General features: G+C 47.2%; 3 protein-coding genes across 3 annotated transcripts; 1 reads left to right on the top strand and 2 right to left on the bottom strand.

Moving 5' to 3' along the window:
- The first annotated feature begins 8,661 nt into the window (after positions 1–8,661).
- Positions 8,662–18,369, top strand: FAM167A (family with sequence similarity 167 member A). The gene is made up of 2 exons (XM_065632542.1): positions 8,662–9,036; positions 18,062–18,369. The coding sequence occupies exons 1-2, from the start codon at positions 8,662–8,664 to the stop codon at positions 18,323–18,325; spliced, it is 639 nt and encodes a 212-aa protein (XP_065488614.1). The 3' UTR covers positions 18,326–18,369.
- A 44,268-nt stretch (positions 18,370–62,637) lies between these two features.
- LOC135987576 (L-threonine 3-dehydrogenase, mitochondrial-like) lies at positions 62,638–74,219 on the bottom strand. The gene is made up of 10 exons (XM_065632571.1): positions 74,175–74,219; positions 71,321–71,433; positions 67,645–67,846; positions 67,163–67,205; positions 66,128–66,198; positions 65,263–65,412; positions 65,001–65,173; positions 64,116–64,206; positions 63,089–63,358; positions 62,638–62,845 (listed from the first exon to the last, which is right to left on the bottom strand). The coding sequence occupies exons 3-10, from the start codon at positions 67,826–67,828 to the stop codon at positions 62,706–62,708; spliced, it is 1,122 nt and encodes a 373-aa protein (XP_065488643.1). The 5' UTR covers positions 67,829–67,846; positions 71,321–71,433; positions 74,175–74,219; the 3' UTR covers positions 62,638–62,705.
- Positions 74,220–92,482: 18,263 nt separating this feature from the next.
- On the bottom strand, positions 92,483–120,190 carry MTMR9 (myotubularin related protein 9). The gene is made up of 10 exons (XM_065632554.1): positions 119,795–120,190; positions 116,103–116,211; positions 115,293–115,418; positions 108,374–108,547; positions 106,207–106,424; positions 103,718–103,879; positions 101,178–101,319; positions 100,391–100,611; positions 97,171–97,322; positions 92,483–96,436 (listed from the first exon to the last, which is right to left on the bottom strand). The coding sequence occupies exons 1-10, from the start codon at positions 119,977–119,979 to the stop codon at positions 96,291–96,293; spliced, it is 1,635 nt and encodes a 544-aa protein (XP_065488626.1). The 5' UTR covers positions 119,980–120,190; the 3' UTR covers positions 92,483–96,290.
- Positions 120,191–122,198: the final 2,008 nt, after the last annotated feature.

Genomic DNA, 122,198 nt, shown 5'->3' with positions numbered 1-122,198 from the left:
GCTGTTACCATGTTGTCCTCGGCTTTGTCTGCTCATCCCCAGTATCTCAGGGACTCCCCACTTTTCAGTGGGAACAAGCCCGTTTTGGTTGCTGTGGGTTTTCTCTCTGCCAGCCATCATTTCAGCATGCTGAGGCTGTCGCTGTTATTCACATCCCAGGTCTCCTCTGCTTTCGAATGCCCATTGCAGTGGTACCTCTTCATGGGAGGATCTGTACGACACCAAAAAAAAGAAAATTAAAACAGAATGGGAGGAATCCAGCTTCTCCCGCGCTCTGGGCTTGCAATAGCTCTGCAGCCATTAGGTGTTTGTGAAATGTAGCAGAGACACTGCATAAAAAATACAATAATAATAATAATAATAATAATAATAATAATAATAATAATAATAATCAGGCTCAGAGTAACGTAGCCTTTCCAGGCCTGGGAGCGGGGGATCTGTTTGCAACCAGTTTTCCTTAAATACTATGAAATAACAAAGTGCATTGGGCTGAACAGGTCTGAGTACAGGGGTTGTATGATCATTGCCCAGGCAGCAGCTAAAGCGGGTAATTGGATGGGACAGGGAGAATGTAAAGGGGATTAAGGGGTTGCTGGGGGGCTGACCCTGCTCCCCCCATCACTTTAACTTGGAGCCTTGGGAGCTCGTCTCTGCAGGGGCAGCTCAGTGCTGGGCAGAATGAAGCTCAGCAAAGCTGGAAAGAGTTGTTGGGTGTTTTTTGTTTTGTTTTGTTTTTTTCCTGGAAACATACCCTTCTGCCTTCCATGTTGCATTTAGGGAAAAATAACTCCCTGTGCCAGTCTCCTGGGAAGACAGCATTTCTAAGCCTGATCTGGCTCATTCCCAAGGAGCCTCAGCCCTTCACATTACTCTGGTCGCACAGGCACAGACGTCCCTGCCGGCTCTGTCTGCTCTTTCCTTGCTGAAATGTGGCTGTGCCTGGGTGGCAGCAGGGAAAACGAGGGAAGGAACTGGCTCTGCCAAGCCACAGGTCCTTTGGGAGATATTTGGGACAGGTTAGGTGTTCCACCTCCAGGATTATGTCCCAAAACCTGCTGGGACCTTGTGGGAGTGCACAGAAAAGGAACCCTTGCCCGTAAATTGCACCAGGGGAGGTTTAAATTGGGTATTAGGAAAAATTTCTTCCCAGAAAGGGTTGTCGGGCATTGGAACAGGCTGCCCAGCGCAGTGGTGGAGTCACCATCCCTAGAGGGGTTTAAAAGATGCAGAGATGAAGTTCTTGGGGACATGGGTTAATGCCAGTGTGATGTTAATGGTTGGACTCGATCTTGAGGGTCTCTTCCAACCAAAATGATTCTATAATCTGTGGGCCTCTTTGTATCTCAAGACAGCTCACCAGAAGGTGACTAGGGTGGAGGGGTGTCTTCATGAGGAGGTTATAAACTTGTCTTTGCTGCTGCTACTTAAGCCATTAATACCTGGTTTTGGCTGATGGGCTGAGATCATTGAACCCCCTCAGCTTCACAGTTTGTAAATGCTTCTCACTCACTGGAAGACTGGTTTGTGGGAATGCCAGACATCTGGCAATGCCCATCTTCATGCAGGATTTCCACACAACTGTTGGAAATCTGCTGACCAAGGGGAGCTGAGCTGGGCAGAAAATGGAGCTGCCAGGGTCCATGGAAAGCAGGCAGCAATCTCAGTCCTGCTTCCTCGAAAGCAGCCTGCTCAATTTTGGGCAGGGGAGACAGGAGGGACAAGATGCAGCCAGGCAGGAAAGGACAGATGCATTTGCTGAAGCGTGTTCTGACTCTACTAGTGATGCTGGAGATCAGCCTGCGAGAAATACCTCAGGGCAGGGAGTGCAAACTGGTCCCCTGTTAACGCAGCACTTCTGCTCCGCTCCTCTTGTCAGGCTGGTGGACCTGGCTGCAGCCACCCACTGCTGTCCCCTCCTCCCTTCACTGCACTGGTTTGGGATCTGTCTGGGGGTCATTTGGGCAGAAAAATGTGCCAGGGTGAGCCCTCACCCTGCTCCAGGTCATGGAAAGCCCCACTTCTTCCCTCTTGCCCCAATGTATCTGTGAAAGCCACGTCCACATCCAAAGGGTTGAAGCAGCAGAAGGGGCTGCTTCCCCACTGCTGACCTTAACATCCAAACTGTCTGGGAGGTCTTCTGGGGGCTTGTTCACAGCAGTAAATGGACAGGAATATCCAGAGAATCACAGAATGTGCTGAGTTGGAAGGGACCCACAGGGATCATCGAGTCCAACTCCTGTCCCTGCACAGGACACCCCACAGGTCACACCGTGTGTCTGAGGACGTTGTCCAGTCTCTGCTTGAACACTGTCAGGTTGGGGCTGTGACACCTCCCTGGGGAGCCTGTTCCAGTGTCCAGCACCCTCGGGGTGAAGAACCTTTCCCTGAATATCCTAATATCCAAGTGCATTCAGGATCACATTCAGCCGGGTTCTGTATCCATATCTCAGCCCACTGTGTGGGGTGGCTCTGTGGCTACCCCTCCAAACCCCTGCAAGGACACCGAATTCTGGATCAACCCTGGGACAGAAATTCCATCTCCTCCCTGGGCTTTTGTTATGTTTTAGGCTGTTATGTTTTAGGTCTGTGTGTGTGTGAAGGGACACAGCCAACAGGGGCAGCCCTGCAGCCTTGGTTTGAAGGAAGAGTCACCAGATTTGGACCTGTGCTCTGGTTTATGATGCTCAGCTTGGTCACTTTGGTGTCTTCGTCTTTCCCCTGGAAGAAAAGCCAAGCTCACAGCCCACATGAGTGTGGCCAAGAGGTCTCCATGGACACTATGTCTAGTGGGCACTGAGGGTTGGGGGCTCTGCAATGACCTCTCCAGCCTTGCATGGGCTCTTCCAGCCATGGTGTGGATTTTGGTTTCGTCCTATGCAGGGACAGCAGTTGGACTCGATGATCCTTGTGGGTCCCTTGCAACTCGGGACATTCTATGATTCTATGAACCATGCTGAGCAGGCAGAGAGCATTTGAACCTGACAGCACCAATTTCATCAGGGATCTCTGTCCTGGGGGGAGTCCTGGCTTCAGGATTGGGCAGATCTTCAGGCTGCTGGTATCTTCTCTTTTTGGGGCAGAGAGTGGCTGAAGGTCACTTTGCGACAGGGGAGAAAAGCATTTAGGATCCAGATCAGATTTCTGCAGGAGCAAAGGGATCGGGTGGCCAAATACTGGATAACATACCCCAGGCAGATGGACTCTCCTCTGAGTCAGTGGGGTGGCTGGGGGAGTGATTTGCCCTCCGTCTCTGTAGAAGCCTTGTGCAGAGTATTGTGCTGCAGCTGTGTTGCTTGGGGAGACTGTGACAGGGGACCCCAGGGTGAGGAAGAGCCCGAGCTCACCAAAGCCCACACAGCATAGCAGCTCCTCTCCGGAGTGAGGTCATTTTGGCACGAGGAAAGGAGTGATTCATGTGCAGCCTCCCTGAAAGGGAACAGCTGGCTCCAGGGAGCTGCGGCGTTGACATCCATGGGTCCCTCCTCCCTTCATCTGCTGCCCAGGGCTTCAGCATCTTGGCTGCCCAGAGGATGCTCGGGAGCCTCCATCCACCACCATGCAGCAGCCAGAGTCCTCCCTTACTCCATTGCTATGGCAACCCCCTCACTCAGGCATCTCCTCCTCGCTGCCCCCATGCCAACCTGCTGCAGACCTCCAGGGGTGTCAGCCATCCCCACCCCATCCCCGTCTTTGTGCTCTGCCGTCTTTATGCTGCGCCGAAAAGAAAAGCAAACACAGCTCTGCCTGCAAAGGGTGTGCACACCTGGCATGATCTCCTCAGTTCTTAGAATCGTAGAATCACAGAAAAATTTGGGTGGGAAGCGACATTCAAAGCTCATCCAGTGCCCCCCCTGCCATGAGCAGGGACATCTGCACCAGCTCAGGTTGCTCAGAGCCCCGTCCAGCCTGGCCTGGGATGTCTCCAGGGATGGTTCATCCACCACCTCTCTGGCCAACCTGGGACAGTGTTTTACCACCCTCACTGTAAAAAATTTCTTCTTCACATCTGGCTTGAATCTCCCCTCCTTTAGTTTAAAACCATCACCCCTTGTCCTATCGCAACAGGCCCTGCTAAAAAGTCTGTCTCCATCTTTCTTATCGGCCCAAATTTACTCCAGGGTTTTCTTTTGTAGGATCAAGGGGTGTCTGTATGGCCCACAGGGTGACACCTGTGCAAACCTGTGAACTTCTCTAATAAAACCCTTGGAGCAAATGCCTGCAAATGGTCAGGAGAACCACATCCTGAACTCTGTTGCTCATGTAGGATATCCCTGCACCAATTATAGCCAGAACATGTGGCCCAGATGAGATGGAGAGACTTGGAGATATCAGAGGTGAATCTCTGTACACCTCTGAAGATCCTCAGACCTTTTTTCTTGAAGGCTGGTTGCATGAACTATATACTCAGTAAGAGGGAAACTGAGGCACAAAAGGGGCTGAAGTGGTTTTTGAAGGTTATTAACAGGCCGAACCATTACCTCTGCCCTGTTTAACCCATGCCAGGAATGCCATGTGGGCACCACTTCATCCTGCAAAAGGGTTTCCCTTGGCCTGGGCTTTATCTCATATTGAGGCTTTTTTTTTCCTTCTCAGAGACTAGATGAACAGAGTAATATAGACTCTTACAACTACTGCTGGTCCTCTGCAATGAAAAATGATATTATAGTAAGCTAAAGTCCACCAGGAATAGTGAAAGGAGTAAAATAATTTGTTCCCCACATATCTGCCCTGGCTGATAGTTTTATCCTTTTTTTTGCCCCTCTCATTTCTATCCTGAGTGTTTCACCTTTCTTTTTTTTTTTTTTTCCCCCTTTCTTCTACTAGACCACCTGCTCCTCCGTGTGTGACCTTATTTATAGCCCTTAATTTAACAGGCTGTACCTGTGCTGCCCTGGTCCAGCATATACCAACCAATGCTGCTTCATGAATGCCTCATGTTCAAAGCTGACCAGGGCACAGAGAACTGATGGGGAATGTACAGACATATAAAAGTTCTCAGTCATGTAAAACTCCTGCAGGGTAAAAGGCCGTGCCTAGCATCATTTTGTGCAATCTCTTTTTCGATCGTGAACAGCATCTGAATTTCTTGTTATCCACCATCAGTGACGATAAAGCAAAGCTTTTCTCACACCCCTGTACACCTCCCAGTGCCTCCTAGGACTTGTTTCATCACACCTGGTTTGTCAGGGGGTGTTCACATGGGTCTCCTGATCCCCTGCTCGAACGCGTGGACAGGGATGTCTGAGGGTGTGTGATGGGGACAGGTCTTCTGCATCTGCTTCAGGGTTGGAGGAGTGGCTGCAATGGGAAGCTGGGGTGGCAGATTGCGCCGCTGGATTTGGTCGCTTAGAACATAGAATCATAGAATAGTTTGGGTTGGAATGGACCTTCAAAGCTCATCCAGTGCCACCCCTGCCACGAGCAGGGACATCTGCACCAGCTCAGGTTGCTCAGAGCCCCGTCCAGCCTGGCCTGGGATGTCTCCAGGGATGGTCCATCCACCACCTCCCTGGCCAACCTGGGACAGGCTCTCACCACCCTCAGCACAAACAATTTCTTCCTCATGTCTGGCCTGAATCTCCCTTCCTTTATTTTAAAACCATCACCCCTTGTTCTATCGCAACAGGCCCTGCTCAAAAGTCTGTCCTCAGTAGGACACCCCATGAGCTTCACAAGGTGTGTCTGGCATGGGAGAGGGCAGAATTTGCATTGCTGACCTGCAGCCATACAAAATACAAGCCTCAGAGCACACCAGCTCCAAGAGTCTTGGTGTGGTAGGACTTCACACCCAAAACACTTTGATAGTCCTGTTATTTCTCCATCCTGGTTGTGTGCTTCTGCTGTTTGCTTTGCATTATGGCTTGCAGGGTAGGTCGATCAAGCTGACTTCTCTAATGGAAACCTAACCCAACAAAGAAACGAATGTTTTTTTGATGAGTTGGTGACCTGATGCGTCCTTGTGCATTTGGGATTGACAGGGTTCATGCAAGGGAAGAGAGAAACCACTGCACAAAGGATCTTAGTGAAGTGGGAGGAGACCCTTACTCCATTTGGGTCCCAAAATTCTATTACCTGTAATTAGGCATGACATGAATGCCCTGAGCCTGACAAGTGTGATAATGAAGACAAATAAAGGGTTAATCACTTAAACTCCCTTGCATAGGCCAGCCTAGGGTGAAATTGAGCCTGGGGCCGGGAGACCAGGAGAAATCTGAAGATCTGAGTTAGGGATGAGGTTTGTTCCTGGGAATTAGTTCTCAGGCAGTGAACAGGTTTGTATTACAGCCTCACACACAGACATTTCTCACACACTTAACCACTTTCAGATCTCTTTTTCTACAGCAGGTCTTTGACCCAAGTCCAAAACATCGATAAGAAATTAGAGGTGGCTTCTTTCTGTCATTCTGGAGTTTGGACAGGCTGTGGAACAGACCTGACTGTGTAGGGGGTGTCCTTACAGAGTGAATGAGAAGTTTCATGTTGCACCTGGGAGGAGAAGAAGGATGGATCAGTGCCATTTTTAGAGTAGAAAAATCAAATCACTCCAAAGCTACTTGGAGGCAGTGACGGGGAGGGAGAGATAGCAGAAGGGTGGTGTCAAAGGGGGTGCTCCAAACTGCTGTTATGCTCTCAGCATTCAATGCCATAAGTGCTGAGTGGTACCCAGGGCTCAAATGAGGGTCTTTTCCACTCTGGGGATTTTATATATCCTGAAGACACAAGACAAAGGAGTCTGTGGGGGCTCTGCTTTGTAGCTGTGGCATTCAGAAAATCAGCCTTACAATAAAAATATCCTTTTGTTAGGGGTTACCAAATACAGTAGCCCTGTGCAGAGCTGCAGCAGACTCTATTGGGCTGCTGGTTTTGGCCATCCCTGGAAATTTTCTCCTCAACGGGCAGAAAAAATGCTCAGAAGTGAGGTCTTTAAAGTCGTTAGGTGTTTCCCTTTATTGATTTCGGCAGGCTGCAGCTGGCGGCAAGTGAAATTCATTGACGTGCTCTCAGTTCTGCAGAGCATCCATGCAAGAGCTGGTGAAAAACCTGACTCTCCAACAGGGCAGCCCTCTGCTTTTCACTCCATCCAATCTATTTTTCAACAGAAGGAAAATCATTGCTACTCTAGGCATGAGAGCTGTTGGCTTCAACCCGATAGAGTATCTGTGTTTGCTCCAGCTCACCGTAAAACTCTCATTAACATAAATAGGAGCAGGAACAAGACTGCAACATGACTAATTCTCCACCCCCAGACTGTCTATGTGTATATTATCAACTCCTCGCTCAGCTCGTGTGCCTGCACACAATTGTAGGATAAATCTTGCTCTCTGTTGGTGTTTATTTTAAATTGAGTCTTCTCACTGAAAAGGTTCAAGAGTCATAATTATGGTCTGGATTTAAGTTACCCACGTCTTTGTGGGCACAAATAGCAGGGAAAAGAAGGGCTGAGTAACTCATACTGCTGTGGTTTAGTGCATCCAGCTTGATAGTTTCATATGTCCTGGCTGGTCTTTCTGGGCACATTACCAGGAAGGTGAAAAATAATTTTGTTTTGTGTTTGACGTGTAGACGAGAGCTCTGGATCTATTCCTAGCTCAGCCACAGATGAGCATACGACCTTGAGAAAGTCTCTTATCTGGTCCTTCTGGCAAATGAATGCAGAAGCTGCCTGAGCTTAACTCTTGCGGAGTTGTTTGAGTCCTTTGTTCCTCCAGGTCCCATGGTTTGGTAGATCAACTTTGGGCACAGCTTCCTCGAGTCCACACGTGGTAGAAGGAGGAGAAGCTGGGAGGAAAGCTCCTGGCTCCTCAGTGCTCAGTGTTTTCAAAGAGACCATTGGGACCATTCCCAATGGGCAGACTGGAGATGACCAGTGGTGGAAACCACAAGTCCAGGTCTCCCTGAGGGCAGGCGTCTGAACCCAAGCCATGACAGCACCCCAGTTACTCCCACACTTGTCCGGGGACTGTGCTCCTACTCTGAGCCCGAAGGACAGGAGGGAGCTCAATCTTATGGCCACTTTTCCCTGCTCCGCTTTTGGCTCAAACTCTTAGGAGAAGTTTGGGTTTTCTTACTTCACCTGGCCCTGTTTTGCCCAAGTGGAAAAATGGTGGTTTGCCAGCCAGGAAACCATCCAGACAGTGTGCACAGACAGCCTGACCCTCAACAACAGCAGCTGCTGTCACCAGAGTATGTTAGCTTGTGCGATATGTCTCCAGAGAGGTCTCTGAACATGTCCCAGTCCCCTTGGCAACCCTTTCATGGCCCGTCGAGTTAAAACTGGAGATGCAGGTAACCAGAGCTTCCCTAGAAGCCAGAGCCTGTCTGTTCTTGCCCCAAAAGCAGGCAGATGGCAGAGGTGAGGTAACACTCCCCAGCAGCACCTTGGCACCGTGCCTCTCACAAAGCCCTCCTTCTTCTGCAGCAAGAGCCATCTCTCCTTTCTCACTCCCTTTTCCTTCTCAGACTGGAAACCCACCCTCTCTTTTTCTTCTAGGTGTTCAGCCAAGGCTGGCGTGGTGTTTGAGCAGGAGCCACTACTGCTGCAGCTGTCCTCCAAGGGGTAGCATTTGTCACACCGCAGGAGCTGGTCCAGCCCCAAGGGTTTCCAGCCTCCATCCCTGGACCTTTACAGAACACCCCTATGCTATTGAACTCCCAAAGAGGATGTCTCTGCCCAAAATCCAAATAGAAGAGGTGCTGGACAACACAGATGCTGGCTCTGGAGGTGCCGCTCCTCTTGATGACCATCTGAGGAGCCTCAAGGCGTTGACGGAGAAGCTGAGACTGGAGACCAGGCGCCCTTCCTACTTGGAGTGGAAGGCGAAGCTGGAGGAGCAGGCATGGAAGAGCCCCCAGCCCGCGGGAGAGGAGGAGGAGGTGAATGAGGCCAAAAACACCACGGGGGAGACTGTCCCCTTGAGGAAGGTGCAGCTGCATCTCAATGGGAGCCCTGCCCAGGACAAGGTGACTCTTACCTCAGGGAGAATAGGTGGCTTTGAGAGCATCGATGAAGCTTTGACATGGCTGAGGAAGGAGCTGGTAAGTGCTCTCCTGTCCATGTTAGACAGTGTGTTTTTTCAAGAGAGGAATTTTTTTTTTTTTTTTTAAAGAAAAAAAGAATGAGGAAACAATCAACTCCTTGTTCCTATCTGCCTTCAGCCCAAGGTGAAAATACAACAGTCAATCGTTGTGTTTTCTGAGGCTGGTGGGTGCAGAAGCAGCCCAGGGAAGGGAAAAGGTGAATGTCAGAACATCCATAACTTCAGGGAAGGAGCCAGACCCATCTCAGCATCCCTGCTGGGATGCAGCAGGCTGGGGACATACAGTAGCTTGCACTGGTTGGGACGTTTTAGCAGTTTGCCCCCTCCCCTGCTGCTTTAGTTATATCTCAACACTCAGAGGAGTACAGCAGGTATGAATACACCATGAACACGTGGGCACTGCTGGTGCAATAGCTCTTTTCTGACAGGCATCATGGAGGGATGCTTTTCAGGGCTGTAGGAAGGAAGCATAAATAGATCCATCCCCTGGACCTGCCCTTGCAGCTTGTGGCTGATGGTGGTTTAGAAACACCCTCAGCAGGAGATTGTATGCTGACCACTGTGTTTAACAGTCATTAGCAGATCTAACCTCCAAGCGTTTGCCTAATTCTTCCTTTTTCTTTTCTTTTTTTTGTAACTCATAACTCTCTAAAAGGTCTTGTGGTAACCTGCTTCCCCAAGTCATTTCTGCACGGTGAGGCCAAGTGCTTCCTTTTGTTTCAAACTGTTATGAAAACCCTTTCTTCTGACCATGTAATATCCAATGAATAACATTCCTTTTTCTGCTGTATTCATTATGCCAGAACCTTATTTCAGATCCCTCCTCACCCAGCTCCTACAGGTTCATCATCTGTTGACTCCTTTGTTAGAAGATGGTCCACATTCCTCTCATCTTCCCACCCCAACCCTGGGTCTTGTCTTACACATATAAACTGGTAGTTTCACAGAGAGGAAGATACGACAAAAAAGCTACACCTATGCTAAGAAAATACTCAGAGGCAGGGTGTGGATGCTGGAAGCTCATCTTTTATCTGTTGTGCTGCTATCATGGGTTTCGGCACGAGTTTCACCTGGGACAGCTAGTGCTGACCCAAGCAGCTCCTAAGCCAGCTCAGGAGTCAGCACAGTCTGGCGATAATTCCCAGGAGGAAGCGTGGGTGCAGCGTATCTCATCAGGAGGCCACAGGAGGCAGATATGACGGCCACAGCCAGATCAGGGCAGCTGTTTTCAGGGCTGGGCAATGGGTCCTGCTGCTCTTCACAAGCGCAGGAGCAAGCAGACACCAAGACCACACTTCCTAATGATCCTTCCCTTCTCCTCATTGGAATGAGAAATCTCTATTATTTGGCCCACATGACTGGCAATAACTCGTGTCACATGGATTTGTTTCTGTTGACTAATTGGAAGTTTTCCTGTGAACCCCACCAGTATTTGCAACTGCATTGACAGCAGAAATATTTGCAACAGGGTCCCAGGGAGGTGGGACACCACTTGTGGTTCGGATGCACTTGTGAAAATGTTCCTGCTCAAATGCTTTTCTTTTGATTATCTCTGAAAATCTTTGAGGAAAACTTGTCATGCACATCAATGAATAACAGCTTTTAAAAATTCTTTGTGACTTTTACTCCAGATAATTTTTCTTCGCCAACTTTTTGTTGCTCTTTCTGTATTTGCCCATCTACACTGACCTCTAGACAAGTTATTTACAGAGGTGTTTCTGGTTGTCACAGTTTTGGTGTTTGAGATGTTTCTCAGGACCATGGCTTTCACAAGGCAAGTGCAGTGCTCTCAGGAATCAAGGACTATTATGAAAAGTTTTGAGCTGATCTCCTAAAATCACTTGGTCTCTGGAGAATCTCAGCTCCTGATCTGAGACCTGAATCTAAGTTCATGTTTGCATCTGTGATGCAATCTTAAATTCACAGTGCACTTGGTTTAAAACCCAAGTCTCAAAATGCCCAAAGACAGACAGAAGCAGATTTTCCTCCTCAGAACCCCAGATTTTAAGAATTTAGTTTTGCTCTTTCAGTTTCTGCCCATAGTGGAAGTATGAATTGTCTCAGAGTCCAATTCTGACCTTTAGACTAGGGTGTGGTATATAAACCACTGTCTGATAAAAGCTAGGAGTTTAAATTAAAGAGGAAAAAGGGCAAAGCAAACCCTAATTGTTCCTCACTTTCCATTTTCCTGCCTCTTAATTATACTAGTCTTTGCTGGATCTGGACATGACTCATGTAATTTAGAACAATTTCCCCAAAAGAGAGACCATGTATTTGACTGACCACACAGCTAAATAGCTATGTTGGAGGCACTGTTGTTGGGTAAGAGCTGCCAGCAAACAGTGAGAACACAGCAAGGCCATCGCATCATAGGGTGCTGGAACAAAAAGATGCGTTTCACATTACATTTCAAGGGCGAAACCCAGCTTCTTTTCAAATTAATGAACAAGCTTTCACTCCTCCCAACACAGCCAGGATTTTTCCTTGTTTATCCCTGTATCATGACAGTAAAGCAATCAGGAAGGCTTCAGAGCAGGATATGGTTATGTCTAAGTTTATGTATTTATTTAAGATAGGAGCCAAGGCCAGATTAAGCAGCATCCCTCAGACAGGACCCTGCTTGGGGCAGCCGGGCAGGACACCAGCACCCCACACCTTGGGTAAGGTCATCCTAAGCAGGCAATCAATCTTTCTGGTCTGATTTAACGTAGGAGGCCATAGACCTGGGAGGATCAAGAAACTCAGCCTTGCCCCAGGTTGGTGTGAGTATCCCAGGTAGCTTTCTGAAGATCATCCAAAAATGATCCAGTAGTCATAGATGGGGTGAAATCTGCCTCTGCTATGTGGTCCTCTGCTGCAGGGTGAACATTCCCCAACTCTACACAGTTCTTCATGAGAAAGTCAATTTAGAGTATGTAGAATCATAGAACCATAGAATAGTTCAGGTTGGAAGGGACCTTCAAAGCTCATCTAGTCCAACCCCGCTGCCATGCGCAGGGACAAAAGCCACCATTTTCTGTTGAGATCAGGCATCATCCTTCTAGCAGCTGGATATCAAGACTGTTAATGGTTGGACTCCATGACCTTATAGGTCTTTTCCAACCAAAATGATTCTATGGTTCTGTGGTTCTATCTTCACCAGCTCAGGTTGCTCAGAGCCCCGTCCAGCCTGGCCTGGGATGTCTCCAGGGATGGTTCATCCACCACCTCTCTGGCCAACCTGGGACAGGCTCTCACCACCCTCAGTGTAAAAAATTTCTTCCTCATGTCTGGCCTGAATCTCCCCTCCTTCAGCTTAAAACCATCACCCCTTGTCCTATCACAACAGAATATGTAGGATGCAGGATTCATCTATCCAATGATGTACACCAAAAACTGGTGTACATGAAGATTTCTATCCAGGAAAGAAATGCACCAGCCTGTGTCCTCACTGAACGAAATGCAAAGATGCAGGGCATGGAGCTCCATCACCCATGCTGTGCAACCCTCATCACAGCTACCAGCGTGTTTAGACTGGGTTATTTCAACAGCATGGCCCCAGTATGGTTTTGGCTTGTACCACATAGCACCCTTGCCAAACAGTTAGAGCTTCAGGAGTTCATGCATGCTGGAGACTGTTCCCAACATGCAACTTGTATGAGACCACCCGGTTTTGGAATTAACTCTTTCCAGACAAAACCAGTATAGGAAGCAAAGAGAATTTAGGAGCACGTGTGTGCCTGAGCTTCCCCTTGGCCATAGGGCTGTAGAATGGACCATGGCACAGGTTAATTGGCTGGTGAAGTGATAGTCCAGGAGTGCCCAGCTTTGGAATTAAAGTTACCCTTGAAAGTGATAGTCCAGGAGTGCCCAGCTTTGGAATTAAAGTTACCCTTGAAATCTGAAGCATCACTTCCAGTTCACACAAAAAAGGTCATCCAAACTGCAAGGAATTTTCCTCTGTGCCTCCAGAGTCTGTTCTGGTTCAGCTTGAGCCAGATTCAGGCTCCTCGTGTTCAGAAGTGAAGGACAAACCCAAGGTCTTACTATCCATCTGCTGTTCTTGGTCCTTCACCTCATGTGACCTGTCCCAGGACCTGGTTCTGCATGTTAAGCCCTGGCCCTGGTTTATAGGACTGACATATGCCCGCTGAGCTCCAGCCATCCATGTCAGCTGGGACCTGCTGAGAATCTGGCCCTGAGAACCTGATTTATTCAGACACGCAAACTCCTGCTCTTGTTTTTTGTGCTGAGAGGTTCTGTGTAGGTGTACGAGCAAATTGCAGTTCTCGGCATGTGCTGAACTGCCCCGGGGCTGCAGCTCGTCCCTCCCCAACTCTTCCTGCCTCTTCTCTGCCCTCATGTTTGCTCGTCATCAATGCTGTGAGCAAAGCCATCGCCAGCCAGGGTATGGTGACAGACCCAAGGATCAGAGCGGTCAGACTGTAATTTCTTCTTTGTTCATGGAATGTGTCAGAACAAATGTTTACACATTCTAAAATTAAGCTCTCAAAGTCCTCTTCCTCCTAGATGTGGTGAAAGAACAAAACTCTGTTATGAACTGTGACATCTTAGGACAGTTCTGACTTTGTCCCAGTAGGAAAATATGTTTTCTGTCTCAAATTCGCAAGTGCTTGGCACTGAAATCCGAGGTGTGTGAGCCAGAATGCTGCAAAAGGCTGGATGGGCCTCTGAGCAACCTGATCTGGGTGGAGATGTCCCTGCTTATGGCAGGGATGTTGGACTAGATGACCTTTGAAGGTCCCTTCCAACCCAAACTGTTCTGTGATTCTATGGAAAGACACCTGGAAAGACACAAATCTCTCCTGGGAAATTGTAAAACATCTATGTCCTGTTGGTCAGACATTTATTAACTGCCATTATCCCTATTTGGGATGCCGACATTGGCTGAAGCTCAAACCAGCAGCTTGTCCACCCCAACAGCGTGCTCCAACCATGCAGATGAGGGGCAGTTCTGATGGATCTGGGTGTGCAGAAAGAGACAGGGTATGTTAAAAAGATGGTTTGTGTTAGCAAGACATACCTGAGACTCCTCCTGCATTTGGCATGTGAGAGTCGAAGGAAGCAAAATTCATGGCTTCTGCTGGGTGCTCCCTTGGTGTTTCTCCAGGACATTGCACAGAGTGGGTGGGATCATGTTGTCGTCCCACAGGGATGAACTGGTGCATCAAGTTACTTTGTGGGTGAACTGCATAAACTGAAAACCCATGGCTTCCCATGATGTGGCCCCTGTAATCCCATTATTTGTTTCCAGGGAGCTTTGTGAAGCTCTGCTGACCCAACAGTGCTCCTTTTAAAAACAGATCATTCATCATTTCTAGCAATGGTTTGGCCGTCAGCATGGGATGGATTGAATGTTTCATGAGGACCCTCTGAGAAAGGGAAGGAGAATGAGGATTTCTGGGTTCTGATCCAAATTCTGCTAATATTCTGGGTGGTTTTGAACAAAGCAGTGTTTAATGGGACGGGTCCATGGAAGGAAGACAGGGTGTTTGCATCTCAAGCTAAGCCCCAGTGATGAGTGGGAAGAGTGAGAGAGGCTGTGCCATCTCCTCACTGTGCACATCATCCTTTAGCCAACCACTTCCAGGTTTTGTTCCTCATCCATCTACCTTTGTTTTCTGGAGTGCAGAAGAGGGCTTCACCCTGGAAAAGCCTTAGCTGATGGTGTACATCTGACAGGTCATCTCTGCTTCCTCATTCAGCCTCAGAGCACAACCAGAAAGGGTTGTGTTCAAGCCAGTGTCACCGCCTAGGTGATCAATGTAGATGAGTGGTGGGTTTGCCCCATGCCACGTTGCTCCCACCCTACAGATGGGTCAGCAGGCCGTGTGGCTGGCTCAGTAGACCCCAGGGTCACCAAGTCTGATAGGTGTAAGGAAGGCTGAGAACCTGAAGGACATACCCTGGAGGGCTTTGTCTTCCAGCTTCCATGAAATCAAGATGGCTTCTTCAAAAGGCAAGGAAAGCAAGAACTGGTCAAAAAGTGGAAAGCTGTCTTGCAAGGGGAAAAATAGCAATCTCCAACTCACACCCCTCTTCACAATAGCCTCATAATTCATTTTTAAACCCTTTTTGGCAGTGGTGTCTTTTTTTAATCCTGCATTCTTCAAAACATTCAATGAAAGCATTTGCTGACATTTATTATGTAGCTTGATAAACTGATAAGAAAGAGCAACCAAGGGTCAGTTCAATAGCACCCATGATTGCCTTCCTGATAAAACGTCAAGTTGCAGCATTCATAGTGAAACAGGGAAAAATATCGACAAAATCAATTTTTTTTTATTTCACCTCGTGGGAGAGGAAAAACCTGCCAAGTGGCATTACTCTGCTGGGTGCACAGGCAACGAGGTCTGCAAGGAAATAGTGGGTTTTTTGAGAGGTAAATGACCACACCTCTGCCAACAATTTGAGAGAGATTGAGAGAAAGAGATATTCACTCTGAGATTTGTACAAAGGTGACTTAATCCTCTCCAGGCAACTGAGCTGGATTCCATTTGCTGTCTGAGAGCACCAGACAATGTCCTCCAGGATGCCTCCATGCTGCAGGATTGAGAAAAGCCTTGCTTGGCTTGGATTAATTTTCATTGTATTCATGTCGTTGGCGGATTTGCCTTGCTGTGTGACTGGCAAAGCTGCAAGGGGCAATCCCAATGTCTTTGTAGGCATTGCCTGGAGGAGGAGGGATTGTGCCACAAGCTAGAGCAACTCCGAGGCTGCTTTGACAGCTTGGTTGCAGAAGACATCAGGTATCAGAAAGTTCTCTTGTAGAAATACCAGGGCCATCTGTGGAGCCTCTGGAGGGGAATTTTGCCTCCTCCCTTCCCTTCTACCTGAAACGAGGTTGTAGCATGGAGGGTGTTTTAGTCTTTTCTCCCAAGTAGCAAGTGATAGGACAAGAGGAAACGGCCTCAGGTTGCACCAAGGAAGGTTCAGATTGGAAATTAAGGAACATTTCTTCATGGAAAGAGTTGTTAGGCATTGGAACAGGCTGCCCAGGGCAGTGGTGGAGTCACCATCCCTGGAGGGGTCGAACAGACGCGGAGATGAGGTTCTCAGGGACATGGGGTAGTGACAATGTGAGTTTATGGTAGGACTCAATGATCTTGAGGGTCTCTTCCAACCAAAATGATTCTATGATTTTATGTACAAGCCACAAGACCAAGAATAAATTTACCCCCACCCCTAGAGCTAAATCTGTACTTGTAAACTAAACAACTCATTTTCAGGCCTGGAGGAAAGCTGATATAGTGTGACCACATCCATACTGCTAAAATCCAGACAGGGGGGCTGTATCCCAAATGCCTGCTGAGGATAAACCCCTCTCTGTTAACTACTGAAGAGTGTCTGTGAGGAATTCCTTGGGACTGTGAGAGCTGGCCTCAGCTCAAAGCATGCCAGGACCTTGCTCACAACTGAGTGGAGAGGAAGACTTGGAGGTGGTAGATGCCCCATCCCTGGAGACATCCCAGGCCAGGCTGGACGGGGCTCTGAGCAACCTGAGCTGGTGCAGATGTCCCTGCTCATGGCAGGGGGGGCACTGGGGGAGCTTTGAAGGTCCCTTCAACCCAAACTATTCTAAGATTCTACGATAAAGACAAACAAACAAAACAAAATTAGGAGCCTTGGTCCCAAGGGACTCCTTCCAGTCCCAGTTCGTGTCCTGCAATGGAGGCAACACCAGGGAAAGAGGCAGGACATTGCAACAGGCAGGCATTGGGCTGTTTTCCAGCTAGTTTTGCTCCCTTCTTATCTCCAGCACTTACAGAGAGATTTAAGCTGCAAAGTTTGCTAAGAGCTGCTTGGCTTCTCTCCTGTCCCACTCTTTTCTTTGTGGTTTTTGTGGCTTGTTGCTTTTCTGTGAGGAGGGATGTGGGGTGAGACGTGGGGATTGTATTCTTGGCATCTGCTGTTCTAGCTCCGTCTGCTTCTGTTCCCTAGACAAAGGCTGATTCTTGCACCAAGTGTTCACCTCCTTCCTCCACCACCCCCGATATCCTGCGGCAATAAATTTTCTGCTTAATTATAGGTTGGAATTAAAAAAAAAAAAATTCTTTCATCACTTCTGAATCTTCCACCTTCGGAAGTTAGGTTCCAGGGGAGGAAAAAACCCTCCGAAACACTTAGCTCATTAGCCTGCAGGATAGTTGTTCTCTCTCCTGTGGGAAACCACAGAGGTCCCATCCCAAGAGCCACTTCAAATCAGCGAGATAAGCCACAGGGGATGTGGAGGGCCATGTTCCTGGTTGTCGTGAACCAGCTCTGATTTACGCAGGCTGGAAACCCAGGCTGAGTATTTGGGCATTGGTTCTCTGGGGTTCTTTTAATTGGTCCTTTCCACCTCTAACTGCTCCTTCTCACTGTGGCTGCTCCCTTATGAAAAAAATTAATTTGGGCTTTGCTAAAGGTTGAGATGGAATCTCTGAAGCCTGCACCAATGGATACCTAAGCCAACAGGTTTGTCATGGATGGCTTTAATTCCACTTTCCTGGTGCTCCTGAAAATCTGAGCAGCCACAGATTACCTCAATGTTAAAAATTCACCATCCTGAGCTGATATGTGACTGGGATGCACTGCTGTCTTTCAAGATCCCTGCCTCCCTCCCCGTTCTTTGCAATGGCATAGCATCTCTAGATGAGGGCCTGTTATGATAGAACAAAGGGTGATGGTTTTAAATTAAAAAAAGAGAAGATATAGGCCAGACATGAGGAAGAAATTTTTTACAGTGAGGGTGGTGAGACCCTGGCCCAGGTTGTGTAGAGAGGTTGTGGATGCCCCATCCCTGGAGACATCCCAGGCCAGGCTGGACGGGGCTCTGAGCAACCTGAGCTGGTGCAGATGTCCCTGCTCATGGCAGGGGGGGCACTGGATGAGCTTTGAAGGTCCCTTCCAACCCAAACCATTCTATGATTCTATTATTGATTAAATGAGTTACATTTCCAGTGATTTGGCACAGCTTTTCACAGGGAGCAGCACGATGACCAACACTGTCTTCCCTCCCCACCCTCCGTCTTGTGTTTCAGGCAGAAATGCGCCTGCAGGACCAGCACCTGGCAAGGCAGCTCATGCGCCTTCGCAGCGACATCAACAAGCTGAAGATCGAGCAGACCTGCCACCTTCACCAACGCATGCTCAACGATGCCACCTACGAGCTGGAGGAGAGGGACGAGCTCTCTGACCTCTTCTGCGACTTCCCCCTTGTGAGCTCTTTCAGCCTCTCCACGCCACTCAAGCTCATTGGGGTCACCAAGATGAACATCAACTCTCGCCGGTTCTCACTGTGTTGAAGCGGGGGAAGAAGAGGGAAGGATGGGGGAGAAAGAGAGAGAGGACTGGGCAGCACCAGGGCGCTCTCTGCCTGATGGCTGGGTGAAAAGAGGCCAAAGAGGGGCAAAGGGAACAGGAGCAAACAGGGAACCCACAGCTGGTCTCAGTGGCAGGGCAGAGCAGCAGAGTTGGGCGCTGACATGGCCCAGAGATGCTCGTTGAGAAGATAGGACCTGTGTGGAGGAAGCGTGGAGAGCATCTGAACACACCATGTGCATTTAGCCTGCTCCTTTGCAAAGTCCCTTCTCCTTCTCTTCCCCCAACAGTAACTAAGAGGATGCAGCACCAGAGTGGTTGTTTGTACTCAAAATCAAAGGAGGGTGTCAAAAATCAGCCAAAAAGCCAAGCAAAATCCCTTTTCCCAACCCCTTTACCTCCTACCAGGCTACAGCTGTCTCTTCAGAGTCACTCTCCTCCCTGGATGCCACCTTGAGCATTGATCTTCAACCTCTGCTCGCCCAAGCACAGGGTCCACGGGTCTATTTCAGGTGGGAAGCTGGTTTCCAGTGGAGAGGAGCCCTCCTAGCAGCTGAGAGATCATGGGTTAAATGGTATGCAGCCCCAAAAGAAAGTGTTAAGAAGATGTGTTCGTTGATTTGCTCCATGGAGTCCGGTGTACTCTAGCTTGATTTTGCCTGTGGTATAGATTATGAACAGATCATGGACACATTTATATAGAGGCTCCAGCCTGCCAGAAGTCACCTGTGTGCACTAGAAGTTATACCCAGAGCAACATGTGTTCTTGATCTTGTTGTGAGCGGTGGCCACAAGACACCGTGTGGTTGCCCCCTGCAAGCAGTAAGGCAAAGGAGGTAACTTACACCCAAGACATCTCCTGTCAGAGAAATCACCCCAGGCTGTCATTCCCCCAACAGCAGCACCAGCAAATCCTGGATCCTCTGTAGCAACACACATCCATCAGAGAAAGGTACTCTGAGAGGGCAAAAGGGACTTTTGTGTAATGAACTATAAAATTAAAGGGAGAAATATTACTGCGATGAGCTTTGGACCTGCAGCAGACACGTGGGATTCCCTCCCTGCTTGGCAGGATGAAAGATGGATGGTATCATTTTCTTGCCTTTCAGTGCACACAGCTGCACACCTGCCTATACATGGCTTGGAGGGCAGAGACAGCCGTGGTGTATCCCAGCAAGGGCAGGGACACAAGCAGTCTAGCCATGGCAATCTTGGGACACCTGGCACCCAAGACAGTCTGTCCAGAGGGAGTGTGGGCTCCTCTGGGTTCTCTCTCCTGTGTTTACATCTCTCCTGGCCACGTCAGAGCGGTGAAATCTCTCAATCCATCACCCCAGCCCACCTCTGCTCACCACCACGTGCCCAAGCAGAGAGCTCTGTGGCTGAGTGAAGGTGACTGTGTCCACGCAGCACCAGCCCAAGCCTTGGAGATGAGCAGGAGATGCAAGCCAGTTCTGAGCTGAAAGCTGCGTGGCCATGTTGATGTGCCTGTACCTGACCATGTCTGTAAGCTGTGTGTGTGCATAAGTTGTTGTGTGTGTGCATGTCAGCCCGCAGGACGCCTCTCTTAAGAGGCTGAGTGGTGGACCTATGCCTTTGTTCCCGAACACGAGGCGAACCAGAAGCCAGTGAGGCTCTGCCATGCCTGGGAAGGTGCAATGAGGCTTCAAGGCTTGGGGTTTCCACAGAGAGCTTAGGTTGATGCAGAGAAGACCAATAATTCATCTGCCTCCACAGGAGGAACAAATTAACATCATGAAGGGGTTCATAGCCACATGGGGCAGGGAACTGGCAGGGGACTCTGGAGCTGAGTTCAATCCTCCATCTAAGCAACCTGATTTTGTTGAAGATGTCCCTGCCCATTGCAGGGGGGTTGGACTAGATGAGCTGTGAAGGTCCCTTCCCACCCAAACTATTCTATGATCTCCAGGAGCTCCCATAGTACGTAACCCCTGGTAATGCCTCTCCCTCCACTCCAAATCTCACTGAATATCATTTCTTTCTGCCAAGGAAGGAGGTATTTTGGGCACTGGAGGTCTGTCTATGCCAGTGAGTTAATCAGTGCCCTGCCTGGGTGCTGAACCTTGTGCTGCCCAGGTGGTGGAGGTTTAATTGAATTGTGGCCAGACTGCCAGCTGGCCTCTGGACAAGACAACGGGCACTGATGACATTTAGTTTACTAGTAGAGAAATAGCCTTATTTCCCCGTGTAAGACTTGAAAAAGAAAAAAAATATATATAATTAAAATTCTTACTTGTTTACTTTTTTAATTAAAATCAATTCATATCCCACATGTTGATTTTCAGAGACTTTTTCAATCAAAAGAAAGCAATGATGACCTTTCAGTGAAAGCAATGCCTTGGAAGAGGGGGACTGGTCCTCTCTAGGGTCAGCTGGGGTCAACCATTGGGTGGATGTGCCTTTGGGCTCTTGTCTGGTAGCTGAATGCCAGAGGTTAGTACAAGCACAGTCTTAGGAGGTCATTATAAGTGGCATTAGAAATATCAGACGTCTGGGTTCCAGACGTGTATTTTCTGCATTAAGTGTAATGGGAGATGGTTATAACTGCCAGCTGTTCATCAAAATGCACAATTTTTTAATTATAAAATTATGTCTGTATCGATTTCTGCCTCTGGTCTCTTACTGTGTTCAGCAGCTCCAGCTCTGCCTGGAGAGTGGTCGGGGAAGCACCAGTCTGGTATCTCCTAGGTTTACAGGTGTGCAAAGTTTCCAGTCAGGTTTGTCTATTAATGCACATCACTGGGACACCCCTGTGGTTTCAGCAGCGATTGTTCTGCCTTGCAGTCCAGAGCAGATAAGAAGAAATTAAGGTCAAACCCCTTACTATGTATTTAGACAAAAATGTATGGGAAAGAAAGCCAAAGGAAAAAAAAATGAAAAAAGAAAAAAGAGCAAAGAAAAAAGAGCAAAGAAAATAGAGTAGAGCAAAGAAAAAAGAAGAAAGAAGAGCAAAGAAAGAGGAAAAAAGAAAAAAAGAAAAAAGAAAGAAGAAAAAGGAAAAAAAGGAAAAAAGAAAAAAGAAAAAATAAGAAAGAAGAAAAAAGAAGAAAGAAAGAAGAAAGAAGAAAAAAGAAAGAAAGAAGAAAAAAGAAAAAAGAAGAAAGAAAGAAGAAAAAAGAAAAAAGAAAAAAGAAAAAAGAAAGAAGAAAAAAGAAAAAAGAAAAAGGAAAAAGGAAAAAGGAAAAAGGAAAAAAGAAAGGCACTATTCTATGTTAGGTGCTGTTTTGTTGTTAGTCAGCCACTGAGCCAAAAGTGGGTCCAGCTGCTTGAAAAATATCAGGCTAGGGAAGAAGAACAAATAGAAGTTTGTCTGATTTTTGCTGAACTTTGTGTAGAAAAAAAAATGAGTCATCCAAAGGTTAGGTTGGCCTTGAGAAACAGGAGTACAGGTCGCTACTCCCATCACAAAATTCCCAGAAAGGAGTCTCCAGGTCTCAGCTGCCTTCAATGATATTTGTGCCCTCAAGTGATGGTTCTTCCCCTTGTACAAGTGGCCTAGACCCACATCTCCTTTCCAGATGACCTATGATGCCTGCAAAGAAAGGCTGGTGACAACAAGGTTGATGCCTCTACAATCCAGTCTGAAAATACACTTTAATAGGACCACACGTGGACCACTGAAATAAGATCTTGGTATCTCCAGTTGGAGCACCAGTGGCAGCACGGAGGTGGTTGCTGCTCCACCTCTTTGAAGTAGGGATCTACTGGATGTTGACTTAAGGATTGTCCACAGCTGCCCAGCACCGAGACATGTTCCTCACTGAAATCAAAGAGCCAGTTTGAGACTAGTCTATGTGAATAATTAACTCCTTTTAAAATTTAAATGGTCAGGCTGGAAGATGACAGATTTCTCTGGGTTAACTAGAAGACCCAATTTCCGATTGTGTTTTCTTGCCCAAGAAAGTTCATGTACATGCAAATTTTCGATCAGGAGGGTTGTCAGTCTAGTTTTTTAATTGGTTACATTTTGCTTTTACTTAAAACATTTCTAAAAACATTAATTTAAAACTGAAACCATTAACACCTCATTTTCATTCAAACATTGTTTTGTAACAAACCGTCAAAATATTTCCCCTGAAACAGCCTTAATGGAACTTTTCCATTTTCTCTTCTTCAGTGGATATCAGCCATTCACCCAGCTAGACCCAACCCCTGAAATTTCAGTCAACCCAAAGCTCTATATATTTTTCAGCACGAAGAAATCGATTTAAAAACTAATTGGCCCAGCTTGATTTCTGGCTTCCTTTGGGTCAATTAAGAGGAAGCACAAAGCAATTTTACACATTTTAACTTATGGTCACCTGGCCATGCTCCCTGGCATGGTCTGCCACGAGGGACAAGACCTTGCTCTTCTGTCACAGCCCCAATGCAGTGACAATAAAAAGGGTCATTGTTCCTAGGAAAGTGTCCCATTCCTCACTCTTTTGTCACTGGGAAGTGCTATTGTATAGTCAGTGAGTAATTTGGCTTTTTTTTGTGTCTCCCACAATTGCCTTCATATAACCCTTAGTGAAATTCGGTAGAGATTCAGCACAGAAATGCCCCAATAGGTCCCACTTACACCAGGAAAGCCAGGGAATGACAGGTTTAAGGACTTAAAGACTGAATTTTCAGACTTCCTCTGCTACGTGGTATTTCAGCTGTCACAGTCTAACCTCTTATATATATATATATGGGAAAAAAAACCATCTGGAGTGTTCCCAGCACCTCGTGCTGCTTCTTTTTTTTTTTTTTTTCCACAGACTGCTGTCTGCTAAGTGTGTCTTATTTTAGATCAAGGAAGATAGGAGAGGAGGGAAAGGAAAAAAAAAATAATAATTACAAGAAGGAAGTGGCAGACTACATACCGAAACCAGGCTCAGACTCTCTTCACTCGCCGCACGTTTTACAACCAAGTGCTGTGTCTCAGGAGATGCGCACAAGGGAGCGAGACATCCCAAAACACCAGGGAAAAGTCATTCCTTGGGAATTGCTTATAGCCCAGCTGGTGTCTGGTGGAGCCCTGCAGCAGCCCAAAGGAGCAGCAGCACCAAAAGATGTGCAAACAGCTCCCAGGCCAGACATGAGGAAGAAATTTTTTGCCATAAGAGTGGTAAGACACTGGCCCAGGTTGGCCAGAGAGGTGGTGGCTGAACCATCCCTGGAGACATCCCAGGCCAGGCTGGACGGGGCTCTGAGCAACCTGAGCTGGTGCAGATGTCCCTGCTCATGGCAGGGGTTGGACTGGGTGAGCTTTGAAGGTCCCTTCCCACCCAGACTATTCTATTTTTCCACAATTCTATGAAATCCTCACCAGTCTCTATGCTACCCATGAAATCTGGAAAGCTGAATAACACTAGCACCTCCCTCCCCAACCAGGGGACACCCCTGAGTCTTGTGTGACCACATTCATGTGAAGCTGAGCCCCAAGCTGCAATGGTTGAATGTGGATTTTAAGGTAAGTGAAGATCAGACGCGGGGCAAGATCATGATTTCAAGCTGTCATGTCTCATCCTTTCCACCTGTTTTATCAAGAAGGACCAAGACACCCATCGCTCAGAGCAGCCAAGACCTGGACTTGCCCTAACCTTGCAAAAGGAGGATGGTGCAGAGTCCCTGTAGTCTGAGCCTTGGGGTGGCCAAGTCATCATGGTCACGGTTGCCTTCAGCATCTCAACGTGCTGCAAAACACCCTAGGTCATCCGCTGTGTGAGGTCTGCAATTCCCCAGCCCCGAGATGCTGGTGGAAGAACCCCTGCCTGCCTCTTGGAGGGGGAGGAGAAGGAGGAAGGGGACTATTACACAATGGTTTTGTTCCACTGACGATTCCCCTCTGTCAGCTGGAACAGGCTGCTCATAAATCGCAGCTTTCTGGAGGCATTTCAAGAGCTTTGCATTCTTAGATCATTGTCTCTCCTTCCCGGGAACCATGCGGGTTGGAGGGAGCTGCTCCCAAAATGCCATGTGATACGAGAGGATTTCTTTTAGGATGGGGATTGCTGGGGGAGACAGAGGGAGTTTTTCCCAGTCGCTTTATCTTGCAGCATGGGTAGCTAAGGAGGCAACTCAATGGGAAGCACGAATGCTGTTAACAATGCCCTGCAGAGATTTGCAAAGGTCAGCTCCTTCCTACCACCCCAGAAAGGTAGTTAGAACAATTATCCTCTGATTATAAGGTGGAAAATGAAACATGGGATGCCCCATGCTGTGGCTGCCCAGTCTGAGATACAGCTGAGGACCTTCTGGGCTTTCAGATGTGAACACCTTGGCATGCTCAGCGTGTCCTCTGGAAGCTGCCGGGACTGGGCTTTTAGACAAAAGCCTGTCCTGCAGGTGAATTAAAACTGGAAGCCTCTTGCAAGGCTTCTAACCAGATCAGAGGGATCAAGTTCTTAATGCTATTAAGCTCACCCTGTGAAAACAGCAGCTCATTAGTCTGCCCTGTCCCCCATGGGGCTTTTGCATGTGGCTTACCAAGGGTCAGCTCTGCCTGCTTGATTTTCAGCATGGTTCCTGGCATGGTGTTGGTCCAGTCCAGCTAGAACTGGCTCAAACGTCTGGCAGGTACGGCTCAGGAGTAAGTGTAAGCCAGGGACCCGAATAGGCAATCTGGGTGCAACCAACTCGTTTAGGGCATGAGGGTTTAACCATATGAACCTGTCTGGGCCATATAAGTTGGTCTTGGGGACAGAGGAGGGACCCTGCTGCCCTCCAGTTCACCAGTTTAGTCACAACATCTGCATGAGGAAACGCGGTCAGGACGGTGGGCAATGAACCTTTCTAATAAAGCAGCAATCATCAATGACTCAAAGTCTTGCAAAGGGACAGTTCCCTAGTGCACTTTTAAGCCAAGGCTGTGGAGATAGAGTTTTCTGGATTCATGACACACAAACCTCCCTCTCAGAAGTAAGATCAATCATGTGGAGGGAAACACCAAGAGCTACATCTCCACCAGCAGCCAGGACGCATTCTCTGACCCAAAGCCAAGTGGCCAGGTCCATATTATTAACCACAAAACAGGGCATCCACAGACAAACTACAACTTAGGAGTGGTCCCTGACCCAGGAAAGCTCCCAGACCTTGCCTAAGGATTGCTCTCCCATGCCTAAATCCTGCCAGGTGACCACTAAACTCTGTCACCTGGAAATGCTTCTCAGCCTTTTGGTTTGCTAGCACAAGCCTAACCACAGCACAAAAGTTAGCAAAGTCCTAATGAAGGTGTTCTTCCCTGCTTGGGTCTCTTATAAGCCCATCCAACATAGGCAGAAGACACCAGTCCTCTCAAATCCCCATGGGAAAGCTTGGCCAGCTTGTTAAGAAAGGTGACTATAAAATCTTAATTATCTTCATTAGCTGCCAGTCTGCTCTGAGCAGTGGTTCCAGGGATGTCAGAATTTTCCCTAGACATCTTGGTAACAAGATGCAATTAAAAAAAGATAAATAGGGGAAATATTTATCAGACAGTTCCTTGTCATATAAGAGGAGAGGACGGTGGAGGGAAGGTGCTCCAGGGGCCCTATCGAGGGTAGAAACAGCCTCCAACACCTATCCAAAGGATGGTGTGTAGCAGTGTTCCTGGAAATCCTCCTGCAGGCAAAAATCAACCATCAAAAGGAAATTAAAGATCTCCCAGTGCGTGCCCTGGGTGGGATCAGTCAAAAAGCCACACAGCAGGGCTGAGCCGCTGCCCTGGGCAAAGGGGAAAGTTTCAGCCAAGGGGCTGGCTATATATAGGCAACCGTACTGCCTGGGAACAGCCCTTCTTTGGGTTTTTCGCCATTTTCTTACTCGGTATTTTTTCCAGTTTTCTTGTCCGGAGGGAGGAAGGTTTCCAGGAGGTGAGCCTGGTTTGAGAGTAACCAAGTCAAAAGGGGCATGTGGTGGTTCAGAGGTCAGGGCAGTCCCCAGGAGAGTGGAAACTCTGGATTTCTCACCATTTCTGTGCCTTCACCTGTGATTGTTTAATGCAAACTACACTGAGAGGCTGGGAGATTTGTCATGTATCACAGTGCAAGGTGAAATTTGTCCCACCATTCTGCTCTGGCAGAGAAGGAAAGGATTTAGTACCAGGACGTCAGTACTAAGGGTTTTCTTCATACCCTGAAAATGCAATCCTTCCTGGCCCAAATTTAAAGTCATTGCCATCAAAGAAGAAAAGTAAATTCCTTTGTATGCTCTGTCTCACCCTGGAGTCCCACATCTGTTTCTGCAGAGCAGCTTGTACACCAGTCTCCACACAACCATGTCCCGTAGCTTGAGGTCTCCGAGTCCCTGTCTTCTTGCTCTTTATACATCCAGAAATAAATCCCTGGAGTATGTGCTCCATGATCTTTCCAGGGACCAAGGTGAGGAGGACCTCTACAGCTCTCCACATCCTCCTTTTTCCCTTTCTTAAGATGTGTATAACCTTGGACACACCTGATGGGTGGACAGAGACCAGACACCATGGGGGGGTTTTTTGTCAATGACAGGCAGCAGCCTCACAATCACATCAAAGAGCTCCATCAGAGCACGAGGATGAATCTAATCCAGTTTCATGGGTGTAAGTACATTTAATGTCACTAAATAGTCCCTAAACTTTTTCTTCCCCCACTGCTAGCTGTTCTTTTCCTTCCAAAATGCTATTGTGTGCAGAGGCTTGGAGCAAGTCTGACCTAAAAAAACTGGGGCAAAAAGCAGTATTCAACATTTTCCATAATCATCCATCACTAGCCTATTCCACCATCCAACAATCAATCTACATTTTCCCGGAAGTATGTTGTTAAAATACTTGCTAACCCTCTTTTTGTTGCTCTTAGCATCCCTGGCCAGCCTTTGTTCCAGCTGGTCTTCAGCCCTTCTGCTTTTATCCCTAAGTACCCAAGAAATTCATTTGCACTCTTCTTGCATTTTCTCTCCTTATTTCCATTTCTTGTATGCTTCCTTTTAGCAGCTTATTTCACTAAGGAGCGTCTTAATTAGCCAAGCAGGTTTTGTGCTGAAATTCCTGATTTTCATGTGCAAAGGCAGGGTTTGTTCCCAAGCTCTGAATAAGTTTTCTTCAAAACAAATCAGCCAGCTGTCTTGGAAACCTCCCCTCATAGAAACCTCCCAATTCCCCAAATAAGCTGAAGTAAATTCTCCGGAGATGCAGAGTCCTCAGCCTACAGCTTGTCTTCTCATGTCTCTCTCCAGATGCAAGTCCAGTCACCTCACAGCTACAAGAAACCAAGCTGCCACTCTTGACCACTATTGTCCTCTGCTCCTCCACATTTATGAGCAGCAGGTCAAACACATTGATGAACATGGACAGGCATTGATCAAGGACAGCTGATGAGCTTAAAAGTTAGCAAGAAGGCAATGCTGGTGGTTAAAGACAGAGAACAGACCTTGACAGTGGAAGTTTTCATTTCCTAGAAAAATGGGTTAGAAATAGGACAAGTTGTAATGGTTTTAAACTAAAGGAGGGGAGATTCATGCCAGACATGAAGAAAAAATTGTTGACAATGAGGGTGGTGAGAGCCTGTCCCAGGTTGGCCAGAGAGGTGGTGGATGAACCATCCCTGGAGACATCCCAGGCCAGGCTGGACGGGGCTCTGAGCAACCTGAGCTGGTGCAGATGTCCCTGCTCATGGCAGTGCCCCACTGGGGGAGCTTTGAAGGTCCCTTCCCACCCAAACCATTCTATGACTCTACGAAATAGGGCCAGTCCTGCTCTCTCTCTGGAGCTGGCCTGGATCCCTTCCGTGTGCCAAATTACCTGCCAGTTAACCACCCTCCATGGTTTAGTCACATTAGTTAAAATCTGGATGTCATCATTGAATCCTGTGTTCAGTTTTGGGCCCTTCATGGCAAGAAAGCCCTTGAGGTGCTGGAGCGAGTTGAGAGAAGGGAACGGAGCTGGGGAAAGGGCTGGAGCACAAGTGTGATGGGAGCGGCTGAGGGAGCTGGGGGTTCAGCTGGAGAACAGGAGCTGAGGGGAGACCTTCTGATCTCTGACCTGCCTGAAAGGAGCTTGGAGCCAGGGGGGGTCGGGCTCTGCTCCCCAGGAACAAGCGCCAGGACCAGAGGAAACGGCCTCAAGTTGCACCAGGGGAGGTTGAGGTTGGATGTGGGGAACAATTTCTTCCCCTAAGGGCTGTGGGGCATTGGAACAGGCTGCCCAGGGCAGTGCTGGAGTCACCATCCCTGGAGGGGTTGGACAGACACAGAGATGACGTTCTCAGGGACATGGGTTAGTGACAGTTAATGGTTGGACTCACAGAATCACAGAATCACAGAATGTCAGGGATTGGAAGGGACCTCGAAAGATCATCTAGTCCAATCCCCCTGCCAGGGCAGGAACACTTAGGTGAGGTTACACAGGAAGGCGTCCAGGCGGGTTTTGAATGTCTCCAGAGAAGGAGAATCCACAACCTCCCTGGGCAGCCTGTTCCAGTGTTCCGTCACCCTCACTGAGAAGAAGTTTCTTCTCAAATTTAAGTGGAACCTCTTGTGTTCCAGCTTGAACCCATTACCCCTTGTCTTACTGTTGGTCGTCACCAAGAAGAGCCTGGCTCCATCCTCGTGACACCCACTCTTTATATATTTATAAACATTGATGAGGTCACCCCTCAGTCTCCTCTTCTCCAAGCTAAAGAGACCCAGCTCCCTCAGCCTTTCCTCATAAGGGAGATGCTCCACTCCCTTAATCATCTTCGTTGCCCTGCGCTGGACTCTCTCCAGCAGTTCCCTGTCCTTCTTGAACCGAGGGGCCCAGAACTGGACACAATATTCCAGATGCGGTCTCACCAGGGCAGAGTAGAGGGGAAGGAGAACCTCTCTCGACCTACTAACCACCCCCCTTCTAATACACCCCAGGATGCCATTGGCCTTCTTGGCCACAAGGACACAGTGCTGGCTCATGGTCATCCTGCTGTCCACCAGGACCCCCAGGTCCCTTTCCCCTCCACTGCTCTCTAATAGGTCATTCCCCAACCTATACTGGAACCTGGGGTTGTTCCTGCCCAGATGCAAGACTCTACATTTTCCCTTGTTATATTTCATTAAATTTTTCCCTGCCCAACTCTCTAGCCTGTCCAGATCTCACTGGATGGCAGCACAGCCCTCTGCTGTGTCAGCCACTCCTCCCAGCTTGGTGTCATCAGCAAACTTGCTGATAGTACACTCAATTCCCTCATCCAAGTCGTTGATGAATATATTGAACAATACTGGTCCCAGAACGGACCCTTGAAGCACTCCACTAGATACAGGCCTCCAACCAGACTCTGCCCCATTGACCACGACTCTCTGGCTTCTCTCCTTCAGCCAGTTTGCAGTCCACCTCACAACCCGATCGTCCAGTCCACACTTCCTCAGTTTTGCCGTGAGGATGCTGTGGGAGACGGTGTCAAATGCTTTGCTGAAGTCAAGGTAGACCACATCCACCACTCTGCCATCATCAATCCACCTTGTTACATCTTCATAAAAGGCTATGAGGTTGGTCAAACACGACTTCCCCTTGGTGAAGCCATGTTGACTGTCCCTGATGACCCTCTTATCCTTGATATGTCTTAAGATGGCACCAAGGATAAGGTGTTCCATCACCTTCCCAGGGATGGAGGTGAAGCTGACCGGTCTATAGTTGCCCGGGTCCTCCTTCTTGCCCTTTTTGAAGACCGGAGTGACATTTGCTTTCCTCCAGTCCTCAGGCACCTCTCCCGTTTCCCAAGACTTGGCAAAGATGATGGAGAGCGGTCCAGCAATGACTTCAGCCAGCTCCCTCAGCACCCGCGGGTGCATCCCATCTGGACCCATGGATTTATGGATGTCCAGATTGCTTAACTGGTCCCTAACCCAGTCCTCATCAACTGAGGCAAACTCCTCCATTGCCCTGCCTTCCTCTGGGGCCTCAGGGGTACGGGGCTCCTCAGGACAGCCTCCGGCAGAGTAGACAGAGACAAAGAAGGCATTCAGTAACTCTGCCTTCTCTGTATCATGTGTCACCAGGGCACCCACCCTATTCATCAGTGGGCCTACATTCCCTCTGGTGTTAGTTTTATCTGCCATGTATTTGAAGAAGCTCTTCCTGTTGTCCTTGACCCCTCTCACCAGGTTTAACTCTAAGGAGGCCTTAGCTTTCCTAGTTGCCTCCCTACATCCTCTGACAACAGCCTTATATTCTTCCCAAGTGGCCAGCCCCTCCTTCCATGATTTGTAAACCCTCCTCTTCCACTTGAGTTTGCCCAGCAGTTCCCTGTTTAACCACGCAGGTCTCCTGGCTCCCTTCCTTGACTTCCTGCGCGTCGGGATGCACTGATCTTGAGCTTGGTAGAAGTAGTCCCTGAATGTTAACCAACTATCTTGGGCCCCTTTACCTTCTAGCATCCTTGCCCACGGGATTTCCTCCAGCAATTGTTTGAAAAGGCCAAAGTCGGCCCTGCTGAAGTCCAGGGTTGCAATTCTGCTCGGCATTCTGCTCCCACCACAGGAGATTCTGAACTCCACCATCTCATGGTCACTGCAACCAAGGCAGCCCCCCACCTTTACTGCTTCAACCAGACCCTCTTTGTTAGCGAGGACGAGATCCAACAGCGCACCTCTCCTAGTTGGCTCCTCCACCATTTGCATCAGAAAGTTATCGTCAATGCACTGGAGGAACCTCCTAGGCTGAGGCTGGCTGGCTGAGTAGTCCTTCCAGCAAACATCAGGGTAGTTAAAATCCCCCATAACAACCAGAGCCTGCCTGTAGAAGGCCTCATCAACTTCCTTACTCCCATCTGGTGGCCTGTAATAGACATACACAACAGTGTCACCCCTGCCAGCCTGCCCCTTAATTCTCACCCACAGACTCTCAACTCGCTCCTCAACCGCCCCTGGACAGTACTCTATACATTGTAGTTGCTCTCTCACGTAAAGAGCAACTCCACCACCACGATTGGCTGGCCTGTCTTTCCTGAAAAGGACATAGCCATCCATGACCACGTTCCATGTGGATGATATTGAGGCTCTGTTCCAACCAAAATCATTCTATGATTCTGTGATTCTATGCCACTTGATCCTTGGGACCAAAGGGTAGTTCCTGACCTCTTTTACTTACTAGCATAGACGTAGCTACAGAGCCTGAATCCAAGGTCTTGCATTCACCAAAAGTTCAGCTGCAATGCTTCAGCCAGTGCTTGTGGCAAATGGAATTTGCAGATGCTCCATCCTCAAGCACCAGACCAGCCTGTGTTTCCTCAGCTTGGCCAGACATCCAGCCCAGTCTGCCCAAGGACACAGGTCCTGTAGAAAGCACAGAGACAAGCTTTTCTCCTGGTGTCACACCGCTTTCCTCTCCCCTTGCTCTAACAGATGGGGAGGCTATCTCAAGCCTGGCCGTCAGCATCACAACCCATAAGAAACAGAGTTTTTGATGAGTTCAAGCCTGGCAGATCTGAGAGGTGCCATCGTGGCTCAGCCTCCCATCCCTCCCAGCTCAGCTTGCCTTTCTTTCCCAGCCGTGTCCTGCAGCGAGCGTTTATTCCTGCCTCCCCTCTCCCCTCCCACGCCTCTTTGTTTTCCTTTCACTGCTCAGCGGCCACAGGGGTTTGATCACCTGCAGCTTATTAATTACGACGTGCAGCTCTCCTCTGTCTCTGCGAAAAAAGCAAAGAAAGAAACATCCCCTTTTAGCTTCTCCCCGGGGACCCGTTTTGTCTGCGGGCCTCCAGTTTCCTCGGAGAGCAGCTCTGCCCCATTGCCTTGTGCATCCCGCTTGTACAAAGCCCTCTTTGTGCCGGCGCTGGGTTCCAGCCAGCCCAGCCTGCAAGCACATGCTTATCTTCAAAGGCAAGAAACATTACCAGCTTCAGCAAGACTGCTCACATACTGAGATGAGCAGAGCATCGTGCCAGGCATCACAGCTCCTCCTGAACCACTTGAGAAATGCCCTGCCCCATACCACGCTGCAAAGTCACCCCTTTTCCATGCCTTGCCCTAGGTCTCTGATCAGGAATCATAGAATCACAGGATGGTTTGGGTTGGAAGGGACCTTCAAAGCTCCCCCAGTGCCCCGCTGCCATGAGCAGGGACATCTGCACCAGCTCAGGTTGCTCAGAGCCCCGTCCAGCCTGGCCTGGGATGTCTCCAGGGATGGTTCATCCACCACCTCTCTGGCCAACCTGGGACAGGCTCTCACCACCCTCGGTGTCAAAAATTCTTCCTCCTCTCTGGCCTGAATCTCCCCTCCTTTACTTTGAAACCATCACCCTTTGTCCTATTGCAACAAGCCCTGCTCAAAAGTCTCCCTATCTTTCTTATTGGCCCCTTTTAAGTCCAAAAAGGCCACAATAAGGTCTCCCCAGAGCTTTCTCCAGGCTGAACACCCCAGCTCTCTCAGCCTGAAGCCTCCAGGTGAGGTGATGCAGAAGGGATGGTGCTACTGCTGCTGTGGTTGTCCGTCATCACTTACTGGCACCAGCCAGAGGGACAGAGGGCTGCTTGGCCAGGATTTGGGGGGCTCTTGCCAGCACAGGGTTCCCTGGGGGCTCACCACAGTTCCCAGGGTGGTTGCTAAGGGGGCAGGGGAATGTCAGGGGTCTCTGACAACAGCGCAGTGCTGACAGCCTACTGGGATGCGAAGATTCAATTCATCATGTCCAGGTACCCGGACTGTTTTCATACATCACAGAGGAGGCTGTTTCCCTGGGGGAAAGCTGTCTGAGAAGGTGAACTCAAGGGCTGCTCTTAAAAGAAGCAAAATGGATTTCATGTCTGGAGTGGGTTCAGAAGGAAAGGACTCAAATAGGGATTTCCTCTGGCCTGTTTTTGCCTGGAAAGGTGGAAAATTTCCCTGTTTTCTCTGTTTTGTCCTCAGCAGGCTGCATTTGCAGACCTCCAGCCTCGCATGCAAACCGTGACTCCAGGCTTGTTTTGGTAGATTTGTTCACAGGCAGCGAGCTGCAGGTCCCAGAGAGGAAAACACGCTGCTTCACTGATGCAGAAATAACCTTACCCTCAAAGGAGACCACACCTGTGTGTTATTGTAGGGTTTTTTCTAAGGCCAATCCCCTGATTTCTAATTGCAAGGTTGCTGTTCTGAAGATTTTTTGCAGTCACAGCCTGATTGTTTTTTCGCTGGGCTGTTTGCAGGTGGAAATCATCAGCTTGGGAGTGGAAGCCCAGGTTATTTACCCACCTCCAGAACAAGCCATGAATCTTGATAGCATAAGCCCTTACCTGGCTTCTTACAGAGGGGTTTCCCAGGAGCTTTGCTGGCTTGTTTTTGTAGGCTTGTATGCACTCCAGCTCTTGCTTGCCCATGCCAGCTTGCTGTTTGCTCCCAGCGAGCATCTGTGCACATTGCTCATGGGTTTTCTTACGCTGGTGGTGTAAGAAAAGTAGCAAAGGTGCTTTTTTTTTTTTACAGGTAAGCCTCTTGCAGGAAAGGAAACCTGCATCTTCTGTTTCCAGCTGGTGCTGTCTGGGGGGAAAAAAAGAAGAACAAAGCCATTCCCCCTGAAATCCGTGAGGAAAGCAAAAAGTGAGGGCTTGAGGGATGTGCCAGCGGCAGACAAAGGCGCTCCAAGGAGGGGAGGGAGCGAGGAGCCAGCTCTGAAGCTGCTGGCCGGGTTGCCATGGATTTTGTGCTAATCAGTCCCTTCTTTGCCTGAAAGCAGAGGGGAAAAGTGGGGATTTGGAACAAAGAAGAGCTGCCTTCATACCTGAGCTATCTCCTGCGGCCATCTGTCTCGTGGCTGTGCCAGATGGAAGGGCCAAAACTCACCAGTATAGGATATTTTGGGAAATAAAGAGGTGATGTCCCTGTGCCAGGGACGCTGTGCTCCAGGCTGCAGCTCAGACCTGAACATGTTCTCCTACAGAGCTGCCCATGTGCTCTGGATCAAGCTGCATTTAAGGTGTGGGTGATGGGAAGGGGAGATTTGCAAGAGTAGACAGCGGGGTCAGCATTTTTGGGTGCCTGCTTGGGCTGCAGGGCATCCCCAGACAAACCTCCAAGGCCCTCCTTTTCCCCTCTAATTCAGATATTAACACTCCTCCCTATGTGAAAACATCCCTCCTCAGATTTTCTCTGTCTCCAGGTCCCAGGGTACATGTTCATGAGCACATTCCTCAACTTGACATGTGCAGGACGCTGTTGTCCACATGGATGGAGTCACATCTGTGCTAAACGTCCCTCCCTCTGAGTGATTGCTTTTTATGGGGCCCTGATTTTCAGAGCACCAGGAAAGCCACCCCAGGAAAGCCAAATCTGATGCTGGCTTCCCCGAGAGCACATCTGCCTTTGCCATCCCAGGAGAGGATGCTCGCAGGGAGTCGGAGCTGGCATCAAGCACGCAGAAAGGTAATCACATGTCAAAGAGCTTGGGGTTTTGAGGGCTCTGTGCACTGCTATAAAGGGATTACAATTTATTAACATGGCTGCCAAAACCCATTAATTGGCCTCAGATGTGTAAAGAGATCTCTGTCTGGGGATCGGCTTCCAGGAGTGTGATGTATCTGCTGGGCACGAGTGTGTATGTATCAAGATGTGAACCACAGTGCAGTGTCTGTGTGTTCCACAGGCATGTGCATGCCCACAGACTATGTTGAACAATCCCATGTGTGTAAAACAGCCTTTGTACATGTATGTGTATACAGGTAACATGTTCAAAGCATTTAAAAGTGATAATAAACCTCATGTGTGTGTACCACAGTGCTTGTGCACATGTGTATCACTGTGTGTATGAGTTGAACATACAGAATCACAGAACCATAGAATAGTTTGGGTGGGAAGGGACCTTCAAAGCTCCCCCAGTGCCCCCCCTGCCATGAGCAGGGACATCTTCACCAGCTCAGGTTGCTCAGAGCCCCATCCAGCCTGGCCTGGGATGTCTCCAGGGATGGTTCATCCACCACCTCTCTGGCCAACCTGGGACAGGCTCTCACCACCCTCGGTGTCAAAAATTCTTCCTCCTGTCTGGCCTGAATCTCCCCTCCTTTAGTTTAAAACCATCACCCCTTGTCCTGTTGCAACAGGTCCTGCTAAAAAGTCTGTCCCCATCTTTCTTATCGGCTCCGTTTAAGTGCAGAAAGGCTGCAAACGTTGGAGGGTGAAGAGCTGTGCTGGCCATCCTTGGGGACAGAAGATGAAGCACAACCCTTTGGTACCTAAGTAGCACCTCCCCAAATGAGAGCCACTGTCAGAGGATGGATCCGCATGACACATTTCATTCTCAAATCCCCCTCTCCTTCTCTGCACCAGCCTCCCAAGCCTGCTCCTTGTATCACTGTTCTCCAGCTCCTCTCCCATCCCCAGCATCCCCTCCAACACTTTTATTTCTCTGAAATGCCCTGGACTATGGGACTGAGATAAGGGCAAGTGCTTGAAAAGGATGCAGATGTTCTTCATTTAGTCTTGCCTTCCAGCTGGCTGCCAGAAACTCCTGCTCCAGCCGCTCCAGTAGACAGGGGGTAGTGCTGGTGCTGCAGAAAGCCCTGCTTGAGTAAGGAGCCACTTGCGTTTTGGTTTCCCCTTCCTCCGCATCCCAAACAGTCAAATACTTGCCTTTCCTTGTAGCACCCTTTTCTGTAGAAGTAGTTCACCCAGCCCATCTGTCCTCTGTATCACTGCAGATCTCATTAAAAGAGAGGACATAATTAAAGGGGAAATAAATTAAGACCGTGCTGCTCCTGCTTTACTTGTTCAGTGATGTTCCCAGGTATTTCTCTGCTCTGTTGTTAGTGCTTGTCCTGCACTGGCTGCATCCAAGGGCATCCTTTCTCCTGGCTGCTGTGGGTTTTGGACCACTATATAGAAGCAAAGTTCAAGTCCACAGCAGGCAGGGGCTCATCTTTGCACTGCTCCTCAAGGATGATGTGAGAGGAAGCCCCAGCTGTCCTCCTTGTGATATGTCCCTTTCTAGATGGAGTTGGTTCACTGTGTCCATCTGCCACAGGAGCTCTACCAGGCTGGGGCTGCACCCATGCATGTACCACTCCCAGAGATCTTCTGGGCACCAAAAAATGTGTTTTTTTCCTTCTTTTTTCCTGGGTATTTCACAGTTAGTCTTCAAATACTCATCCAGCTCCACTACTTCAAAATCCAGAGCTGGTAAGCGTGCGGGCTGGTCTTTAAAACCTACACACCTGAGCTTAGAGAACCTCTGAACTTCTTTTAAGCCACCACAAAAGTTCCTAACGCAATCACTTATCTGGGCAGCTGCTTTATACTTGGAGGCTGTGGTGTTCAGTTGCCAAGCCCACAAACCAGAGGTATAGCTCATTTGGATCTACAAGATCCCCTGTACAGAGCCGTGATTGTCCATCCAGGTCCTGAAGGATGGCTGTTTTCACCCAAGAGCTTTTACTGGCCCATCAGTCCAGGCAGTGGCTATCGTTATGATGGACGAGGCCAAAAGGGCACAGGGTTTCAGTGGGAAAAGATGAAGGCAACATTCCCTCCTGCAGATCTCATTTTGAGGGTGCATATTCATCCTGACACCCATTTTTAAGCTTCTGCCATCAGTGTGTGGTTTTCCTGAGCAAGACTGGGTTCAATTGCTATGGACAGACCAACTCTACATTAATTTTTCTTATCTCTTCCTTGAATCCCCATACCCCCTGGGGTCTGCGGGGGCGGAATGCATTGACCCAAGAGTCAGGAGGTTTTTTAGTGCTCCCGAAGACTTATAGAATCATAGAATAATTTGAGTTGGAAGGGACCTTTAAAGGTCACCTAGTCCAAAGAGCAGGGACATCTTTGGCTAGATCAGGTTGCTCAGAGCCCCGTTCAGAATGACTGAGACAAGAAGGTCTTTCAAGGAAATTGTTATGTTCGAGTCCAGGCTGGGAGATGTCTCTGTTGCACATTCCTGGGCCAGTGCTCAGCCACCACAGCCAGGAGCAGCCATTCCCCACTGCACCATCATGGTTTCAGCCCTGAGATGAGGTTCATCACACTCTCAGTCCTTCCCAAAAGGTGCCTGAGCTGGGGGAGGGTGAGATGTGGGGAGGACCAGACCCGCTCTGGCTATTGAAGCTGCGACACCATTTCCAAAGCAAGTAGCTTCCAGCTCAAGCGAAAAGCAACCCCATACAATCTCCTCCTCCAACATCCTTTTACTCCAGCAAGGCAACCTCAACCAGGCTTTTGCTCTGGAGAGCAAAGGGAGGCAGGGAGGGGGTTGCAACTCGAGACAAAACTGTGTTAATTCAGCGTGGAAGGGTTTTTTGTCTCCCTGTTGCTCGCTTGTCAAATGTGCTCCTTCTCCTTCCCTTCTCTATTCGTATTCCGAGCTCATTTGCTGCAGTGGGAGCTGAGCGGCCACCTGCATTGTGATGTAGTCAGAAACTCGGGTCTCCAAATCAATCACTGACCTTCTGTTGCTCCAGAAATTTCTCGGGATAGATTTGCACATTGAGTGTGGGGAGAGAGAGAGAGGCTCAGCCTCATTTTCTGCCTCTTTGCTTCTCCAGTGTTCTCAGAGGGAGAGCTGTGATTTATTTGGTGGTTCTGATTAATTATGCCTCGTAAAATTTCCCCGTTTGTCCTGATCTTCCTTCTCTTGGTATCAGTTCTGGCTGTAGATGCACAAGCTGGTTTTGGAGCATTTTGTTGTTTTGTTTTGTTTTGCTTTGTTTTCCTACAACACTTACGAATGATGCCGATTGCGTATGCCTCTGTTCGCTGTCCACCCCCTCTTCCCTCCAAACAAGTCTGGAACCTCCTGAGGCTCCTCCCTGCCAGATTCAACAGAGCAGCAAATCTCAGAGATGTCACATTCCCACAAAGGTTTCTCAAGTGCTTTTCCATCAGTATATTTATCCAGCAGTGGACACGCTTGAGACTAAATACATCATAGCAGTGAACTAACCAGTGCCTGGACTGGTCTTCTGTCCTGAGGCACCCTTGGCCCTATGAAGTGGCCATGAAGGAGGTTGATATGATAACTGCAGACCTGTCTTTCACCAAGTCCGAGGGAGCAAGTGGTGAAACCATCAGGGAATCAGTTCAAAACAGGTAACATGAATTAGCTCTTGGGGCAGTGGGCATCACAAAGTACAAGGGTGCTGGGAAAAGAGCGAAAAATAGTAATGGGCAGCAGGGACATAAATTGATGTTAAAGACCACGCTCAGTTGTCCTCCTCCCTACTGTCCCTAACCCGAGAGGTAAGGAAGCTGGGGAAGCACTTGAGGACTGGTCCACAGACAAGTGCCAGATTCATGAGCTCCCTCTAAAAACATCTCTTTGGCCAGTGTGGGCTCAAGGGGCCATGTTCTGATCCTCGGGGACATTTCCTACATCCAATTCTGCTTGTACCACCCAGATCCTCACAACTCCTCTTCAGACTGATGCCCCCCTACCCAAGGGGCTGTGCAAACACATTCTAAGGGAGCCCACGGTCCAGCCAGGGAGCAGAGCAGCAGATGGGGGAAAGCAGAGACACATGGGGACCCCCCCTGCAGTGCTGGTCAAGCTCTGGGGTCCTCAGCACAGGACACACACGGACCTGCTGGAGAGGGGCCAGAGGAGCCCCAGAAATGATCCGAGGCTGGAACAGCTCTGCTGGGAGGACAGGCTGGGAGAGCTGGGGGGTTCAGCTGGAGAAGAGAAGCCCGGGGAGACCTTAGTGCAGCCTTTCTGTACTTAAAAGGGGTCCGTAACAAAGATGGGGACAGACTTTTTAGCAGACCCTGTTGCAACAGGACAAGGGGTGATGGTTTTAAACTGAAGAAGGGGAGATTCAAGCCAGACATGAAGAAGAAGAAATTTTTTACAGTGAGGATGGTGAGAGCCTGTCCCAGGTTGGCCAGAGAGGTGGTGGATGAACCATCCCTGGAGACATCCCAGGCCAGGCTGGATGGGGCTCTGAGCAACCTGAGCTGGTGCAGATGTCCCTGCTCATGGCAGGGTTGGCACTGGATGAGCTTTGAAGGTACCTCCCAACCAAAACTATTTTGTGATCCTACGATTCTATGTGTCATTGTGTCCAGAAGTCCTGCAAGGAGAGAGACCTTGGAAAACAGAGGAAATGGGTGTCTCAGGGGGAGATAATTTTCCCCCAGGAGCAGCTCTGCATCTCCATCTGCATCACGTGCAGAGCAGAGCTGGGAGCCTGAGAGCCGAGCGTCAGTGTTTGCTGAGCCATGAACACAGAGAGGCTGGTGTCATTTGTCTCAGAAAACAGGTTATTAATTCTTGCAGCCAGGAGGGGATGCGTCCGCATTTCCTTGGCAGGATCATGTGCAGGCAGGAAATGAAAAGACAAAAATGTTGGCTCGTCCCGCATTTAGAGAGCAAACGGACACCCAGCCGGAGCCAGGCTCTTCTCAACTATCCACAGAGACACTGAGAAAGCACCTAGGGTGTGTGTTCTCACTGCCAACACTGAGATCTACCTTAAATAGAGGGATGCATTTTAGACTTTTCAGGGAAAAAAAAAATCAGCAATGAAATCCAAGCCTGTGTTTATTTAGAAATCCCTATACATACAAACAAACATGCCCATGCACTCAGTGTCAAATAAATAAATAAACATGGGAAGGTTGCTTTAGTTCTCCTAGGGCTTTACCCCCAGCTCACTGCTGGAGATCAGGGAATCTCCTGAATAATGTCAGTACTTGGCTCAAACTCCCAGGAGGCATCGAGGGGGCTCAGCAGTCATTCTTTTCCTTAGATAAAAGATCAGATTTGAAGGAGGTGTTCGGGATTTGATTATTTCAGTTTCTGTTAAATCCTCTCCTTTTCCTGGTTTCATGGGGCTTTACAGGAGAGGGAGGGTGGTGGGAAATGTCTCCATCAGGTGAATGTCAGTGGAGGGAGTTGCAGGCTGGATTTGGAAGAGAGGGGCAAATAATACAGAGCCCAAAGTACAAAAGGACCCCTGAATCTTCATGCTAGTCCTATCTCCATCCCTCTGTGCTAGAGAATCTTGTGTCTCACCAGCTCTGCTGCACTCAGAGCTCTGCTGCTAACTCGGAGAGCTCCAAAGTTCCATTGAAGCCATTTGGATCTCCCTCTGCAACTGCTCCTCCATGGAATTTGGAGGTACTGGGATGCTCCTGGGCTTCTCTGTGCCAAGGACACAAGTAAAAAGCAGAGATGGGCAGTGCCAAAAGCAGACTGGGGAGGAGGAACCTTCCTGGCTTTGCATTTAACATTTTCAAGGATCACAATTTCCACCAGCACCTTTGAAGAAGGGGCCAGGACATCCATTCCCAGAAAAAGATCAGATAAGGCACCTCTGCCTGCAGAGATGAAGAAAGGCAGAGGATTCTCTAAAAGGTTTCTGCATCCCCAGCAGCCTTTGAAAAATGGTCTTTGATCAGGAAAAAAGGCAAAGAAGCTCCATGCAATGGATGAGTCTTTACAGCGCACGGGTTTGTGTCCCACAGCTCCTAGGCTTCTTTCACCCACTCGCACAAGACTCCCAGATAATCCCATAACCCTCATTTATCTTTCCTAAATCCCCTTGATCTCCCAGGTGCAATACTTCCACCCCCCTCTCTGCTCTATCCCACTGTCTCCTACCAATCCTTGGCTCTCAGGCTGTGCATACACCATGTCTTGGCTTTGTTTGGAGCTATACAGGTGCTGAGCAAGAGGGCAGAGGGCCTGGCTGCTTTGTCTATGTTCTTATGGATACAAAACAGCCTGAGGCACTGCCACCCCTCTCCTTCCTCCAGTGCCAGCAGTAATGCATCTCCTGTCCTCCAGCCAGCAACCACTTTTGCTAAAAACCTGCAAGAACCAGATGTCTTTGAGTCCTGCACCCTTAGATCAGACGTGGCTGTGATTTGTCACGTATTTCAAGGTGACTGACCTTGCAGACAAGAAAACAGTTTAGGTCTGCGTGATTGTGTTAGCCCTTTTCTTTAGGAAACCCAACAAAACAGCATTTCAAAGCCTGGAGTTGGCTGCTGACTGTAGTGTGGTTTAATTTCCTCCAAATGTTGCTATGTAAACACTAATCAGTCCAAATTATTCAAATCACAACTGTCGAGCATGGAAGTCGCATTAATGAGGGAAAAAAAAAGGGAACGGATCGGTAGAGCAGAAAGTGTCCTTTGGCTGGAGGTTGGTGGCTCCCATCCAACATGCGCAACTCACACCCCTTCCTCTCCCATAACCCTTGGAAATGTCTCTTGTTGAGAGAGAGCCCTGGGATGGGTTGTCCAGCCCCAGGGTTTCTGGCTAAACACTAGGGGATATTTTCCTTTTCATGGAGAATGTAAGTACCTTGGGGTCTCACTCGAACCGGAGATGTTTCAGAGACTGGAAGGGTTCTGTCCATCTCTTCCTCCAAGTTTTCAACCAGTTCAGGATGACCTTGAGCGGCTACTTCAAAACCAAGACAGATGCAAGTGCAAGGCTTTGTGTCATCCTTCTAGTGCTCCTGTGCAGACTCGTGAGCCATTTAACTCATTTCCAAATCCAAATCAGCTTCAAGGTACTCAACACCTATGGCTCCAGTCATGGCTATGGTGATTCCTGGAGGCAGAATCTCACCACGTCGTGCTGCCCAATGCAGCTCGGGCTCACTACCAGGAGATGAAGTGATAATTTTTGTGGCCTTCTTCTGGGCCCTCTCCAACAAGAAAGACATGGACCTGCTGGAGAGGGGCCAGAGGAGCCCCAGAAATGATCCGAGGCTGGAACAGCTCTGCTGGGAGAACAGGCTGAGAGAGTTGGGGGGTTCAGCTGGAGAAGAGAAGCTCCGGGGAGACCTTAGTGCGGCCTTGCAGTACGTAAAAGGGGCCCATAAGAAAGATGGGGACAGACTTTTTAGTAGGGCCTGTTGCGATAGGAAAAGGGGTGATGGTTTTAAACTAAAGGAGGGGAGATTCAGGCTAGATATGAAGAATTTTTTTGCAATGAGGATGGTGAGAGCCTGTCCCAGGTTTCCCAGAGAAGTGGGGGATGCCCCGTCCCTGGAGACATCCCAGGCCAGGCTGGACGGGGCTCTGAGCAACCTGAGCTGGTGAAGATGTCCCTGCTCATGGCAGGGGTTGGACTAGGTCAGCTTTGAAAGCCCTTTCCAACCCAAACCATTCTGTGATTCTAAGTGATTCCAGAAGTCTGTTGCAGTGCCAAATGAGGCCTTCATGTGGTTTGGACCAAAGACAGCAGAAGCCTCCAAAGTCCAGTCCTATGAAGGCCATGCCAGACATCGTGTAAATCTAGGTGTACCATGGATGCAGGGCTGCATGCATTCATTACATCTCCATGTCTGCCTCCACAGAGCTATGTTAGACCAGGGAGACGATGTCAGACAATGGAAAAAGGTTCTCATCTTGCCTTAAAGCTTTACATGGCATGGCCAGGCCCTTAGCCTCTGGGCACCAAAGCATGGCACCCCACATGGGCTTTGACAACTCATACCCAGCACATAGCTACTTGCTTAGTACCTCATGCAAAGATGACAGCTAAAGCCAGACCAAAAAGGGAAGGCAGATATTACAACAGGTTGTTGTTTTCATGTTCGATGTTGGCAAGACTGGGAAGTCACCCAGGGTGGGTCCTTGATAGTCTCTTCAGGCTTTCACAGACTGCCAAGGGGCTGATCATGGTTTAAATATCACTCACAGTTCCAGGGCAATCATCTCTGTGTGCAGTTCTGGGATCCCCAGTTCAAGAAGGACAAGGAATTACTAGAGAGAGTCTAGCAGTGGGGTACAAAGACAATGAGGGGTCTGGAGCATCTTTCTTATGAGGAAAGACTGGGTGAGAAGAGAAGTGGATTTTATGTATGCTTAAAAATATCTCAAGGGTGGGTATCAAGAGGATGGACCAGATTCTTCGGTGGTGCCCAATGATAGGATGAGGGGCAACGGGCACAGACTGAAACACAGGAGGTTCCATCTGAATATGAGGAGAAACTTCTTTGCTGGGAGGTGCCAGAGCCTGGCCCAGGCTGCCCAGAGCGGCTGTGGAGTCTCCTTCTCTGCAGACATTCAAACCCGCCTGGACCGACCTGTGTGATCTGCTCTGGTGACACTGCGTGAGCAGGGGGGTTGGACTGGATGATCTCTAGAGGTCCCTTTCCAACTCCAGCCATTCTGTGATTCATCTCGCCTCATGCCCACCCATCCAGGATAAGTTGTTAAGTTGAAACAGCCACAGTGTGGACACCACTAGCAAAACCTCTGCCAAAGCAGAGGACACAAGTGCACCCCTCTGCCAACCCCTGCCCCAGGCTGGCAGGTGGGCAGGTTGGTGCCGCTGTGCCAGCCTGTGAAAGGAAACTCTAGTTGGGCTTTGCTACAGGGCAGTAGTTTTTGGAAAAGAAGTAGAAACCAGTTCCCTCGTGGTGTCCCAGAAATGCTGTGGGATCTTCATCCTTGGAGGTATTCAAGACTCGACTGGACATGGCCCTGAGTGACTTGTTTTAATTAGGCATGCACTGAGCAAGACGTAGGATGAGATGAGCTCCAGAAGTCCTTCCAACCTGAATTATTCCATGATTTTAAATTGTTGCTGTGGTCTGTACTGATAAACTAACTACTAGCAGTCACCAGGCCAGGAATCAGTTTCAACCCTGGAGGCTGCATCTGGTGGGGTTATTTGTTTTGTTGTTTTGGTTTGGTTTTAAATAAACTTTTCCAGACAGTTTTTGAGCATTGATGACACCAATACCTGAAACAGATGTGAACTACTCATCCAGAAACATCACTACAGAGCATTTCAGGAGGTTCTTCAAAGGTGGGAACAGAGATCTCCCTGGGGCTGTTCAGATTCAGCATCTTGGAGCAATTTCCAAAAAGCGAAGCAGGTGTTACATGTGGAAAGGGTAAGCCAGGCTCTGAGGAGGGGCAAATAGACTTAGTCCCACGGAAAGCTGCTGGTCTACAGGGAAAGACATCCAGAAATCACCTGCATGCAGTATGACTTCCAACTGCAGCATATACTAAAGCAGGAAACATCAAGTTACCCCTTGAAGCTGGTGTTTAAACTGTCTGGAAAATACTCCAGACATTAAGCACTTGGAGCTGTTAGAATAAGGTCAGAGTAAGAGAAATGACACTTAGGAAAGGAAGGAATGAATCCATCAATCTTCAGGCCTCAGAAAGAGCAATTTTAAAGCCTCCAGGTGGAAGAATTTCAAATTTGGCCAGAGTACCGTGTAACACTGCACCTAAGGTGTTTGGGTTTCCCTCTTTGCTTTGCTGGCAGTCCTATTTCCACCCATCTGGCCCAGAAACCTGGAAAATCTGGGTGTTTTACTTTGTGGCTCTGCTCCTTTCTCCAGCGAGGTATGAAAGGTTCTGTTGTCCACATCTTTGCTTCGAAGGTAGCAGCATTTTCAAGGGACAGAGGCTAATGCCCATGCACAGAAGCTGGAGGAAGGTGTCTGTATTTCTCAGAGACTATTTCCCTGTTTTCCACCCAGGCTTTATTCAGTTTGGAAAGTGTTTAAAAACAGATTCAAGCACCCAAACCATGGAACTCCTTGCTGCGAGATGTTGTTGCTGCTAAAAGTTGATGGGAGACCAGATTATTTTGTGACAGTGAAATTTGGAGTTGGTAAATGATAAGGCAGAAACCACAAACAAATTAAGGAACACCCTGAGCCACAGCTGAGGCTGGAAGAGTACCTAGGGGATGGATATTTTAGGTTTCCCTTATGCTTATAATATTCCCTAGATCATAGAATCAGAATGGTTTGGATGGGAAGGGTCCTTCAAAGCTCATCCAGTGCCCCCCCTGCCATGAGCAGGGACATCTGCACCAGCTCAGGTTGCTCAGAGCCCCGTCCAGCCTGGCCTGGGATGTCTCCAGGGATGGTTCCGCCACCACCTCTCTGGCCAACCTGGGACAGGCTCTCACCACCCTCAGGGTAAACAATTTCTTCCTCCTGTCTGGCCTGAATCTCCCCTCCTTTAGTTTAAAACCATCACCCCTTGTCCTGTTGCAACAGGTCCTGCTAAAAAGTCTGTCCCCATCTTTCTTATAGGTCCATTTTAAGTACTGAAAGGACACTGTCTGAGAGATGCTGGGGAAGATACACCCAACCCATGAAGGCTGATGTTTGAAAATACGTTTTTCCATGTCTTTCCCACCTGGTTTTGTATGCCCAATCTCAACAAAGACGTTTGTCTCTTTGGTCTCTGAAGTCTTGCATTTCAGACTCCAGCTCTTTGTGCCTCGTGTGGTCTGTTCTTATTAACAGGGCTTGGGCTTTGATTTTAGAGGGGTGGTTTTTCCCCCAAACAAGAGGTCTAAATTAGCTACAGCTGCGCTCAGTTCCAGCTTTCTCCTGAGAAGATATGAGAGTCGGGGAGTCAGTGCATGCAGCTCTAGAGTCTCCCAGGTCACCTCCTGGTAGCCCACCATGAAGGAAAACAGCCCAAATTATACACTCAATTTCCAGATGTCTATATTCTGTTCTGAGTCAATGTTTGCACTGGAGCTAAATTGAGGTTGGGATTATGCTTAGACCCCCCAAAATGTCTTCTACTGATGGCTAAATATCTGTGACTAATAAGGATGCTCACGCACGTGCAGACTGCTTCTCCTCCAGTCAGACCTTGCAGCAAAGTCAGTGATGTGGGTCAGGGCTGCCACTCAGCCACCAGCACCTGGAAAAGCAACCCCAGGCATCTCTTTCAGACACAGGTACCTCAAAATCCTTGCATGGAGTGTTTCCTATGGGCATACATGAGTCTTTGGCATTGGAAGCATTAAGGGGTGCAGCAGGGGTGGGTGGAAATTAAACCATTTGTGCCTCAGACTCTTCAGCCTACGCAGCAAGTTGGTTTTCAAAACATCATTGATGCCGTGGATCAGAGAAATGGCAGATTTATTATGTACCCCCAACTTACTTTGCCTGTAGACAGTTTGAGGGTGACAGAATTAGCAGCGTTGATCAATTATGCAGGCAAGATGGAGAAGAAGAAGGAAAAAAGACCTATGGGGTTTGCAGCATGAGCCACTCGTGCATCTCACAAGGAGACAGAAAGCAGTAGGGTGTGCTGAGACCCAGCATCGCACAGATAACCTGCTCCAGTCAGGAGCATCCTTGGGGCCAGCCCTGGCTTGGGGGTCATCGTTTTAAAATTGGTTGGCAGCAGCTTCCGCATCTCTCAGAGAAAGAGTTACCCCATTTTAGCCATTCTCTGCTTTGCTGGGCATCTACTCAGTTTTTTGTAGGACGCTGCTGAAGCTGAGGGAGGCACACAACATCCTAAAGACTACACACATCCCAGGAGCTGTCCTGAGCCCTGGGTGAGGGCCAAGGGGTGCTTCACAGCACCCACCACCCAAAGCCAAGGGACCACTGAACTGGCCTCAAGGACGTGCAGTCCTTAAGGATGGGTGTGAAAGACCCTCTCAGGAGCTATGGGGTGGTGTCAAGGTCAGAAGAAGTCCACTCTTCCAGTGGGACGGATTTCAAGAGGAGGGCTGGCCCATCGATCCTAGTCTAACCTGAGTCTGACATGAAGCAGAGACTGACCTGCTTAGGGACCCATTTTGCCCACCGTGATGCCACACTGCAACGGCGGTTCCAAGAAACCCTGAACTTTGACCAAGTTAAATGGGAAAGAGAGAAAGAGAGAGAGAAAGAGAGAAAGAGAGAGAGAAAGAGAGAAAGAGAGAGAGAGAGAGAAAGAAAGAAAGAAAGAAAGAAAGAGAGAGAAAGAAAAGAAAGAAGGATCTAGAACTGCAAATCTCCATTGCAAGTTGTGTCCCAGATTAGGTTCTGACTTGACCACCATGAAGACCCTTGGCAGAAGGACCTCCATCTCTCAGAGACCACACAGTCAAGCACTAGGGAAAGAAGTTTTCGTTTCTAGTCTCCCCACCATCCTACAAATAACCCCTGCCCTTCCAGATTCGAGGTAGAAATCTGTGATTGTACAAACAATTGACCAAAACTGTGTGAGGGAGTGTGACAACCCAGTGGAGATGACCATGGTCCAGTGAGTAGATCCATCCCCCGTCCTGTGGGGACCCTGTTTGCCAGCGCAAATGCAGCTAACGAAACCCACTTCAGCCTGCACCCAGTCGCACAAAGCCTTATATGAGATTCATATGGGACATCATCTCATATTAACCTCATGTTCTTTCAAGGAAACATGGCAAGGACCCAGAGTTCCTCGGAGACCAGGACACAGTTCATTAGTGTGTAATTGCATGACGGGTCACAGCAGAAATGCTAAAAGAAACCTGAACATAAGGGCCAGCCACAGATACAAGCTACCAGGTCATATCCATGCCCTCATACAGTGCATATGAGATGTGAAGGAAAGTTTGGTGGCTCCAGGAAGTGTAATTAACTTACAGTAATGAGTGGGAGACTGGGAACAATTTTAGTGCAGCATATATCATCTTTTATACAAGTCCTGTTTACTTATAACAGGCTCCCATGCCCCGTGCCCTGAACTTCAGCCTCACCCTTTGCTCTCTTATCCACTCATCTCTGGGTTTTTGCATCACTGGGTGAAAGTGCAGGTCAGTCTGCTGGTTAGCAAGCTCGCTCGGCCCTTAGGAAATGCAGAGTAATAGATCTGGAATGGGCTTTGAGAGATCATTCACATCATTTCCTAGGCCTGTGAGAGGAGAAAGTACATGTAAATCAGTGCTGGTGGCATCTACATGAGGGTCTCATCATGTATCATTCCTGGATTGTGTATGTCACCTTGTGTTCCACCAGCCCTGGGTTTTCTCTGCCATTGACTGAATGATGATCTTTGTCCCTGCTCAGTCCCATGAGTCTGCATGTCCCAATGACCCTGCTTTGTCCCTAAGGTTTGTCTTTTCGGCCCTGGATGATGCCCACAACATAGAGAGCACAGTAGCAAGGTTTTTCATCTCCATCCAAGTCCTGCTGATGTCTTCTGAAAAATCCCCCATCCCCCAAAAGACCCATTTTTGGGAAAAGATGGGGACAGGATTTTTATCAGGACCTGTTACGATAGAACAAGGGGTGATGGTTTTAAACTAAAAGAGGGGACATTCAAGCCAGACATGAAGAAGAAGAAATTTTTACAATCAGGGTGGTGAGAGCCTGTCCCAGGCTGGCCAGAGAGGTGGTGAATGAACCATCCCTGGAGACATCCCAGGCCAGGCTGGACGGGGCTCTGAGCAACCTGAGCTGGTGCAGATGTCCCTGCTCATGGCACGGGTGGGACTGGATGAGCTTCGAACATCCCTTCCAACCCAAACAATGATTCATTTTTTCAGTTAACCACTCCCAAATGCACATGTGCAGGGGTGGTTTGGGTCAGTGGGACTCACCCTGGCCAAACCTATGCCCACAGCCAAAAGGGTGAGTTGGTGCAGAGCAGGAGGACAACTCTGAGCCATCCTGCAGCTTTATACTGGCTCCCGTACTGCCCTTCCCACACAGCTGAAACAAGTCAACTCTTTAATTATGCCAGGTTTCTCAAAAAAGGAACCATTTTCTAGGGAATGTTCTTAAATATATGTTTAGTATATATCTTGAAGCAAGCACTGACAGCAAGGAAGGCTGCGTGGCAGGGGCAGAGAGACCTCTCAGTGCCAAGTGGGGGATCTCCGAGGGGATGGGACCAAGACAGGGTGGTGTTGGGGACAAAGGCGGTCTGCCCCTTGCAAGGGCTACAAGAGACAGAGATGGGTCAGGCCCTGCTATAAACTATGCAAATATACTATAAGTAGATGCAATTTCCTGCTGGAGTGTGTTCGTTACTGTTTTTAAGGGCCTGAGCCAGGTCTTGGTGCTGAAGTTCCCATGAAGCCGAGGGGAGTGGAGGATGGGGCTGTTGCAGGCAAGAGTGGTCATCACTACGCCAGTGCCCATGCTGACACCAGTTTTTCTCCAAGGTAAAGCCCCTGTCACAATGCTGTGGCCTGGGAAGTGGGTGCCCAAGACTTTCTGGGGTTGAAGACAACTTGCCTCCTCCCTGTTGATGAGCCGGTTCCTTGCCATGCCTCCCTTTGACCTGCGCTGCATCTCACTGGGAGGTGAGCCCTGTTGAAATGGCAAGTCTCTTGCAGCAGGATTAGAGATTGGGAAAGAGTTTCTCAGCAGAAGGCTCATTCAATAAGGGAAATTCCTTAATCTCCAACCATCTTTTTTAAAAGTAGCCCAGTGAAATATTTGCCACGATGAGTTTAGGTAGCATGACCCTACCTTGGAGCAAAGGCTTGGGAATAGGAGCTCTTTTGACAAGTCTTTGATACTGTGAACATTGCCAGATCCAAAACAACGTTGGCAACAATAGCACAAATCTTACTTTCTTCTGCTGCCCTTGGCCTTAGGAGTTAGACTCAATTATCCTTGGGGGTCCCTTCCAACTCAGGACTTTCTATGATTCTTAATCCTTGCCTCATGCATGAGGTTTTTGCAAGAAGGTCTATGCCATGCTCAGCTGAGTTGATCACAGGCTCTGGGGCTGGAATTGTTCTCAGACTCAGTCTCACAGTTCATCTTGCAACCAAAACCATCCCACCCTCATTTACCTGCCAGTCCTTCCCACTGACACCATGAAGTGGAATTTCCACCAGCTGGAAAAGAGAGACCTCAGGCTGGAAAGGACCTTTGGCCATAAGCAGTCCCTGCGTGAGCCCCTGCAACAAACCCTTCCCACATGTGAAATGGATTTCCACATGTGAAATGGATTATTTAACAGCACCCCTACCCCTGGTTTGCATCCCATGGTGTAGGTGCCCTTGCCCTTTATGCAGAGACTCACATTTCATGTCCACCCAGCTGATGGCACCAGGCACTGGGTCAGTGGCTCCCTCCATATCTCAAAAGGGAGAGCAAAGCAGAGGAGAGCAGTGGGGCTGCCCTCCCTCCTGCTCTGCTTCTCTTTTTAAACAAAACATCTCTGGCGTAACTATGGACCCCCTGAGTTAGGACCGGGGGAGCCAAGATAGTTTGCAGGTACCACTGTTTCCTGCAGCTCAAACTGTTTTTCAAACTTCTGTTTTTCAGGAAGCAATACATGGAGTTAAACTTGAGGGCTACTGCCTCTGACCTCAAAACCACAGAGAATTTGAGCTTCTGTTTTGATTGGGACTTACATTTTCAAGGAATGAGCATTTAATGCACCCAGACCTCCTAGAAATCACAGAAACCACTTTAGACTGTGAATAGCTCTTGACGTGGAGCCCACCCTGACACTGAGCTGCTCTCTGCCAGGGGGAAGAGTCTCTTTGTCACCTATTTGTGCCTCTAACCCATTGTTTTCTACATCCACACAGGTACAAACACAGCCCTTTATCCACTTAAAATAAAGGCTGGCTTTCTCTTAGTGGCTGGGGCTCAGTGGTTTTCTCCCTCTGACCTGTAGACCCACCAGCACACGAAGAAGACCCTTCACTTTCTCCTGGTCTCCACCCCATACAAGCTGGGTTGAAGACCCCTTGGACAGCCTGGGCTCTCCCCAGACCCATTTCCCCGAAAAACTGTAATAAGGGCAGCCAAAATGCTAAACCACTCCGTGCATTCTAATCCCTCCTGGTCCTCCTCTGATGTTCCCCTTCCTCAAGGTCCACAGCTGTCCCTTGTTCCTCTCCTCCCTCCCCAATCTGCTCAAGCCAGAGCAAAAATGCAGAAGGAGAAAGAAAATTTCTTCACATCTCCAGCCCATGGGGAAAAGGTCTGGGGAGCTAATTATAGACTAATGCATCAGAGCCATCAATAATTCAGGAAACTCTGAAACTGAGCTGGAGACGAGATGCAGGACGGTGCTTGCTCAGTGGCTGAAGAACTCGATGTTGCTCTGTCCTGGGGTTGGAGTAGCCAAGCCATGGGTGAACATGTGGGATGCAGCACTATCATCCATGCTTTTCAAGGGGCAGACACCAAACTCAGGCTCCCTGTCCTTTCTCCAGCTTCACCTACAAATGAAGACGATAGGATCCTGCTTCTCTCCAAGCTTCAAGCCACTAAACTGCAGCTTACTGCTAGGCTCTCCCTCCCAAGAAAGACATAAGTCTTGTTTATCACCTTGTCCCGCACTCAGCTCTGCGCTTTTCTCTATCCTGAGTAAGGTTTTGAGCTGGAACAGGTTTTTATTTATAAGGTTGGGATTAGGGTATCCATACAGCACTAAGCATTTTCTGGCACTGTAGAAATGTTCCACTCTTACCATCCTTGAGATGATGGGATGAGGCGGTCACACCCTCCTGAGCAGCCCTTAAATTTAGAAGAAGCAGCGAGAAGGAAAACCAAAACGTACAAGGCGGAAGCTGAAGTTAACACAACAGCACAGAAGGCATCTCTTGCTAAACAGGGGATTCAGTTCATCCTTGGATGCATTTCTTGTCAGCTGAGCTTCTGGAAGGACATGTGCCCACCTCATCTCATCTTCAGCGAAACAAGAGTGATTGCACTTGCTAAGGTAGATTAATTCAAGGTCTGTTGGCCTCAATTATCCTAAAGGTCTCTTCCAACCAAAATGATTCTACAATTCTATTATTTTATTGCAGTGAGCAGCCCTTCCTGGTAGCTCTTGCAGCTCTCAGCCGAGGCTTTGGCTCCCTCTCCTGACATCTTTGCCTGGTCCAAACATCCTCTGAAAAACTGGCAGGGAAGGCGCTGGGGCTGCTTATCGCTCCTCACGTCTGGACCACAGGCATGAACCAAACCACCAAGTGGCTTGAGTGTTCTTCAAAATCCACTACTGGTGGCAGTTCACCCACCGAAATCTTTGAAAGAACAATTGGGTGTGATGTGCTTCAGCAAAGCTTCTTCCAGAAAACCATATTAATCACACTGAACCACACCAAAACACCCCCAGCATAGTGCCAAGTGTGCCCACTGGCAGATGCTTACAGGATGTGCACCTTTTCTCAGACCTACAGTGAGCTTCCCCCATGCCCATCTCTTTCAAGTGCATCAGGGTTTGCATATAGGAGAGCCTTTCTTGCTTCTCTAAGCCCTGTTGGCCAGAGGTCTCTCCCAGGGTGGGTTTTACAGTCCCCTGACCCCATCAAAATCCACACCATGGCCCCTGTGGGCTGGCCACCAGTGGAAGCATCTTTGGGACCTCTGCATTGAGGAAGGTGAAACCAGGAAAAATAGCAGCAGGGACAATCTGGAGAAGCGAGCATCCCCAAGGCAAACCCGGGGCATCAAGCAAGGAGGCACCCTGAGGGAGGTTTAGGAGAAGGGTGGTGCCATCATGAGGATGAAGATGTTTAAGCAGGTACTAGTAGACCACAAGAGCAAGGAACGCCTGCTGGAAAACAAGAAATTTATTTGCAAAGCTGTGCTTAGTTCCCTCCTGAGCAGACTTGTCCCCCATGGGGGTGCCAGCAGCAGCACAGGGACTCGATGTGGGGCTCAGCCCCCCAGCCTCCTTCTCTTGGCTGTCCTCTGCTCCTGCTTCAGCTCCTCTGCCGGGCTGCCACCAGTAGATGGCAAGACAAGCCCACATAGAATCATAAAATCATAGAATCACAAATTAGTTTGGGTGGGAAGGAACCTTCCAAGCTCCCCCAGTGCCCCCCCTGCCATGAGCAGGGACATCTGCACCAGCTCAGGTTGCTCAGAGCCCCGTCCAGCCTGGCCTGGGATGTCTCCAGGGATGGGGCATCCACCACCTCTCTGGCCAACCTGGGACAGGCTCTCACCACCCTTATTGTCAACAATTTCTTCCTCCTGTCTGGCCTGAATCTCCCCTCCTTTAGTTTAAAACCATCTCCCCTTGTCGTATCGCAACAGGTAGGAAGGTAAACTCTTGTTTTTTTCATTCCTTTTACAGCAGAGAGTGTTGGGAGTGGGAAGAAATTTTGAAAAATCTTCCTAACAAAAGCTTTATCTGTTTCGACCTCCCTTTGCACTCCCTGCAAGGGAGAGAGGGTGGAAGGCACAACCAGTGCCGCAACTGGTGTGTGTGGTGGAGCTGGGACACTGCGTATGGTTACTTTTTGGGAAGCACATCTGGCAGAGAGCTCTGACCACTAGTCCCCCTAAGTCCCAGAACCCCTCTGAGAAGAGTTCAAATCCTCATGTCCTTTCTAGATAGCATTTTCCTGGGAATCCAAAATTTCATGTCCTCCTCCTCCCACTTATTTGCCTTCCTCTCTGGGTTCCTCATCACACACCCGTTTCAGCTGTGGGCAGCTCCAGGAATCCCCAGTGTCCAGGCTATGTGGGGCCTCCACACCTTCTCCACTTTATGTTGCCCAGTGAGTATTGAATGGTGGACACAGGGAAACACAGGAGAGATGGAAGAAGACCCCGTAGGAAGAAGCGACGGAGAGACTTTGGTTACTGTGTTTCTATCAAAGGAGGTGGCAAGTGGATTCACACCAGGGTCATGTCTGAGCCCCAGAAGGGCCCGCCAAGGGTGATCTAATGGTTGCAGCCCCCTCCTCCTTGGGTTCCCAGCCTGCTGATGCCTTTTTCCTCCTGTGCACAGAGCAACTGCCCTTCCCCATCACAACCCCCTTCACCGCAGTGGCTGCAGCTCTGTTGCGATCTCTGGAGAGTAAAAACCCCTCCAAACCGCCTTGGACACTTGCACAGACCCACTGTCTGGATGGACCTACGCTGTGTCACCAGGGACCGAGGTACAAACATTCCCATGCGATGTAGGTCTTGCTGGCCCCACTCTCCCACTGGCTGCGGACCTGTGCGGGTCACTGGCAGGAATACGTGCCTGGAGATGGGTGGAAAACATCCCCCTCTCTCTCCCAGAGGTTCAGAGTTATCTTGGGCAAACATCCCGGCTGCTGTTGCCTGGTGGGGAGGCAGGAGGTGGAAAATCTGGTCCTGGCGCTGGTCCTGTGACACAAAGCCAACAGAGCAAATACCCCCGCGCAGCCACGGGTCATCGGCAGCTCGAACATTTGCTCTGTCGTCTACAGTGCGTCTCGAGTGAGACTCTGCTGCTCTTGTGCAATGGATGGAGCGGTTATTCCACCTGGCAAGAAGACAGAATGGCTGAGGGTCAGTCACAGGAAGAAATAAAGGTGTTGCTGCATCCTGGGGAGCTCACCAGCCAGCAGAGAAAGCAACTGAGTAGATCTCTGAGAAGATCCCCGGTCCCTCACTATAAGAAGGACACTGAGGTGCTGGAGCAAGTTTGAAGAAGGGCAGTGAAGCTTATGAAGGGTCTGGAGCACAAGTGTGATGGGAGCGGCTGAGGGAGCTGGGGGTTCAGCTGGAGAACAGGAGCTGAGGGGAGACCTTCTGATCTCTGACCTGCCTGAAAGGAGCTTGGAGCCAGGGGGGGTCGGGCTCTGCTCCCCAGGAACAAGCGCCAGGACCAGAGGAAACGGCCTCAAGTTGCGCCAGGGGAGGCTGAGGTTGGATGTGGGGAACAATTTCTTGCCCAAAGGGCTGTGGGGCATTGGAACAGGCTGCCCAGGGCAGTGCTGGAGTCACCATCCCTGGAGGGGTTTAAAAGACGCGTAGATGAGGTTCTTAGGGACGTGGTTTGATGCCAGTGTGAGGTTAATGGTTAGACTTGATGATCTTGAGGGTCTCTTCCAACCAAAATGATTCTATGATTCCATGACCCAGTCATCAGTTTGGTGTCATCATGAGGCTTTGCAAGTCCTCTGCCATTCATGAAGGAAAAAGTTCTGAAATAAGCGGTGCCATGGTGCAAATCTAAGGCCGAATCTTATCCGTTGGGTGTGCGGAGCTCATGTCCACAGGCAAGTCTGGACATGCGATGCAATGATGGGGGACATGCTCAGTCCCCACTGAGCACTGGGGTCCTCTTGGTCCTGGCAAGAGCTCAGATTTTGCCAGAGTCCTCTTTCTAACCCCATGCTGGATACAGACCCCTCTGGTCCCCATCAGCACACACCAGGAGCAGCAGCTCCTCCAGGGAGGCTGCTTTGTGGGCTGGTAGGGAAACCAGAAGAGCATAGAAGCACAGAATAGTTTGGGCTGGAAGGGACTTTCAAAGGTCATCTAGTCCAACACCTCTGCAATGAGCAGGGACATCTTCACCCAGGTCAGGTTGCTCAGAGCCCCATCACCAGTTGTCCTGGGCTTGGATGAGCAGCATCTGCACCTCATCGCCTCCTTTTCCTCCTTCCCTGAGCACTAGTAGAGATGTCTGTTGCCTGATTGTGGATTTTTTTTTTTGTTATATATGTCAGGTTTCATACCACCTTCAAGTGGAGGAGAGTTTGCAGAAGGAATTTGGGGTTATTCCCAGTTTCCAAAGCACATTTAGCTTCAACACGGCCAGCTGCGACACCTATTAGGCCCTGCAACAACTTCAAACCTGCTTAACTCACACATAACCATGGGAAAAAACAGGCAGATGTGGAAGGAGGAGACCCGACACAAGAAAAAGAGTAATACAAAGAAAGGGAAGTTGCTCATTTATTGGACTTTTCTCCTTTGTATACCCTAAAGGAAAGTGCAACAGGGAAGAGAATGGAGGGACATGTGAGAGGCCTGGACTGAGACAGAGATAGGGGGGATCTATCTGCAAAAGGAACATTTTTTATTTAATTTTTAGACACCCACGTTAATCAGCTGCAAGATGCAAATCCATACCAAACCAGGTTTCCCTAGTGCTGGAGCTCAATACAACACTTATTCCATGAAACAGCACCCTTGGGGTTGTGTTTCTGTGTAACTGAAGACACTCAGACAGTCTGTGGTGAGCTCCCTATAGGACACTCTACAGAAAATGTCATTTTAGCAGCTTGTCACAATTTAGGGACTGTTGGCAGGTCATATCAGAGGGATAACAGTGTAAATCCTGTGTTTACCAAAGGAATGTATGAACATTGCTGTGGCCGTAGGGTGAAAACCTGTGAGTGCACTAAATTAAGCAAGATAATACAAATATAAACAGTGATTTTAAATAAAATAGTAATAAAATATGAGATCCCTTCACTTTTTAAATTACAGAGTTTTGAGCTCAAACTTCGTATTAATTTTCAGAATATTATTTTTTGCTTAAAATTATAAGGGAAAGGCAGGGATTGTGTCTAAACCTCACAGACTTTCAGAATAACAAGGCTCCAGGCAGGTTTTTGAAAATGCGCCAAATCTCGTGAATCTTGGGCTTCAGATGCGAAGAGCCAGCAGCACCTGTTGAAGGGGAAGCGAATGGTCAATGGACAAACCCTGGACTTTGCTTTGTTTCCCCTGACACTTTGCTTTGATAACAGTTCTGCTGATGACGGGTCTTTACCCTGGCACCACAGAAAGGCTGGAGAGATGAAGGACCTATTGCACCAACGAGCTGAGGAGAGATCGTCCTTGGAGCAAAGCTCCTTTCTTGCCAAAAAATGATCGGTTCGCTGGTGTCCTTGGAGTTGCACTCGGACATGCCCTGCCAAGAACCTCCTTGACTGAGGATTGGTCTGAATGTCATCCCACCCATCCAGCAACAGGGTGAGACCTCACTGCAGGAGGGAAATCCTGGGAGATCACGGTCCCAGACCTTTTCCCTAGGCAAGGAATCATAGAATCATAAAATAATTTGGGTTGGAGGGGACCTTCAAAGATCACCAACTCCAACCCATGCCATGAGCAGGGACATCTGCACCGGCTCAGGTTGCTCAGAGCCCCGTCCAGCCTGGCCTGGGATGTCTCCAGGGATGGTTCAGCCACCACCTCTCTGGCCAACCTGGGACAGGCTCTCACCACCCTCAGTGTCTAAAATTTCTTCCCCACATCTAGTCTGAATGTCCCCTCTTTCAGTTTAAAGCCATCACCCCTTGTCCAGTCACAACAGGCCCTGCTGAAAAGTCTGTCCCCATCTTTCTTATCATCCCCTTTTGAGTAAAGAAAGGCCACAATAAGGTCTCCCCGGAGCCTTCTCTGCCTGCAGCAGCGCCCAGAGAGGTCTTGGTGGGCCCTCAGACCAGCTGGAGAACCTCACACCTCTGTTGGTAGGATGAGAGACAAACAAGGTGTGACCACAGGGTGGCCAGAGGGACAGGGAAGCAGAACAGAAATATTGCATGGTTTGTAGGACTTTGCTTCGCAGGATATCAGAGCTCTACATGATGTCAGAAGAAATATCAGGCTGCACTTCGAATCTTTTCTGTTGTGGGGACCCACCTGAGGGGGAGAAGGCAGCTCGGTGTGCAGGTGACACTCAGCTGTTTATATTTTTTTAGCAAGAAGCTGAAATCCCCTCAAAGCTGAACGCTAACGTGTACGCTGCACCTTCTCAGGAGCTTCAGTTTGCTCCTCAGGGAGACTGCACAGGGATCACAGAAAATACATCTACTGGAAGATATTAAACGCACAGAAGCAACCTCTGTGTCAGGATGGATGATGGTTGCACTGGACAACCACTCCAGCACTGAACCGGCTCTCAGTTTCACCAAACCGTTGGCTTGAGTCTTCAAAAATTCACACATAATCACTGCCAGCTTGAAGGAAAATGTCCTAAATTGCTCCCAACTGCAGTATAAGGTGCAGGAAGCAAATTTCTTTTCTGGCTGAGCAATGCCCAGTCCCGATTCAAGGTCCACAACGGCACTGCTGAAGCATAAACGTCTTTTGAATCCCGTCTCTGCTGGTGTTAAGCTGTGTGTGCCAAGTCTCTTAGCTGCTGTATGGAGTTACGGTCGTCTTTGAACACCTGGGTTCATTCTAGAAGCTGTGAAGAGGTTGGTATCATCCCAGCCATCCCTGTGTGACAGAAATGAGGTACAGAGGAAGGACAGCAAGAGCATCCTTCTTGTGACACTGCTACCCCCGTGCCACGGGTGCTCAGACCCGCCGTGGATTTAGGAACAGATACAATTATGATACGGAGCCAAAAAGAGCCTGAAGAACACTTGTCTGGCCCAAGCCTCCAGGAGAAGGGTAAAGATTTTGCAACAACAGCTAGTCTTCATCTAAAATAGAAACAGCCTGCCCCACAGGGGCTGGGAGAGCCACCAACCCTGTCCAAAACTTGGGGTGTCATGAGGGGGGTCTGCAAGGCGGCATCTCAACCCTGGAGCCACGGTCCTGCCCTCTGGCCAACCCTGGTGCTCTCCTCCCTCCAGCTCCCCAGGCTTGACTTCTCCTCCCTGGTGGCACACGGAGCACGTGACAAATAGAATCATGTAATTGTGTTGGTTGGAAAAGGACTTTAAGATCACTGAGTCCAACCATTAACCTCACACTGACAAGTCCACCACTAAACCATGTCCCTAAGAACCTCGTCTAAACACCTTTTAAACCTCTCCAGGGATGGCGACTCCACCACTGCCCTGGGCAGCCTGTTCCAATGTCCCACAGCCCTTTCCAGGAAGAATTTTTTCCTGATATCCAATCTCAGCCTCCCCTGGCGCAACTTGAGGCCGTTTCCTCTGCTCCTGGCGCTTGTTCCTGGGGAGCAGAGCCCGACCCCCCCTGGCTCCAAGCTCCTTTCAGGCAGGTCAGAGATCAGAAGGTCTCCCCTCAGCTCCTGTTCTCCAGCTGAACCCCCAGCTCCCTCAGCCGCTCCCATCACACTTGTGCTCCAGCCCCTTCCCCAGCTCCGTTCCCTTCTCTCAACTCGCTCCAGCACCTCAAGGCCTTTCTCGGCATGGGGGGCCCAAAACCAACCTGAGGATTGGAAGTTTGGCCTCCCCAGTGCCCAGCACAGGACGGTCACTGCCCTGGGCCTGCTGGCCACACCAGTGCTGGTACCAGCCAGGATGCTGGTGGCCTCTTGGCCACCTGGGCACACGCTGGCTCATGTTCAGCCGCTGTCACCAACACCCCCAGGTCCTTTTCCGCCGGGCACTTTCAGCCGCTCTTCCCTGAGCCCGCAGCGTTCATGGGGTTGGTGTGACCCAAGAGCGGGACCCGGCACTTGACTTTGTTAAACCTCATACAATTGGCCTCAGCGCATCGATCCAGCCGGTCCAGATCCCTCTGCATGGCCATCCTGCCCTCCAGCAGATCAACACTCCACCCAACTAGGTGCCATCTGCAAACTTACTGAGGGTGCGCTCAATCCCCTCATCCAGATCATCGATAAAGAGATTGAACAGACCTGGGCCCTGGGGACACCGCTCGTGACCGGGAACCAACTGGGTTTGGCTCCGTTCACCACAGGTTTTTGGGTTGTGTATGTTATGGTCTGTTCGAGCCTGACCATGTCCCGAGGTGCAAAATGGGGGATTTTCCGAAAGCACAGAGGTTATTCGTGACAGCCCTTGCAATGTTTTGCTGAGGGAAGAAGATTCCTCCTCTTCTTTACCTCCCTCTGGTATCTTAAGCAGCCAACAGTGGAAAGCAGCTGTATGGGCTTCAACCAAGGAACTAAGTTTAACATTTTAGGAATTAATCATCGCAACAGGACCCGGACCCAAGGAGGATTTGCATTTCTATCCCAGCCTTGGGCGGAGATTTTCGGGATGACAGAAATATTCGAAACTCAACATTTTTGGACCGCTGCCATCCACAAACACAGCCCGTACACCTGTCTGGCAGCTCACTGAAGATTAAGGGGTAACCACGTTGTATCCGCCCACGAGCAACTGTCTGCTGCTCAGAGCAACTGGAATAATCAGCAGATAGTTAAACATACACGCAAATGTTTGAGAGTCACTGCTCAGACTGGGGAACAGGGAGTGTCTGTAGCTTTTTGTGTGTCTCAAATCGCAGCTGTGGCTGAAGAAAAGGCTTCAGCACCAACCAGCATCCTTCATCACCGCTCCTACCTGCCCTAAGCAAGGACGACGAAACGAGATACATCCGCAAGGGATTTTATTAAAGTAGGCAACACCCACAACTTACAATATTTGAAAAAAAATATTCTTAACATTTTTTTTTTCCCGAATAGGTAATTTAACAGCTACAATGCTCAAATATCATGAGAAGTCTCTGCCCAGAGGTCAAACTTCAACTGGTAGCAAAAGTTACACATTTTGTACCACATCAAATGGGTTTCAAACAGAAAATACTGTAACATAGTTACAACAGAAGTTAATGGGGAAGATATGGGAAAAAAAAAATACATGCATTACTGGTCACAGGTTGAAAACCAGAATTTCAAATAGGACTCAGACCATGTAGACATCTCTAACCACATTCCCTATCACCACATCATTACCTCCAATGACTTTCTGTTGCAATAGGGCTTATTTCAGATTTTGCAAAATATACGTTGCTGAAATGGCTGCTCCCAAATGGAGCCAGCAACTTTTGGCAGAAAAAAAAAAATTGTTCAAAACGCCATTGGTTTGAATTTCACCTTCACTACACCACCTTATCCAAAGCTTTTGTGCAATGTCACAGCCACGGACAGTGTGTTTCAGAAGAAAGAATATTTTTGCTCTTCACTCCTGAGTGTTCACTGGAGCTCTGAACGGGATCAGGAGAACAGACCCCATGACTTCGAGTGAAGCAAAGAAATGGAGTGAGACCCGTCAACCAACTCTTTATTTTACACATCTCATGGAACGGAGGCGATGAGGAGTCCCCAGGGTCTGACTTAGGAGAGATGGGAATAGACAAGATGCTTCAGCTCGTATTAAAGCCTCGTCATCATCTGACGGCTCAGAGTTAACGGTTCACCAGGAGATAATCCTGGTTTGGCAGCGCAGAGGACAAAACCTGAGCCGGTTTTAACTTGGAGGGCCAACTTTGCTGGCCCATCGGGCCAAATCTTACCCTTGAACAATGTGATAGTTGCAACAGCAGCCAACATTTAAAAACTTGACTTTTCAGAAATGTAAACAATATTTTTTTAAAAAGTTTCAATAACAGGCCACAACCTTAGAGGTTTCCGAGCTTAATACCTGGGAAACGCGTACTGTGCCAACAATAAGTACAAAACCAAGAGATGCAACTTTAACAAATGTTTAAAATAACTGAGTTTCACCACAGAATCTTCATTTGAAGGCTACTTTCATGAGAAAACGTATTCCCGGCGGCACGTAGACTCCTTCACAAAAAGACAGAAATCTGGCGATGTCAGTTATTGACTCGCTGAGGAGACCCCGCGGGGTTATGGAGAGCGGAACAGACTCGCACCTGCCAAAGCATCATCACAGAAAATATAGAAAACAAGTTATAGGCAAGAAAAAAAAAAAAAAACTTGCACGTTTATCTACACAACGTATTGGAGTATACGAGACAAAAAAAAGGTGGAGGGATTCATATAGGGAATTTCCAGTCATTTTGAAAAAGAAAGGCATATTTTTCTTTGAAAAAATCACAAAATCAAAGTTCCCAGATGCTGTTGCTCAAGGCCTGCTATTGCTAGAGCAGCCGATGGCTCAGATTCATATCCATGTAAACTGATATTTTACCTAAAATGGCTTTCCTGTCTCTCTCTCTCTCTCTCTCTCCAGTTTGTCACTTCTCAAAGTCTCTTAAGCAGCTTTTGAACAGACATTATCTTCCTTGCATGCATCTACTCAGACTCCCTTGTTAATCCCAGAATCTCCTGTGCGTGAAACTCAACGAGCAGAACAGCCCTTAACTGTAGCTAGAAGGCAGTTTCAGCTTCTGGATTCCTCTCTAAAGAATAAAAGCGTACGACAGTTACACATAAATAGCAGCTACAAATACACTTACAGTGCACACGGAAAATGTAGCGAGCACAAACACATTTCAAAGGCTGACTTTACCGTAAGGCTCCGTCACCAGCCCGCCTTTAAAACTTGCTCCCGGCATTATGTCATCGTGTCAGCACGGCAAATAATTGGCATAACCAAAAGCAGGGCTAATTAACAATAAAGCCACGCCTGGGCATTGTCTTCTTGAAATCTGTCCCAGACTCACATACACGTAACAGTTCTTCGGATTTCAGATCTACCTCTGAGGTTAAACTGAAGGCAGCAGCACTTCCAAAGAACAGGACAAAGCTTAATTTGTAAACTCTGTTTTTTTAAAGCATAATGAGCATTCAGGTCCTGTTCCCCTTCACATTTATAAGCATTATACGAATAATGCTGCTTTGTATGCCCTATGTATACAAAAAAGTGTATGTTTATACAGCACTATATATATATACACACTATATATAAAAATATGAACTATCAATCAAAATTTGTCTTCAAACTAGAATTGCAACAACCCCTACAATTTGGAAACATGAAGAAACTCTCCTGATCTCTCTTTTGTAAGCAAAGAGTAGAAAGGATCATATCTTACTATGATCCAAGATCCTCCACCGGGAAAATGAAAAACCTATTGGTAACTTTGTGGGATATGCCCAAAACATCAGATTTGACAATATTGCCCCATGATGTTTGCCGAGGAACAGGCAGCAGGAATGACCAGACCGTCATCAGCCAGGAGTAAGTGCCTTTTTTTTTTTTTTCTAGCTGTTTAAGTGTGAAAATTCAAGAATTCTGTGTTTGCCATCAGTGCTCTGCTTGGAGACAGTATCAAATGATGTTTATCTAATAGTACGTTCCAGCTACAGTATGTTTCTGCCCAACTCTATTGCTACTTATAAAAAAAATAATAATAATTGACATGCTCTAAGACTCAGAAAATTACAAACTAATTTAGCCATTTCTTCCTGGTCCTCAGTGGAAATCTGTAAACATCTTATAAAGTATTTCAGTTAGCCTGAGCAATCCTGCAGTCAGACCCGAGGAAGCTAAACATTGTTGTCACCAGCTCCGGGAGATCATAATCGTGTTTCCAACCCCAGTCCCTCCGGGCATTTGTGTCGTCAAAGTTCATCGGCCAGCTGTCAGCTGTGGTGAAAAGAGAGAAGAAACGTGGAGCATGAGGTTTAAGAAAAATCCCTTTAAAATTTAAAATGTATCATTGCTGGTTATTTGAACTACTTGATACTAAAGCTGAATTGCAAAATGTAAGATCCGAAGTGCACAGGAGCAATTTGCAAGTGCCTAAAAGGAAAAGAAACTTTGTTTTTCCCTTCATGTACAGCAATCTAATGTTTTTTCTCACCCACTGCCAAAGAAGCTGGTACTAACCTATGGCCTGCCTGACATCATCCACCTTGTAGGTCACCTGGAGCTCAGGAACGTGTTTCTGCACCTCTTGGGCCAGCTCTTCAGGGGTGAAGCTCATGGCGCTGATGTTGTACGTCCTCATGCTCAGCGTCTCTGCGGGCGCCTCCATGACCTCCCGAGTGGCTTTCAGACAGTCATCAATATACATCATCGGGAGACGAGTGTCTGGCTTCAGGTTGCACTGAAATTTGCCGGTTTTTATGGCATCGTGGAAAATCTGGACAGCGTAATCTGTAGAAAAGAGCAATGGATGCATGTACTCGTCTGCCTCAGCATGTTGTTCGCTTCATGGCAGTCAACAATCCTCAAACCAACCCCAAAGTCTCCCGTCTGAAGTCTGGCAGCAGAATTGTGCATGATTTACATGGTAAAAGTAATTCCGAACATTCTATCATTTGCACACTGCAGCAAGACTGCAGGCTTCAAAATATTTTTAAAGGAAATGATCATGGAATCACAGAATCATTGGGGTTGGAAGAGACCCTCAAGATCATCAAGTCCAACCGTTAACCCAACACTGGCAATAAACGATGTCCCTAAGAACCTCATCTCTGTGTCTTTTAAACCCCTCCAGGGATGGTGACTCCACCACTGCCCTGGGCAGCCTGTTCCAATGCCTGACAGCCCTTTCCATGAATTGTTCCGAATATCCAATCTACGCCTCCCCTGGTGCAACTTGGGGCCATTTCCTCTCATCCTAAAGATATCGCAGCTTATGCACCCAGGGGAAGAAATTTTAAAGGCACCGGAGGATGCTCAGAGGTCACCTCAATGAGTGTTAATGAATCCAAAATCTCTCAGATACTGCTGAAATATAAAGGCTACAAAATTATGCTCTAGGCTGGAGTGGATGAAAGTGTTGTTGTAAGACTGTTGAAATAGCATCTCCACACCGATGCTCTATATTGCCACAGATTAAATTTCTACAATGACTATATTGGCTTATGTTCTTGCCTGCAATGCTGTGAAATGTGCACCAGTCGCTTACCAGTTGTTCCCCCACCGGGCTGCGAGTCTGCGGATATAATTCCTGGATATCTCAGGCAGCGAAAGTCCAGGCCGTACCGGTAATGGTAGTACTGTAAGAGAGGAGAGAAACACAGTTCTACACGTCAAGACACGGCCACACAATTCATTGGTTTCACAGAAAAATCTGCCACGGGATGAACCAACAGGCATGAAAGAAGAAGAACTACTGAACTTCATTACTTGCTGAGTAGCTGAACTCTCTGCTTGCCCTTTTCTAATTTTCATCCACAACAGCAAATATTGATTCTTGATATGGATTTGGCTTCTAACAAAGGGTCCAGATCTAGTTCAATTCAGAAACTGAAAATTCCTAAGTTTGTGAAGACATCTCAGGTTAATAGAGTCTTCAGACCTGCCACTGGCCTTCAGAAATTTAAAGTGTGAGGAAACAATATGCAAAAATATCTGCTTTAACAATGTTACGTTTCTAAAAAACTACAAAGCCGAGAGGTTGTGCATGTACAGATTCCCACAGCGTTGACTTCAGAGCATTTTTTAATTTTGGTGGCAAAAGTTGTCATTGTCTAGTATGCTTTAGCAAGGCTTTGTGTGCTGCCGTTTATGCAAAATCATATTGGCAGATAAGGCAGAGAAACCAAAGTCAAAAGAACCAGGGAAAGAAATTATATTCAAAGTCAGATGTTTGCCAGCTTCCAATTTTTGTACTTTTTCCAACAAAAGTCAAAAAATTATTTGTCCTTAAGAGCTGCCTCAGATTACTGCTGAGTACTAAAGCCTGAAGGAAGGAGAGAATGGGGAAAAAACACAGCAGTGAGGAATCTTCCAAAAGCAATGAAGTTCTCCCAGAACTTTCATGAAATAAATAAAATAATAGAATTCTCACTTCTCCCATGAGCTCAGCGTGAACCTTGGAGACTCCATAGATTGTCCTTGGTCTCTGAATGCAGAGATCAGGAGTTGGATCTCGAGGAGATGTGGGTCCAAAGGCTCCAATAGTGCTCGGAACAAAGAGTCTCAAATTATGCTCTGCTGCGATATCCAGAACATTGTGTAAACCTGGAACAAACAACGACATTTATCACAAAATACACTGCATTTTCTCAAGCCTCTGCAGGAGCCATGAATTTGAAACCCTTGTCACATACCGGTAATATTTACAGCTCTGGCCAAAGGGACGTTTGCTTCTCCAACAGCGCTGAGCAAAGCGCTGTAGTGGATGAGCCAAGTTATCCGATTATTCACCACTATCTCACGTAAATTCTTGTAATCCAAGATATCCGTGTAGATAAAAGGACCTGGAAGAAATGGAAGCAGCAGGAGACTGAATGCCAAAAAGAATGGATGTAAAGAAAAATTCTAGATGAAATTCAAATTGCTGCTTCTTGACTGTACCTCTATTCGGGATTTGACTGCACAGCAGATGTGCATCTAACAGCACTTGTCAATAAATTAGTAAATAATCAGGAAAAATGAAGGGAAACTGCTGCCTTTACCTCAAAAAAAGACTGACGCAAGAATTCCTGTTTTATCCAGTCAATGATATGAAAACAGGGAACATCTACTGTACGCTGTTCGAATATCTAAATATATCGTTAAACAGTAATGATGAAGAAAAAAATTATTCAAGTTTCTAATGAAAAAAAAAGAATGGAGAAATAACCTAATCTACATCCGTCTTATCATAAAAATTGCCAGAGCATGGAAAAACACCACGCAAATTTAAATTCCAACTGGTTCCCTCCAAAACAATAAAAGCATCACTTTTTACAGCAGGAGCACAACAGCCAAGCTCAACTTGACTCAAGTATTTATTGTGGCTAGCAAGGTGGCAAAGAGACAGCAAAAAATGCAAAAAACAATATTTGGAAAAATAACTGACAGAAAAAAAATCAATGTCTTGGCAAGATTTCAAAGCAGGAAGGCATTATCCAGAAGTTTCCAATAGCAACTTGTTCAGTTCAATGCACGTATCATTTAGACTTTGGTAATTAGTCTATTAGCATCACTTACCACTATAAAAAACATTATCCGCAGGCTTTCTAATGTCAGACAAGATCACGTTGTTCCTTCCGAAGCGTTTCCTGTGTAAAAATACCCACACGGTACAATGAGTCCACAGTCTTCAAGATCATTCATAAGTTGCTATGCCGCTATTCTGTTTTGCAGGGGCAATATCAGAAGAACAGTAATTTACGCAATGAAATTGGCTATTGCAGAAAAAAAGAAAAAACACTCTAAAATATGTCAATATAGCATCTTAGAAAATTAGGTGTGGATACAGACAGCGATATGGATCAGGGAGAGCTCTCGGAGCATTTTACATTTCTTGAAAAGATACCATGAAAAAATAAGGTAACTGCATGTGAGGCAGGAGAACAGAAAGAGCCAGAAGAAATGTATTTTTGATTTACTCCTTTTGCTGCATCAGTTCCTCTTTCACCAAATCGAGAAAATTCCTTGTATCCTAACCTTTATTATTGTTTGTGCTTTACTAAATAGGGGATCTTATTCCTGAGGTTACTTAACGGAAATTCTCAGAGAGATAAAAGTCAGAAGTTGCAAAGCCCAAGAGCAGAGTAATTAGTAAAGGACTAAGTTGTAGTTTTTTTCCTTTCTGTAGTACCTGCATAAAATTACAGCCTTTGTCTCTCTATTGAGCGCTCAAATTCAGCTTTATCTGGCTGGGCCAAAAAAGCAAAAAGGAAAACTGATCACCCTCCGAGGATTCAGATTCTCAATACTTCCATTTAACTAGAAGCAAACGGAACTCAGCGGCGAGTCTCTTAGACAAAATTGGGTTATTTTAGGAATCGTGACCAATGTACACACAAAAAGTACGTCAGCGAACCTAAACAAAGCACAGGAGTAAAAAATAAAAAGACCGAAAATTTAAAGTATTTTACAAAACCAAGAGGCAAAAAAAAAAAATCTGCAATTGTCACTAGAATTCTTTTTAAAATAACTTTCCTGAAAATCATTGCTTCTAAAAGTTATGGCTAAAGCTTGAATACCTCAGTAATAGCAAATCAAAGAATCATGACATACCGCAGAAGTTTAGCAAGTCCCACTCCAAGCTGGCCAAGACCACCTAAAAGGCAACACACAAGAGCCAAAAATCAGAGGAAAAGTGATATCAAAACACAGATTTCCATTACTATATGTATCACATCATAAACGAGGACTATTTTTTTTAGCGAGTCAAAAAGTTTTTATATTGTTCTCAATGAAAACCCTATGAAGTGGTTTAAGTAGATTTCAGGAATAAAAACAGTATGAAAGCTCATGTGGGTCTGTGACCCTGTTACCATAAGGGAAAGATCATCACAATTAAAGAATATTTTGAGTATTTTTGCTTCCAGCATTCTGCTCACAAGGGAGGGAGGAGTGGGGGATTTGACTGAGAAGCTGGACAATTAAAGAATATTTTGAGTATTTTTGCTTCCAGCATTCTGCTCACAAGGGAAGGAGGAGTGGGGGGTTTGACTGAGAAGCTGTGGCAGTAAAACTGTTATGACAGGAATGCTGACCTGTAATTAGCACTCGAGGGTGATCAGACTCGGAGAAAGAAACCGAGTGAAAGCTCGCATCGGAGGTCACCTGGCGAGGAGAGACTCCAATGCACCGAACGGGCACGACGGGAATCCCACATCCACAACCGGAGCTCTGGAGCAGCCGACCAACAGCTCTGCTCACGTTTCTGACAATTGGCATCTTCCTCCTTCAAACACACTGTGGGGAAAAAGAGAAGAAGATTAGTCACAAATGACTCGACTATATTAAATGTTTTAGACGCTCCCTGAGAAAACTCTGAAGGGTTTAAGAGAACAGTGATGCAATCCAAGGCCAATCGGAAGCCACATCTACTAGAAGCAGCCTGTGAAGTAACATGAATGTATCCACCAGAGTGAGCTCAAGAAAATATCCACAGCCCAGCGTCCAATACAATGAACAGTAAGAATATAGTTCAAGTTTAAGCTTTAAGTGATTTCAAGCGCAAAAGACAACAAATGCAGAATTCAGCAAGTTGAGCTGCTACGATTACACAGCTTCACTGCAGGTACGTTTGAGTTAAAAGTTCTGCAGACCGTCGCAAATAAACCAACCCTTTTATATCGCATCAGCAAGATGCCAAGCCAGAGGCAGCGGTAAATCTCTTTAAAGAGCGCTGCTTTACTCAAACTTAATACACATGATGGACAGTGGCCGAGAAGTGAACAAAGGAGAAGCGGTATTGACCCAGGACTCATGAAAGCATCCTAATTACTTCACCAAAAAAAAAAAGACAGGATTTGCTCATAGTAACACACTGCAAAAAATACCTCTAAATTACACTGAGCTTCACTCAAGTTAGTTTTTTTTTCTCTCCAAATCTTTCATGCTGGGGAAGGAAATTTTCCCCAAATAAATCCCCTGTGCGTCCACAATTGGTCTTTCCGAGGTTCCAGTTTACTTCTTTCAAAGACAATTCTCAAGGTGCAGTCACTTAAATTCTTCCTTATCCCTCTTCAAACAACTTTTAACTCTCTTTCCCAAAGTGACAGAACGAGTAAGACCCCAGATGAAAACATATTTAAAGCTAGCTTGCTTGAGATTACCCTGCCAATTCCTTTCTCATATGGGTTCTTGGTGCATATGTTATAAAAAAAGAGAGAGTGAAGAACGGTCACAAGAAGAAATTCCAGCAGCTAATTGCTGCAGATGAATTCCAGCGCTATCAATTCTAGTTTGCACAGAAAAGCAAACGAGTAGTTAATGTGGGTGCTCCTTTCACTTACGGCAACACACAAGGCTGAGAATTTTCTGATACTTTATGGAATTCTGCTATTTAAATAAAGAAGACTTGCTAAACTACCTATCACATGCTTAAGAAGATACTCTCCCCCCCAAAAAAGTGCATTATTAAAAAGCACATTTTCATATTTAAACTGATCGAAGAGACTTTGTATGCATATATATATAAATATACATTAAAATATATATATAAAAATATACATATATATATATAAAATATACACGCATTTTTCTTCCCCCTTAGACTTGTTTGCTCACTTATTTATTGCATTGGTCAATTAGTCTCCTGATGAATTAGCCAAGGCTCTGCTGCACCTCACGGCCACAAACTCATGAGGGGGATCAGTCTCTCTGATATTAGGCTCGGTCTATTAAAGCTGCATCTCTCTTTCACAGAACCAATCGCTCTGTCATCTGCAGGCTTTATGCAAGTTTCTTGCAATTCCGTGTTAGACACCAACCCTACATAACTACATCTAAGTCCACCTATAAAACTAGAGCAAACGAGCTAATTCCCTGAGCACTGAAAGAGAAGCTGCCCCATTTTTCGAGGATTTAACCTCAGAGGTAACTAATTGCTATCTAAGAGGTTATACATCTTTTTCCTAGCTTGATTCTCTGGCATTGATTGGTACAATCCAGCTTGTTTGCTGATGGGCCGTGAAGATGATGAAGGGACAGGAGCATCCATGAGGACAGGCTGAGGGAGCTGGGACTGTTCAGCCTGGAGAACAGAAGGCTCAGGAGGGATTTTATCAATGTAGGGGAGGTGCAAAGAGAACAGAGACGGTTCTTCTCAGTGATGCCCAGGACCAGAAGCCATGGGCACAAACTGAAACACGGGAGGTTCCTCTGAACACCACAGAATCACAGAATAGTTGGGATCAGAAGGGACCTCTGGAGGTCATTTAGTTCAACCCATCAGGAAACACTTTTTTTCCTTCTGAGGATGACTGAGCGCTGGCACAGGTTACCCAGAGAGGTTGTGGAGTCTCCACCACCCTTGGAGATACTCAAAACCCACCTGGACAGTGCTCAGCAAACAGCTCTGGGTCACCCTGCTTGAGCATGGTGAGGTGGACCAGATGATCTCCAGAGGTCCCTTCCCACCCCAACTGTTTTCTGTGCTCGGCCAAGGCGCTGATAAGATTTTTCCCTCCCCTGCAAGCCCAGTTTCACAAAACAGACACGCTCTTGCTGGTTTTGAGACTCAGTCCCTGTCAACCCTACTCAAAATTAGCCAAAAGGTACAAAAGTAGTTAGGGGTGAGGAGGAGGAAGGCAGTAGGGAGACATGTCCAGATAATTGAATCTCATAAAACATTTCTCCCTAGGAAACCAACGTAAGAGGACTGGCAGCATTAGCCCTTTAAAGAGTCACAATAATCCTTTTTCATTTTATAATGGGACAACAAAAAGCTCTTACAGCACCAAGAGAGACTCATCCATCTCTGTTGCAGAAAATTTCCCCTTGGAGTACCTGAAAAGGCATTTTGAGCTCTATGAACAAGGTCCAAACTGAAGTTTGTCGCTACTAAAAATGCCACGCTAGGATCAGATTGGTTTCCCACCTATTTTTTCTCCAAACGCACCTGGAGCGAAACCACACAGGCTTAAGCTGAGAATTTACTTCCAAGTCTGGGCTGACCCCAAAAGAACAATAAACGCATTTTATATTAGGCGCTGAAACACCCCTGGCTGACCACGCAAAAATCCCGCCTACAACAGGCATTTATTTCTATTTCAAATATGAAGGGGGAAAAATGGTGTAACTAACTATTAAATTCTAAAATTTGCCAGCAAGTGCACAGATATATAAAGAAATCAATAGCACTCCTTGAAAACATTTCCCAAAACAACCATGAGATAAAGGTAGCCCCAACACAGCAAATTACTTGCAAAAGCAACTTGGACAGAAAAGCCCATTCTGCTAGATCAGAGCTTCCCATCTTCAAGGAGTTATTAACAGCTCTGAATACAAAAATTATCAATTCAACTGATGTAAAAAACGGGTTTTTTGATAGATTTCTCTTTCTTACTATCCCAAAGAGGAATACTTCCGCACTATTAGGACATGGAAAGAAAAGGTTAATGGTTTGGCTTGACGACCTTAAATGTCTTTTCCAACCTAAGCAATTCTACGATAAAAAAAATATTTTTAAAAAAATTTTTCAACACCACCCCCCAAATAGGGTGGGTAATGACCTGAAAATTTCTCAGTCACTGGTTTTACTCATTGACCCAAACCGATACTGGAAACTAACTCTTTTGTTTTCTAGATTAAGTAAAATGAGGAAACTTTACCCTGAAATGTGGAAATCGCTTCCTCCGCCCCAGTAATTTATATTAACAACCGACGCTAATTCTAAGCATTAAGCAACACAGGCAGGAATTTTCCCTCTTCTGTACTCACCTGTCCCTCAGCTGGTGACAGAGCAGAAGCAGAGCAGAGATGGTAATTTATAGGACACGGCCTCTTTTGAAAGCCAATCAAAAACCTGACGGAACGTAAGAGTTGTCCCACACCTTAAAAAAAAAAAGGAGAGAGAGAAAAAAAAAAAAGCATCAAAAAAAGCATGTGCGTGAGAGCAGCAACAACCAGGGGTATCACTTTGTTCGCATTTGCTTCGTTTTGAAATGTCCTTAGTTTCGTGACAGGCCCTGAAAATGTGCAGGCAGCTGCTTTAACTAACACTACATCACAACCCAGGGTCAGCTCTGAGGGATGGGTTTCAAACTAATTAGTAGCCCTGCAAGGGATTAGTACAAAGCAAACACATGTTCAAACGTAAAGCAATAATCTCCCTCGGATAGCAGGAAAATTGTGACTTTGGTAAGAAGATTAAAGCACAGGGAGAGGGAAAAGAGGGGAAAAAAGAAACGGGTTCATAAAGTGACATTTAGCAAGTTAACTGCCAGCTGTGCAAGATTTCCAAACATTTATATAAGCAGCAAGCACTTGTTGCTCATATAAAAGACAAAAATATGTTTATAGAAGCCAGTGGTTTCTTTTGTATTAGCTATTAATAGAACATTATGGTGATAAGAAAGGTAAGAAACTCATGGGTTTGGTCTGGAAAATCCCACAACAATAAGCTTTAAATAAAACAGGAAAGAGGGAGGAGAGACAGGTCAGAACCAATCCCAAAAGCTCCTACAGTATTTCTGGGGGCTGCACAGCTGCTGAGAGGCCATGGGATGTTCCACCAGAGCTGACCAAAGAAATCCAAAACTTGCTTCTTTCAAAGAAAGTTAAGATACTTCCTAAGGCTCAGGATCTCACAGATTCCCAACCACTCGTACTTTCAAAACATCCTCAGGTACGTGGTCCACACCAATTCACTAAACTCCAAATTATTGTTCTCCAAAACACAGTTTCTGCTTCAGACCTGAGGAAGGGTTTACGCCTTGGAAAGCTCCTCTGTTTTTTCCAACTGCATCAAGAGGAGCTCAAGTGGAAAGATGCTGCCCACCTTGGGCATCCAGGAGATGAAGCACATGCCACCTTGCTTGTCCCACAGGAAAGCCTTACTCTCTGGTGCCAAAGTGGGCACCAGGGCTACGAAGTTGGTGAAGGGTTTGGAGGGGAAGCCGTATGAGGAGTGGCTGAAGTCACTGGGTTTGTTCATCCTGGAGGAGACTGAGGGGAGAGCTCATGGTGGCTGCAGCTTCATCACAAGGGGAGCACGAGGGGCAGGCAGTGAGCTCTTCTCTCTGGTGACCAATGACAGAACCCAAGGGAATGGCAGGAAGATGTGCCAGGGGAGGGTCAGGTTGGACATGAGGAAAAGGTTCTTCACCCAGAGGGTGGAACAGGCTCCCCAGGGAGGTGTCCCGGCCCCAAGCCTGACAGTGTTCAAGCAGAGACTGGACAACGTCCTCAGACACACGGTGTGACCTGTGGGGTTGCCCTGTGCAGGGACAGGAGTTGGACTCGATGGTCCTTGTGGGTCCCTTCCAACTCAGGACGTTCTGCGATTCTAAGTGTTGCCAGCTGGGAAGTCCATCACATCACTACACTTGGGGGCACTCAAGCTGCAACAGCTAAGGGACACTCCCCGCTCAACCAACACTTAATGCAGCTGGGACAGCTGGAAAGACCAAAGCCATCACATGTCCCCTGTTGGCATTTCTTCTGGTTCAGAGAGCTTCGAATCAGGGTACGGGAACCCTGCATCCCTCCCTATGTCCCACGGCCGGACAAGATGCTGTCCAAAAGGAACCTTGACAGGCTTAAGAGGTGGGTTCGTGAGAACATCACGAAGTTCAACAAGGCCAAGCGCAAGGTCCCGCACATGGGCGAGGCAATCTCAAGTACAAATACAGGCTGGGCAGGGAATGGAGGGATTGAGAGCAGCCCTGAAGAGAAGGACTTGGGGGTGTTGGTTGATGTGCAGCTCAACTTGACCAAGCAATGTGCGCTTGCAGCCCAGAAGGTAAATCGTATCTTGGGCTGCATCACAAGGAGCGTGGGCAGCAGGTGGAGGTTGGTGATTCTGCCCCGTCTGCTCCGCTCTGGTGAGACCCCCCTGCAGTGCTGGTCCAGCTCTGGGTCCTCAGCACAGGACACACATGGACCTGCTGGAGAGGGGCCAGAGGAGCCCCAGAAATGATCCGAGGCTGGAACAGCTCTGCTGGGAGGACAGGCTGGGAGAGCTGGGGGGTTCAGCTGGAGAAGAGAAGCTCCGGGGAGACCTTCTATTATCTAAAGGGGATCTACAAGAAAGCTGGAAGGGGACTTTTTACAAGGTCATGTAGGGATAGGACAAGGGGTCATGGCTTTAAACTGAAAGAGGAGAGATTTAGAGTAGATACAAGGAAGAAATTTTTCCCCATGAGGGCGGTCAGGCACTGGAACAGGCTGCCCAGGGAAGATGTGGATCCGTGGAGGCGTTCAAGGCCAGGCTGGACGGGGCTCCGAGCAACCTGAGCTGGTGCAGATGTCCCTGCTCGTGGCAGGGGGGGCACTGGGGGAGCTTTGAAGGTCCCTTCCCACCCAAACTATCTAACGATCCTATGATTCCAGGGTGAGCTCTCCTCAGGCTGCCGCTCCGCTCCCGCCCCGGCCCGGCACGCAGGGGCGGCGGGGGCAGCCCGGCTCCCCCCGGGCAAGGCCCGGACCCCCGGACAGGATGAGACGGGGCGGGAAGCGGCGCCCGCCCCCTTTCCCTCACCCCGTTCATTCGGCCCCGGGCTGCGGAGCGGCCCCTCGGCCCCACTCACACCCGAACCGGCCCCGCGGCCCCACCGCCCGGCGCCGCGCTCACCCCGGACCCCGCCGAGCTCCCGGCCGCTCCGCTCCGCTCCCCCCGGGCTGCGAGTGCCCGGAGGCTGAGGGGTTGGGGGGGGGGAGGAGGCGGGGCTGCGGGCTGACGTCACCGGCTGCCCGGGAGGGGATTGGGGACGGCAAGGGGGGAGTGATGTGACGTCAGAGTGGCGCCACGCAGATGTGACGTCATGCCCTGAGAGGCGGGCGGGCTGGAGCCAGCGGGCCGGGGGGTCCCAATCATAGGGTCACAGAAGGGTTGGGGTTGAGGGGACCTTCCCAGCTCCCCCAGTGCCCCCCCTGCCATGAGCAGGGACATCTGCACCAGCTCAGGTTGCTCAGAGCCCCGTCCAGCCTGGCCTGGGATGTCTCCAGGGATGGTTCATCCACCACCTCTCTGGCCAGCCTGGGACAGTGTTTTACCAACCTCACCGTAAAAAATTTCTTCTTTGTCACGTCTGGCTTGAATCTCCCCTCCTTCAGTTTAGAACCATCACCCCTTGTCCTATCGCAACAGGCCCTGCTCAAAAGTCCGTCCCCATCTTTCTTATCGTCCCCTTTTAAGTCCGGAAAGGCCGCACTAAGGTCTCCCCAGAGCTTCTCTTCTCCAGCTGAACCCCCCAGCTCTCTCAGCCTGTCCTCCCAGCAGAGCTGGTCCAGCCTCGGATCATTTCTGGGGCTCCTCTGGCCCCTCTCCAGCAGGTCCGTGTGTGTCCTGTGCTGAGGACCCAGAGCTGGACCAGCACTGCAGGGGGGTCTCACCAGAGCAGACACACGAGGTCCCTGAAGACGTGATATCACCAGTCACCAGCCAAGCTTTGGTGTGGAACAGGCTGCCCAGGGCAGTGGTGGAGTCACCATCCCCACAGGTGTTTAAAAGACACATAGATGAGGTTCTTAGGGACATGGGTTAGGGACAATGTGAGGTTAATGGTTGGACTCCATGGTCTTTAAGGTCTTTTGCAACCAAAATAATTCTGTGATGCTATGACAACATGGTGCTGGTCGAGTTCAGGTTTGCAAAGATAAATTCAGGCTGTGGAGCAGTCTGGAGGGTGTGAGGGGAGTGGTGGGGACAGGCTGCCACCCTGCACCAGGTTTGCCCTTTTGCAAATAGTGCCAAAAATAATATTTCTAACTGCAAAGCATCCCCTGTTTTGGGCTGTGAGATATGAGTGTCACAATTCCTGTCTGTCTGTGAAAAGTCAAGGTATGGTTAAGGAACTAATTCAAGATACAGTGAAGAAATTTCTCTCCAGGATCAGGTGATCCATTGCTCAACTCCTTGAGCAGGACAAGGGCTGCTGGTGATGACACCATTGGGTGAGAAGAAGGACCAGCAACCAGAGTATTTTGCCAAAGAAAACCTTTCGATTAACCAACTGTTGAAGACGACATGGTAAAATGCTGAGTTCTGCAGGATTTGTATACTTGGGAATAAGATTGTTGGATGATCAGCATACAGATGGAAAATTCTTCTACCTCCAAGAAGGAATTCATACCAAAGTTCAAGAGCAGGTTCATTTATCAGAGTTAAAATGCCAGAAAGGCTTTTGATTATTCAAAAAAAGAAAAATTGGGAGCTCCATCATAAGGAACATAGAAGGGGAAGGTCCTCTAAGACAATGGTAACTATGTTCTGTGGTAATTAATGGCAGAATGCTGATGGCAAGACTTCAGGAATAAATAAAGTATTAGACATTTGCCTTTCTACATGGAGGAAAGACAAAAAAGCAAAAGCTGGAGGGTGGTTTATCTCTCCTCTTCCCCACTGTGACTTGTTTATGGGCAGAAATCAGGCAAGATGGAAAGACTATAATCTGCAAAGCACTGCGGAATACAACAGACTTCAGAAAAGATAGGCAACATTTCGAAAAGATATGTTTAAATGTGAAATCCAGGTCAAAGGAGGAGGTTCGTTTGCCTTCAGGAGCATCTTCAGACACAGAAAATAAGTTCTGCTGAGATTGAGGGTAAACATGACTCAGGCACGAATCATTTTTAAAACAGAAACTGAGAATCTCAACACCACACACAAATGACTCTGTTGTATGAACAACAATCAGGTGAGTCCAGCCAGCAGAAAGGACCCACACTTAACAAATGTAATTACTGCACTTGGCTTCCTTATGCCTCAGTGTTCTGCTTACAATAAATGGCCTTGAAAAACAGCATTTTTCTAGCGAGCGGTTACTTTGCAAAGCTCCGCGAGGTTCCTCATTCCGTGGTTGGGCAGGTATTGTTCATCGCTTAGTGAACTGAACTAAGAACATAAAAGCAACCCCCGCAAATCAAGCAAAGATCACCCTAATCCAGTTCTTTGTTTGTGTCTAACAGCAGTTTTTTTCCCCGCAATACTCTCATGGACCTCTGTGATCTACAGCTGAGGGACTTTCTGAACCAGACATGGTATCTTCACAGTCAGTATATTTACAGTCACTCATCATTAATGTTTTTCTCCTCCACGAACTCACCCATATGCTTTTCAAACTCAGGTAATCTTGTAGTATCCACGCTGGATAATATGCCTGCTTTGTGCCTTCTAATTATACATAGCTAAGCTGGTACAATCCTCAACCTGCCTGCCAAGGGGTACAATTCATTAACAGGAGAAGAAAAAAAGACTTATAAACATTTCTGTGGCAATCTAATCTTATCTCAAAGCCTTTGTTCTTCAAGATTGCTTGGGGAGTTAATGTTGTTTACGGTTGTGAAAGAGAAGTGTTTGTAATAAGGGGAAAAAAAGTAGTAATGTTTGCTAGAAGTGCAGCTCAGCAGAAGAAAGGAGGAGGAGGGTCTGGAGCTGTGGAAGCACTTTGTACAAATGCTGCTGGCAAGGAGAAGACTCATCTCATAGACTTGCAATGGTCCATCAAATCAGTGATCCATCAAACACCATGTCCTGTTTGCCAGCAGCTCGTCTCCTTTGTCCTTCAGAGGACATCCTACTGATCCACATACTCAGTGTTCTCTTGAGAAGGTGAACAACACACAAGCTTCCCTTGCCAGCAGCACCTTCTGCTGTCTGAAGTCTCCTACTGCCTCAGCCAGAAATGGCAGGAGAACTTTGATTTAGGAGTGAAATTCCCACATCCAGCCCTGCTTCCTGGGCTGCAAAACACCAGGACGCTGCTAAAAGTTTTAGAAAGTGTGACACAGGATCAGATTCGAGTCCAAATATGTTGCACAAACTGCTCCAGGGTCTTCTAATCCCTCCTGGTTGCTCATTAAGAACTTCCTGCCACATTCAGTTCTATCGTTTTTCAAGGAAATCAGGAGTGCCTGGGTGGCATCTCTCTTCCAACAAAAATTATTCTATGATTCTATGTCACGTTACTGGGTTTCTGCAGTTTTGGCCAAGTAAGGCCCCTCTCTAGAAGAATGTTTGGCCAGCACCCATCACGACGTTGTCCTCGCTGTCTCCACATGGTATTAGCACATTGATTTGGGGAGTGTCAGGCTATCAGCCCCAGCAGACCGGCTTGCCCTGCAGTGGGCTGTCTGCAAACAAGAACAGACAGTTCAGGACATTTGGTCTGAGTACACGATGCAGAGGCGGGCTGGGGAGGAGCAGTACAGCAGATGGGGCAACAAATAGCACGTAATGGGCTGAGAGACAGAAAAGGAGACTCACAGCCCTGAGGCAAGCAAAGCAGAGAAACTATGAAGAGACTGAAGGAGAGCACTGGAGAAAAGGGTAGAACTAGTGTACAGAGGTCCCAGCTGCCTGCTGAGTGTGGTCACCTCTTGCTGGAGACTTAACAGCATTTCCAGGGAGTTTCACCACAGGCTCCAGTCCATGGCTGTCCTGTTAGGCTACCAGCTTGACAGACACCAGCAGGGATCCTGATGTCTCAGGTAACGCACCTCCATTCAAGCCAGACAAGAGGAAGAAATTGTTTCCACTGAGGGTGGTGAGAGCCTGGCCCAGGTTGGCCAGAGAGGTGGTGGATGAACCATCCCTGGAGACATCCCAGGCCAGGCTGGACGGGGCTCTGAGCAACCTGAGCTGGTGCAGATGTCCCTGCTCATGGCAGGGGGGGCACTGCGGGAGCTTTGAAGGTCCCTTCCCACCCAAACTATTCTATGATTTGTGCAATCCCAGGCCAGTGAGGACTCACAAGGGGTCCTTCTGGGACCTAATTTTACCCCCAAGGGAGCTCTTTGCTCCAGCCACCAGTGCACCTCCCAGCCACGTGGAAAGAACAAACCCTGGTGCAAAAGTGCAAAGGAGATCAGCATTGCATGATGTAAACTGTAGCCTGAGATGAGGCAGACGCTCCAGAGGCCTTGCACACAGATGGCTGTCTGTATGGGGCCAATTTGGAAGGTATCTGGCACCCCAAAGCCCTCTTTACAGTGATGCATTTGGGGGTAAGAAAAAGATTTCACAGAATCCCAGCCTGGTTGGGGTTGAAGGGACCCAAAGGGGGAAGGGATCATCCAGCCCAACCCACCTGCTCACGCAGGGTCACCAGAGCAGATCACACAGGTCGGTCCAGGCGGGTTTGAATGTCTGCAGAGAAGGAGACTCCACAGCCGCTCTGGGCAGCCTGGGCCAGGCTCTGGCACCTCCCAGCAAAGAAGTTTCTCCCCATGCTCAGATGGAACCTCCTGTGTTTCAGTCTGTGCCCGTTGCCCCTCATCCTATCATTGGGCACCACTGAACAGAGTCTGGTCCCATCCTCTTGATACGCACCCTTGATTTGTAGAAGTTGCTTCCTCTGTTGTGGGTGTGAAATACCTACACAAGTGCTTCAAATGAAGATCATTTCCCCAGGAAGGAAAATGAAGAGGCAGAGTTTGTGAGCAAGAAGCACCGTTTCAAAACTGCGGCACAAAGAGCTTTGAAGCACATGGAGACTGGACTGCATTTTCTTCAGAAGGCTTGTCAGCTCACAGGTCACATTCCTGTGGCTGAGATCCAAAACTGTTGGGCCTGGGTTAATAACCCCATGAAGCATTCACAGTCTTGCACTCTTGCCCTGTAGAGAAATCTATTAGTGTGTTTCAAAACAGCCTAGAAAGAAGTGTGTCCAATGGAGAGTGCCATTGTATCCCAGCTCAATATACTCATATCAAATTAATTCCCTTTCTAAAACTAATCTTCACTTGTAGAGTCTAACAGTATCTGAGTGTCCGCCTTACCCCAGAGCCTAACACTCGCTGGGATCCTTGCTGTGGATATGCAGTTCCACTAACTTTATTCTCTACGTGGCCTCCTGTTGATAGGATGAGTTTTCTTCTTGGAATATCTGTGCTCATCTCCTGCACAGAATTAGCCAGCAGACTCTCCTGATATGCTAAAAGCTGCACAGGAGTTGAGTTTGCCAAACAGATGGGGCTGTAAATGTGAGTGTGTGCACTGGTAGGGTTTATCTCCAGTTTTGAAGCACGGTGTCCTAACTGTCTGGTTCTGATTCCTACAGTTCCTGTTCCAGTGAAGATCCTCTTGATTGAACAAAGTCCTCCCTACGTTGGTGTCTAAACCAAAGAGCAATGAGGTCATTCTGCTGGGCTGAGGCCACAGGTAGTAAAACCAGTTGTGTCCCGTTGTGTCCAAATGTGCCACAGTAGCCACAAAGAGTCACCAGTGAGGGAGACTGAACTTCACTTTGATGACAGCTGAGCCACGCAGAATGTGAAGAGAAGAAACATCTTCTCCCTGTGGCGCTGAACTCGTTTAACCCTGACGTTCATCATCCCCACCAGATCTGACACAGGCTGTGCCTGTGAACAAGAAGGTGTCACATTGAGTTGGCAGGCAAAGGAGACCCTCGTACTGATCAAAGTCAGTTGTCATCTTCCCTCCTTGAGTGACTGGCGTTGCTTTTGCACCCAGACGTGTGCATCACACTGGATTGCCATTTCCTTGAAGGAGAATAGATGGGGAAGATTTTATTCAGAAGTCATTCTCTTTAATTAAAAGAGTGAGCTTGATGCTCTTTGGTTCAATTAGATTTGCCTTGTCTTTTTTTTTTTTTAATGAGAGGTGAAGCACTGCGTAAACCATGGATGCCTTGTTTTTAAAATCACTCACCTGGAATCATTCCAGTTCTCGGGAGCTCCTGCAAGGTGAAAACACAGGTATTTAGCCCTTCAGGTAGGCTGAGAAGTGCTTCTGCTGATAGCATCTTTCCACCTGGCTGTTCAGCGCTCCGTGGAAGATCACAGCCTGAAAGGTCACATTTAGTCTGGGCACGCTGGTCAGAGAGAGCAAGAGTTTCTGCAGCAGGTTTTACTCCAGCACTATGTACGTACATCTTAGACTGCAGTCACATTTCTCTGCGTAAGGGAAGTGAGCGGCATCTTGCACAGTGACATTCCAGGATAAAGCCTTCAGGGGTCCCCAGATGCTTTTGTGTCGCTGCCCTCTTCTAATCGACATATTTTTGTGAACTTAGGATCGCAATCCTGCAAAGGCAGCTCCTCTTAGACACAATAATTTGTCCACCACACTGTGAAGCACGTGAATACTGCTAATGCACTGACAGCAGATATTTTATCTGGTTTCTTCTATAACCGTGATGCTAATTTCCACTTTCATGGTGAAGGGTTTTACAAGAGGGATGAGACACAACTAATGACAGTCCAGAGCAACAAGAATTATCAAAAAAAATGGGAAAGGAGAAGGGAACAGAGATGGTTCTATGAAGAGCAGAAGCAGTTGGAGGACACAAGGGACCCATCTTATAGTAGAAAGCATCACCACTACCACAACAACAACAACATATTGGTTTTGAAGCCATGTACTCAGATAGCAGCAAGATTATTCATTAGGACAAACTTTTAGCTGTAAGAAAGTCCTGGAAAAACTGACTTGGGGAGAGAACAGAGTTTCTGTTGCTAAGAGATTGCAGAGCAGGTGAGGTAAACCTCCATCAGCAAAGATGTACATTTAGTAGATCCTGTCTCAGGGCAAAAAGAGAAGCTTAATGAACTGCTCTCTTCAGATTTAGGGCCTCAGTCTCTCCCCATGCTTGCCACTTTTGCTGCTCTGAAGCCCTTTCAATGTAGTTCTGGCACCCATAGAATTTTTGTGATTTATTTTATATCCAAGAAACATATAAAATAACAAGGGAACAGTTGGTTATCCTGAGAATGTACCAGAAAGGCCACTGGTTGAAGTTTTGAAGGTTACACAGTCCTCAAGAAGCCCTGGGCTGTATTGCAACCAGCTAGTAGGAATTCCTAGATCTTGGAAAGAGATGTGTTCATTGTTTTAGAGAATCATAGAGTCACTGTGGTTAGAAAAAAACCTTTAAGGTCATTGAGTCCAACCATTAACCCAACACTGGCACTACCCCATGTCCCTGAGAACCTCATCTCCGTCTGTCCAACCCCTCCAGGGATGGTGACTCCAGCACTGCCCTGGGCAGCCTGTTCCAATGCCCCACAGCCCTTTGGGCAAGAAATTGTTCCCCAGATCCAACCTCAACCTCCCCCGGCGCAACTTGAGGCCGTTTCCTCTGGTCCTGGTGCAACTTGAGGCCGTTTCCTCTGGTCCTGGCGCTTGTTCCTGGGGAGCAGAGCCCGACCCCCCCTGGCTCCAAGCTCCTTTCAGGCAGGTCAGAGATCAGAAGGTCTCCCCTCAGCTCCTGTTCTCCAGCTGAACCCCCAGCTCCCTCAGCCGCTCCCATCACACTTGTGCTCCAGCCCCTTCCCCAGCTCCGTTCCCTTCTCTCAACTCACTCCAGCACTTCAAGGGCTTTCTTGGCGTGAGGAAACCAAAACTGACTCCAGGATTCGAGGTCTGGCCTCCCCAGTGCCCAGCACAGGGGGACAGTCTCTTCCCTGGTCCTGCTGGCCACACTACTTTGCAGAAGGAAACAGCTTCATTTGTTCCCTGAAGACTTTTCTATACATGCCCATTCACCCACTGTCTTGCAGCTTCACATCTAAACAAAAGAAACAGATGAAGGCTACATCTCACATATAAGAACGATGAGTTGAGATATGTTTGTGTGTATTGGTAACGAGCCAGGCAGGGAAAAATCAGGCCCTAAGTCGTACCCTTTGTGAGCACTTGCCTGTACAGAGGCCATCATGTTGCTGAGAGATCCACAGCAAGTTGCTGCTTACCCGTAAGGAGGGTTTTCACACCTCAGCATGGATACTCTAATTCAAACTGACTCTCGCTTCCTTTCTGCTGACTTTCCCAGTTTTCCAGCAGAGCTGCACCAAAAACATCGCATGGAAGGCTCGCAGCCGAAACAGTAAGTCACAGCCAACCTCCCTGCCCTTCACAGCTTTTATGAAGACCAAATACATTCATCCTTTAACAAACATGAGTAACCCAAAGCCTAAAACAAAGAGAGAAGGGAAATATATACCCTCAGCAGCTGTTTTTGCAGAACTAGATGCTCTAATGTTGTCCGGGGTGCACACAGCATCCATTTTTCTTCCTTCCTTACTGGCCTTGACAGTGCAGGTTTCCACACAAGGATTCATTTCAAGTAGGCTATGGAAACAAGATGCATGATTAGTGCAGCTAATGAAAAGGACGAGTTTCCAGTCTAAGCAGGAGCAGCGTATCAGACACCTCTCAGGCCAGCAGAAGAGACTTTGTTCACAGTAAGTCTTCTCTGCCCAGTAAATCACGTCCTGCTCTCCTAAAGGTCTGTGTCCTTCTAAACAACGCACAGCCTGGTATGAAAACAAGCTCATACAGGTCTTTGAGGTGAGCAGATGCTGCAGGGGTCAAGGAATGTGCCCTGTGAGATGTGAAAAACAGACTATCATCTTAAAAATTCAGAAAAAACATCACACCAGGTTTGTCACACACCACAAAGAACAATGGTCATTAGTGCAATGAATTTAATTGTCCTCCTCTATGAAGGTTCATCTGGATCAGGCCTTACAGATATTCCAATGAATAGCTGGGCTGTTCATTGTGTACCTGAGTTAGTGGATACTAATTCTCTGATAACTTTCCAATCCAAGCTGTCCATCTGAGGCTGTCAGCATATCCTGCACATTCTGAGGCGACCACTGCGGTTGTTGGGATGCTCAGCTAAGCAGAAGCAACCTTGGTGTATGGCTGGAACCCTTGATGCTGAGGAAGAGAATGTTTGGAAACCACAAAAGGCAGACCAGAAGGCTTTGGAAAAACATTTGTGCCACAGTTTATATAACTCAGGTTCGCTGTCAATGCAGTGATGCATCTTCCTCAGAAGCTCAGAAACCAAGAAAACGGTAAGCGACCGTCTGATCTAAGAGGAGTGGTCTACTGTGGTCCAGCTGGTGGTTTACACTCCTTGGAGTGCTGATGGATTACAGAGCTTCGTAATAAATGCTTTTACCCAGTAAACACACATCTATCGATGAATAGGGCAATGAATACACCCCTTTATAATTACAATCTACATTTATTGAACAGGAAAGGTTCTGCCTCACTCCAGTCCCTTCCTGGGTGTCACAGACAGCAGTGACAAGGCCATCCGCTATCTTAGAGCAGCTGAGCCAGCGATGTCATCCGAGTACAAGGACGACATCGCAGCCCCCCTGTAGACATGATCTCTGAACCGTTTCACTGCTCAGCACAAAACAGCCTGTGTAATTAGCAGAAACACACAGTATTGCCCCACGGCAAAGAACCCACCTCTAGTGCTCTTGTGGTAAGAGCGGCTGGGCTGAGCAGCACGGCAGAAGCATTGAACGCTATGGTGGAAGAACACAAGTGTGATGTGGAGCAGCTGAGGGAGCTGGGGGGTTCAGCCTGGAGAACAGGAGCTGAGGAGAGACCTTCTCGCTCTTTGCAACTGCCTGAAAGGAGCTTGGAGCATGGAGGATGTTGGTCTCTTCCCCCAAGTAACAAGCAATAGAATGAGAGGAAATGGCCTCGAGTTGCACCAAGGGAAGTTTAGATTGGATTATGAAAAATTTCTTCCCAGAAAGGGCTGTGGTGCATTGGAACAGGCTGCCCAGGGCAGTGGTGGAGTCACCATCCCTGGAGGGGTTGAACAGACGCGTAGATGAGGCTCTTATGGACACGGTTTAGTGCCAGTGTTGGGTTAATGGTTGGACTCGATGATCTTGAGGGTCTTTTCCAACCAAAATGATTCTGTGATTCTATTATTCTATGATTCTATTATTCTATGATTCTAAGAGCAAACCATAATCACAGCACTGACCAAGGTGAGCACACTGGAACAAGAAGGGTGGAAGATTACATCTATCTGCCCAAGAGATGGAAAATTGTCATACACCAAGTAGCAGCCTTGAAACACTATACTCAGAAAAGGGTTTGCTGTGAAATTTTCAGATGTTCACAAGTCTGACATCCCTGTTTCTTCCTCCTCTCTTCACATTGCCACAGCTGGATGAGAAGAGACCTCAGGTGGGGTTGGCTGAGGCCAGTTAGAGCCTGAGAGGACGTGCAGTTTGTCAGGGTCATCTTCTGCAAGGGAACAAAACAGAGGAGGAAAAACCCTGTGATCAGGTTAAAGCCACTTTCCCAACTCTATTTACTGAGGCCATTTGTTAAATAGACTTTGGAGAACAAATAGTGTGTTTCTGAAAAGGACTCTGGTTTCATCTGATCATGTAATGTAAAGCTTTCCTGTCAGGGGCTCAAAACCTGTAAAATCTATGACTTGCCAGATCTGGGAAAAGATGCACAACTGCTCAGTGTGGCTGGTCCAGGGAACCACTGGGTTTCAGTGATCTTGAAGAGTGGAACCCCCACTAATTGACCCGAGAAAAGCCTGCTAAAAACATATCAGTGCATTTCATCAGATCTGCAAGATCTCATGGACTCCAATCCCTCATCTCCAAAGTGTCCTGTTCAATTAATCTCAAAACTTTCCCTCTCAAAAAAAAGCTGACTTTTGGCAGAAGACCTCGGAGGGAAACTTCAGAAAATTTAAAAAGCATTTAAAATGAAATCTTAAAAAAAAGGCCATCTCTGCAAAACGGAGGCATTACCGCAGCTGCAAAATAATTTATCAAGCACTGGGAGCATGTTCGGTGTGTCCAAGAACAGGCAGACACCTTTCCCACCGACCCACCAGCCTCTCACAGCTGTTAAAGACTGAGCAGAGCAGCCAGTAGCAACATGTAGAGCATCAGTGAAAAAATCAGCTTGAAAATTTCTTGCCTTTGCTTGACGGTAATAAGGCATCACGTTACAAGCTAAGGAGGGGCAAAGCATTGAAGAATTCTGTTTTCCATCCCCAAATTGTTAGATAATCATTGTAATCTTAGCGCTATGAGTCTAAAAACTTTGCTCTCGAAATTTAATAATTATCTTTTTGAAATAAAGTCAGTTCATTCTTTCTCATTTTACATCTCTCAGGCAATGGGCGCTGTAGATCAACTTTTCAGGATCTTTTTTGCATTTGCAGTGAAGTCCTCAGTAGGACAGGTGACAGAGTTGGAATTATACTTTATTTTCTTAACTAGTATAATTTTGCTGTCATTCCTGCAGGTTGAACTGTAATTGACATTTTTCCACCCCCCCTGCTGGCAATATGAAGGCTGTTGGAATGGGGAAGGGAACTGCATGCTGCCTTCAGCTCTTTATTTATCTACAGCTTTTTGTTGGAGCAAGATACAAACACACATCACTGTATGCGTAACCAAAAATCAAGAGCTTGCCAACTCAAGCGGGTTGGGAATTTTCCATACATAAAAAAGAGCAATCTCAGCAAAGAAAAAAAAATTGTCCTTGGGACAAAAAGGGGATTTTTGCCTAAATCATTCAATTTTCTTTTCATTCCCTTTAAATCAAAACTCAGCATTTTCTTGAACTAAATCCAAAGGGTTTCAAGTCATGTCAGCGTTAATTTGCTTGACTTCAGGCCACTGTTTGCCTGCTGGGACTACAGATTTGGGCACTATAAATTCATAGCCTTTCCAAAATAAACAGGAGAGACAAGTGCTTGATCACCAAGTCCCAAAGGGAGCAAGGATTCGAGAGGCAATTTACAGAGAATGGCTCCACAGTGAGTAGTAGACATGACAATCCAGATAGAACTTCTGCCTCAAGAAGTTCAACAAGGCCAAGTGCCGGGTCCTGCTCTTGGGTCACACCAACCCCATGAACGCTGCGGGCTCAGGGAAGAGCGGCTGAAAGTGCCCGGTGGAAAAGGACCTGGGGGTGTTGGTGGCAGCGGCTGAACATGAGCCAGCGTGTGCCCAGGTGGCCAAGAGGCCACCAGCATCCTGGCTGGGACCAGCACTGGTGTGGCCAGCAGGCCCAGGGCAGTGACCGGCCTGTGCTGGGCACTGGGGAGGCCAAACCGCGAATCCTGGGGCAGTTCTGGGCCCCTCACGCCAAGAAAGGCCTTGAGGTGCTGGAGCGAGTTGAGAGAAGGGAACGGAGCTGGGGAAGGGGCTGGAGCACAAGTGTGATGGGAGCGGCTGAGGGAGCTGGGGGTTCAGCTGGAGAACAGGAGCTGAGGGGAGACCTTCTGATCTCTGACCTGCCTGAAAGGAGCTTGGAGCCAGGGGGGGTCGGGCTCTGCTCCCCAGGAACAAGCGCCAGGACCAGAGGAAACGGCCTCAAGTTGTGCAGGACCTTGCACGTGGCCTTGTTGAACCTCAAGATCTTAAGAATGCTAAAACTCAGCAGAGCGAGGCTGTTAGCATTTTGTTTTTCAAAACCCAAGTGTTTTTGTTTAGTGCCACTGTAGGGCTCTTTTCCATGCTGACAGTTTTTTCTCCCCCGAGCAGTGAAAGAAAACAATGAGGAGGAAATAGCGTTGTGCTTTAAATGTAGCTCAAAGATACTGGACTTGTTTGGGTTGGTCACAGTTTTCCTGCTGTGTAAATGTCAAGACAAGCCTGTGGCATCCGCCTTTCAGAGCCAGAGATGATGATACTTTGATTTTCTGTTCCAAGAGCATTGCTGGTAGCTTTAGATCGCTTTATCTCACGCTGTAGGCCATGCTAATGGAGGGATTGCTCTCAAAGCTCAGGATCTGCTCCTTCAATATCTTAAAGTCCTGGCAGACAACCCGGCCACTACACAACAGATAAGAAAACATGTTTCTCATATAAATATTTGGGATATTCCCTGTCATCACAGCCTTGAGAGGCAGAGCAGCTTGCTGGAACACATCCTACTCCCTTCCCCTTGGCTCTTTTAATTTGCATTTCCAATATTTCTCCACTAGTGTGTTTCTGAGCTTCAGACTGGCTTTTCTTGTTTGCCGTCTCTCAGACATGGATTTAAAAAAAAAAAAAAAAAATCCAAACCCACAAAACCTTGAAATCCAGATATGATCAAAAATATAAACCACACAAGCTTCTCAGTAGTTTGTAACCCTCCCTCTCTCCCTGGAGCCCTTTTTGGGGAACTTTTGTCATGCATAGAGGCTCTGTGAGCAGGATACACACAAGCAAAGACCAGTGAGCTACAAGACTCTGCTGACCACCAAGAAAGACACCTAAAGTGTCTTTGGTGCCCAACCGAGCACTCATTGGGTGGGAGGGTTGGCCTCAGCCACTTGCTGGAATGGATTGTCCACGTTGCTGAGATGCCATCAGCCACCTCATGGAGTTGGGTTCTCTCCTTCTCACGTTAAGGTTTTTCCTCTTGTACCTTCGAGCTGCTACCCGCCACATCTTGACCGTCTTACCTCTGTTTTACCTCCCTTATCTCACAGGGCTCTGCGCGATTTCTCACAATTTGGCAGTCTCCTTGTCTCTCGGAGGCAAGGCCTTGGATCGCAGATGAACCTGGAGGACAGGGCGGTTTCAGGCCCAGCTTGCTGGAAGCTCCATCTAGCTTGTGTTCGTGCCAGTTTAACGCTCCAGATGGTTACCTCGGTGCCGAAGGAGGCAACTGGGTTATTAAATCACTCCTGCTTCTTTGTCAGTCTGGAGGACCTGCCATCCTGGTGTGATACTGGTCTAGAAGAGAACTTTACACTGAGTCAGGTTAGCAGATAGGGTAAAACCACCAGTGAATGACTTCAGATGCTCCGTGCATCATCCTTCCTGAACAGAAAAAGTCCTTTTGCTCAACTGCACGTGTGTATCAGGGCCCTGGAGACAACAGAATCTTCTCTTTTAACCTCTGCAGCAAGCCAGGTGAGATCTGTTTGCCCTCGCTGCAAGGCTGGATCCACGGAAAAGGAGGCTGAGGGGAGACCTCCTCGCTCTCTACAACTGCCTGAAAGGAGGTTGGAGCATGGAGGGGGTTGGTCTCTTCTGCCAAGGAACAAGTGACAGGACGAGAGGAGATGGCCTCAAGTTGCACCAGGGGAGGTTTAGATTGGATATTAGGAAAAACGTCTTCCTGGAAAGGGTGACAACGGGCATTGGAACAGGCTGCCCAGGGCAGTGGTGGAGCCACCATCCCTGGAGGGGTTTAAAATATGCAGAGATGAGGTTCTTAAAGACATGGTTTAGTGTCAGCGTGAGGTTAACTCAACAATCTTGAAGGTCTTTTCCAACCAAAATGATTCTATGATGCCCTTCCTGAGACCATCCATGGAGTCACGCGAGAGGCTCCGCGCTTCCCTTTTCATTTGCTGTCAGACTCCTCAGCCTGGAAAAGTTATTGGTGAGGTGATGATACAGTGGAGGTCTATGAAATATTGGCACGGAGAAGGTAAGGAACAACCATTTGCTCTGCCTCATACAAGAGTTAAGATGCACCAGATGAAATTATCCGGTGGCACCTGAAAGAAAAGGAGGTGCTGTCTGGCAGGGTGTGTGGTTCAGCCAGGGAGCCCATGGTCACAGGACATCGCAGACGCCAAACGTGATATGCATTCAAAAAGCAGCTAAATCCGGGAAAGAAAAATCCATCAAGGGTTATTTAGCACGAAGACATGAGCTGTCAGTGGGTGTCCCTGAGCAACACAGCATCAGGATGTCAGTTGTTAGTTTTTCCTCCGTGTGCGGTGCCCTGGTGGCCTTTGAGACAAGAAACAGCGCTTGGATGACCCTTTAGTTTGACTCAGTTTGCTGAAGATACTGCACAACCTACAGCAGACGGAGTGATATTGCTAATACTCCCATAGATTGGCTTCCCAAGGGGTTTTAAATGCATTTTTTGAGGCTCTGCTGTGAAAAAGAGTTTTGTGTTTATTTTCCTACTGTTGCTTCCCCTCTTCTTAAAGAGAGACAGCTGGTTTTGTGAATGGTACTTAACAGTTCTTTCAAACTCAATTAGTCACTTGGGAGCCAGGAGTTGTGAGCACTCAGCTTCTATAGCCAGCGAAGGATTTTCCCCTCTGCAGCTTCTGTTAGAGCCTGATTTTCCAAGACGTCCCCACTTGGTGAGCTGAGGCTTTAAGAAGTGGCCATTCGTTAGTGTATGAAAGCCTTGGAAAGAGTGGCCGGTCCTGCTTGGTTTGCTCTCCCAACTTTTGAAATGTTCTGAAACCAATTTCATTCATCACTTCACTTCTAAGGAAAAAAAAAAAAAAGAAAAAATAGAAAAAAAAAAAAAAAAAAAAAAGTCAGGCTCTGTCCAAATCCAGAACTGACTTGAATTCTGAATCTACAACAAAGGCCAGGGATTTTTTTTTTTTTGCCAGAGTTGATGACAAATCATTCTTCCATTTGAAATGGCTGGGCAGTGAAACTGCAGTGCTTTTTCCCTTTTGTTTTAAGTGCACGGAGCTTTGTGTAGGGTCTTCTGCTGATGTCCTGTGGCTGTGCCCAGCCAGGCATTAAGTGATGTGATTAACAGCTGTCACATGTGGTTGACTCTGTTGTTTCTGACAGTTTAATGCTGGTCTTTGTGCTAACTGAAAATTAAGACCTCAAAAAAACCAAAAAAAGTATATATGCATATTTTTGTATGACGCTTTTTTTCTTTATTTAGCTAAGCTTGCCAGATTATTTCCTTTAGGTACCTTTAACAAAAGCGTTTGAATATTTCAGGATTCCTTTTTGGGTTGCTGAGCTAAAGGTTCCAGCTCAGTGAGCTGGATGCTCGTAGGGGCCTGGGATACTTTAAATGTCTGATTTTCATGCTCTGGAATCCTGCCCAGAAAATGTTTCCCCAGAGCAGGACACTGCCATGAGAAAAAGAGCTGAGCTGGCTTAGTGCAAGCCTGTAAGAATGACCATGCTGGTCAGAGAGAAGGTACAAGCATCTCCATGCTGGGTCTCCATCAACAGTGGATGTCAAAGGAGAGAACACAGAGAACAGAACGTTTCCCAGACCCCAGTCACAAGCGCTTCAATGACTTAGAATCATAGAATAATTTTGGTTGGAAAAGACCGTCAAGATCATTGAGTCCAACAATTAACCTAAAACTGACACTAAACCATGACCCTAAGAACCCCATCTACGTGTCTTTTAAACCCCTCCAGGGATGGTGACTCCACCACTGTCCTGGGCAGCCTGTTCCAATGCCTGACAACCCTTTCCAGGAAGAAATTGTTCCCAAGATCCAAGCTAAACCTTTTACCAGGGCAATCCCCAGTATCAGTCCAGGCTGGGGATGAAAGGATGGAGAGCAAGCCAGCAGAGAGGACTTGGCAGTGCTGGGGGATGAAAGATTGGACATGAGCCGGCAATGTGCGCTTGCAGCCCAGAAGGTAAATCGTATCTTGGGCTGCATCACAAGGAGCGTGGGCAGCAGGTGGAGGTTGGTGATTCTGCCCCTCTGCCCCGCTCTGGTGAGACCTCCCTGCAGTGCTGGTCCAGCTCTGGGTCCTCAGCACAGGACACACATGGACCTGCTGGAGAAATGATCCGAGGCTGGAACAGCTCTGCTGGGAGGACAGGCTGAGAGAGCTGGGGGGTTCAGCTGGAGAAGAGAAGCTCTGGGGAGACCTTATTGCAGCCAATAAGAAAGATGGGGACAGACTTTTTAGCAGGGCCTGTTGTGATAGGACAAGGGGTGATGGTTTTAAACTAAAAGAGGGGAGATTCAGAGCAGACATGAGGAAGAAATTGTTTGCGCTGAGGGTGGTGAGAGCCTGTCCCAGGTTGCCCAGAGAGGTGGTGGATGAACCATCCCTGGAGACATCCCAGGCCAGGCTGGACGGGGCTCTGAGCAACCTGAGCTGGTGCAGATGTCCCTGCTCATGGCAGGGGGGGCACTGGATGAGCTTTGAGGGTCCCTTCCAACCCAAACTATTCTGTGATTCTATGAGATGGCAGGTCTGATGGCAGAGGACCTACTGGGGTTTGGAAAGCTCAGGTGAGTCACAGACCAGGCATCAAGCAGAGTTTGTCTCTGTCTCCACTCCCTCCCATCAGGTGTTTCTACACAATGAATCAAAACATCGTGTTTTACACGCAGACAATAGGGGCTAAAGAAACCCATCCCAGCTGCCCTGAACAGCCTGTTTGCACAGCAGAGCTCTTTTAAGGCCTTGTGTTTTTTCATTATTGGTACCTCAATTGTAGTTTGAATCCAACACATGGCTTCATACTGTTTTTAAATATTCCAGAGCACTTACTTGGTTTTAAACTGTTGGACTAATGATGCTCTCATACCCATGCTCAAATAAGAACAGAAGGAAAGTTAAATAAAAAGAAATGTAACGCTTCATCAGATTGTTATTTTTCCCTTTCCAAAATTCAAGCTTAAAGCAAATAGAGCTGCCTGATTATAGCTAAAAATATTTTAATAGATCCACTCTGATTCAAAACCTGGGAGTTCTGCAAACATTTTGCACGAATAAGGACTGAATATCCATCTTTTCGCATCAAAACCCTCGGCACCCTCCACTGTTACCATACGGGACTGCACAAGCTGCAGGGCAGGACACACACCCAGAGTCTCCATCTGCTGAAATACCAAAAATCCCCAAAATTCTTCACCTTCCAGAGAAGTTGCAGAGGCTGAAAATGATGCCGCAGGGAAACAGCCCAGCGGTTCACAACCTACAGACCCATCAGCCAGGAGAGATCCAGAGGTTCCCTGGTTCTCAGCCTCTGTTTCCAAGAGCTGCTTGTCCTTTTTTGTTCCTTTTCTCCCGGAAAGTACATGAAAATACCCCACCCTTAAAAAAACAACAGGTAACTGTGACTGCAGCTTTACTGATGGACATTCTGGCAAGGTTTTGCTCCAGTCCTGACCACCGTTTGAAGGTATTTGCCTTCCTTCCTTTAGAGTTCAACACGAGCATTAAATCTTAGTGAATTTTTTAATCGATCAGGCGCAGAGGTCTGCAAACCACACACAGTCTCAGGGTCTCGTCCTTCCATCCTTCTCCTTTCTATGCAGCACAAACTCCTTTTCTACCATCACAGCCTGTGTTCGGCTGTAAAAAAACATGCACGAGCCAAAATGAACCGAAGTTGCAGACACGACGCTACATCCAAATCACACGCACACATCCCTCCCGCGGAAAGTGAAGGCAGGACTAAAAGAATATTCAGCACGGTAATTAAAGAACTTTTTAGTCTTCAAGGTTTTAATTTCAACAGACATTTCTACTATGTTCTCAACATATCTACAGCAAAGTTTACAGCCGCTATGTATCTGTTTTTCACTCCCGACATGGCTGAGCAATTTGAACCATTTTTCCTCCGATTTGATACTGGTTTTTTTTGCAATATATTCAACATTTGCAATATATTCACAGCAGCTGGGATTCTGTACGTGTACTGCATACTTCTAACAACAGCACACAACTCCCAGCCCTGTGACTTATTCAAGTAACAAAAAAAAAAAAAAAAAAAAAAAAGAAGATTGATGCAGCAGCCGAGTCCAATTAGCAATTCCAGATGTTCGGACAGAAGTGCACCCATCACTTAAATTTGTACAAGTTAACAGATACGTAGCACACATCACACAGTGCTGTTCAATGTCACAGTTACAAAAAAAGGAGCGCTAGTATAGACGTTTTCCCCTCATACAGGAACCTGTACAAGACAGCACTTCCCAAGGCTTTAGCAAAGCATACGTTAAACGCCAATATGCTGTACAGTGCAATTTAAGTTATATCGTAAGCAACATGGACAAATAGTGCACTTGAACCGGTCGCCACATTCAAGAGTTAGCTCAGTACAATCAAAATATTGAAGGTACATATTTCCCTTATGAAAACTGTGCAAGTTAGTTCCCTTTTTTTTTTCTTTTTGGGTAAATGGCAGAGTATTTGCATTGATTGACCTCAAGAGTTTGGGGAAGGGGTTCCTCAGCGTCCGGCTTATTTCACATGAAAAGCAGAAGAGCAGAAGCAGAGGCGTCGGTAATTTGAGGGCAGTAACAGACTGAAAAGCCAGAGCTGGGTGCTGCCCCAGGGCTCGGAGCTTGAGAAGACGCAGGTGACCTGCAAACGGGGTGTTGGTGGCTTCACAGAGCAAAGCCCAGCAGGTATCCCCCCTCTCAGAGGAAGCAAACCCATTACCAGCATTAAATACGTGAATAAATACAGTGAACATGCAGGTAAGCAAAAAACTGGGGTGCTGCGGTTTGTATTACCAGTAGCCACCAGACTGGAGCCTGGGAAGCACCGGGAATGACAAGGTTAAGAGAGAATGTGCAAGTCTGAGGCAGGTCCTCCTGGGAGAAGACCTCTTGGAAGGGTCTACAAACCTTGTCTCAACTCTACCACGTGCAGTGCAGGTAACGTCTCCTGAAAGTGATTATTTGCAGGTTAAGCCAAGCCTGGAGCTGCTGCTGTGAGTACAAGCTGATGCACAGCGGAGGAATTGGAGAAGAAGCCGCTATGGCTGCTCAGAAGGACACAAGCATGGTGAGATGAAGGTTCTGATCCACCACCACCACCACACCAAGGCAAGAACACAGCGCTTGGGTGCGGGTTCGGTCCCCAAACACAAGCAAAGGATGAAACGCCAGCTCAGAGAGAATTTTCTGCCTTTTGTTGGCTGTCACAGCCGGTTACCCAATTTCCTCAGACGCCTGCAGTTGCATGAGAGACTCAAGCAGCCAGGCAATTAAATTAAAAAAACCAAAAACCAAAACAATGAAAACCTCTTTGCTTCTCTATTATTTAGCTCAATATAGAATTACTACGTTAGGAAACTGCACAACCTTTAAGTGTGTTTTATGTATAGTCTATTACAGGGAACACAGTGCCTTCTGCATCCTTCCCACCTGGCTACTGATAATGTATTTGAGACATACAGGAACAGCAGAAATCTTGACTTGGACAGGGATACAACACCCAAGCAGGTGCAGATCCCGTAGACGTAATTTTAAAGGCCAAGAAATTATTTTAAGGGCTCACGTATTTGCTGTATACGCAGAAAGTAACTCCAGAAGCTCAAATTTGGAGGTGGGAGGAAGGCAATGGGCAACTTGTGCCTCCCCTGTCAGACTGTACAGATCATCAGCCACCACGAAAAGCCTTCCCTATGTCAGACTTGATTTAGCCAACAAGATTGTCGCTTTGCAAACCTAAAAAGTACAGGGAATTATTCTTCTGCCTTAGGGGAACAATGGTTTAAAAGAGATCTTTTTATTGTTTAAGCCAGCTGACTTGAGGACTAAGTTTAGGTTAGTCAAGAAGAAAATAATTAAGGAAATAAGGATTGAAGCAAAAGGCATTAAGGTAGCACTTAAATTGCTATCACATAATTTTACATAGCTTCCTTGGTTACAGAACTTTTCTTAGAATATATTTAGTGGTTATATGATTTTTGCAGAAGATTTCTCTCCAGGTACTTCTATGACAACTAAAGATCCTGCATTTTCACATAGATTTATCTTTTTGTGAAGTGGCTTTTAAATAAAGGCAGCTTCATTCCAAAACAGCATAAATTACATGGAAACTCAACAGTTTCCAGAGACCACTAACCTAATGCAGCTCCATTCATTTCAGCAGAAAACAGGCAAATAGCAAATGTCTTTTAAGATAATTCCCAGCCACTTGCGCTGTTAATTCAAGTCTTCTCAGTCATGTACAGCTACAAATGGAACCAAACTGAACAAATGCCCAGGTGAGTTAATATTTCAGACCCACTCTTATGTCTTTTTAAAGGAGGGAAAAAAAAAAAATCTCTAGAGAAAACTCTGATTTTATAAAAGCAATTTGCGATCATAGAAACACAAGAGATCAGCTACAAAATACTTGGAGGAAAAAAAAGCTTATCCCTAAAGTCTTTAAGCAGTTTTAGCAGCTACAAATGATCTAAACTATTAACGTTTTTTGTAGTGTGACAGCCTCTTAATCTGCAGCAGCTAGTCGATATGTTAAGATCACATGAATTTCCGACTTCTGCTTTTGATGTTTCACAAAATGTATAGTAAGAGCAAAAGAGGAAAAAACACGCCAGGTGGAACAGAAGAGTTTCGTTGAGCTGTAAGTCGAGCACTGCTCTTGCACCCCAGCAATGCTGCGAACCTGTTCAAATGTACAGAACCAGCCAGCGCAGCCCCAAGTTTTAAGACAGCAGCTCAACTCTAGTTAAAAAGACAGCGCTGAGCTGCTGTTTCGCAAGTGAACTCCTCCGCCAACTAATAACCTTTTTTTTTTTTTTATCTCCAGGTAGAATAAAAAGCTTGTTATTCCTTAGGAGATATTTGCCCATGAGGGACAATTCCACCTGAAGGTCATGGCTTTAGCAGCAGAATCCCTACTTCGGTTCTGTATTGCACTGAAATTTCTTGCTCTGGCTTGCTTTCAACTTACTGCTCCCAAGCCAATGCTTAACACACAAAAAGACAAGTGTTAGATGTGAAGGATACTGAAAGTATCATACAGCCTGGCAGAACCTGTAGTTAGATTATCCCATTTTCTAGTTTTCCCAGGAAATTAAGCTGCCTTCCTTACTCTTGGAGAGAAAAGGTGCTTTCAGACAAAATGCCTTTCCCTATCTGTACAGAACTTCGTATTTTAACCTTGCTAAGTGTTTAGAAAGTTCAACAAAACCAGAAAAAGTCCAAAATAAACTTGAAACATCCTGTTCTCTTGGCCCATCCTGGTCATCCATGCAGTTGGGTGGAGGTAAGAGTTCCAGCTTCTGCTGACACCGCGCACAATTCCGAAACAGAAAAGCTGCCAAGAGAGGACGCTATGCCCAGTTCTGTGTGTCTTCTGTAAACAAAACCAAAATCCTTCCCAAAAAGCACAGAGGTACATAGTGTGAAGGTTTCAGCAGTGAGAGGGTCGACTGTACCCAGACGGCTCTGCAAATCATGCACTTTCCATGTTTAGTCTTTAACGTAAAGGGGATTGGAAAGGAAAGACCCAAGGCACAGCCCTGCCAGCTCATGGGTTCTCCACTCTATCCATTTGTTTCCAACTCTGCCAGCTGCCTCCTCAATGCATTAACCTTCACCTGAAGCTCCTTGTTGACGTTTATAATTCTGACCGTTTCTTTCTGAGCTTCCTCTAGGTGCTTGGAAGGTCTGTTCCACCGAAGAAAGACACCTGAAAGCCCAGAGACAGCACAAGTCAGACGGGTTTCTGGTTACAAGGAGGAAACCTCACTCATATTCCATCAGCTCTCAAGTAACATGCATCCAATTTATGCCTTTTTTCCCCTCACCCTCCCCCCTAAGTAGCATTTAGAAATACTGACCCTCCTCTCTAAGTTCACCATTCTATTAAACATGGTTAATAAAGAAAAAATTAGGGGTCTTCATTCCTTTTTCCTCTCGTACACTGATCAGACCATATTCAGTATCCACTCTGCTTGCTTTGCTGTAATTAACTCCTCAGTGTACATGGGATGGAGAAAGTTTCTGCAGCAGGGAACCTACTGCAGATTATCCTGGCCAGTGTGGTCAGTAACGGAGAAAGGGAAGTCTTGGTTGACCCAAACTATTCTGTGATTCTATGACAGAGAACAAAAGCCTGAGGCCTGCCCAACATCTATAGATTAGGTTAGATCACTGCAGAAATACTGCGCTAAAAAGTTAAATGGTACCAGGAATGCTCCCCGGCAAAGAGCAGTGTGTTGCCAAATTTTAAAAGGAGAAAGCGTAATGCTTCTGGGGATGGTACACACCGAAAATACTTTGGAACAGATTTCAAAGAGAGTGAGATCGCCATCAGCTGAGCCAGACTAAGCATGGAGCAGAGACAACAGGAGTGAACTCTTACGAAGTTTTACAAGTAGCCACAAAATACATATTATCTGTAAGAGAAAAAGCCTGGTTTACCTTCCCAGAGCAGCAGGCTTTGTGGGGCAACAGAGGGCCAGATGACAAGGCTGTTGGCCTCAAAAAGAGGATTCAGGAATTTCTTCAGCTCCTCAGAGCTGTTCACCCAGGACCACAGAGACATCGTCTTCTGCGGCAGCTTCAGTTTAGACCTAACAAAGCATAAAAACAAGTCAGCTTTCACTTTTTAATAGACTCATTTTGTTAGGACTCCACAGACTAGAATGCCACAAGCTTTCACAGAATCCCAGCCTGGTTGGGGTTGAAGGGACCTCTGGAGATCCCCCAGTCCAACCCACCTGCTCACGCAGGGTCACCAGAGCAGATCACACAGGTCGGTCCAGGCGGGTTTGAATGTCTCAGAGAAGGAGACTCCACAGCCGCTCTGGGCAGCCTGGGCCAGGCTCTGGCACCTCCCAGCAAAGAAGTTTCTCCTCATGTTCACATGGACCCTCCTGTGTTTCAGTCTGTGCCCGTTGCCCCTCACCCTGGCGCTGGGCACCACTGAACAGAGTCTGCTCCATCCTCTGACACCCACCCTGAGATATTGATCCCATTGATCAGATCCCTCTCAGCTTCTCTTCTCCAGCTCAACAGCCCCAGCTCTCTCAGTCTCTCCTCATCACAAAGATGCTCCAGACCCCTCAGCATCTTTGTGTCCCTCCGCTGGACTCTCTCCAGTAATTCCTTGTCCTTCTTCAACTGGGGAGCCCAGAACTGGACACACAACTGCAGATGGGGCCTCCCCAGGGCAGAGCAGAGCGGGAGGAACAACCTCCCTCCCCCTGCTGCTCACACTCTTCCTCATGCACCCCAGGTCCCATTGGCCTCTTGGCCACAGGGCACATTGTTGGCTCATGGTCACGCTGTTGTCCCCCAGAACTCCCAGGTCCTTCTCTGCAGAGCTGCTTTCCCAGAGAGCTGCTCAACCCCAACCTGTACTGGCACCTGGGGTTGTTCCTCCCCAAGTGCAGGACCCTCCACTTGCCCTTGCTGAACTTCATCAGGTTCTTCTCTGCCCAGCCCTCCAGCCTGGCCAGGTCTCACTTTCCCATCTGTTACTAGCCCAGAAAATTCAGGCTGATCACTTCGCTACCTCTCACCAACATCACACAGGGTGTAAACCTAAAGCAATTTACTCAACCTGGCTGATAATGATTAGTGTCAAAGAAAAGATGGGGAAAGAACACTTGTAAGCTGGGTGGAAGCTGCCTTCTGTCTAGATTAATAATCGGCCACCTCCCCAAAATGGTTCAACTGCTAGGTTTTGAAAGAGATTGAGTTCCTGTGTTAAGATAGAGCTGGGAGATGTGGCAGCTCTGCACCAAGGAAGGATTGTATTGCAATTCTGAGAGCACATTAAAGCAGAGTTATCGCTGGAATTGTGCAATGGACACATCTGATTACGTCCCCTTGGTGGCAGGAAGCACCTGAGTACAGAGAATCACAGGATGGTTTGGGTTGGAAGGGACCTTCAAAGCTCATCCAGTGCCAGCCCTGCCATGAGCAGGGACATCTGCACCAGCTCAGGTTGCTCAGAGCCCCGTCCAGCCTGGCCTGGGATGTCTCCAGGGATGGTTCATCCACCACCTCTCTGGCCAACCTGGGACAGGCTCTCACCACCCTCAGCACAAACAATTTCTTCCTCATGTCTAGAGAGAAAGCTCTGCTGCTTTCAGGGGTTAAACCCACCTCCAGGAGTCACACAGGGGTCTCAGTTCCTTAGATTTTGGCAAATCTCATTCTGCTTGCACCAGCAAACTCAACTGCCACCCAGGACGGAGATTCACCGTCCCTCTGAATACTTCAGGCAGCACAAGCTTAACATCAGATTCCAAACATTTTATGTGCTCACGGGCTGACATATTCAGATGTGACAGGCAGGTTATTACATGTAACATTCAATACCCTTTCAAATTTAATCTTCTTGGTTTCAAGTCTAACTTGGTTTTGCAGATGACCAGCTCAGCAGCCCTACAGAAGACAGAGGAGTCTCTTCTAGGCAAAGATGACTTTAAGAGCAGGGAGGTTTATAAGGAAGGCAATTTAAAGCTTCCTATCTGTAATATCAGCTCTGTTTTTTCCCTTCTAGTCCTTCAGTGCTCTCCAGTTAAGCAGGAGACCATCAGACATGATCTTACTGGAGTCAGGAGTCCTGAGAACAGATCCGGCGAGATGAAAACAGGAATCCAAACCTCTCTGGCAGCTGTGGGAAGCTCCTGCCCTCCACCTTGTTTGTTACTCCCAGCAGCCCTACTCAGGGCATGCGTAGAGCTGCGCCACCGGGACAGCACAGCATCCAACCCCGGCTGGGAATCAGAAGCTACCTGAGCAGATCAACAACTAAACTTACAAGCTCGTGGCATTTAAGGAAGCTCAGCACAGGTCTATCGTTACCCGACAAAGCAGACTCCAGCAAAACGCAGTCCTGGCTGCTTCCTTTCAAAGCTGCACAAACATCCGAGTGCTCACGGCATTTACTCAGAACCTCAGCCAATTCATATTTCTCCAAGTCACAGGTTATGGCTGGAGGGATTTTTCATCCTTCTGTTGAAGTTGTGCTACTGCATGGCCAAAAGGACTTCAAAACCTAATCATGATGCTCGTAGCCAAACAATCGAAGCTTTTGCCAAGGCGTAACTGTGACGCAGATCCTCATGAAAGAAATTCTTCCATGTTTCCAACTTTCAGCTTTTAACGGATGTTGTAAAAAGCAGCACCTTCCTTTCCTGGGGGTGTTGGGATCACAAAAGTTATGTTTTTATCTGGCAGCTAAGGTAAGAACCAGACTTTCCAGTTTGGCCTTTGACTGCCTTGACCTTTTCCAGGCCTGTGTGGACAAGCTGGCTTCCCACAGCTATGATTCACACCATTGTTGAACTCTAGCTCTTTACTGTTTTATGCAAAGATTTTCTGTGTCAGGGACTATATAAACTGGTGATGGGTGGAGATTTTTAAACGAGAAGACAGTCTAAGTCTTGGAAAAAAACTAATTCAGCTCTCTAACCATGCCACAGATTTCTTCCGTCACAATGTCCCACTTGTAAGAGGGACAAGTTCCCCGAGATTGCCGCAGACTATGTAACTGTGACACGAGAAGCTCACCTGTGCCAAGGGGACCACACAAGCACCCTCACCCTTTTTCAAACCAATAGACTTTTTTTTTTGGGTCAGATACAGCCCAATATTTAAACGGTTCAACACAAACATCCTCACCAACCTTTCATTTTCATTGTTTCCCAGGAAAGTCCCAAACTGTGAAGCGTAAGCGTGTTCGAAGAGCATAATGAGGAACTGCTCGTTGAATTCAAAAGAGCAAGGGAACTGACGAAGGATTTGCCACACACAGTCCAAAAAGAGGAGAAACACAGGAGCCTCCCATTTCTGCTTGCTATTCGAATAGGCTGACTGGGCACAGCGCTGCTGGAAAGGGTGACCAGCCTGTATGTAAGAAATCAGATAAAGCATCACACACTAAGTAATGGGGTGGGAGTACATGTAGCAAAGACTTCAGAGCTAGTTCTGTCCATGCAACTATGCTGTTACTACTCTTTTCTACAACTGTAATTTCATCAAGCATCCAGTAACAAATTGCTAGAAACCGTGACCAACTTTGCTACCTTTTATAAATAAATATAAACATAATTTGCACTGCATTTGATCAGACAATTTTACCAAGAACAAACTGGTGTAGGTGCAGCGAAGGATATCAGCTGCAAGAATACAACAAGCGGGGCTATGTTTTTGTGGTTTAGTCTGAACAGTGTTCTCTAAAGAGATGTTTACCCTGAGCACATATAACAGGCAGTTCCCCAAAAACAAAGAACTACTGTGAAAGTGCCAGAGGTACAAATGACTCAGGAACGATGGATGTTGCTCTTAGGACAAAGGCCATTCACATTAAGCAGGGCTGCAACAAGGCCCAACCTGTTTACTGCCTCTCAGGCTATTTCTCAATAAAACTGTCACTGGAATAAACTGCCATTTTGTCCAAAGGCATTTCTTACCTGTAGCCACTCCCTCGTAACAAGAGATTCAAAGCCACGTACGGTCCTGCACCTTGGGTCCAAGATAATCTGTGCCAGAGAAGTCACCTGGAGTGTCGAATCGGTTCCTTCAGTCCCATGGACTAACACTGACGTAGCTTCCCTGCGAAAGAGAAAAAGCGGAAAGGAGTAACAGTGTGAATGAGCAGAGCACGTCCCGAGGACTTACGCATCCCAACGGATGCCAACGCACCCCACGGACACCAGTGTCACTACCCTGACCGTTTTGCTGACCCTTTCTTCTTTCCCACCCCACAGGAAGTGTATCATGTTCTCCACCTGGACCTTCACCAACGTTAACCCGTTGCTAAGGAGTCTGGAAATCCAGAACCTTGGCCATGTTGACCGAAGATGTACAATGGAATCGCTTTTGTAGTGCTTGACAATTCGAATTGGTGCCCCCTTGAGTTATAGCACAAATGCATCTCAAAATTTGCTGGTGTCATTTATGGTTTTGCTAAATACTCTGAAAACTTTCCATAACCATTGCAATGAAGAGGTATCATCCCCCTAGATGTTCTGCACAACAATGCTATGAGATTCTTGCTTAAACCTGGGCTCAGTTGCATTTGGGCCTCAATTAGGGTTTACTGCAAGCAAAGTTGTGGCCAAAAAGCCAGTTCAGGAGAAAGAATGAAGAGGCAGAGCTTGGCCTCCAGAAATGCAGTAGAGTTAGTGTGCTGAGCAAGGACGCTTGTCAAAGAGCCAAGCACAAAAGCTCCTCGCTCACCTGCCAGCACCAGTGAATCAGCAGAACAATGTGAGGAACAGAGGGAGCTCAGAGAGTTTGGGGCAGGAAGGTTTTAGCACTTTGCTGTCACTCCCCAAGCCCCAGAGGGGACAGCAAATTCTTTCCCCTCTTCTCCATCCTTGGCTGTATTTGGGTACAATATCAGAATCTCACCCATGTGCTCCTGAAAGAACGACTGGATGGTATTAAAAACCACTAATTCCCCTTACTCTTCCCAAACCTTGACCCACTGTCTCAGTTCTGCCAACAGCCAGAACAGAAAAACCAACTGCAGGTTGCGTTTGTTTCTGTGCAGAGATCCAAGGTGAGCGGCAAAGCGCGGGGTAAGAAAGATCCATCTACAAAATGAGAAACCTCACAGACACGGCTCGCTTTTTGAAGCAAAAAGCACAAAAATCTATACCTTAAGCATTGCGACATCTTTGTCTATAGTCCAATGTCTAAAACAAACCCAGTGCCTCTACGATAATCTTCAGATAATTTCTCTCCTTCTCCCCGAGGTGGGAGCTGATAAAGAGCCAAGCAAAATTGCAAAGGCTAACTGCAAGCCTATGCTCTTCTCAAAGCATAGCACACCAGAATAATGCTATTTTCACCTTTTATATTTCTGTCCCTAGACTTTAAAGATGCTGCAAGACCTGTCCAGGCCATCCCTTCCCCGTGGCAAATATAACTGAACCATCCTTGTCAGCTCAGCGATGATTTCCAATGCCAAGCCGGCCCGATAGCTCCGGGTAAACAGAAAAAAAAAAAAGCAAAGCTGACGTTAAAAATTATGAAATTGTCCACTATACCAGCGAGCCAGAAGAGTTTCATCACTGCACACATGCAGGAAAGAATTATAGATAAAACTATTGATCAAGAGCAGTCATTCTCTGGCACAAGTCAATAACTAAACACGCACTGTCAGTGCTTTTAAAAAGCGCAGCAGCTCATATTTTAATGCAGTAACGCTGTTTTACCAGTGAGACTGCATTTCAACCTACTGAAGTTAAGTTTTCCCTGAGTTTTGAGAAGGGTTTTCGCCTCTCAGAGCCACAAAGAAATCACATTTAAATCCCTGTGTCTGGTCTTACAAAGCCTGGCACCTGACAGCATCAGCTTTTGCTCTGCAGCCTGAGGTCTGATGATAAGTCAGCCAAGTCAGCAGTATTTATTAAAGAAATAAGTGCTTGTGGCCTCAATTAACCTGACATATGGGAAGAACAGGATTGCTTAGATAGGACTAGGGCAATAAAAATTTCAAGAGGAAAAAGCACTGGACTAATTCCTGGGGAAAACAAGGAAATGTTATTGTTTTAATCTCCAGAAGCGAGGTGAGGTATTGGAAACTTTCAACTAAAACAAAAAAAAAAAAAAAAAAAAAAAGAGAAATACTTTTTTAAAAAAACAACCTCTGTGTTGTCACTTTACTAGGCTACCAAACAGCATTTAAGATGGGCAAATTCTAACCTAAACCTTCAATAAAACTAACTAAATTAGATTGATTGCATCAGACATAGGGATATACCTGAACTAAATAATCTAATACCTATTCTTAGTCAAGATTTCCTCTCTCATGCTTGTACTACTAAAAACGCTAGCATGATTCACTGGAGGAACGTTCCTTAACCATGATGAAACAGTATCTTGCACGAGTACAAGCCAGTTCGCAGCGGTCAATTAACAATAAAGTGGAAATAAAGGTATTTAACGAACAATCTGTAGCCAGCAGATGAGAAACTCAAGGCTTTCTGAAAAAAATATTTACCTATCGATACACTGAGCAACCAGACAAGCCGTAGTCAGTGTCTCCTTGACGTGAGTCAACCAGTTGGAAGCCTCCAGTTTGCTGAGCCAGCGGTCCATATTGTGTGACTGGTCATTACAAGCTTCCACGAGTTTGATGAGGCTTTCCTGCAGAATGTTAAACCTTTGGGAAAAGGAAAATATTATGGAAAAACATAAGCAGTAATGACCAGGACGATGTGCATATAGAAATATAATGATATCAGAATAAAGCACTATGATTTACATGCTGTTATTTTAAAAGTATGACCCTATGGAAGCCACGTCTCCTCATGCAGCAAATCTGCTTTCACGGGTAATGCCAAGCCCTGGCCAACTGCCAGCAGAAAAATGCTCTTTGGACATATATAGCCTCTTGCCTTTCAAAGCAAATTGCTTCATCAAGCATTACAACAGTAGGGCCTTCTCCCTATCTTACCTGACCTCTGTGTGCATTTGGCCACATCTTCCACTTTCCATGTAAAATGCGTTTTCAGTGATCTCACTCTCTTTACCAAGTACAAGTGTGGTGAGAACCTGGACATTATCAAGTGTCAGTAAAGCTACACCAGAAAATTTTGGGGAGTTTTAACCTGTAGAGCTGCAACAATAACCTGAAAGTCACCTGTCACTAGGTCACAACCCCAGAAGATTTTAAATTAGACTCAACTTCTTGAAGTAGAACCAGCTTAAGATTAATTTAGCTAATTTCTTAAGAAAAAGGTGGGGAAGGAAACACATTTTGTATCACTTCTGCAGTTGTTGCAATATGTCCTCAAGCCCTGGAAAGCTGGTATTTAGCACACGGCCAGTAAAATCAGATACTTCTCTGGTGTGGTTTCACACTATGTCTTCCAGGGGCACCAAACTATGAATGGATCAAACGCCACTTAACACCAATTCCAGCGTGTGCTCTGGTCTAATGGAGGATGCAGCTAGCGGACTAGATCTCAAAATACCTGAGAAAGCCAAATAATAATAGCATGAGATATTTAGTCTTCATATATTGTGGTTTATTCATTCCTCCCTATCTGATGGTTATGTCCACCTGTAAAATAATCAACAAACTTAAGTCCACATAAAATTTATAGAAGGAAAACCAAATACTTCAAAGAAACAGCCATGAAATCCCTTATATTAGCTCCTCAAGAGTTGGCCTACAGTGATCAGGGGAGCAACTACTTTCCAACAGCTTCAGTAACGTTACTGTATGCCTGTGTAGAAGGATTCCCCAAAACTAAGGGTTAAAAGCAGTCAAACAATGTCAAACTAGAAGTCTATTTAGCTTAAAAAACTTGTCTCCAAATGACCAAAGAAAATTAGATGTCCCGAGAATCACAATAGTTTGGGTGGGAAGGGACCTTCAAAGCTCCCCCAGTGCCCCCCCTGCCATGAGCAGGGACATCTGCACCAGCTCAGGTTGCTCAGAGCCCCGTCCAGCCTGGCCTGGGATGTCTCCAGGGATGGTTCATCCACCACCTCTCTGGCCAACCTGGGACAGGCTCTCACCACCCTCAGCACAAACAATTTCTTCCTCATGTCTGGCCTGAATCTCCCCTCCTTTAGTTTAAACCATCACCCCTTGTCCTATTGCAACAGGCCCTGCTCAAAAGTTTGTCCCCATCTTTCTTCTCGCCTCCTTTTAAGAACAGAAAGGCCACAATAAGGTCTCCCCAGAGCTTCTCTTCTCCAGCTGAACACCCCAGCTCTCTCAGCCTGTCCTCCCAGCAGAGCTGTTCCAGCCTCGGATCATTTCTGGGGCTCCTCTGGCCCCTCTCCAGCAGGTCCATGTGTGTCCTGTGCTGAGGACCCAGAGCTGGACCAGCACTGCAGGGGGGTCTCACCAGAGCGGAGCAGACGGGCAGAATCACCAACCTCAACCTGCTGCCCACGCTCCTTGTGATGCAGCCCAAGATACGATTTACCTTCTGGGCTGCAAGCGCACATTGCCGGCTCGTGTCCAATCTTTCACCCTCCAGCACCTCCAAGTCCTTCTCCTGGGGGCTGCTCTCCATCCCTTCATCCCCAGCCTGTGCCAATACTGGGGGCTGCCCTGACCGATGTACAGGACCTTGTACCTTGAAGAGCACTTGATAATAGGAGTGTGACTGCTACAGAACAAATCCTCACCTGCAGAAATTTTCTGGCAAAGGACCTGCTCATTCCTGTGCACTGCTGCAAAAGGGGAAGACAGGAAAGCTGGAGCGCAGCTGTAGATGGTCAGAGAAAGAGCTGGCACAAGGAAATTTGCCCGATGCCTGAAACCTGCAGCAGGTTGCTCAGAACAAGGAACCAAGTCCCTTTATCATCCACATAGCCTTGTTTTGCTAAAAAGGAACGTGACTCTGTTGACAGGAGCCAGGATACACGGCCATTTCTTACAAAAACAAACGCTTTATGGAGCTAGCACGGCTCCGCTAATGCAACCCTACAAAGCTGAGCACAGAGGAGGGACTGTGTGATTTCACCCACCTCTCAATACATTTGTGAATCCTTCTCCACAGGGGATAATGTACTTCTTGTTCAAAGCCGCCTCCTTTGGCCCTGGCCTGCTGGGCAATGTTCAAGGACCTCGTGTCAATGATGTAGCCACGGGTGCCATGCCGTAGCGTGGCGTTTATAAGCTTCTCATCTTCTCTACATCGTTTCCCATTCGTACCTGTCAGAGGCTGGCTGCTTCGCATAATCACCTACGGGGACAAATAACCTTGAAATAGGCACTGGAAATGGAGAGACTCAAGATTGAAAGTCACCAACCACTTGAGCTCCAAGAATTGAAGGTTTGAAGTCACTCTGCAAAGGACACTCCTCCACTAGAGGGTTTCTTTGGGGTGCAAACAACGAACTGATGCATAAGATCGCTGGGTCTCAACGCCAGGCACGGAGAACAGCCCCTCTGGAGATACGTGCCGCTCAACTTCACACTGGATATTCCTATTTTCCATAAAAATTCTGGTCATTTCACGAATGCTTACAGGAATGAGAGAACCTTATAAAGCTTCCTCTCTCAGTTCAGGTGTAAAACCCAAGTGGCACAGCTCCCACCACACTTCTGCTTCCATCTACTTCAGGCGTAACCCACCAAGTCTGGACTCAGGCAAACGCCCTGATCTGCACAGTTTGATGCACAGAAATGATTCTCTAGTTCTTCCTACAGCTGTTGTTCTCCCTCATCCTGAATCCTTCAGTTCTTTTAAATGCAATCCCTTGCAGAGTCTGAATTTATTTAAAAAACAAACTAGAAATCCTTGAATTGAGCAATTATTTGGCAGGCCACTTTCTAAATCATAGATGTCTCCTTAGAGGCTTTATCCCTTTAATTATTCCTGTAGTACCATCTCTGTGAGCCATTGACCTGGCTTCCTGCTGATGGTTCCTTTACGAACCAACATTTTCAGGATTGTCATTTTTAAGGTTTCTTCCCAAATCTGTTTTTAAAACACTCAAGTCATTCATGTGTTAAAGATGCCTACGAGGTATGGTTTTACCCAGTGGCTAGACTAATAAAAACCATAGGTCCACAGATTTATGAGCTGAGATTTCTCTTTAGGAAATGCCTTTCAATTCAGAAAGCATCCCAGCCGCTCAAATGATAACTAAAATGTGAGGGCAGCCAGTCGGCAACCCCAGCTACGCTGCAAGTCAGAAAAGCAACGTGACAGACAGCGTTACCGTCACAAGTTCAAGCCCTCCAAGCCAAATGACATTATATTCCTCGCACTTAAAACATGCAAAATTCAGAGAGATAATTGAAGAAATCCTCCTTCAACAGTTTTCAGTCGAGCTGAGAAAAAGGAGAAAGCAGGACTGTTATGAAGGTTGTGGATGGCTGATTTTAAAGCGAAGAAGAAAAACAAAAAAACAAACCCAAAGTACAATGTTAAGTCAGACTTGACATCCTCTAATTCCAGGCTTACAATTCTTGGCAACAGGAGGTGAGAGCACATTAGAGTATTTGACTCAGAAGCCTGGATCACGTCTATAAGCCACAGGTTGGACATCCCAACATCCTCAAACTGCAATCAGCAAGAGGTACAAAGAACTACTCAAGAATTGCCTGAAGTGCATTTCTCAATTATAGCGTATCAGTCACTCAATTAGATTCTTGGCTCTTCGAAAGGTGGTAAAATCTGCACAACACCAAAAATTTGCTACTCCTGACACGTTATACTGACAGACTCCGAGAACAGATTGTTCTGATGGCTCGTTCGACAGTTCCCCAGCAGAAGCGGTGCTGGCTCTGGCACACGTGCTGTCATCGTGACTGTTACGGAGGAGACAGCCCAGCACCCTGAGACAGGACAATGTGGCTTCTGCCATCCTTCCAGCATGAAGCCTCTTGGCAGACGAAGCAAGTAAGGGTGCCAGCGGTGGCTTTGCAAGTCTCATCTTGCTCTCACTGCTGGGAGCAAGCTCGTGCCACATACACTCCCAAACCAGCACATTAATAGCTCTTTCTAGGATGGAGATTACTCATTCAATCACCCAGAACCAGGTTCACTGCATTTAATAAGTTGGAAAAGAAAACAAGCGAACGTCTCGCGAACTGTATTAAGTCTAGAGCATGAGTTGTTTGTTTTTTCATTAAACAGATTCACAGACTTCCTTCAAGTAAAACCATCACTCAAATGCAGCTTACCATCTTGTTCTTTGTATGATAATAGCTGAGGACTGGGAAGCGACCGCCCTGGCGAAACATGGCAACTTTGCGAAGTTCTTCATCATTGACGGATTCAGGGACAACGACGACCGGAGGGTAGGAGGGACAAACAGAGAATTCCTTATTGACGTAGCTTAGACGCCATTCGGTTGTCTAAAAAAGATAAGAACATAAAGGCTTTGGGTCAAAAATCAGAATATTACAGTTACAGCGTAACATACAAGGGAAGCAGAACTTTCGTATTCAGAACGAAGCACACACAGACTAATATCAGTGGCCTATTCCATTTGCACCACAGGTGAAAGCTCAGTTGTCTCTATTGGCATAAACACTTTTGTTCATCCAGGAATCTGGTCCCCCTGTAACAGCATAAGTATGCTAATCAGTCAGATTAAACCCAGCATCATATCCTGTCTCCAACAAAAATGTGACAAAAAAGATGCTCTTCAAGAACAAACAAGCCTCAGAGCCCCGTCCAGCCTGGCCTGGGATGTCTCCAGGGATGGTTCATCCACCACCTCTCCGGCCAACCTGGGACAGGCTCTCACCACCCTCATTGTCAACAATTTCTTCCTCATGTCTGGCCTGAATCTCCCCTCCTTTAGTTTAAAACCATCACCCCTTGTCCTATTGCAACAGGTCCTGCTCAAGTCTGTCCCCACCTTTCTCATCGGCCCCTTTTAAGTACTGAAAGGCCATAATACGGTCTCCCTGGAGCCTTCTCTTTTCTAATATATTCCTAAATCAGCAGATTTAGGAGAAAAAGGTTGATTTAAATGCAAGTACCATCTGCTCAAACCTCTATCCGTGCTGAAAGCAGAGTTAGTAACACTGTCCACAAGAACACTGGCAGCCAAAAAGCAAGAACATCCACCAACTCCAGACAATGAAGCTGCTTTGAGTGTAAAATTGCACTTTAACATTTCCAGCTTGGTCCTTTTCTACAGGCTCTGCATTATGTAAACCACCACAGCCGTTCCTCCAAAAACATCTCCTGGAGCCAACACAGCATCGAAGCACAGAGGTCTCACGGTGACCTCCAAACACGTGTGAAAGAAGTGCCGAATATTGTCCCCCTGCACCCTCACATGCACTTGGCACAAGAACTTGGGCTACCAGATACTTGGTGTCAGACACAGGATTTGGCTCCATCCCAGGCAAAACCAAAGGTCAACAAGCGGCCTCACTAACGAGGAGTCCTCGTTTACTAAAGTCCAGGCTGGAAGAGCTGACGCTGCTCTAACCACACCCTTGGACAAGCCCAACCTTCATGGAGGGCTTGCTGCTTCTGGGTTGGTACCACACCACTGTCTCCTGCATTAAGGACACCATTGCAGGACATCAAATGGCCATGAGATACAGATTTTCCCCAGGGGCGTGTAGCACACGGCAGAACCTTGCCTAAAATTTGGCAGGGAACTGAGCTCGTGGTCCTCGATAGTAGGACGGTGGCTTTGGCTGAGCTGCATCTCCAGCCAGTGTATCCTTCTCCTGTATCCTCACGGCCCACAAAACCTGCTGGCAGGAGTCTTGGTGGGGAAAATGACCCAGAAGCCTCTATGTTTTTAGATTTTAACAGCAGCACAAAATTCTTAGAAGTAGTAGCAGAATCGCAGTCAAATTTGCCTGTAAAAGCTCCAGACACAAATAAATTAAAAAGTAATATAAAAAAATAACTTTTGAAGGGGAACAGGCAGCTGCTATCAAGGTATCTTCTTTCTTTCTTTCTTATAAATTCCTGTGCATGGACAAAGGTGTGAGACAGCGAACAAGACCTTCAGTAACTCCTCAGCTGAGGTGTTTTTGGTACAGATTCAGAATCATTTGAGGGCAGAGACCTCATAGAGATGCCACAAAAAAACTCTGCTCGTTTGTGCCCCAAGAAAGCTTCAGCAAGACAAAAAGGTAGGGGGATAACTCAGGTCTCCCAGAAAGTAAGAGAAGAGGAAAACGTTTAAATTATGTAGTAATGTGGTAACAAAAAACCCATGCCAATTCACGCAGGCTGGTTTAGCATGAATTAATTTCCCAGCTCTGAGCAGAAATAAGTCTCCCTTCCTCTTTCCTTTCTTCTAGAGGGTTCTTACCTCCTGACTGTTACTTGGATATAAATCCATCTGACTGGCCCAAGGGAAAACTAGGATTGATTTAGAGAGGTTTTCTGGTGATTGAGTCTTTATATCAGATGAACAAGCTGATCTGATTCACAACACTGTTTCATCAGCAGCAGATCCCAGGTGTGTGGCGTAGGAGACACCAAAATTGTCCCTTTTGGTGGCAGCCTAAGAAAAAGCTGTTGGGAAAGGTACATGTTGTATGTATTATCATCACCAAAACAGCAACTGCAACCTGTGTTCAGTAACATATCCAGGCAGACTTGTACCAGCCCTGTTGGAATCTTATTTCATTATTCATTAGCCTCAAAACAGCTTCTCTCAACATCTACATTTTATAAAAAGCACAGGTTCTCCCAGGTGCAAAGTTAAATCACCTCGGGCAATCACACCATAGGTGGAGATGAAAAAAGGTCTGGAACACATAGGGGATGCTGGCTTGCTCATGTTTTTAATGCACCAACCATATTTTTTATAGCTTTTTGGGGTGTCTATGTGAAATTACACCAGATTTCATCCAATGGTGTTCAGTTTTACTCCAGGTGACCCTGCTTTAGCAGGTGGGTTGGACTGGATGATCTCCAGAGGTTGCTTCCAACCCCAACCATTCTAAGATTCTATAATTTGTTTACAAAGAAAAAAGTACGCATGGATATAGAATAGAACTGATAAGTATCTTACTGCCACATCAGATGAAGAGAAGGCAAAATGAAAACTCCGGTGTGCTTTTTGAGAGAGCGGCCGTCACTGGTATCACCAGTATGGAAAGGAATGGATCCATCTGATTTATCTCCCACTTTGATAATTTAACGCTGCCCGTAACCTCCTCTCCTCACCATTTATTAACATGAGACAGAAGATACTGTTATGTCTTTCAGTTATAATTTGCTGTTACTTGGGAAGAAGGAGGAGCAGGGCAGCAATTAGCGCCATTTATCTTCTGTAGCACAGCTACTTCTGCAGAGACCCAGTTGACCTCTGCAATGCCAGCTTCAGGCTGCTAAAATATATTCCAGCACGAATCAGATAGTAAACCCAACGGTGCAAACCTCCTCTTGGCTTTTGCTTGGGGTATGTCCGCAATTTGGAAGAAAAAAAAAATTGCCATTACTAACTGGATGAGCGAGGTAAGAGTAACTGGACTGTGTGCGGCAGCAGATGCAGATCCAGGGAGCAGTAAGGACTGTGCTGAGGGAGAAGAGGTGGATTTCATCCTCAGACATCACCAGCTAAGTTTGCTGCACGAAACTCAGAGAAACTACGAAGTTAACATTTACTTCTCTCAGCAAGAGACCTGTACTATAGGGAATCAGAAAAAAAAAAAAAATCAGTTAAGGATGGAAGCAGTAAAGGATTAGGGGATTTGGAGAAAGGGAAGGAGAAGACCTCAAAGAAAGAAAATAGAAATATTTTCTTAAACACAGTGCGGGATTAACTCTTACATTTCTACTTTTCTCAACCTAGTACTTGTTTAGAGATACTGATTTTCGAACAATAGGCTAAAACAACAGTTTTAGCCAAAATTTCCTTACAAAACTTACAATTGCTAGGAGAGGTTTTCCACAAAACTGTGTTAAATAATTCAAGCTCTACTAATAAGCCTGAAAAGAAAAGTCAAGAAACCAGCAGGGGCCTTGCAAAGCAGCAGTGACAGATCATTCCCAAGGAACAGGCAGAAGGCAGCGAGCCCTGTTAGTGACAGAATGTGGGTAGACAAGAAGAAGAAAAACCGATGCAAAGATTGATGCTTGTCTGGTAAGAGCAGAATATGGGCTATCCACACCATCGAGAACTGAGCCCAAAACCGGAAAATTCAGTTTTAAGAAGCTCCAGGACAGTAGATAAAGCACAGCTGAACTGTCCAGAACCTTGAGTTCTTTCCTGCAACACAGAAGGGGGGCAAGGGGGGCGGGAGAAAGTAGTTGTGGCAGTTAAATACCTTCATGTTAATTATACTGTTAGTGTACAAACTTCTCATGGCCTCTTCACTTAAAGAAACAACTGAGTTTCCAGAATCCTGCAGTTACAGAATTCAGCAGCAGAGAAACCTATTAGCTCTTCTCTGACTTCACAGAAAAAAAATCAAACCCCTTGTGTACACTCTTAATTCCAGTGGTTATGCAGCAGTACAGTGAAGAATCTGAGTTTTTACAAGCATTTCACCTGACATACCTGTAACCAAACCTGATCTCATGTACTACCTAGTGCTTCAAGTAAAAACATAACACAACCAAAAGCTGGATGAGCAAACATTTACTATCCTGTGCATCTTTTACACTGTGCATATATTTGTCTATAGTATCTTCAACATCTCATCTCACAGGATAATAATTTGGAGCCTGCAGGCACTGTGGAGTTTTTGCTGTGACATTTCGTGAAATACGGAGCTGATTTCTTCATATGACTTAATTCTCTTGATACACTGAATTTACCACAACAGTAGTTCATGAAATAATTGTTTGACAAAAGCCCTGCTGACCTGTCCCAAGAAAATTAACAGGTAACACACACAGCAACAGTCGTCAGCACATGGCAACCCACTGAAACTTAATTCCCTCATTTTATTTTTTTAGATCAAATGAAGTCATTTGCCTTAACGGTTCTTCCCTCAATACCTTCATGGACTAAATGCAAGAATGTTGTGACAGTATTTCAGCAGAGGACAAGTACTTGAGTGTTTGCTATCGAATTTTAAGTGCAACATTAGATGACACTTTGCCAAGTCAATGCAATGGAGTGAAATCGCACAGGGGGTGTATGTGTTGCGAGAAAAACGCACTTGGCACAATATATGCCAAAATAAACAGATAAATTATTATAATATAGTATAATACCATAATATATTATCTAATTTTTTAAAGTATTACTTAATTTTTAAATCTTAACTTTCACAGTTTTGCCGTTTTAGAATGTGTCAGTTTTAAAACAACTCTCCCCTAGCAGACAATTGTGGAATTAATACATTACCAGAGCTGCAGCGTGGGTGAAATGCAGTTTTTTGACAAGTTGTTACCATATTGGGGAAGGTAAAGCATAACAGATGCAGATGGATGATTTAATGGATAGGGAGGTAACCTGAATTCCACTCATTTGACTTATGGGAGAAGAAAAAAATAAATCAGCCATTTACTTTTTCTAGCCTGTCATAGTAGAAAGTTTAATAACGGAACAAGAAATATTTGGTCAGCAATGTTGCTGAGGAGGAGTAAGCCACTTGGACATGGCTTTTGTCATCATTTGTTTTAAAAGGAGTAGTGTCTGAAGTTTTGTGTTAAAAGCCAAGAATTAATCACCAGTGGTTAGACATACATATTTTAAAGAAATGAATTATTGCCCTTGAAATGTAACGCTGTAAAGCAATTAGGTTTTTAAATTTAAGACTTCCAAGGAGCAGAAAGCCAAGAGATCCACAAATTAGCTACCAGGGCACTTTTAAACCTCTGAAAGAGACAGGAAAAAAAGAAGTAGCATAACACTGGATCCATGTTAGCATCTGGATGGTAAATACAACCACCAGAAGTGATTGGATCCCTGAAATCTAAAAAGGATTTCAGCTACGTAGAAAGCAAAATGCGAATAGAAGCAGAACCATCTGCTGCAATTTTCCACTGAGGTTTGAGGGATTTCCTTCTGCTGCGCCTTCAGTCCTGCCCTCACACTCCTCCCTTCTCACCAGACACCATTTCAGCTTCAGGCCTTTCGATTCTCACCATGATGTCTGCAAAGGTTCCTCTGCTGAGCTGGGAAAGCGGCTGCTGCTTCGCCTCCAAACAGGAGAACGCTCTGATCACATGTTGGACTTGCCCAGCTGAAATTAAAACCAAAACTGTGGTGCTAGTTATTCTAACAGGTCAGTTTGTATGTCTTTTGGCAACTGATGAAGACTAGATACGTGAAAGTACTCCAATTATGAGATAAAAATAGAAATATTCTTGAACTCCTTTAATTTTCTAGTGATTTCATCATTAATCTGGTCAAGCTTATCATATTATTCTGTTATTAGTCATAAACAGGAAGTGACACATGCTGCAGACAAACCGGGCTGCAAATAAAAGAAAAAATTGATCTTCTTTGATGCTGTACTAATGGATGTGGTCTCAGAAACCTAAGATGATGCAGCAAGTGCACATATTTAATGTGAAACAAAGACCTGGAACACAGAGATGCTAACCCAAGGCACTACTGAAACAGGCAATCCGCAACCAAGCCAGTTCCAAATGTATCAAATCCAGCATTCTAAAATGAAGTTGGAATAACAGATACAACAGGCAATGCCACAAGAACAATTCCTACCCTACAGGTACCAAAATAATATCAACATGTGCTCACAGCACCTGGAAAAATACAACTGGAAATTTCCTGCTGTGCGAACACCTCAATATTTCTGCAGCATGAACCAGAGCAAAGAATGTTTCAAACTGGGCATCTGGCTAAGAAATCCTTAGCAATTCTAAATTTGTTCTTACAATAAGGAAGCCCATCCCCAAATGACAAAAGACATTTCCTAGCCTCACATCCTCCCAGGTAACTTTCAAAAAGGCCTCAAAAATCCCTTTGTAGAAGGTGAAACACAAGTGCTCAAACAGGAATATTTAGCACATAAATAGCCTGATGTTTCCAGAATGAATATTTGAACAACACTCACTTTCCATCCAGCACGGAACAGCTTTTGGTTTTTTTTACCATCCAAGATTTCCACTCCTGATACTACTGGATGAAATATTCACAAATTACTTGCACAAGTACATCCAAATGTCTGTGCAAATCCTCAAGATCCAACTTACCATCAAACTGAGGGGCCCAAATTCTTGTTCAGGCAGAAAAGAGCGCCAGCCATCCTCAACGATTTCAAACATGGGCCGGTAGAAGAAGGGATACATGAGAGTGACAGAATCCAAGGTGGAAAGGGCCTGTGTGGGTGAGAAATAAATACTTAATTCATTCAAACTGCTATTTTACAAAAAAAAAAAAAGGCAAATAATGTTTTGCTCTAATGTTGGTGGGGCAAACTTAAGCCACCTAAAAGTATCCAGTTGTTAAGCCTGAAATAATAAGTGACCTGCAGGGTAGTGTAACGCACATAAAAACAGCAGCACAAACACAGAATAGACAATTTAACTGCAACTGGGGATTTGTGCATCATTTCTGCAGGCTACGCTATGTAACAGCACCATTAAAGGATGGGAAAGGTGCGCCCTGAGCAGGTATAACTACTGGGACACATCCTACGTCACATTTACCTGGTGACTAACCACAGAGCTTAAAGTCAGTCACTTAACATTGTTTGAGATACGTGAAACTCATTCAGCCTGATTTCGTTTTGCCTCCTCATGCTCCAGCATAATGAAGCTGAGCTTCGTTTTCCCAAATACAAGATATTCAATCAAGAAAAGATGGAAGGGGTTTGTTTTTTTTTTAACTAACACCTACAAGCAACAAGGAATATTTTAGCAACTGGAAGGAAATACGCCAATTCTCATTTACCTTCCAGAATAGCAATGAAAACCTTCAAAACTGGAAAAAAAAAGCTGTGAAGGTTGAGGTCTGATCAACATCTGAGACCATAAGTGTGATTTATCATGATGAATTCTTACCTCAATGGAGTTCGCGATGTTCAAACACTCCTCCATTCCAGGTATATCTAGCTGAATAATTCGCAGATCTTTGCATTTTATAATGATGGTGCCCAGTGAGCCCACAAACCTACAGCAACACAGGAAGAAAGAGTCTCTTAGGAACAGGATTTTCTAAGGTATGATGAGATACTACGGCTCTCCCCACGGCACATGCCTACGTGACAAAATTCCTTTAGTAATAATTTGTCTGTAATACCGTTGTTTCAAAAAATAAACGAACAAAAAACAAACCCTCTCTTCGCTATTTGCCAGCTGATCTCCACTTCTGTTTTTTAATTCCATCCTTGTGATATGGAAGTGAGTGGAAGCGTGAAATCACGAGATAGAGAAGATTTTCTTCCCATCTTCGCTTTAAAACACCAAAGAAAATATATGCTCAGGTATTTCCTGATAGTACTGGAAGCTTCAGCTGCAAGTTTTGTGTTTTGTTACAGTCACATGGTGAAACTTTGAGGATTGCTACAAGCATTTGAGTTTTAATTAATTTTTAAAATGACCTCCTTTGTTATTTTAAACAAGAAAGTTCGGTTTCTGATACCTGCAGTCCCACAGAGACATTTGCTCTGCAGATCTCAGAGGAGTTAACGTTTTATCATCACAACTCACAGAAAATCCTCTGGGTTACAAAACACGCGCAGCACACAGACGCCCTCTCCAGTCCTTCATAATACCTGAAAGAAGGATAATACCTGAAATGCTCTAGATTTTATTTCACAAAGCTGTGAACTAAGGAAAAGCAGCTGAGTCTCCTCATACACCACAGCAGCGCCTGCAGCAGCTGAGGGTGACGCAAGAAGCAGCGAGACCTGAAGGACCAAGTTTCAGTCCCTCGTGGCCCAACAGGACAAGAAAGGCCTTGAGGTGCTGGAGCGAGTTGAGAGAAGGGAACGGAGCTGGGGAAGGGGCTGGAGCACAAGGGTGATGGGAGCGGCTGAGGGAGCTGGGGGTTCAGCTGGAGAACAGGAGCTGAGGGGAGACCTTCTGATCTCTGACCTGCCTGAAAGGAGCTTGGAGCCAGGGGGGGTCGGGCTCTGCTCCCCAGGAACAAGCGCCAGGAGCAGAGGAAACGGCCTCAAGTTGCGCCAGGGGAGGTTGAGGTTGGATGTGGGGAACAATTTCTTCCCCAAAGGGCTGTGGGGCATTGGAACAGGCTGCCCAGGGCAGTGCTGGAGTCACCATCCCTGGAGGGGCTTAAAAAGACGCAGAGATGCGGTTCTTAGGAACATGGTTTAGTGCCAAAGTGAGGTCAACAGTTGGATTCAATGATCTCGAGAGTCTTTTCCAACCAAAATGATTCTACAGTTATAAAAGGAAGAGCAGAGCTGTCCACACTCCAAGGGAATCCCCATCACTAAGCTTTGAGTTGCTTCACCTGTGCAACAAAACGTAATTTAACTTACAATTCTTATTACAGCAGAGAGGTCATTACATATTTCTTCTGTGCAGATAAAGGTTCACGCACAGAATGAATCACAATCTGGGCAGTGCTGAAGAAGAACTGCAGGCGTTTTGACAGAGCAGCTCTGCAACTCCAGCAGAGCCAGTCTGTGCATCGTTTGCCCTCGTTGCAGTTCTGTTTCACAGATCCTAAACGTAGTAACAGCGCAGCTACAACTCATTGTCAGGGCTGCGCTTCCTTTCCACGTTTCTTCATGCAAAATCATAGGATATCACTAGAGACTGTTGCACTTCTCAACAAACCTTACAAGTCATATTTAAATTGCTGAAAAGCTACAAAAATCTAGGCAGCAGTTTGATCATCAGATAATTAGGGAAAACACTGTTTTGTACAAAAGACATTCACATTACGAAGGTGGGAGAACAGATTTCATGAACCTGGCGCAACTGTTGTGCACCGATAAACTGAAGCAGTGCTAAATTGTACCTTTCTACAACCTTTATTGGTTTAAGAGCCTTTTTATTCCATTCTCTCCTGCACTGAGAAAAAACATACTCTTATTCTTTTATATCGCAAAGTTTCATCGCAGTTACATTCAAACAAAGCTTCTCTCAGGGAGGAAAACATCTACTCTAGAAACGAGGGCTGGCAATTAGGGCTGAGAGTATCTGCAGACGTGGTTAAATCTGTTATAAATCACGTACATGACGCACCACTCCCTCGCCACAACTTAAAACACACCTTGCTCATTGGTATTATATTACATTGTAACTGCAACTAAGCTCATTTAAAAAAAAAAAAAAAGAAACAAAAGCTTGTGTACAACGATTTTCAAAATGGAGCTACGGCTGGTTTAGCTCAAGCAGTGAGAAGGGGGAGGCCAAACCATCCTGATGATGGAGCAGAACTAGATGGGAACAATTTCCTCAGGTTTCCACCGCTCTGTTCCTCTCCACCCTCAGGCCAAGATGCAGCATTTCTCAGAAACGCTCCAAGAAACCAGGAACACGGGAACAAACTTAATCAGCATCCAGCGCTTCTCAGATTCTGAGGCAACCTGCTATTTTTAATTGCTGCTGCTTGATTTTACCAGAAATTTTACCAGAAATCACAGAATGTCATGACCTGGAAGGGACCCACAAGGATCATCGAGTCCAACTCCTGTCCCTGCACAGGACAACCCCAAAATTCACACCATGTGTCTGAAGGCATTGTCCAGTCTCTTCTTGAATGCAGTCAGGATGTATATTCTTCCAAGTTGCTTTAAAATGAGAGTAAAACAGTGGGCTGACTTTTTAATTAAGAAAAAAACTTAAATATTACGAGGAAAGTGAAAAAAAGACCAAGGTGAGGAAGAATACAACAACCAGGTGAGATGGGACAGCCACTCAGTGAGGGAAGCACGATGGGGCGGGGTCCACGTAAAGCAGACAGAAGCGATGGTAAGAAAATTAATCTCTGAATTCCCTACACCAAAAGAGGATGGGTGAAAATAAAATGGAGCGCTGCAGCTACAGTTCAGCTTCACCATGTTGTTCCTACGAGGAATGAGCTGTTAAAGAGTTACTGATTTCCGTGAGCAGTTTGGGGAATAAGTGGGTGATGCTGTCGAGAGGCAGAAGACTGACACAGGGCTGAGAAAGTCTGGATTTCACTTCTGCCGTCGGTTTTGCTGGGTGACACAAAGCAAATCACTTCATCAGCGCCTCAGCTTCTACCTCTGTTGAACGGTGGTAAAGTTGCATCCTTTATAAAAGGCATTTCAAGAGCTACTGATGAAATAGGATCATAGAATCGTTTCGGTTGCAAGAAACACTCAGGATCATTGAGTCCAACCATAACCCAACTCTAGCACTAAATCACGGCCCTAAAAACCTCATCTATGTGTCTTTTAAACCCCTCTGGGGATGGTGACTCCACCAGTTCCCTGGGCAGCCTGTTCCAATGCCTAAAAACCCTTTCCAGGAAGATTTTTTTTCCTAAGATCCAATCTGCGGCGAACAATTAACGCTGAGCACGAAAGACAACTGTGTTTATGCATAAAAATTCCAACTCTACATAAGACAAAAAAAAAAATCTTAATATAAAACAATCAAATATTTAAACAGAATGAGAATGAACCTGCCCAGTGCTCTGTCCATTCTGCTCTCCAGACCTGGATGTTGACAGGATGAAGCACCAGCCAGTCCTGACAACCACTTTCCAACCCCAAACGAGACGCCATCAGGCAGGGAAATTAGGAAAAAAATACCTTTTTTCGATGGAATCGATGTTGGAGTGCAGCAGCCACAGCTCCTCGGCGTTATCGCGGCGCCGGGAGGAGAAGATGAGGTGATGGCCCGTCAGGCACAGGGTCCCCTCCAGGGCCTGCGACAGCGGCTGGTGCAGAACCACGTTGTCGGCCCGGGGGGTCTTGATCAGCTCGGCGAACTCCATGTTGGCCGGGGAAGGGAACGGGCCTGGAACCCAAGGGAGGGGGCGACACCACAACCCCCCGGGGCCTTCCCGGGGCTCCCGCTCAGCGGGGCCTGGCTGAGTGGGGGTGCGGGGAGACCCCGGCGGTTCACAAACGGAGGGACCCCCGGGCAGCGGCCGCCCCGGCCCCGCCGCTCGCAGCGGAGCGGGGCACCGACCGGAAGTTCGCCGGGCTGCTTCCCCGGATGCCGGGCGCTCACGTGACGCGGCCGGCTCCAATCCCCGCCCACGCCTGCCCTTACCGGAAACGGAGGTGGCGCAAGGGGCCCCGCGGAGCGCACGGGGCGATAGAAACGGTTCCGCTGCCTCACGGGGGGCGTTTAAAGGCGGTGGGCGGGGTCGGGGGTGTGGCCTGGAGTGAAAGGGGCGGGGCCTAGACCGAGGGGGAAGCGGCGCGGGGGCGGGGCTTGGGGAGGAGGCGGGGCTTGGGAAGGGGCGGGGCTTGGGAAGGGGCGGGGCTGTGGGGAAGGGGCGGGGCTGTGGGGAGGGGGCGGGCAGAGCAGCAGGGTCAGAGGGTCACAGATGGTTTGGGCTGAAGGGTCCTTACCAGCTCCCCCAGTGCCCCCCCTGCCATGAGCAGGGACATCTGCACCAGCTCAGGTTGCTCAGAGCCCCGTCCAGCCTGGCCTGGGATGTCTCCAGGGATGGTTCAGCCACCACCTCTCTGGCCAACCTGGGACAGGCTCTCACCACTCTCAGGGGCAACAATTTCTTCCTCATGTCTGGCCTGAATCTCCCCTCTTTTTGTTTAAAACCATCACCCCTTGTCCTATCACAACAGGCCCTGCTAAAAAGTCTGTCCCCATCTTTCTTATTGGCTGCAATAAGGTCTCCCCAGAGCTTCTCTCCTCCAGCTGAACCCCCCAGCTCTCCCAGCCTGTCCTCCCAGCAGAGCTGTTCCAGCCTCGGATCATTTCTGGGGCTCCTCTGGCCCCTCTCCAGCAGGTCCATGTGTGTCCTGTGCTGAGGACCCAGAGCTGGCCCAGCCCTGCAGGGGGGTCTCACCAGAGCGGGGCAGAGGGGCAGAATTGTAAGGAGCCACTGAAGGAGAAATGTTGTTTTTACAACAGATCTGGCACCTGACCTCAGTGAGGGAGGAGGACTGAGAGACATCTGACTATGAATCTTTAATGTAAAACAAAGTCTCTTCAAACTAATCCCAGAATGCGAACTGATTCCTGTATTCAAAAAGTTAAGCTACGGGGAAGGGCAGCCAAAGAGCCAGGAATCCATATTTTAAATAAATCGATAAGGGGAGGGGGCAGTTAGAATTAGATGAATGAGATAGGGAAACTGAGGCAGGCGTGGGGTGGTCTGTAAACCCTGCAGTGCCAACCGATGGGGAACAGGGAAGGGAATTTGCAGCCAGGATTCGGGGGGGGCGGAATATAAGCAGAGGCTTTTCACCCTATTCCGTGTGCTCACCATTATTAGGAGCCCACCCGGTTTTGCAAAACTATTAATAAAATCTGCTTTGCTGAGAGATGCTGCCTGAGCCTATTATATTGGCAAGATGATCGTTTCCTAGAGAATCCCCTCCCTCCACCTGCTGCCCACACTCCTTTTGATGCAGCCCAAGATACAATTTGCCTTCTGGGCTGCAAGCGCACATTGCCGGCTCGTGTCCAATCTTTCACCCCCAGCAGCCCTTGCCTGGAATAAAGCACGGACTTTGCAGAGCTCCCTGCAGACCCCAGCCCAGTGTGGCTCCGCTCTTGCTGATAGAAAAGGCCAAAAATTCGGACCTTCCACCACACACTCGCATTTTCTGAGCCACCCCTCCGATGCCCACGCACTGTTTTCGGTTCTGGGGAGAGCAGTGGGTGATGGGGGTGGCTCTGTGCCCTGGGGGATGCTCAGCAGCACACCGAGGACCCAAGATTCCTTTCCTCTTTCTCCCCACTGAAGCAGCTCCCTGTACATTGCAACGAGCCCAGTCTTGAGCTCAGCATCTTCCCCACACAGAATCACAGAAGAGCCCGACCCCCCCTGGCTCCAAGCTCCTTTCAGGCAGGTCAGAGATCAGAAGGTCTCCCCTCAGCTCCTGTTCTCCAGCTGAACCCCCAGCTCCCTCAGCCGCTCCCATCACACTTGTGCTCCAGCCCCTTCCCCAGCTCCGTTCCCTTCTCTCAACTCGCTCCAGCACCTCAAGGCCTTTCTTGGTGTGAGGGGCCCAGAAC

This window comes from Caloenas nicobarica, chromosome 3 (genome assembly GCF_036013445.1).
Source record: "Caloenas nicobarica isolate bCalNic1 chromosome 3, bCalNic1.hap1, whole genome shotgun sequence".
Lineage (NCBI taxonomy): Eukaryota > Metazoa > Chordata > Aves > Columbiformes > Columbidae > Caloenas > Caloenas nicobarica.
The sequence above is the reverse complement of the archived record's forward strand: the minus strand, read 5'-3'. Positions and strand labels throughout refer to the sequence as shown.

What these genes read in the sequence shown, in the direction of transcription:
- FAM167A (XM_065632542.1), top strand. Translation starts at nt 8,662, where the DNA reads ATGTCTCTGCCCAAAATCCAAATAGAAGAGGTGCTGGACAACACAGAT. An exon ending in CATGGCTGAGGAAGGAGCTG is followed by an intron (nt 9,037 to 18,061) that starts GTAAGTGCTCTC and finishes CTTGTGTTTCAG; the next exon opens with GCAGAAATGCGCCTGCAGGA.
- LOC135987576 (XM_065632571.1), bottom strand. Translation starts at nt 67,828, where the DNA reads ATGCCAATTGTCAGAAACGTGAGCAGAGCTGTTGGTCGGCTGCTCCAG. An exon ending in CCCTCGAGTGCTAATTACAG is followed by an intron (nt 67,206 to 67,644) that starts GTCAGCATTCCT and finishes GTTGCCTTTTAG; the next exon opens with GTGGTCTTGGCCAGCTTGGA. An exon ending in GGACTTGCTAAACTTCTGCG is followed by an intron (nt 66,199 to 67,162) that starts GTATGTCATGAT and finishes ATTTTTACACAG; the next exon opens with GAAACGCTTCGGAAGGAACA.
- MTMR9 (XM_065632554.1), bottom strand. Translation starts at nt 119,979, where the DNA reads ATGGAGTTCGCCGAGCTGATCAAGACCCCCCGGGCCGACAACGTGGTT. An exon ending in ATCGATTCCATCGAAAAAAG is followed by an intron (nt 116,212 to 119,794) that starts GTATTTTTTTCC and finishes GTGTTGCTGTAG; the next exon opens with GTTTGTGGGCTCACTGGGCA. An exon ending in ATTCACAAATGTATTGAGAG is followed by an intron (nt 103,880 to 106,206) that starts GTGGGTGAAATC and finishes CTTTTCCCAAAG; the next exon opens with GTTTAACATTCTGCAGGAAA.